We start from the raw sequence: 144,179 nt of genomic DNA on the forward strand, positions 1-144,179 counted from the left end.
ATTCCCTATTTCAGGGCACCTACCATGTCGTAAGCACTGTTCTTGGTGCTGAGAATATAAACTCCATTAGCCACACCACGTCCACGTCTTCGGGAGTTTACAATCTAGTGGAAGGGACAGATGACTTAACAGACTCCTTCTGTCCACAATGAGACGCCTAGTGCTAGGATGGTTTTAGGAAGTGGAGAAATTGAACAATGGAGTCCCTGCCCTCGTGAAATTTACATTCCGGCGGGAGAGTGAGTCTGTTAACAAATACATATATGCTCTTCAAGTTGTCTTAAGAATGAGAAGAAGGAAGAAAGAGATCGAGGGGAGAGAGGGTGCAGAGAGAAGGCCTGCTGAGGAGGTGACACTGGAGCAGAGACTTGACCACAAAAAGGCTTGATGGGGGATGTGACAGATGGTGTTCAACGGGCAAACATGAGAGCAACATCTAGCTGAGACCAAGGAGATCTCGGAGAGTTTAGTCCAGGAGGTGAGACCCGGAGATGATCCTGGAGGGGTTGAGGGGTCAGCCTGGCACCATGGGGAATTGGGAAGGGGGTTGTAGGCACAGGCAAAAGTAGCGGGAGGGTTCTGTGTTTGGGAACGCCACGTTCAGTGAGGTATTGGGCAGAGTGAGGTGTATATGGGTGTTCGGGTGGGATGGGGAGTGTCTGAACAGATGCTGGAGCAGAAAGCAAGGGCCAGAACAAGAAAAGCCTGTGTGCAATGCTAAGTTGTTTGGACTTCAGCCTGAAGGGAATGGGGAATAGGGAGGGAATTTTAAGCATAGGATATTGATCACATTTGCTTTCAGAAATCTCCCTGTGGGAGTAGTATAGAAAATGCATGGGAGGCAGGGCATGAAGACAAAGTAGAGAGCATGGGAGAAGTCCACAGGACAGTGTGGGGACCCGAGGAGGAAGCAGGTTTGAGGTCCAGACAAACATGGGACCATTAGGGTTTGCTTATTAATTGGACACGGTGGATAAGAGACTGAGGTAGATAGTTCTCAAGTTTCTAGATTGAGCAGAGAAGTGAGTGAATGGTGCTAAACAGTCCTGGCAAAGGGAAGCTAGGAAGTGAAGCAGGTCCGGCCTGGGAAGATGGTGATTTCATTTTGAATTTGTTAATTTGAGGTGACTTCAAGGCATCCACGTGGAGGTGTCAACCTCCATGTGGATGCAGTGGGTATAGGTGTTTACCTAAGTAAGCAGTGGGTATAGGTGTTTACCTCCATTTATTGGAACTGGTCAATGGGAACGCTAACTGAATCGTGCTGGGTAATGATTGGAGCAGGTTCCCTACGGAGATATTTTCCCACTGTTCTCTTCACATCCCTGGACATAGGATGTGCCTGTGGCAATAATTTCTCTGCGACACTGTTGGACCTATAGTGAGTTCTCTCTGCTATGTCTATGATCCCTTCACACAAAGCAGCAGGCACTGTTCTAGGTGCTTTTTCCCTAGTAACTCATTTTCCCTCAGAACAACCTGTGAGACAAGTGCTACTGATCATTTTATAGATGGAGAAATGGAGGCACAGAGAGGTTAAGTAACTTGCCAAGGTCACACAGTGCCTAAGTGGCAGAGTCCTGATTCAATCCAGGCACTTGGGATCTGAGGCTTGTGTTGGTAACCATTACCATATACTTGTCTTGAGGCTGGAGGCTCTACCAATCCCTGATGACCTTCGATCTTTACCATCCAGGCCCTCCACCATTTCCTGAGGGAGTGTGGAGGTCCAGCAAAGGCCCATCTTCATGTCCAGAATATTTTTCTTTAGTTCTTCTGTGGCATTGCCAGGAGGATCACACGTATGTTCTGTATCAGCCATTTGGTGTCAAAATTGTTGACCAGAACACTTAAGTTAAGAATGACAGAAAAAGAGTGCCAGGCGAATAAATAACCAGCCATGAAGAGTCCTGGCACTCGTAGGCATGGTTCTGGCCAACAGCAGCACTTTTCCAGTTCTGGGTTGCAACCCTTTAGTGGGTTTAGTAGATTGTGAACAGCATTCTTTAAAAATAATAAAACAGAACAGAATAGAATAGGACATGTCAGAGTGTATTACATGTAATATGGGTAAGTTATGTGTGTGGATATCTATTTAGGTCATGCCAGAAATGTATTTCTTATTGTGGTTTGTAGTAAAAAAATCTTACCGTGCTGGCCATCCATGACCAGAACAATATTCACTGAACTGTTTTGCTTTCTAATGAATTGAGATGGGTGTATATTTGTGTACTTTAACTATAAACGTATTTGCATGCGTGGGCACTAAAGGTGATACACCTGTAGATCTGAAGCTCGGACCAGGAATCCGCTGGAGGTCATGATTTGAGGAATCTGTGGCAGGTAGATGGTAGGTTGTCAAACTGGAATCTTCATCAGGAGACAAAGTCACCTGGAGTGAGCATGTGAATGAACAAGGAGGAGCTGACGGTAGAATCTTAAGGCAGAGATGTAGGAAAAGGAGTTCACTGGAATCACTGTGATGGAATACACAGAGGTGGGAGCAAAACCAGGAGGGTGTTGGCAAAAAGAGGTTCAAGATTGTCAGATGTGGCGGGAGGTCAAGGCAGATAAGAGCTGAAAAAGCACAGACCAAAGTGAGCAACATGGAGTTCGGGGGGAGACCTCGGTGGCAGTGGTGGCAGCGGCACTGCAGAGGGCGGGGCGTGAGAGGGGAAGACAGAGACCTGGGGGAATGGACCAATGGTCCAATGTTCTGGACCACTCTTCCAGAACATTGGACGGTGAAAGGGGGAGGGCAGGAGGTCTTTGGCTGGACAGGGGTTAACTGGCTCCTCTCGAAACAAATTTGACCTTAGTTTTACAGAAAGAGACAAACTATTCCACAGGCTAGGCTTACAAGAAGGCGCAGGGATACTTAATCTTTGTTAGAAGGGAAGAGCTGAAGCTATGGATTTCCCCCCTGCTTTTCATCATCTCTGAACAGTCAGGTAAGAACTTCTGTTAATTGCCTAGACAAAATTTTAGAATCGTGACAGTGACTGTTATTGGCTCTGGTTATATAGGCAAGTAGTGGCTAAGTTTATTTTGGAATTATGATTCCAAATTGTAGTACGTGATACAATCAAAGGTCCAGAATTAGGAAGGAAAAAAAAAAGGGGTGGCGGCAGGGTGGGGAGAAGAGACAGTAGCCAGAGGAAAACTACACTGATATACTGTTAACAACATCGCTGCTCTCACTCCATAAAGAGTAACGAAATAATGGACTGTACTCTGCAAAGTGAAAATACTGTGAGCAACTGATAGACTCCTCAGATGATGGAAGCTCATCTCTTGTGTTCTAGAAAACTCTCAGACCATTTAATTCACTAAAAACTATTCATTGTTTTTGATTAACTACCATTTAAAAAAACTTGTTTGCAGTAGAAATGAAGGGGTTTGCCCTGGACAAATTTACATTTTAATCTTAGAGATGAGAAATATCTTTGGTTTTGCTAAATTTAGATATTCATCTGTGTAAACGGTTTCTGGCCCGAGAATAATTCCCTTGTTCCCAAATATTTTGTCTTCAGTATTTGAAATCTGCAAAAACGGTAATTCTATTCTCCGTCAAGATTTGAACACTGAGTTTTGATTATTCAAACACTGAGGGGTGTGTGTGTGTGTGTGTGTGTGTGTGTGTGTGTGTGTATTTGTGGCAAGAATGGGGCTGTGGAGTTCACTTCAAATGTAAATTATATCCTGGGTGAAGCTATTGGATTTATAGGAAGAGGAACTCTTGTTTACTTCAACTCATAATTCCAAGTCAAGGTGACTCATTTGGGCATCTGAAGGTCAGTGTACCCTTGGAAAGAGCCTGACTCTTCCCTGGCTATTTTTCTACAAGTTAGGATGCCTAAAACTCTAAATTTCTTCTTATATGTACTTAGTACTTGTCATTTTTGAAGTCATATAAGTGAAAGCTGAATTTTAAGCATAAAGGAAGAAGTCTTATGCAGTGAGAAAAAAACTGACACAAGAAATTCTCAGAAAGAACTTTGTGAATTTCTATAAATCCTTTGAAGTTATTATTGAATGACTGAATTCATTGTCCAAAGACTCAAAGTAAGGAGTTGGAATTTTCCACTCTTTGCCACACTCCTGGAAACCAGGCACAGTTTTCAAAATAATTGGTATGGCCAGTCCCCAACACCAGAATGAGGCCAAGATTTTATATAGTTTCTCCTTCATTAACTACAATTTTAGCTGTTTTTTGGTTTTGAATGAAATTCTCCTGGTTAGTCCAGCTGGTTAAAGCAGGTGCTAGGCAACTTGGATAAGCGCTGGATGTCTAGAGGGGGTGATGTGGAGAACTGTCATCCGTCTCTAGGAGTGGGCTTCCCTGGTGGCACAGTGGTTAAGGATCCGCCTGCCAATGCAGGGGACACGGGTTCGAGCCCTGGTCCGGGAAGATCCCACATGCCACGGAGCAACTAAGCCCGTGCGCCACAACTACTGAGCCCACACACCACAACTACTGAAGCCCGAACACCTAGAGCCCGTGCTCTGCAACAAGAGAGGCCACCGCAATGAGAAGCCCGCGCACCACAACGAAGAGTAGCCCCTGCTCACCGCAACTAGAGAAAGTCTGTGCACAGCAGCAAAGACCCAATGCAGTCAAAAATAAGTAAATAAATAAATTTATTAAACAAAAAAAATCTCTAGGAGCCAATCAGGGTAGTTTTGTCTCCCTTCTCCATGAAAGGTTGGGTGGGAAACCTACCACCTTAAGGACTGCTGGCCTCTTCTAGGGGGCAGGGATTTTTAGCCTTGACCCCGTCTAATTACAAGAAGAGTCCAAGACGCACACCAGCCACCTATTTCACACAATCCCCACTAGATCTTTCCTGTCACTCTTCAAGGCCAGACCTGTCCCGATGATGCACATTAGGCATGGAACACTTGGGAAAATCCCTTCGCAGTCATGTTCTGGCTGGAAAACCCCAAGTGAAGGAATAAAGCGGACACAAATCTGGATAGAGCAGACCAGGGCACCAGCCAGAAGAGTCAGGACAAAGCTGCTGGCTACTTTTATTTTCAGTGTCTTTATAGCTGTGAGTCTAGGAGCCCACCCAGAATCCTCTCCATCATAGAAAGTGTTCAGAGGAAATTGACTTGATTCTTTCTCTCTGAGAAACTTACTTGAGTAGCTGCCAGTAACCTTTACCAGGTTTTTAAAAAGTTCATAAAAGCTACTTACTTGTGTTTGAACATCTTTTGTGGTTTCGTCCAGTTGCCTGAACAGAAATGTATTGTTAGGTACAACAGAAACATATTAGTGTCTCCCTATAATTTTACACACATACACATGCAGTTTTCTGTTTAGAACTTTCCTCCCCATCTCCTTGCCCTAAACCGCATAGTAAGCTCATTCATTTGTAACCCTTCTTGGCCGCCTGATGTTTTAAAAGTAGTCAGTCAGTGCTGTTACTTTGCTAGCTTCAAAGACGTTGTTTGGAAATGGTATTAAGAAAGCTGGCAATGCAGGGAATACAATACTAGAAATGTAAGACCAGTAACCAGCACTGACTCTTAGAGAAGTATTTGCTGTCGGGATATCCCCAGTCCCTTGCCCAAGAGACATCAAGCCTTCTGCCCTTTAGATACGAAGATATCTGAATGCACTGTCTTCGAGGTAACAAGACACTGTCTGGTCTGAAGAGAATTTCTCAGGCGCGGTGATTGCCTGATGGCACAAACATCGCCTCGTCAGTTTTTCTCACTCTCCGAGAGAAGAAGTGGCACGGATAGGAACGGGTGTTTGGAGCGGCGGGATGGGCCCGGGAGGGGAGGAGACACCGCCCCGCCCTCAGAGGAGGCGGCAGGGAGAGGGAAACCTCTGTGAGGAACCTGCGCCTCGGCCCCTTCCCGCGTCCCCTGCCCCAGGCGGTCGCCAGCGCAGTCCCCGGCAGCGCCGGCCGAGGCGGCGGGAGAAGCGCAATCCCCGTGTCCGGCAGGGCAGCACACGCTCACCCGCGCAGAGGACCTGGCCCCAGACCCACGCCGGTCGCCCGTGCGTGTCTGCGCGCCCACACCCCCTTCGCCGCGCGCAACTCCCACGCCCCGGGCCCGCTGCCTGCCGGGCGCCGGATCCGCCTCCGGGGCTGGACCCAGAGGGTCCTCGGCTGAGTCCCTAGGGCTGCGGCCCCCGCCCTCCCTCCTCCCCGCCCTCCCCCACCCGCGCTCCTCCCGGTCGCCGGGGCTCCTCCTCCAGAGCTCCCCGCGAGCCGGCGGCGGCGCGGAGCAGGTGCTGACGAAGCCCGCGCATGCCGCTGCCCGGCCCAAGGCGGTAGCGGCGCCGGGCGCTCCGCCCGCCCCCTCCTCCGGGCCTCACTCGGTCTCCGGCGCGCACGGGGACATGTCGGTGGCGACGGGCAGCAGTGAGGCGGCCGCTGGGGCCGCCGGCGGCGGCGGCGCGCGGGTTTTCTTCCAGAGCCCCCGGGGCGGCGCCGGCGGCAGCCCAGGCTCGAGCAGCGGTTCGGGCTCCTCCCGGGAGGACTCGGCGCCCGTGGCCACGGCGTCCGCTGCCGGGCACGTTCAGCAGCAGCAGCAGCGGCGCCACCAGCAGGGAAAAGTGACAGTGAAATACGATCGCAAAGAGCTTCGGAAGCGGCTCGTGCTAGAGGAGTGGATCGTGGAGCAGCTGGGACAGCTTTACGGCTGCGAGGTACCTGGACGCGGGACCGGGAGGGTCGGGGGCCTCCCTGGCCCCGCTGCGCAAACACAGGAATTCTCCAGGGCTCTGACTCCCTGGCGCGCACCGCCCTGGCTCCTGGGGACCCAGGGCTGGGAGCGAGGCGCGGCGTGTTCTCTCTCCAGAGTGCCCTCTGGTGCCGGGGCGCAGCGATGGGGAAGCCCCTCCTGGGTTCAGCTGCCGGGTGCCCGGAGAGCTGGGGGCTCCCTTGATGGCCGTACCGAGAGCTGGGTCTTGCTCGGCGCGCTGCGTTTCTGCCAGCCCCGGGCTCCTCTCGGCTCCAGCTGCAGCTCCCCGAAGTGGGGCTCGGAGGGGATCAGCCCCGCTGCGAGCAAACCCACGAGAACAGCGCTCACTGCTGGGACCCTGGCAGACCCGATTTCTGTGGAGGGGGAGCAGGGAAAAGACTGAAAGCTGCTTAACGGAGAGGAGAGGTTCTGGGGATCTTAGAGACCACCTCGGTTTCTGAAATATACCACAAAATCATAAGCTGAACGCTTTCCCTTTGCTAGCCAGCCCCGACGCACGTCTCCATAGTTCGGCCTTGCATTGCCAAAGCTGCACACGTTGGGCTTTGTTGAAGCCGCTTTCCTTCTTCCTGCCCAGTTTCAGTTACTCCCGCTGACGGGCGCAGAATGAGAGCCTTGAGCAACCTGGAAGGGTGCCTGGGTGGAAGGAAGGGAACCTGCGGGTGGTGTGCGGGATGCCCGGAATCGCCCAGCTCCCCCTCCGCCACGACATTTACTTCCCACAGTTCAGGGGCTAAGCTTATACGCAAATCTGACTGCCGCGTCAGGAGAAATAGTTGATGTAAGGAGAAATATTTAGAATAAGCTGTAACAAAACTATGGCAGAAAAATGACCGAAGCCAACATGATCGCCCATGAGAGTCTTTAATAACAGTATTTGTAAATGAAGTATTCTACTTCTTTTAAGGGAGTGGAGTTTGGAAAGGGTGGAAGAATGAAGAGGGTTAATAATTAAGGATATGGTTTCTAAGTTAAAGCTAGGTTTGTGTCTATAGGGCTGTTACCCTCTACAGCAAAAATGAAAGCCAGATGAACCCACTGGCTTTTCCTCTGGTTTAGATTTCACACATTTTATGGCCTATTGTGAATACATATTTTCCTTAACATTCTCATCGCGCAAGGAAACAGCATTCTCATTACAGACTCCTGATGAATGATTGTGATATAATGAAGCTTGACTATATGACTAATGGGCTTGTAAAAATATATTGTTTCTCCAGCCCAGCTCTTATAAAAAGCCATTTTAATTGCATAAATAAAACTGGCCAAAATAGGAAGTGTTATGGGTTTTTTTTAAAATAGGAAGTTGGCAAAACTCTTTAAAGAAACAATATATTTGATTTAGATGGGATTACTGTGGGATGGATGGATGTGCTCAGTCTTGCCTCTGTAGAATCCAATTACTTTTCACTTATTTCATACTGGTCTTTATACTCCATTTTGGGTTTGGAGAAGATTTGGGTTACTAGAGAAACTGTTGTTGAAATTAACAATGATTTAGCAATGTTCTTTTTATGGGAGACTAAATAGATGTAGCTTGGGAAAGAGTTCCAGCCTCTCATCAGGTTGGCAAATCATATATTTTAAAGGTTCTTCTGAATAATTGGAAAAAAATGAAAGATTGAATACTCACTGTATTAAACATGTAGGTTAGGTACCTATTTTAAAGGGTAAATATGACCTTGAATCTTTTCCTTGTACTTCTCCCATTTCAGACCTCAACGTATAGCAAACAGCTAGAGAGTTGAGAGGTTTTGTGGTGAAAGGACACAAGATGCTATAGGCTGCCCGCATGTCATTAAAATGGGGCAAATATTCCTCTTCAAGTTGTTCTGTCATTTTAGGTTGAAGAAATACAAGTCATTGAAAGGGCTGTTGGCAATTTGTAAATACTATATTGATGCTACACCTTCGTTGACTAATAAAAAGCCTGTGGACTAATAAGTATCCACCTAAGGGATTGTCTTCTGCCATCTATTTTTCCACTGTTAGGGCTCTATTTTTAGCTTCATTTCTCTGGTCTGGTAGCCTTTCCTTGCTGATAGCTTCAAGTATTTCAGCCTCTGGTTTGTGAATCGAGAAGGACCTACCTGGCTTGTAGCTCTGAATCTCATGAATATGAAGGTTAGGAAATGTCCTTTTTTACACTTAAAATTGGTAATGTCTCCAAATGTTTAGCCCGTGAAATTGACACGGAAAGCCAGCTTGCCAGACTTCCAACCAGCCAGAGCCCTGAGCTATCTGCCAGGTTGGGGGTCTTCCAGATGAACGTGTATTTAATTTCAGAAGAACTTGCATCAGGCAGGTCAGCAGTTAGATGACTTGTCCTTTTCAGAATAGAAAATAGTGGTCTTTTAGAGTGGCATAAAGTATGATATTTAAAATTAGAAAGGAGTGGGAGAGAAGAAATACACAGAATAACTTCCTGGCTATGGTTTTATCTAGAAGTTTTCAGTGGCCAATCGGTTTTATACAGAGAATAATACAAAGACAGAATTTATGGAGTACTTACGTTACACACTGCGTGTTGTTCCAGGCACTGATTCAGTTAGTCATTACAACAACCCATATGAAGAGAGTGCTGTTATCATCTCTGTTTTACAGATGAGGAAACTGAGACACAGAGGGATTAAGAGGCTTTCCCAAGTTCACATAGCTGGTGAATGTCACTGGGTGAGGTGGGGTAAGAACCCAGCAGTGTGGCTCTGGTCCATGTTCTAAGCAGCGAGCCTGCTTATAACTCTGCAGGGTCCTGTGCAAGAGAACAGATGGGGGCCCTCATAGCATGTGTCAAAACGTTTCAACGTTATGAATCAAGCTAATGAGCATTCATATATACTCTGTCATCCTACCTTGGCAAAGATATCTTCATAATGGCCTGGAAAGCTAGGCTTGAACTTGGAATTCTCAGATTTCCCAGAGCTCATAGCTGGTTGGGAGACTCTTCCCCTGGGCCAGGACCTGCTTCCCTCGGTTCTTCCCTCGGTTCTTCACCTGTGATACCTTCAATGAGGTAAAGGACATCGTGTCCACTTGCATGTCCAGTCTGTCCACACCCTTTGTCCCCCCTCTAACTGTGCCTCTGGCTCCAACCAGTGGCAAAGTCCCCCTTTGGGAGGCCAGACCTGGAAGGAGCCTGTTCATGTCCTGGAAGTGTCCTGGTATTTGATCAGGGAATTCTGGGGACAGAGTGTAGGCTAAAACCAGATGGAGGGATACCTGTCTGGATGGGTAAGTCCACCTGGTCCCGGGAACTCTGCAGGAAGATGAGTGGGGCCCAGGGCTGTGGCCCTCCTACACAGTCTAAGGGTGGTATTGTTCCTACACAGTCTAAGGGTGGTATGGTTAAACACCACATCGTACATAAGTAGAAACTAACACAACATTGTAAAGCAACTATACACCAATAAAAAGTAATAACCCCCGCCCCCCACATCATACAGCCTTTTGGTTACATAAGTAAATGTCTTTATAGATTCTAAAATGATTATTTACGTTTATAGTTATTTTCCATTTCATCTTCTTGTACAGTTAGTTACATTTTCTCCTAGGAATTTGCTTATAACAGAACTGCTAGGTTAAATCTACATCCACATGTAAGAATTTCTGTTTTAAGACATTTTCATATCTCTCCCAAACCCCGATAGTTTTTAAGAGCATTTGATATCTGGCATAGTGTTTACTTTGACGAGTATTGCAAGAGGACTTAACTGGATAAGTCATGTCAATTTTTCCCATCTTGCCCAGCATCAAGATAACATCTGTACTTCCAGTTTTGCGGTTTGATTTGCTTTGGAAATAAGAGCCTGTTGTTAACCTCGGATTACTGAAACGCCCGCAGCAGGCTAGCCACGAACAGACTTGTACACTGAGAGTATCTCCTGGGTTATCCCGAATGTCCATTTAGGGGGGCTTTCATTTTGCTGCAGCTGTCTACATTTTAAAAAGTGGTTTCTGGCACATTACACTTTTTCATCTTCCCTTACTCCCTACCATCCTCATTCTGTAAGTCAGTGGTTCTCAAATTTTTTTGATTGTGGCCCTAGAAAGAAACACTCTTGCTGCCTGATAGATACACTGACACATGGATGGATGAAAACAGAGATTCACGAAGCGCCACTTAATGTTACCATGTACGTGAAAGAAAAATTACAACGTTAATATAAAATATGACTTTATTAATGTTGAAATACAATATTCTGTTCTATTTAATTTACCACAATTGCTGGTTGTGACCCTCTAAATTGATTTCATAACACATTTTGGGGATGTAACCTGCCATTAAAAAAATACTGCTCCTGAAGGGGAAAAGCTTAAACATATATAAGATAATTAGCTAAAATTTATTGAGTGCTTTCTGTGTATCAGGTATGGTTCATGGAATCCTAGTGACAACCTCTGATATTCCCATTTCATGGATGTGGAAACTGAGGCACAGAGAAGTCAAGAAGTTGCCCCAGGCCCCTCAGCTGGGACACAGCAGAGCAGGGCTGTGTCCAGAAAGTCAGCTGTACCTTAATCACTGCTTCCTGAGGTGGGGCAGTGCCTGGCACCTTCTTGAACCCCTGTAGGTTTTCTGCTCCCCTGATGCAGCGGTTGTAACTTCTGAGTTGACTGATGTTGCATGTTGGGGGACTCCAGTGTCCGTGGATTTGTTCTCAGATCAGGCCTCCTGTTTTTAGTTCAGGTCGTTGCTTTGTTCTAGATTCCTCCTCTGCAACACCACATTGGCCTGCTTTGCTGCCTTGTTAGTCCCTCAGCTGGAAGGTAGAAAGTGCTGTCTAGAAGATGGTTTGTGGATTATGTGGTGAATCCCCATTTGTGTAGGTATTTGAGAATGAATAGACTTTTAAACCAAACTGCTTAAAAAAAAAAAACTCCATAAACTCAATCTGTAAAATATTAAGGAATAAATTAAACATGTTAAAAGTCCATGAATAAAAGAATTCTAAATTGCCAAAGGATGAAATGAAAACTGTACTTAACAGGTTTCCCTTTGGAACAGTGGTTAGGGAAATTTGGTGTGGAGGCAGTGATTAAAAGAGTAAATGCTTCGAAGCGAGGTGAACGTGAAAGGTACATTGGCCCAGCATTTAGTAGTGCTTAGAGATCGGGCAATTTCCTTAACCTCTCTGAGCCCCACTTTCCCCCTGCGTTTAAGGGAATAGTCCTGGCCCCTTTGTGGTGGTGTTATGAGGACCAAATGGGTCAGACCGTGGAGCTGGACCTTAGTCGGTGTTGTAGTTTGAATCATAACCAGCCACTAACTGTTGGTCGTTCTCTGTGATGTGGGAGAGCAGGAGGGGGGAAGAAAAAAGAAGTATTCATACCTATTTGGTGGTAGAATTTGGAGACGGATGTGAGGTCAGAGGCGGTGTATTTCTGAACTTGAACATGGGCAAATATTCGCTCTGTCATTCCCTTTTTTCCTAGAGCCTTCCTCATTCTGGAAGTTCCTGTGGATTTTCATATATGTGGAGAGAAGTTAGGCATCAACAATTTGAAGGCAGGATTGGTCTTAATTTTCTTTGTCTGTGTTCCTTGTAGGACACAGTTCTTCGGCCCTTAAGCATTTGAGTGAATGAAAAAGGGTCAACCTTCCGAAAACCTTTTAAAAGTCATTGATCTTTTACTACCGGCTTATTTGGTGGTGCTCCTTTATCATACTCATGGCTATGGAAAAAAACTGATGCAGGGTTCGGTTACAATCATCTATATCAAGCTCTTGCATCATTACTGTTTTATTTCAGCATTTTTGGATATACACCTACCTCCATTGACCTATTTGCTCAAAATAGGAATTTAAAGACAGTAGTCGCAGCTAATTGATTTTTAAGCTTAGACTGAGAGAATTCTTTTGAAAATTGAATCTTCCTCATGTCTCCCGTCCACTCTTTTCCTTTGCTTCTACTGTTCCCCTTGCCACACTAGCCTACCTGCCCTTCTCATCTCTGACACCTGTTTGTTTCCAGTATCTTCCGTTTTTCTCTCACCTTTGAAACAACCTGGCTTCATAGGGTACCCTTGCTCAGCTCATAGTCTCCTCAAAGACATCATCTCTTTCTAGATGGAGGGAACAACTGAGTCTGTTTCATTTTCCATGTGGTGTGTGCACCATGTGCATAACTGCATTTTGTAGTTTACTCTTGTCTCCCGTTTCCTGCACTTCTCTATTTCAAACCTTCACCTGTCTTTTAAAAAACCATTATTATTATTATTTTTTATTTTGTTTTTGGCTGTGTTGGGTCTTTGTTGCTGCACATGGGCTTTCTCTAGTTGCGGCGAGCAGGGGCTACTCTTCGTTGCGGTGTGCGGGCTTCTCATTGCGTTGGCTTCTCTTGTCGCGGAGCCCGAGCTCTAGGCGCGTGGGCTTCAGTAGTTGTGGCTTGTGGGCTCAGTAGTTGTGGCTCTCGGGCTCTAGAGTGCAGGCTCAGTAGTTGTGGCACACAGGCTTAGTTGCTCCACAGCATGTGGGATCTTCCCAGACCAGGGCTTGAACCTGTGTCCCCTGCGTTGGCAGGTGGATTCTTAACCACTGCGCCACCAGGGAAGTCCCCACCTGTCTTTTCAAGGCATCCTTTCTGTTACCTGCCCTGCCCCTTGCAGCCTCCCGCTGTTCTAGCCAACCATCCACCCTCCCGGGCACTTCCTCCTCTTAATTACCTTCCTACCTGGGCTGCTTTTCAACCTCCTCCCTTCACCCCAGCACATACACAAGTTGCAGTGTTTCTTTCCCTTACCAACAACCTCCTACCACAAAAATGCTTCCCTTTCTCAATCCTGTACTCCCTCTGGTTGCTGCCCTATCTTCTCCTTCCCTTACTATTTTTCTAGATCTTTCTCCCCCCATGACCCCCACTGCTTATCCACTGCAATCTGATGTTGGCTCCTCCCATGGCTTCCCTGAGGATCTTCTTGCTTTGCAGTCCAGTGGTTTGTTTGGGTCTTTTTTACTTGACCTTCTGAGGCATTAGGTGCCCTTCACCATTTCCTAGGGAAACCTTTGAGCAGTCCTCTCCTGGCTCTCATCCTAATCTCTAGCTACCCTTCCAGCGTCCTTTCCCGCTTTTCGTCCTCTGCCCGCCTCTTCAGTGCTGTCACACTGCCTCTGTCTCTGGGCCTCTGCTCTATTCTTTCTATTTTTTTCCCCACTCCTGCATCCTCTTTCTGGTTGATAGGAATACTCCTGTGGCTTCAGTTGCTGGCCATGTGCTGACAACTCTTCAATCTGTATATTTCACCCTGATCTGTTTTCTGAGTACCAGACATACTCAGATGCCCTGTGGGAACCTCCACTGCAGCTGCTCTGAAACTGAGTTTCTCATTTTCCTCTGCAACCTGCCCCTCTTCCTCAGTTCCCTGGGTGAATGGTAGGCACCCTGTCCACAGGTGTCCCAGCCAAGAGTATACTGGCATCCTCCTCTGACCTCTCCCTGCGGGTCACATCCAGCAGTCAGGAGGTCTTGTGGACGCCTCCTTAGAGCTCTGGAATCTGGAATCTTCTTTGGCTTCTCACTGCCACCGCTTTCGTCCAGCACCATATAATTTCTCACCTGGATTATAGAAGAGACACTTTGGTCTCATGTCCCTCAAATTACTGCTCCTACTAGCACTGGTACTACTACCAGCCCTCTACTATTGCTGCTGTTATCGCTACTTCTGCTACTCGAGTAGCTCTCGGTCAAGGGCCAGGTGATTTATACATTTTATCTCCTCCAGTCGATCCTGACAGTAACTTTATGAGGTGGGTGGTATTATCTTAATTTCTTCTCGTTATAGAGGAAGAAACTGAGGTCAGAGAAGTGGTTCCTTGTGCTTGTCCAAGGTCACGCTGACTCCCAAAGTTACATAGCCTCGATGCTACCATGGCTTCCAGCAGCTGCATTTATTAAGTTCTTACTGCACAACCCGTCCTTCCTGAGCCCTCGTTCATTCCCTACAGTAACTCTGCAAGGGAGGTAGAGAGACTGAGGTACAGAGAGCTTGAGTGACAGGTCCCAGTCAGAGGCCACGTGATTCTCAAGTGGCAGAGGCTGGAGCGAAGCCCTGTCTCTGGTTCCTGGGCTGGGGTCTTCTCCTCTGGTCCTTCATCTCCAGCTCTCCCTCACCACGGGAGCTTCAGACCCCCCTCCACACGGCCGGCTGGAGTGTTTCTAAAATCCTGACCGGATCTAGTCCCTCCCCACAGCCTTCAGGATATGGCCTGCGACAAGGTTCAGGGCTCTGCTGCTGCCCCCTCGCTGGTCTCATCTCCTTCCCCCACCCCACCCTTGCTTCTTCAGTTATCAACCGAGGTCCTAGTGCAGGTCAGGCAGGAACCCCTTCCCGTTTGTCTCCCTCTGCCAGAATCACCTCTCCCTCCTCCTCACCTGCCTACCTCTTACCTGCTCTCCTCCAGCAAACCTCTGTCACAGGTGTCGTCACTGGCAGGCTGGCTGATAGCCCTTTGCTGGCCTGTGCTCACCCCTGTCTCGGCACCTTTCTATAATCCTGTCTCCTGCAGCTTCTGAGGGCAAAATCTTGTGGTCCCTGCAGCCCTAGTGGCCTCTTGCATCCTGGCTGCACTCAGGGGTCCAGGACCTGGCTGTCAAGTGAGTGACGCAGAAACTGGTCCCCTCGACCAGACGGCAGCATCTTCCGGTGCCGTGCATTTCAGAAATACATACCCCAAGTTAAGGGCATTAATCTAATTTGGCTCTACCTGTATTAAAAATCTGCTCTTCATGGGACTTCCTTGGCAGTCCAGTGGTTAAGACCCCGAGCTTCCACTGCAGGGAGTGTGGGTTTGATCCCTGGTTGGGGAACTAAGATCCCGCATGCTGCACACAGTGCAGCCAAAAAAAAAAAATTTGCTCTTCTATCGTTGACCTGAAGTTTCAGTTCTTTTTCATGCTTAGGAATTATATACATGTGGTTTTTTTTTTTTTTTTTTTTTTTTTTTTGGTACATGGGCCTCTCACTGTTGTGGTCTCTCCCGTTGCGGAGCACAGGCTCCGGACGCACAGGCTCAGCGGCCATGGCTCCGCGGCATGTGGGATCCTCCCAGACCGGGGCACGAACCCATGTCCCCTGCATCGGCAGGCGGACTCTCAACCACTGCGCCACCAGGGAAGCCCCTACATGTGTTTTTTTTGAAACTGTGAGCTAAAAGGACATTATGATGGAATAAGGCACAGATGCCCGGGTGATGAAAGTCTTCAAAGGAAGTAATCACACGTTACTGCCATTCTTCTCTGTAATTTTAACTTTTCAGTATGTACAAGAATATTATTTTGTTTGTAATCGTTCATTTCTTTGGAAGTGGAGATGCCTGCTGTGCTGGGAAGGGGTGAGGGCTTTTCCATTAGAAGATAAGATTCAGAGCAACAGGCTCACACAAGTCTTGATAGAACAAGGAATGAAAGCCAGGATTCCTGCCTCTGCTTAAAAGTCCGGGCCAATAAATTCTCACCAGATTTTTCTTAGTCACCACTGGCATTTTGGAAATCTGTTCCTCTGTGTAAAAGCTTAGAAAAAAGAAGAGACCAGAGTGTGAATTAGTCTGTAAAGCGTCACTTTATGGTTGAAGAAAAAGTGATCACAGAAGGGCTTTTCCTTTTTGAAAGAATCCTTAGGTCAAGCTGTGGAAAGACCTGTGGAGGGAAGGAATATTCATTCATTCCAACAGATATTTACGTAGATGGGGAAAGAGGAAGAAGATGCCTTCATCCATTTAAACTGTATGAGAGAAAAAGAGAAAGTAAAGGAAACCTTCCTGTTGTAGGGGAAGAACGGAGGTGTCCATATGATTGGAAGCCCTTTGAGGGCGGCAACTATTTCCTGTTCACGGTTGTATTAGTGTTTTCAATACATTTATTTACCACATAGTGGTTGTGTATTTCTTCCTTTACTCAAAGCCTGTTTTCGGGAAAGGTTATCTTAAATTCATTGACATTATAATGTAAATGACTAAAAACACTTTATCGTTCATGTTAATAGGAAGTAAGGTCTTAAGTAAGAGAAAGTCGTCACTTAATAGCTGAACTTCGGGAGTGAATACACAGGGCAGGCTGTATCATTTGTGGGCTGTGGGACCATGTTGGCATCTATGAGATCTATGAAACGTGTTCCCAATATGATGTGGTGGGAAGGGTCCTGGCCTCAGTTCTAGCAGGGCTGCCACTTACCAGCCAGATGACCTTGGCAAGTCATTTTCACATAGGCTTTTGTTTTCAGGTTTTCTTTCCTCATCTGAAAAAAACAAAAAAGAGGGAAGTCTAGGGCTTTCAAGCTCTGATCTTTATAGAGATTCTATAATAAAGCTGACCGTGCATTGGAGAAAATGAGATTTATTAAAGAGACGGTGATATTTAAAGCAGTAATAGAGGGTCTTTCCTCTCAAGGCAAACCTGAGACAGACTAGTTCACCAAAGGATCATCCGATTTACATAGTCATTTCAGTAGCTAAAGTGAGTGTCTCCAGCCTTCCCTTGCATGATGTCTTATGTGATGCCACTTGGATGGGAAGGATCCAGCTGAGAAGCCTTTTTAAAAAAACCCCTCTTTTCCCCTCCAGCACTTCCTCCCCTCTGTTGATTTCCAAGTTAAATTTGAAATCTAACAGTGCAGATACTCAGAGCTACCCTATTTGCCCATTGTTTTTTTTTTTTTTTTTTTTTTGCATTTAATTGGGTTAACCTTTAAGAAGAGCTGGCATATTTGACTTAAAGCTTTTAGGCATATAAATTATAATATTGCCTGTTGGAGGCCTTTCCTGTTATTATTTGTCCATTATCTTGGCAGCGTATAATTAACTAATGGTGGTGTTTATTTTAACTTGAGGAAGATTTGTGTTGAGATATAAAACGAGCATCTGAGAGAAAAGTGCAGCAGCTTTAGGAAATAAATTTTTAAAAAGGCAAAGAGTACAAATTAGCCTAAATAAGAGTCTGAATAAATCTGTACTAAACAAATTAATTTTCACTGGGGAATTTATTCCTGGAATGTCACTTTATAGTTAGTTTTAGAACATGATGGGATAGAAAAAAGAAAGTAAGATTTTTCATAGGCAGTTCCGGTAGGAAGTGCAAAGCAGAATTGATTGATCTTTATAATATTTGTTTATTTTGTTTCATGATAGAATCCATAAAGCACCATCAGATAATCCCATTCATCCACACAAAAGCTCTGTGATATAAGTAGTTATCCTATTTTTAAAATGTGAAAATTGAGACTCAGAGGGGCTTAGTAACATGCCCACGTTGAAATTGCCAGTAAGAAGAAAAGGAAGACTCAGAGTTGGAAACAGCTCTTGGAAACCATGAACATCAGTTTCACCTTCACCCCCTGATCATTTCCATGTATTCTAGCATTTTTGACCGATACACTGGGCAAGCCTTTTCTGCTTAATTTATTTGACATATTTTCAAATATACTGCATCTTAGTTGAACAATTAACAGTATTCTGTTATTTTTTAGATGAACCATTTACAGGATTCAGCTGTTTCTTTAGAAAAATTCAAATCTATTAGTTCTCAAGTATACATCACAGTTGAGTGTGCTACTTATTTCTGATTGCCAGGTTTGCATGAGCAGTTAGTATTGGAGTCCTTATGTTCTCTATTTATCCACTTAGATGGAATTTTGAAGTAAAAAGTTGGAAACTCACTTTAAATAAGCCATTTTATCCTACATGTTTGAAAGTACAAAATATTACCTTTGACATGGCTGAAGTAAAGAAATAATGCTTCTTCTAAATAAAATGTGAAAAACCCTTAACAACATCCTTTGCTTCTCTGCCTAAGGATGTGTTTGTCCTGAGCTGCTATGGTCCACCATCTATTAATATCTTTTATGTTTTCTATGTCAGTAGTACAGCTGACAGAGCTCCTTCATTCGTTTCTGCAAATGTTAATGGAATCAAATCTGTTTCAAGCCAAGCAGGTAAGATGTTGAGTTTTCAGATTGGTAAAGATAACTTTTCTGCTTAGTTCTTATGAGCTAATACTCCACGTAACAATTCTAACTAGTCAACTGGTTTTTCTCCTGTTTGTGATGGGGTGTGGAAGCTCTCTAACAAGTCGGAAGAGAGTGAGTCATTGATTTGGTGCTAAAACATGATTATGCTTGCTATAATGAAAACACTCTACAAATATTATAACTAAAAAAAAATAACATGTACTATCTCTGGTAGACAAGGGCCTTTTGTTAAGCTAAAATATTCCATTTCATCATCAAACCCCAGATGGTTCAGTATTTAGTAAGCTTATGCCAGAAGCAGTTTATATGGATGGATGTTTAGATAGTGAAAGTGTGTGTGTGTGTGTGTGTGTGTGTGTGTGTGTGTGTATCTAGGTAAACAGACAGACCATCACCCAAACTAGCCTGAGTCTTTAAAAGCATCTAGTTGCCAGTCACGTCTCAAACTTCTGCAATATTCCCATGTTAAATTTCAGAGAGGGACAGTGAGCTGCATTTAATACGTGGAAGATCCTTGGGTTGAGTTAACTCACTATTCTGAAGAAGAAAATGAGGAACGAGTTTATTTATCCTTGACACCTTACTGTAAATTGCCTTGCATAAAGCAATTTAAAACAATCAAGGAGGGCAAAGAATGAGATACAGAGAACATATAAAACAGTAAAGTGAAATCCAAATTCTCAAGCCAGTCGTTATGACTAAGACACTGACCCCCTCTGCTGCCTCCGCGGGTGCAAGGCCGACCTCTGAGCAGTCCTGAAGGGCGTTGAGTGTGGACCTGGCCTTCCTCCCAAGGAATTCAGGCTATCTTTTCCATTTCACTAATCAAAACAAACTGAAGTTTTTAGAGACGGCTTCTTACTGGTGATAGGAAATAGGTTGTCTCATCTCAAGATCCCTACTGGTTGGGATCACGGTTCTTTTTCCATCCTTTATGCCGGGATGGGTAGGGGTGGGCGTGGTCTTCCAGAAGGAGGAGGCAGGCTTCCCCGACCCGCCTTTATTTGCAGACTGTGTGTGAGCCGTCATTCTTGGCTTCCTTTAATTTCCCCCTTTAAATGATAGAGCCCTCTCGTGGATGTTTTGAGGGTTAATAAGGTTAAAAAATCATCCCAGGAAAAGTCAAGGATACTTATGAAAGTATTACTAGCAACATCTGTGATCTTTTTTTCCATAGTTAATTCTGCCTTGTTAATACATATATTCAAATGAAAGGTACGTCCTTTGGTCAAAAAGAGAGAAGAGGCTTTTGGAATTTTGTGGGGTTTTTTGCGGTACGCGGGCCTCTCACTGCTGTGGCCTCTCCCATTGCGGAGCACAGGCTCCGGACGCGCAGGCTCAGCAGCCATGGCTCACGGGCCCAGCCGCTCCGCGGCATGTGGGATCTTCCAGGACCGGGGCACGAACCCGTGTCCCCTGCATCGGCAGGCGGACTCTCAACCACTGCGCCACCAGGGAAGCCCTGGAGTTTTTTTGTTTTGAATAATTTTTGGTGGAGTTTACACCTTGATTGAAAATTTTGGTCACACACCAGGTTTTGTGGATATAGAATAATCTAGTCAGTGTCCCAATGAAAAGTCTTCTTGTTGGGTTGCTTCAAGAAAATTACCTTTTTAATTCAAGAGAATTATCACATTTGAGTTAAGTGATAATGGTTAACTTGCATTCTGGATACAAATCGTTTTCATAGGATGTCTTTGTGCTTAGAAAAAAGACTGCAAAGATATAATAAAAAGTGCTTTTTAGTATCATTATGGGTACTTTTAATTTTATTTATGCTTTGTACAATGAATGTGTATTCCTTTCATAAGAGAAATCTAAGTTATTTAGAAAAAGAGGTGGGGGTGGGTATCCTGCTCTGCTGTCATCGTAAGAAAAGGCTTCCTTTCTCTTCCATGATCAATCTCTCTCCTGTCACAGGGCTTGATAATGTTCAGAGCAACTTTTGGGGTGTTTTGCCTTCTCAGGCAGTTTTTTTTTTTTTTTTTTTTTGCGGTACGCGGGCCTCTCACTGTAGTGGCCTCTCCCGTTGCGGAGCACAGGCTCTGGACGTGCAGGCTCAGCGGCCATGGCTTACGGGCCCAGCTGCTCCGCGGCATGTGGGATCTTCCCGGACCGGGGCACGAACCTGCGTCCCCTGCATCGGCAGGCGGACTCCCAACCACTGCGCCACCAGGGAAGCCCAGTTTTTTTTTTTAATTGCAAGCAATTAAGGGGAAAATGAGGCAACAAGTGTGTTTGTATTAAATACTTTTCATTTTCAGAATAACTAGTGATAAGGCTTTTGGAAAGTAGGGTGTCTATCTTTTTGGGCGGAAAGACCATCTGTGGAGAGGATGGTGCTACCAACCACAGGACAGAAGGAAGTTTAGAAGGAAGATGGGATCACCCTTTACCTTCTCTGAGGAGCCCATCCCCATCCTCTTACGCAAAAGGGGCTTTCTTCTTCATCTTCAGCCTTTCCTTCAAGAGTCATAGAGCTGTACACTTAGGATCTGTGCATTTAATGGTATGTAAATAATGCCTCAATCAAGTGCTAGACACACAGACACAAGACTCTCTCCCCGTTTCCTCCTCTCTTTGCCCAGGTCTAACAGGGAGCTTGTCTGTACCTTTTGCCTGCATTTTATCACCTTCTGCTCCCCGCAGCCCACTGCCATGTCGCTGTCTCTCCACCCAGAGGGCTTATGCCCTTCAGGTTGCTGAGACCCTCGTGTCCATCTCAGTTCTCGTCTTTTGTGTTTTTTTGTTTCTTTTTAAATAAATTTATTTATCTCAGACCATAGTTGGAATCCTGGGCATTTTCTCTCTTCTTTTTTTTTTGAATACTTGAATTTTATTTTATTTATTTTTTTATACACCAGGTTCTTTTTAGTTATCCATTTTATACATATTAGTGTATATATGTCAATCCCAGTCTCCCAGTTCATCCCACCACCCGCCTCAGCAGTGTTTGCCCTGCTTTATGAAGCCACTCTATCCATTATCCATCCATCAGCCATCTTGCCCTCCATCCATCCTCCCATCAGCCATTGTGCCATCGTCTGTCCCTGTCTCCAATACCCATCCATCAGTCCTTGCAACCACTTTCTGTTGGGCCCACTTACTTTTCTTTTAACAAATAAACTTTATTTTTTATAAACTTTATTTTTTTAGATGGCTTTAGATTTACAGAAAAACTACAAAGACTGTACTCCATGTACTCTGTGACCAGTTTTACCTATTTACCTTAAATTACTATGGTAAATTTGTTACAATTAATGAACCAATATAGATACATGATTTTAACGAAAATCCACACTTTATTTAGCTTCCTTGGTTTCTATCCAGGGTCTTTTTTCTGTTCCAGGGTTCTGTCCAAGATACCACGTTACATTTAGTTGTCATGTCTCCTTAGACTCCTCTTGGCTATGACAGTTTTTTAGGCTCTCCTGTTTTTCATAACCTTGACAGTTGTGTGAAGTACTGTTAGGTATTTTGTAGAAATGCTCTGCAGATGGGTTTTGTCTGATGTTTTTCTCATAATTAAACTGGGATTATGGGTTTTTGGGAGGAAGGCCACAGAGGTGAAGGGCAGTTCTCATCACATCCTGTCAAGGAGCATCCTATCAACAGGACTTATCACTGTTGATGCTGGCCTTGACCACCTGGCTGGCGTGGTGCCTGTCAGGTTCCTTCACAGTAAAGTTACTCACTCTCCCGCTTTCTATACTGTATTCTTTGGAAGGAAATCACTACGTGCAGTCCCTACCTAAGGAATAGGGAGTTATGCTCCAACTCCTTATATTTCTATATGATTTATATGGAATTCTTCTGCATGGGACATTTGTCTCCTCTCCCCCATTTGTTTATTTAGTCAATAATTTATTTAAATCAATATGGACTTGGGGATATTTATTATGTACTTTGGGTTAAAATTCAAATTGCTCAAATTGTTTCAACTTTGGGAGCTATTTCAGTTGGCTCCTTTGTATGTTTGACGTACTCCCATCATTTGTGTGTGTGTGTGTGTGTGTGTGTGTGTGTGTGTGTGTGTGTTTAATACTTTCTGGCACTACAAGGTGTTCCAGGTTCATCTTGTATATTTTTTGCCTCAGGCATAGAATCAGCCATTTCTCCAAGGAGATCTGGTTCCTTTTATTGGAGAATGGTATCAGAAACCAAGACATGGATGACAGGTGTGCTTGTTGCTACTGGGGTGTCATTGTTTCTAGGGTCTGTCAGCTGTCAGAGTAAGGAAATGTATGTGTGTATACTAACCTGTGTATATACATATATCTGTAAATATTTCTATACATAGCCATCAGTATCTATATTAAGTGAAACATGAGTTCAAGATGATGTCTCCAGCTCGAATCCATTACCATGTGAATTATTCTAGCCTCTTTCTCTTGCCCATCTGTAAATTCTCACTCCATCAGCAAGAAACCTGAAGTTCCCACCACCTGCCATCCATTCACTTAATTGTTCGATTGTGGCATACAGGTACAGCAGCATCAGAGTTAACCCATATCCCTGTGGGAAACAACTTTATCAACTAGAGTGCTTACTCGCAATTCACTTGCATTTAGTCTTACAGACTCTATTCATTTCCCGTTACTTAGATCAGCACCTTTTCCCCATACCTCCTAAAGTGAGGTTGTTTCATACATTTGTAATATAGTCAGATTGTTTTATCACATTCTGCATTCCATTTTGGGATCCCCCAATCTCTTAAATGATTTTTTAAAAATTTGCGTACGTATTCTTTGTGCTGTAAAGTTCATGTGCCTTGACAAACACATGATGTCACGTATCCACCCTTACAGTATCATGTAGAATAGTTTCATCACGCGAAAAAAAACCTCCTGTGCTTTACTCATCCAACCTTCCCTACTTCCCCCTGAGCCCCTGACAACCACTGATCTTTTTACCATTGCCGTAGTTTTGCCTTTTCTAGAATGTCATACAATTGGAACCATGTAATATGTAGCCTTTTTAGACTGTCTTCTTTCACTTAGCAACATGCGTTTAAGATTCATCTATGTCTTTTCATGACTTGACAGCCCATTTCTTTTTATAGCTGAGTAATATTCCATTGTTTATTGGCTTGTACCACAATTTGTCCATTCAGCTATTGAAGGACATCTTGGTTGCTTCCAGTTTCGGGGCAATTATGAATAAACTTGGCATAAACATTTGCACACAGGCTCTTGTGTGGTTATAAATTTCAAATCATTTGGGTAAATATGCCAGATGTACTTTTAAGTGCTAGGCGTATGGTGCTAGGGAAACAGCAGTGAACCAGAGAGGCAGAGTCCCTGTGCTCTGAAAGCAAATACACATGAGTAAAACAAAATGGTTTCAGCTTGTGAGAAGTTCTGTGAAAGAAATAAAACATAGTAATGGAATAAAGTATGAATGACTGTGCCTAGGTTGCTAGGACCAGGGACGACCTCTCTGAGGAAGTTTGTTTCATTTGAACCAGGACCTACATGGTGAGAAATGACACCAGCTGTGCAAAGATGGGAGAGGATGAGCTTTTTCCCAGTGGGCTCAGTTAATGCTGAGACCCCAAGGCAGGATGGACCTTGACATGGTCAAGGGACTAGGGACAGAAAAAAATGTGAGCTGAGATCATGAGTGAGAGTACTTTAAAAAAAAACTTTTTCCTGTAGTATGGCATACAGAGAAGACAAATCCTAAGTGTGTGGGCTGATGAATTGTCTAGAATTGAACCCACGGCGTAGCCACCATCCAGATCAAGAAAGGGAACATTGCTAGCACCACAGGAGTCCCTGCTGTGCCCTCTTTCCATCATTAGCATCACCCCACCCCCCACACCCCTGCCTGCAAGGTAATCTGGTTGCCTTTTAAAATAACTTTTATGTCTGTTTCTTTTGTTCAACATTGTGTGAGATACACCCAAGTCGTTGCATGCCATTGAGGTTTGTCCATTTTAGTTGCCATGCAGTGTTCCATGTATGAATACATCACAATTGTTTGTTAATCTGCTCTGCTTTCGATGGGCATTGGGGAGGTTTCCAGTTTGGGATTATTCTGAAGTGAGCCGCTGTGAACATTATTGCACGTGTCTTTTGGTGAACATATGTCTGCATTTTTGTTGGGTTGCCTACATAGTGGAGAAACTGCTGGCTTATAGGGTATACATATGTTCAGCTTTGCTAGATATTCCCAGACAATTTTCCAAAGTAACTATAGTGACTTACATTCCCACTACAGTATCTGAAAGTTCCAGTTGTTTCACATCTTTGCCAACACTTGGTATTTTCTCTTTCATTTTAACCATCTGTGAGGTATATATTGTTGTTGCATTGTGGTTTTAATTTGCATTTATCATGAAGTTCAGTCCTCTTTCATGTTTATTGGCCCGCTGGGTATCCTCTTTGTGAGGTGCCTGTTCAACTCTTTTGCCCATTAAAAAATAAAACCTTAGGTTGGGTTGTCTGTCTTACTGATTTTTGTATATCCTGGATGCTAATCTTTTATACATCCTAGATATCAGTCATTTGTCAGAAATATGTATTGTATGTCTTTTCTCCCACTTTGTGAGTTGCCTTTTTTATTACTCTTTTAATGTTTAAGTGTTTTTAGATGAACAGAAATTCTTAATGTTAATATTGTCCAGTTACCAGTTTTTTTTCTTAATAGTTAGTGCCTTTTGCATCCTGTCTAAAAAATCTTTGTCTGCTCCAAGCTCATGAAGGTGTTCTCCAATGTTATCTTTTGGACCCTTCATTGTTTTACCTTTTATAATTAGATCTGTAATCTATTTGAAATTGATGTTTGTGTATGGTATACTGCAGGGATCAAGATTTCGTTTTTTTCCGTGGGGACATCCAGTTGACCCAGCACTATTCATTGAAAAGATCATCCTCTTCCCCACTGTGCAGTAGTCACAAAACAGAGGACCTTGTATGTATGGGTCTATTATAGATTCTGTTGAGTGTGTTTTCATGCTGGATCGGACCTTCCTGTCGTGCTCACTGTACTCCATCTCCAAGTCCTGGCACAATGGCCCATGCACTGTAAATGGTCAGTAGGTATTAGCTAGTTGATGATTAGGTCTGAACTTGCCTTTTTGGCAAGAGTATGTAAAATCCCTAGGTTCGGGCTCAAAGAAAAGATACTCAGATTTCATTTTAGAGAAGACTTTGCTGACTACTTAACTATATTTCTTCAACAGGCCCAAATATGGTTTTGGAAAAGTCCTGCTGGCCACAGTCCTAGGGAAGGTCAGTTAACTTCAGACGAGTTGGTAGGGCCGCGTCTATTCAACCATCCAGTCAGCCACCCAATAAATAGCTGTTGAGGGCCTACTATGTGCCAGGTGTAAAGTAGAACTATGAAACAATGGGATTCTTTGCAGAGTTTCTGTTTTTCTTATTTATTTATTTATTATATCCTTATTGGAGTTTAATTGCTTTACAATGTTGTGTTAGTTTCTGCTGTACAACAAAGGGATCAGCTATATGTATACATATATCCCCATATCCCCTCCCTCTTGCGTCTCCCTCCCACCCTCCCTATCGCACCCCTCTAGGTGGTCACAAAGCACCGAGCTGATCTCCCTGTGCTATGAGGCGGCATCCCACTAGCTATCTATTTTACATTTGGTAGTGTATATGTGTCTATGCTACTCTCTCACTTCATCCCAGCTTCCCCTTCCCCCTCCTCGTGTCCTCAAGTCCATTCTCTACGTCCGTATCTTTATTCCTGTCCTGCCACTAGGTTTATCAGTACTGTTTTTTTAGATTCCATATATACGCGTTAGCATACAGTATTTGTTTTTCTCTTTCTGACTTACTTCCAGAGTTTCTATTTTTGATTTTAGAACATTTGTTGTTTCTTTCTTTACAAGTTAAATGTTCAGTGTGAGGAGGGTAATTTTTAGAATTTTCTTCTGTTTCGGGGATAGCTTTGTTGTTCTATTATAGTTATTTTAAATTATTTTTCTGTGACAGTCTGGGTAAACAGGCAACAAGCCTAAGAATTAGAGCTTTTATGTTGCTATCAGAATATTTTAAAACAAAACCCTACAAAAGAAAAGAGATTAAACATTTTTAAAAATTTTTTTAAATTTTTATTTATTTTAACTTTTATTTTTTTTGCGGTACGCGGGCCTCTCACTGTTGTGGCCTCTCCCATTGCAGAGCACAGGCTCCGGACGTGCAGGCTCAGCGGCCATGGCTCACGGGCCCAGCTGCTGCGCGGCATGTGGGATCTTCCCGGACCGGGGCACGAACCCGTGTCCCCTGCATCGGCAGGCGGACTCTCAACCACTGCGCCACCAGGGAAGCCCCAAACATTTTTTGTAAAAGCACATTATTTCATCCAGTGAATTTAGTGAGCAGTGAAATACTTTTTTCATTTTCAGAATTTAGTGCCAGCCCAAAGAACACATTCAGAGGAATAGAGACGTGCATTTTCAGGAGGTTGGCACTGTGCCTAGGAGAAGAGTCGGTGCTGTTACCTCAGCTTGCACTGTAAGTGGGTCTCATGTTGGTGCCGCTCCTGCTACCTGTCCGTTGCGTGACCTGTCAGTTGATGGCTTCTCCGTGGCCGCCATCTTGCTCCGTGTTGCTAGGGCTCTATTCATGTCCCAGGGCCCCGCTCCTTGCCTCTCTCCAGGGATGAGAATGAGGAGGCCTGGGTTGGGCAGATACCCTAAGCTGGAGCCAGCCCCCAGCATTAGCTGCTGGAAACTGGGGTTGCCCCCGCCAGCCCTTCCTTGCCCACTGTTGCCTGTTTCCGGTGGTTTCCGGCGCTCAGAGCCCTTTGTTCACACTGGGAGAGGCAGCCCTGGAGCTGGGCCATGGCCGGTTCTGCCCTCTGGCTCAGGAAAAGGACAGAGACTGGCAAGAGAACAGGGTTTCCTTCCTTCGACTATCACTTACATGCAGGACTTTGATTCACTTTCTTATTTAGTGAATGTTGGCCCTTTATTTTCTCTCTCTCTCTTTTTTTTAGTTTGTCTCAATTGAATGTTTTTATGTGCTGAGTTAAACCTCACCTATCCAGAGGCCACTCATTTGGACACAGAGAAGAACCTAAAAGAAAGCAGAATGGGAAACTTTGGGAGCTGAAGGAGCTGTCCCGGAGTGTCTGTTCTTTCTTTCTTGGAGAGGGCCTGAGGCTTTGGGGAGAGCTTGTTTCCTCCTACTTTAGCCGTGGTTCTAACAAGCTTGATTTCCCGTCTTCTTAGTTCATTCTGATTTAGAAGCAGCAAAGTAGGCTGCTAGATAGAAGTACGGGGAGAACATCTTCAAGACGGCTGACAGCCTGACGGTAGGGGGTTGACAGGGAATCTATAAAAAGCTCAGGAGATTGGAGCCATCTTCACAGAAGACAAAGAGCTCTACGCGTGTCAGTGGCCTGGAGGGTTGCAGTGCAGCGCAGTAGGACGTCTGACCTGAGTTATTAAGAGAATATTCAACTCTGTTGGTAACCTCTGCTTCAGAAGGCAGGCACATTTAGAGCAAATTTCAGAAAAAAAAATGTAAATATTGGTTATCTGGAATAATTTGCTTACACATATAGAGCCATTATTTTCCTCAGAATACTGAATCGAGAAAACAATTCTTTCTCTCTGTCTTCCCATCTCTCCTCCTCCTCTCTCCCCTCTTCCTCTGCTCCCCCCTCTTGCTTTCTTCCTGCCCTTTCTCTCTCCCTTTCCCCTCCCCACTCTCCTCCCCTGTCTCCCTCCTCCCACCTCTCCATCTCCCCTTACTACTTTCTCTGCCCTTCCACTTTCTCTCCTCTCTCCCTATCACCTTCCCCTCCCCCTATCACTTTCCCCTCCCCATCACAATACAGTTTCCCACTTCCATTGTCTTTGAAGGACACAGAGGTCCAGTGCATTGATGGTAAATGTATAACAACCAGCTCTCAGAAGAAAACTCCCCTGATTTATAGCATTTGCCCATGTCCTTGGTGTAAACACTCCCTCCATGGTTGATTTCAGGCTACCATTGTGAAGCCACAAACTCAGAGCAGGGAATTCACCTCAAGAGCGTAGATAATAGTGAAATTAATAAAATCATTAGAAAGTGATGAGTTTTGAATATTTACTAACTTTGTTTTATATATAATTAATTTACTTGTATGTCTATAAAATTTAATTTTTAATAATGATTGTTTACTAGCTGTCTTGTAAAATTCCTGAAAAGCTACCAGTTGTCTCTGGTGGGCTGGTATAAGCCAGCTCCAGCACCCCACTGCACATACCTAACTCCTTAGAGCTGAGGGATACTGTGTAACCTTATTTGACCATAACAACAAACTAAACTCTGTGAAAGAATCCCAGAAGCTCAGATCTAAAAGAGACCCTAGAGATCATCGATTCCGCTGTCTCTGCCTGACACATTAATTCCATCTACAGTCGGGTAAAAGGATATTCCAGGGCTTCTGCTGCTCGGATTTCTCATGTCCCTGTGCAGAACCCATAACTGACATACGCATTTGAAAGTTAAGGGACTTTCTTCAGGCTCCAAACCAGGACAGGAGTTTAATCTCTTTCTCCTGTTGCTCTCTAATTTCACTCTTATGGAAACAACCCGATTCCTGATTTCATAATTTAGCATAAGATATATTTTATTTGGAAGGATTAATTTAAAGACCACCAAACCAGGGCTTCCCTGGTGGCGCAGTGGTTGGGAGACCGCCTGCCGATGCGGGGGACGTGGGTTCGTGCCCTGGTCCGGGGGGATCCCGTGTGCCGTGGAGCGGCTGGGCCCGTGGACCATGGCCGCTGGGCCTGCGCGTCCGGAGCTTGTGCTCCGCGACGGGAGGGGCCACAGCGGGGAGAGGCCTGCGTACCGCAAAAAAAAAAAAAAAAAGACCACCAAACCATGTCATTAAGTAAAATCAATGAATGTTTATTAGCATTTATTATGTGGTAGGTGTTCAGAATCTCTCTTGTTTTTTACTGAAGAATTTACTGATTCATCACTCATGTTTTAAAGGATATTCATTATATAGGTTTTATTTAACCTATGTATGCTCATTATATGGTATATTCACGCACAGGTATATATATATGATACATATATTTTGTATACATATATATTCACTCTATGCTACTTTCAACATTCAGAACTGATGGTTCAAGTTGTATAGGTAGGAAATATTTGATTCTCCCAGGCCAGTGAGACTAGTCAACTTTCTAGAAGATCTCTCTAACCCTGGGGTGTTGGTGCTTTTGTGAGATGGTGAAGCTCTTTTGTGAAAGTGCATTTCTGTGTGTGTTTGGCAATGCAGCAGACCACACATGGCCTTCTGTACGAGGCCGCGTGGAGTGGTGGGGAGCACAGTTGCAGAGCAAGGCTTGCTACAGAGCAAGGCCGACCTGAGTTACTGAGAGCCGCTGCTAGGGGTATATTTTCCTTAAGAAGCCTTGGTTTATTATGGGCCTCAAAATAGAAGCTTCTTGGTCTGAAGATAAAGTTCTCTGGAAATGCTATCTGACACGGCTCCTGCTGGGCAAAATTGCTGTAACAGGAAGCAGCGTGCGTGTAGGGGGATGCTCTACGTAACTGGGCTGGGGAGGTAGCTTCCTGACGAGGACCGTGAACATGGTGACTGGAGAGTGTAGTCCGGCCATCCCACATCCCTGAGAGGCCAGATTTGTCCAGATCTGACTGAGGACCTTAAGTTCTTAAACACACCAGTCTCTCCATTCAGATTTAAGATGGCTCAGTATTCCCCTTCCCCAAACCCTCCTTCTCCCTCGTTTAGGATCCTATCCATCCTCCGAAGCGCAACTCAGATCTCATCTCCATGATGTTTTTCATTTTAGGCAGAAATCAATCAGCTTACCCAGCACTTCTTAGCACATTTATAAGTCAATTAAAAATAAATGTGATAGCATCGCTCAGCTGGCTCTTCCTATATGCTGCCTGTGGTTTCTTATGTGTATGTGTCTTATCTCCCTAATTCTTCTGTAAGCTCCTAGAGGGTAGGAACTTTGGTTTATAGTGTATTGTGTCCTCCGAAAAGTCCAGCAGATGTTCCCTGTTTAATGGATGTGGGCACGAGGTCACGCTCTCCCATGTCAGGCTTGCGTATCTCCTTGGTCTCCCAGCAACCGTATTGCCGTCTAAGTTGGTCAATCAACTCGTTACCTGAACTCCAAACCAGTACTTGCCGTGGCTTCCCTCTTTTTATTGATGATGTGATGACTCACCCAAAAGACCTGGAGTTTTTTTTTTTTTGAAATAATTTTGGATTTACAGAAGAATTGCAAAGATAGTATTCAGTTTTCCCATATCCCCATTCACCCAGCTTCCTCTAATGCCAACATCTTATCATCTGGTCCATGTACCAAAACTCAGAAATCAACATCAGTACAATACTGTTAGCTAAACTACAGTCTTTATTCAGATTTCCTTGTTGTTGTTGTTGTTGTTTTCCCACTAATGTCCTTTTTCTCTTCCAGGACCTAATCTAGAATATCCCAGTGCATTTAGTGGCGTTTGTTCTTGTCGCCTTCTCTCCTAGCCCAGCCATTCTTGGAGCCACCTGATCTGGCCCCTCACACCTGCCCGTCTTTCCCATTCCTGGGACAGGTGCCTGGATGCAGCTCCAGGTCCTTATCACTCACATGTAGACCCTGGCCCGTTATTATCAGACTCCTGCCCCCAATTCTCCCACCTTCTTGTGAGATGCCCAGAGATGCCAAGTGAACCATCGTAAAGTGACTCTTCCCAGGCGGCTCAGATCTCTCCCTGAGTGAAAGCTGGGCTCTCCGCAGCCTCCTTTCTCACCTTCCAGCTTCGTCTTGCACCACATTCCAGCTTTGACCTCGGCCTCTTCTGCAGAGAAGAAGCAGCCTCCCTAACACCACTTAATGTCTCACAATGCCTGACCTTGACTCCTACTGTGTGCCAGGAACTGTGCTAAGCTCCTGAGATGCTTTATCTTAGTCTTCAGGACAGTACCTATGAGGGGGACTGATTAGGAAACTGAGGCACAGAGAAGGTTAAGTAACTAACTGCCCACAGTCCCACAGCAGTATGTGGTTGAGCAGGGGTTTGGACAGGGGCCGTCTGACTCAGGACCTTAAGTTCTTAAACACACGGGTCCATCGTCTCAAATTTAAGACGGGCCAATATTACCCTTCCTCAAACCCTCCCCCTCTCTCTCAGTTAGGCTCCTATCCATCCTCCAAAGCCCAACTCAGATTCCACCTCCACGATGTTTTTCACTTTAGGCTGAAATCAATCAGCTTACACAGCACTTCTTAGTATTTATAAATCAATTGAAAATAAATGCTAAGGCATCGTTCAGCTGGCACCTCCCATATGCTGCCTGTGGTGTGGTTTCTTATGTGTACGTGTTTTATTTTCTTAATTCATCTGTAAGCTCCTTGAGGGTCGGAACTTTGGTTTATAGTATATTGTGTCCTCCGGAAAGTCCAGCAGATGTTCCCTGTTTGATAAATGTGTTTTAATAAATAAGTGTGATTTCCTGGGAAGTCATGCGGTAATAAATAACGAAGAGTGTGTGTGTTTTGGTCTCATTCTACCTGAAGCATACTGTGAGTGGCTTGAACGTGGCTAATGGTGCTGTTATGGCTTCTAATCCCCGCTGAGCAAATAATAAAACCCAAACAACAGTTAGCCTTCCCCCTATTAACTCTTTATCCTCTTAACAGACCTGTGAGGTGGGTGCTGTCACTTCTTGTTTTGTTTCCTGTCTCAAGGCAATATCTCTTGTTTTAAACTGAACTTTCTCCTTGACTGCAAGTCTTAATGCCAAAGGATGACAGAAGAGCAGCATCCTGTTTCTGTCTGTGCTGACATTTAAAGTACCAACTAAGTTGAAGCTCAATAAATGTGAGTACTGCCTTAGTGCCTCTGAAGGAACTGTTCTCTGATTCACGCTCTGCTTCTTTATATGGGTATTTCGGTGGATTCGTGGGTTAGTGTGCTGGGAACCAGCAGAGCCTTTACGATCATCTTCAACTAGTCCACATTCAGACAAATCCCTTTCAGGTCATAGAAGCGAGATTTTTCTTTTAAGCTGCTCTTGGGGGTGAGGCCCGTGTCAGGCAGGTCCCTGCCATCGCGCAGATGCGTGGTTTCAGCAGAGGGCTTGGAGGAGTGACTGAATCAGGAGAATCCTGTTCGCTGTTGGGGGGACCCTGTGGGTGAGGCGGTGGGTTTTATACTGACGGATGAGGCCCCTCAGGGAAGTGGGATGAAAGATCTGCAGGCACAGCTAGTTATTTAAGGCAGGTGCCCCCGGGCAAGTGACCTGGCCTTTGCCCTGTGTGTTAGCTGGCCTGTCTCTCTACCTTCTGGTTTCCCGAGTTCATGACTCCATGTCCTGTTTGCTGTCTTCCTATTACCAGAAATTCTAATATCCGTGTTCCCAGCCTGCAAACTGGGCCCTAGTTCCCGACAGGTGACTTGCTGAGTGGTTTTGTTGTAGATGCCCTGGGCCCTGTATTGTCCTCTGTACACAGTTAAGCCCAGTCTCAACAGGCAGCAGAGAGAATGCAGGCCTTTCCCCTGCACTGTGGGTTGGCCAAGAGGGAAGGGGCGTCTGCTTCAGGAGAAGCATCCCAACAGTTCCAGAGGAGCAAGGACACACCACTCTGTACCTGTCGCTTCTGTGAAGGGATCTGGGGAGAAGAGATGGAAAATGAAGTGACAGTTTGGGCCCAGGTGTGGGTCTCACTTAATGGGGCTTTCAGGCCAAGTCTATATTGGGAAGGGAACTATCTCGGCAGATAAGTGAAAATCCTTGCCAATGTGACCGAGGACTGGACCCTGTCTGTTGACAATAAAGAAGGGAAACAGGGTCATGTGAGGTGTATCCGAGGGGCTGCGGAGATGCGGTGATTCCCTTCTCCTTTCCATTCTGCACGCCTGTCTTCCTCTCCCATGGACGGAGGCAGAGGACCGATGGGGGAGAGTTACTTTAATTGGGCCGGTTGGTCCTGCATCAGAACCCAGCGGCCAGGGCTGCTCAGAGATCCTCCCAGCGAGTAGACGGGACAGACCTCATCGCCAGGGCCCTGTCTCGGGCGAGGAAGATGGGCTTCTTTGCTGTCTGTGTCCTTCTTCTTTGCACTTAGCCCTGGCCGTGGAACAAACATTGTTCAGTTGCTTATTGGTTTAATGTTTTACCTCGATCATGAACATGCTTTCCGCACATGGCTGTGGGCTGTGACATCATTTCGCAGCGGGCTTCGTATGTGTGTCCTGGCACCCGGGGCCCTTCGCCACCACCCACAGTTCCCCTGAGGAGGCTTCCTAGTCCGTCTGCGTCCAGGGATCAGGGGCTGGCACCATGCTGGAAAGGCGTGCAGTGGCCTGTCTCGGGCCCACCTGGGAGCAGTAGTGGGAGGTCTGGCGAAGGGTCTGGTCTGTCTGGTAACCCAGCCCATGCGGGAGGCTGGAGGAAACCCCAAGTGTGGGCAGAGGAGCATGTTGGGGGCCATGAGGACGGTGGAAGTCCTATGGGGGCTGACAGAGAGGGAGGGGCAAGACCAGCTGGAGGGTCTCAGGAGACTCTGGGCACTGATTGGAGGGGAAGGGGGTTACCGCAGGTGAAGATTTGTTGTTCTCCTTTTATGCCCGGCCAGCCCTTGAAGTTCAGTTCTTCATGTTAGTAAATTGATGATTGATCTAGAGACCTGCTGGAAAAGTATCTCAACCCAAGAGATGACTGTGTGTGTGAGCAAAGCACAGTCATAGACACATCACCACACGGCTTGGTTTCCACTTTCCTTTTTTGGAATCAGAGTTACACCTGGCTTTCAAAATAGTCATGGTGCCACAAAATACGGCATCAGGAACACTGAAGAGGATGTCTATGCTGTTGGTTGTTGTGTTACTACGTCTGATCTGAGATGAAGAGCTGGCAGACTCTGACCTGGCGTGAGGAGATACGGAGGCATGTAGGCACGCTCCCTGAGATGGGGATTTTCAAATCGCACAGCTGACTCATTTCTTCATCCACAGAGAAGGAGGGAAGATGAGATCCGTGCTCCTCTTGGATGCCGCAGACACAGCAAGCTCTCCAGGGAAGGCCAGCCAGCTGTGCTTGTTAGCTTCCTAGACTCTCTGTCACTGTGAGTGCAGAAGTCCCTTTCAAAGCTCTGTTCTACTTCCTAAATTACCCTCCCAGCCCACTTCCTCCTGGACGGCAGGGAGGCCTGTGGTGTCAGCTGTCCTGAGAGTGGATCCAGTGTGGGGAAGCCTGGGGAGGGGCACAGGGAGGGAAGAGACTTCCAGGCCCAGAGGCCTTCATCCTCAGTGAAGGGAACGGCCCCCCAGGGCCGAGGGTCCCAGTAAGTGTCCGGACTTGGGGGCCTGTCTTTTAAGGGGAAACTAATCCAGCAGATTTGCCCTTAATTAGAATCTGAATCCCCAAATACGCATCTCATGTTAAAACTCTATTGTTGGTTCATGAGCTATTAAAATAATGGCCATTATTCAGGATGATGATGTTATATATGTTCGACGAAACATCCTTCTGATTATTTTTTAATGTGGTTGTGATGAAACTGAAGGATAATAGCATGCAAAGAATGAGTGAGGAAGAGGAAAGTTTGAGCACCAACTGTGCCACATAGTGACTGTGCAGCCTTGGGGAAATTACTTAGCCTTTCTGATCCTCGGTTTCCTCATCTGTAAAATTGGGGGGTCACGAAAGGGATGTTGTGAGATTGAATTGAGGTGATCCAGGTGATAAAGCATTTACCTCGGTGTCTGGTAGATACTAGGCTCTCAGTAAATGTTAGCTATTATAATGTTTGAGGCAGAATAGTGTAGACTGACACAAGGCTCCGGTTGTGTGACTGTGGGCAAGTAACTGAACCTCTTTCTCTGAGTCTCAGTTTCTTCATTCGTATAATGGGGAGATTAGTTCACCTATGTGAAAAGGCTGTCACAAGAGCGACCGTGATAGTGTTTGGGGAAAGTGCTTTCACAAAATATAAGTACTTTGGACCATACGTGGTAGTTTTTTAATTCTCCAGCATTGCATAAAGAACTCTACACATGTAGATAAATCTCGAGAGCTCCTCAGTTTGCCTTTGCTTGTTTTCTTTGATGTAAACATTGTCACAGCCATACAAGTGATGCTTTAAGCGTCTGTCTGGAGGACATCCCAGGGGTCACTTCAGTGGGAGTCACAGGAGAAGCCATTTGTGTGAGCTCCTTCAGCACATGTGATGTGGAGATCAGAGTGACACCAGGGTGATTGTGCAGAGATTTAGGACTGTCACCAAACAGTGTGATGGGGGAAGGGGTGGGTGAGTGTGAAAACTACAGGTTTGAACTTGAAGGAAGCCTGGGTGTGGTTTTTACTGCTGAATGCTAATCCTGAACCATATCATCAGGTTTCAGAGGGGCTCTTCTTGAAATAAGAAATGACTCAGTTGGAACTTCCCTGGTGGCGCAGTGGTTAAGAATCCGTCTGCCAATGCAGGGGACACGGGTTGAAGCCCTGGTCCGGGAAGATCCCACATGCCACAGAGCAGCTAAGCCCGTGTGCCATAACTACTGAGCCTGCGCTCTAGATCCTGCGAGCCACAGCTCCTGAGCCCACGTGCCACAACTACTGAAGCCCACGTGCCTAGAGCCCACGCTCCGCAAGAGAAGCCACCGCAATGAGAAGCCCGCGCACAACGAAGAGTAGCCCCCGCTCGCCGCAACTAGAGAAAGCCTGCGCACAGCAACCAAGACCCAACGCTGCCAAAAATTAATTAATTAATTTTTAAAAAAAGAAATGATTTAATGCCAATCTGCATTGTCACTAGAAAAATTAATGTCCATGTTCTTATCGCAGTGCATCTGAAATAAGGACAGACAGTCAGAGTTTAGGTTTATTTGGGTGAGAGCAAGGTAGACAGACTATAGCTTCTCCCTTAGGAACTAATGGTCAGATTTAAATTTAGTAGTAAATGATATGTATCTTTTTTAAGGTGAAATCAACTAAGCCTGTCTTCAGAAGTGCAAGTTTTCTTCGCTCTGCTTCCTTGTCTATTTTTCTGCAAGGGGCTGACTGCTTCCGGTGAGGCTGGCAGTCGAGGAGATAGTCTTGATAAGGATTGCCCAGCCCGGTGGGGAATCACCTCCTCACCTGGAGTTATCATTTGAGGGCACTTTTCAGGGAGGGGAGGCACCGGTGGGCATTTCCCCTTCCTTTCTGCTTTATGATTCAGATTGTCCTTAGAGGAGAAATGTTAACAGTATGGTAGAACCTTTAAAAAATCTTGTCTTGAATATTTAACTGTTAGTTATTCATGTTCTTCTCTGTTATGCCAGCTCTTCACTTTTACTCCTTCCTGTTTCCCCAGGTGTCACACTTCTCAAATTTAAAAAAGGTCTCTTACACATAATGGTTTTCTTGCTTATACCTTAATTAGGGAAAATGTCACATAGGAGCCTAGACTTCTTGTTTCTAAACATAAGATGCTTTGTCCTTTGCCTTAATTGTAGCACACTGGAGAGAGAGGTTGCCCACAGTCTGTGTGAGCCATCTACCTGACAAACATGGCACACTTTGTGGGTATCTTTGTTAAGATTTTTCATTAATGTGATGATTGATTGATTTATTTGTTAAAATTTATTTATTTTTGGCTGCGTTGGGTCTTCGTTGCTGCGCGCGGGCTTTCTCTAGTTGCGGTGAGTGGGGGCTACTCTTCGTTGTGGTGCGCAGGCTTCTCATTGTGGTGACTTCTCTTATTGCAGAGCACGGGGTCTAGGTGAGCAGGCTCAGTAGTTGTGGCTCACGGGCTCAGTAGTTGTGGCGCACGGGCTTAGTTGCTCCGCGGCATGTGGGATCTTCCCGGACCAGGGATCAAACCTGTGTCCCCCATTGGCAGGCAGATTCTTAACCACTGCACCACCAGGGAAGTCCCGATGATTTATTTTTGATTTGGGTCTCTGACTGGTTTTCTTTTTCATTGCTCCTCTAACTTGAGACTTGAAATAAAACTACCTTGTGTGGTAAATGGTTTGTCTCTTTCTTCCTTTTCTTCCATAGCAGCTCCTGGATGAAGTGGGAAATTGGGTGCAGGGGTAGAATAAGAATCCGTTTTTTGGGGCTTCCCTGGTGGCTCAGTGGTTGAGAGTCCGCCTGCCGATGCAGGGGATGCGCGTTTGTGCCCCGGTCCGCGAAGATCCCACATGCCGCGGATCGGCTGGGCCCGTGAGCCATGGCTGCTGAGCCTGCACGTCTGGAGCCTGTGCTCCTCAACGGGAGAGGCCACGACAGTGAGAGGCCCGTGTTCCGCGAAAAATAAAAAATAAAAAAAAGAATCCGTTTTTTGGAAATGCTGAACTTGATGTGGACTATACAGCTAACTAACTTGGATGTCAACAATATTAAAGAAAAATAGAACTTAATCTTGTCATTGGATTAAATTGAACCATTTTTATCAAATTGGTTAGGGTCAGTACCAGAAGCACCGTTAGTTTAGTATGGCCAAGGGCACATATTCAACATTCAGACCTGCTGGGTTTGAATCTGGCCTGGTCACTTCCAAGCTGTGTGCCTTGGGGCAAGTTACTTATTAGCCTCTGTTTGCTCAACTGTAAACTGAGGATAATAAAGGTGTATACCTCCTTTATAGGGTCAGTGTGAGGATTAAATGAAATGGTACATGTAAGGTGCGCTGTACCGTCACCAAGGAAGCACGCTATAACTCTAGAAATTCATAAATCCCCAGTTAAAGTGCAAATATTCTGCTGGCTTGTGGGTTGTCTTTTACATAATTGCTGTGGTAACTTAGACTTTCCACATTTGAAAGGGAGTGATTTTTTAAGATGAATTATCTTGGACTATTAGCAAGCAACTCTAGCTAATGTTAATCATAAATTTCAATTGAGTTTTCTATAGTACAGTTAGCTACAGAATTATAAAAAGGAAAACAAGTTGGTGAAATGGGTCTATAAATTCAACTTTATCTCCACAGAATGGAAATAGAATGAAAAATAAAATGTATTTTGTCTTAGGACTTCAGGGAAGTTCAGCGTTCAGAAAAATCCTTCCCAATGTCATAGTACACGGAGAGTTATTACAAACCTATGGTGAAACATCTGAGTGTTGCTTTCTACCTTTCTAAACTGGGAAGTTTCTTGAGATGAGTGAGTAAAACAGAAAAGTTTCAGTGATTTGTGTAAAATCTCACACGGATGCAAACATTAATAAGTCTTTATTTTAAACATCTGAGAAAAGCAGAGGAGACGTGCCATGGTGGAATGCTCTCCTTTTGACCGTTCACATATTTCTCAAGTTTTGAGTAGTCACTTTGGGTGTCAGGTCAGTGATTCATCTGGCTTTTGAAGAAGGATTGGTTGTCAAAACTTGATGAGCAACTAAATTGGGCAGGTTAAATATCATTTTCTTCCTTGTCATAGACGGACTCAGAAGTTAATGTCTGGGCTCTGCATTGACTAATCTGCAGGTGTAGTCATGCGTCTGAGTACAGTAAGTGCTGCACCTGGTGAGCATGTATCCCAGGTAGCATGTGATGCTCTCACAGCAGGGGCTCAGCACTGGGCCTGTCGCGTCTTTGAGCTGAGGTGGCACTTGTGTGGAGCACTGAGGGGCTGTCTTACTCACTGACACGTCCTCCTGTTAGCAGGCAAGCTGCCTTCTCTTTGATGAGCACATCCAGCCAGCTCCAGGTACATATGGATGCCTGTTTCTCTGTCCCCTTCCCCACTGCTCTCCCTTTATGGCCACGTGCAGTGATTCGCCATTGCTTGCAATTTGGGGGATATTGCTTTTTAGGCATGTTTAGAGCTTCTCTTTGCCGAAGATATAGATAAGTGACCCCTGGTTTGCCCAGGGGGTCCACACTCGCAGTTTGTCTGTTTTCTTCATTGGATAAAAGGCTCCTGGAGTTCAGCCACTGCATGGGCTCATTAACGATTGTATCCTTGAATGTACAGTAAATAGTACCTTGCGTGTGGCAGGCGCCCCAAAAGATTTGTGAATGAGTCAGTGAATGAATGAATTTATGTCTTTGAGCAAACCAGAGCTGGCACACGTGGCCTGCCTGAGATACAATGAAGAGGTTTTGATCTTGACTCATCCACCGGGGGAGGGAATGACTGATTCCCCCTTCTTGCCCTTGATTCCTGGCCGGGCAGCCAGGACCTTCTCTCTGCTAACCATACCATCTGTTGTTGGATCTTGGCTATCACATTCTGTTACAGATCTTTCCCCCTTTTAATTTCATATTATTATTAAGATAGCTAATTTCTAATGTCTGCATTCTCACATCCCTACCTCTCAGCTTAGCTGGGTTGCTTTGGGTGAGTTATTGAACTTCTTTCCTTATCACTTTCCTTATCCATGAAATGACAACCGTGGTTCTGCCCATCTGATAGGCTGGCTGCGAGGAGGAGAGGAGTTAATGGTGTGAAGTGTCAGTACTTAGAAAGTGCCTGGCAGTGGTCAGCTCTGATCACTAACAGTCACTCTCAGTGTCGTGTGCACATGCAGAGCTGTCTCCACTCAGGCCCTGGAGCATCTCTGCTTTACTCTTGCCCCCGCCAGCTACCTCACTGGTTTCCGAACTTTGTTCGACTTGCCCTGGGGACACCCCTCACAGCCACCAGAAAATTAACTGCAGTTTTCCAGTTACAGTCCACTGTATCCCTAGCACTTAGCCCAGGGTCTGCAAGTCATGCATATCAATAAGTAACTGTTGATTGGAGGATGCTGAGGTTCCCTGCCTAGGCCCCTGCCAGGTGTGAGGCTCAGGGCCCCACAGTCTGAAGGCCTCTACTACATAACAGATCTGCAGACTCCTAGTCTGTAATAGGAAACTAATGATGATTTTTTTTTTTTTTTTTTTGCGGTACGCGGGCCTCTCACTGTTGTGGCCTCTCCCGTTGCGGAGCACAGGCTCCGGACGCGCAGGCTCAGCGGCCATGGCTCATGGGCCCAGCCGCTCCGCGGCACGTGGGATCTTCCCGGACCGGGGCACGAACCCGTGTCCCCTGCATCGGCAGGCGGACTCTCAACCACTGCGCCACCAGGGAAGCCCTGATGATGATCTTTTATTACAACAATCAGTGACAAATCAGCTCAGCGTTGTCAGTCAAGATAGGTTAGGTTATGTTGCAATCAGGTGTGACCCCAAAATTTCAGTGGTCTGAAACAACAAAATCATCATTCTCACTCATGCCGTGTATCCAGTGTGGGTTGATGCGGGGGGTTGTGTTCCTCATCACCACTCAGGGGCCCAGGCCGACGGGGCTCCCTCCAGACACGTGTTTCCACGATTAGCAAAGCAGCAGATCAAGTGGCGTGTGAGACACCCATGGGCTCTTAAAGCTTCTACCAGGAAGGGCACACAGCACTTCCGCTCCCCGTTTATTGGCCAAAGCAAGTCACTTGCCACACCTAACTTCAGAGGGAGCAGCAAAGCACAGACCCGCCCTGTACCCAGACGGAGCCACCAGAATATTTGCAACCAGAGAGATTTTGCTGAAAAATGGAGTGTTACTGTCACTAAAGGGATTGTTTCCTGCCACGTCTCTGCCCTCATATTAAATCATTATTTTATTTAGTCAAGGAGACAAATTAATCCCAGGAAGCTTAACAAATGGGGTTTTCCTTTTTGAGGGTCTTCCAAAGCTCCCCCGGAACAGTCTTCCCGTCCACGTTGAAGGAAATAACCGCTGTCTGTCTGAAGACCACATGTCCTGTGTAATCTAGAGCCGGGCCTCAGAGGGGAGTGTTTTACAAGAAAAGCCCCTCAGTTATTTTATCAGGCTGTTGCCAGGGGTTTATACAGCCTTGCATCCTGATGACTGGGTGGGCCTGTCATTGTATGGATAAGTTCCACATCCAGTAAGCATGCTTTGATAATCTCGTAAATAACCCTTTGCGGGGGTAACCTCCCTGTGCCCAGCACTGTGCTGGGAGCTGGGGTGCTATGGTCATGCGGTTAATAAACACAGCGATGGTGGCTTGAGAGAAGAAGCAAAGGGAAGTGTTGGGCTGAAGAATGAGGGAGGGTCAGGCAGGCTGGGCCTCTCGCAGGCGCTGACCAGGTGGTGGAGCTGTCAGCAGTCAGCTGGCCTGCAGTGGAAGGCGTGTGTGTGTGGGGGGGGGGGGGGGGCGCACTGCAGGACAGGCTCGCAGGCCTACATGGCTGCCTCAGGCACAAAATGAAGATGGTAGAGTCAGATCAGGAGACCCTTGTGGGCAAACTGAGGAGTCAGAACTTTGAGTTTAGTCCGTCGCGGTGGAAGCAGGGGAGCAAGGTGTTCAGATTTGATTTTTTTTTACAGTTATTCTTGATTTAGTCATAAAATTTTTTGTTTCCCATGCTTTACTTCTTGGTATGATTTATACTTCCACGACTAATGACTCTCTGCAAAATTTCTGTCTTAAACCTAAAGCTATATTTTACGCTGAATAACCGCACTTAAACTCATCTTTTCCAGTATTTTTCACTCACACAGAAAATTCAACAAAAAGCAGAGGGAGAATATTATTCTCTCGCATAGATTCAGTCACTGTGGAGAGAGATCTGTTTATTATCAGGGTTTATTTCTCTTGTTAGGTGATAGCTACCATTTGTTGTTTTGTCAAAATTTAACATTGTATGTGTGTGCTTAAAGCATTAAGTGTTTCTAATTTCAACAGATTAATCTATATACTTCTGGCTTTGCTGGTTTTATGGTGAGATAATCTATTTACTTGAATCTTTCTTCTTTTGGTAAGAGCTTAATTAGATGGTCAGACAAATGTTTATCCAACACATTCTAAAACTATAAGTTTTGTTTCTCAATGTTTGAAGGCAGATCAGAATTTGGAGAAAACCCAGGTGGTTGCTGTGTGTAGACAGTGCCAAGGTCGAGAGAGAGTTAGGAGGCTGGAGGGGGCCTGTAGCCTGGACCAAGGGGGTGGGGCTGGGGGGAGGGGGTGGGTGCAGGTGCTCCTCGGAGGTGAGATTGACAGGACTTGCCAGTGGATGGGTGTCATGTCTAGCAGGAAGGCGACAGTGGTCATTTGCTCAGGGCAGCTGTCCTGCAAGGCAGGGGCACCAGGGTACTGAGAAGGGAGATCAAAGGATTGGTGGTGAACAGAACAAAGGGAGCTGCCTTTGTAGGAGGTATTTTCATTTCCCTTTGTTCACTCCCTAAATTCCCCCTCCTTTGAGTTATGTTTTGTGGATCTGACTGAAATCAATCCTTGAGAGGCAGTGCGATCCCTCTCCCCCCAAAGTGCCAGATAAAGAGTGACACATTTAAAATGTTTGCGTCCACGTCTCATCCCTCACCCGCTGTGCTTCTTGACGTATTTCCTTCTGTTGACACAGTGCCAGCTCAGACGGAGGTCAGAATGCAATAGAGCAGATTGCAGTGTTCTTTCATGACTTAATTGACATCCTCGTCCCATTTTTCATGGTCACTGTTATTGGATTTGAGGGAGACTCCGGACTCTTGATTTGATAAGGAAGACACCTGCGTGTCCCTGATTGAATTTGGCAGGTGTTCTGGTCGCCTTGTGGAGGACTGAGGAAATACCCAAGTCTCATCCTCAATATGTTATCAAGCCGTCTTTTACCTTGGAGGGATTCTGGTGACGGCCAAGCTATTATAAGCATACCTCTGGGTAGAGTTTGAAAGCCGTAGACATCTTAACACCGACAACTATGGTTTGGAATCTTAATCCTGGCTGGTTCTGTACTGAATCCAACCCCCTTCTTCCTAGTGATCTGAATCGATGGAGTCACACCGATCTGTTCCGGGCTGTAACCTCCCACTCTCCCCAACACAGACCAGCTCCTGGAAGGTGAAGGTCAAGTAGGTCACTGCCCATCAAGACCTTCCCGGCTCTTAGCCTGGCTTTGATTCTCCATCTCACTTGCAGGTTAAAGGAGGGAAAAGATGTTTTTGGTCAGATCACCTGTGGGTCAAGCTGCCTTACGGAGGACAAATCATGGAACCTCTAGAAGTCTACATTTCCTCACTTGTTATACTAGTACCTACAATTAGGTTGAGATGAGAAGTAATTAAACTCTTGATTGTAAAAGTTACAGGCACAATGCCTGGCACAGAGGTGTTGATAAATATTAGCTATTATTATTTTGAAAAACAGAGGACTGCCTTACTTACTTTTGCACTATTTGACCAGACCTACGCCTGTGCTTTGTGATAGTTTGTGTTTTACACAGATTTCTTAGAGAAAATAAACACGTAGGCTCTAAGTCACTGATTCATAGCTGATTATGGTTCAGGACTTTGCCTTTTTATTACTAATCAGTGGATATAATAGTCTCTACTCTGGGGCTTTCCTGATTCTCAGAGGCTGTAGATCTGGTGGTTGCTAAGCGGTCTTCTGGACAGAGGCCAGTCGCCCTAAAAAGCTGCGTAATAAAATATTTTGAGCTCGGTAAACAAAGGCATCGCTCAGATATGATAAAGAATTTGAATCAAGACTAATCTTTTCCCTGGCCTGGGTCCACTGTTGACTTCCTCGGATTATAGAAGCTCTCACTGGTGAGCACTTACCATAAGGCCGGCACAGTGTTAAGCAAAAGACGTGCTATTTAATCCTTGAAACAGCCCAGTGAGGTAGGCTGTCTTATTCTTCTTCCCATTTTTATGGACGAGGAAATGGAGCTGCAGAGGGGTTAGGTTGCACAGCTTATAACTGGCAGGGCTGGGACCCAAACCCTGGTCTGCTCGGCTCTAGTGTCTATGTTCTGAAATACTGTTACGGCTTGAAGGTGCAGGTGATGTTGGGTTTGAGAATGTTCCTTCGGGAGCAAATATTGAATGGAGTGTCAACAGTGTGCAAGGTGACGTGAGAGGTCCACTAAAAAGGAACCTGCTTTACTTGTGTCCAACCCTGGGTTCTGCCCCAGCACTTCACCAAGGCCATTCTTGTCAGGGAGCTGTCACGTCCACGGTGCTCAGTCCAGTGTCTCATCTCACTTGCAGGATCTGATGCAGCTGATTGGCCCCTCCTCCTTAAAACTTGTTCTTCTACATCTGGCTTCCCAGGCACCACACTCTTCCCATTCCCTTTGCTGGTCCTCCCACATCTTTCTTTTTTCTATTTAAACATCTTTATTGGAGTATAATTGCTTTACAGTGTTGTGTTAGTTTCCGCTTTATAACAAAGTGAATCAGTTATATGCATACGTATATCCCCATATCCCCTCCCTCTTATGTCTCCCTCCCACTCTCCTTATCCCGCCCCTCTAGGTGGTCACAAAGCACCGAGCTGATCTCCCTGTGCCATGAAGCTGCTTCCCACTAGCTATTTTACAGTTAGTAGTGTATATATGTACATTCCATTCTCTCATTTCGTCCCAGCTTACCCTTCCCCCTCCCCATGTCCTCAAGTCCATTCTCTACGTCTGTGTCTTTATTCCTGTCCTGCCCCTAGGTTCATCAGAACCATTTTTTTCTTTAGATTCCATGTATATGTGTTAGCATACGGTATTTGTTTTTCTCTTTCTGACTTACTTCACTCTGTATGACAAACTCTAGGTCCATCCACCTCACTACAAATAACCCAATTTCGTTTCTTTTTATGGCTGAGTAATATTCCATTGTATATATGTGCCACATCTTCTTTATCCATTCATCTGTTGATGGAAACTTAGGTTGCTTCCATGTCCTGGCTATTGTAAATAGTGCTGCAATGAACATTGTGGTACATGACTCTTTTTGAATTATGATTTTCTCAGGGTATATGCCCAGTAGTGGGATTGCTGGGTGGTATGGTAGTTCTATTTTTAGTTTTTTTAAGGAACCTCCATACTGTTCTCCATACTGGATGTACCAATTTACATTCCCACCAGCAGTGCAAGAGGGTTCCCTTTTCTCCACACCCTCTCCAGCATTTATTGTTTGTAGATTTTTTGATGATGGCCATTCTGACCAGTGTGAGGTGATACCTCATTTAGTTTCGATTTGCATTTCTCTAATGATTAGTGATGTTGAGCATCTTTTCATGTGTTTGTTGGCAATCTGTATATCTTCTTTGGAGAAATGTTTATTTAGGTCTTCTGCCCATTTTTGGATTGGGTCGTTTGTTTTTTTGATATTGAGCTGCATGAGCTGCTTGAATATTTTGAAGATTAATCCTTTGTAAGTTGCTTCATTTGAAAATATTTTCTCCCACTCTGAGGGTTGTCTTTTCGTCTTTTTTATGGTTTCCTTTGCAAAAGCTTTTAAGTTTCATTCGGTCCCATTTGTTTATTTTTGTTTTTATTTCCATTTCTCTAGGAGGTGGGTCAAAAAGGATCTTGCTGTGATTTATGTCATAGAGTGTTCTGCCTATGTTTTCCTCTAAGAGTTTTATAGCGACTGGCCTTACATTTAGGTCTTTAATCTATTTTGAGTTTATTTTTGTGTATGGTGTTAGGAAGTGTTCTAATTTCATTCTTTTATATGTAGCTGTCCAATTTTCCCAGCACCACTTATTGAAGAGACTGTCTTTTCTTCATTGTATACTCTTGCCTCCTTTATCAAAGATAAGGTGATCATATGTGCATGGGTTTATCTCTGGGCTTTCTGTCCTGTTCCATTGATCTATCTTTCTGTTTTTGTGCCAGTACCATACTGTCTTGATTACTGTAGCTTTGTAGTATAGTCTGAAGTCCAGGAGCCTGATTCCTTCAGCTCCATTTTTCTTTCCCAAGACTGTTTTGGCTGTCCAGGGTCTTTTGTGTTTCCATACAAATTGAGAAATTTTTTGTTCTAGTTTTGTGAAAAGTGCCATTGAGAGGTTGATAGGGATTGCACTGAATCTGTAGATTGCTTTGGGTAGTAGAGTCATTTTCACAATGTTGATTCTTCCAATCCAAGAACATGGTATATCTCTCCATCTGTTTGTATCATCTTTAATTTCTTTTCATCAGTGTCTTATAGTTTTCTGCATACAGGTCGTTTGTCTCCTTAGGTAGGTTTATTCCTAGGTATTTTATTCTTTTTGTTGCAGTGGTAAATGGGAGTGTTAATGGGAGTGTTAATTTTTCTTTCAGATGTTTCATCATTAGTGTATAGGAATGCAAGAGATTTCTGTGCATTAATTTTGTATCCTGCTACTTTACCACATTCACTGATTAGCTCTAGTAGTTTTCTGGTAGCATCTTTAGGATTCTCTATGTATAGTATCATGTCATCTGCAAACAGTGACAGTTTTACTTCTTCTTTTCCAATTTGGATTCCTTTTATTTATTTTTCTTCTCTGATTGCTGTGGCTAAAACTTCCAAAACTATGTTGAATAATAGTGGTGAGAGTGGGCACCTTGTCTTGTTCCTGATCTTACAGGAAATGGTTTCAGTTTTTCACCATTGAGAATGATGTTGGCTGTGGGTTTGTCATATATGGCCTTTATTATGTTGAGGTAGGTTCCCTTTATGCCTACTTTCTGGAGAGTTTTTATCATAAATGGGTGTTGAATTCTGTCAAAAGCTTTTTCTGCATCTGTTGAGATTATCATATGGTTTTTCTCCTTCAATTTGCTAATATGGTGTATCACATTGATTGATTTGCATATATTGAAGAATCCTTGCATTCCTGGGATAAACCCCACTTGATTATGGTGTATGATCCTTTTAATGTGCTGCTGGATTCTGTTTGCTAGTATTTTGTTGAGGATTTTTGCATCTATGCTCATCAGAGATATTGGCCTGTAGTTTTTTTGTGTGTGTGTGACATCTTTGTCTGGTTTTGGTATCAGGGTGATGGTGGCCTCATAGAATGAGTTTGGGAGTGTTCCTCCCTCTGCTATATGTTGGAAGAGTTTGAGAAGGATAGGTGTTAGCTCTTCTCTAAAGGTTTGATAGAATTTACCTGTGAAGGCATCTGGTCCTGGACTTTGTTTGTTGGAAGATTTTTAATCACAGTTTCAATTTCAGTGCTTGTGATTGGTCCATTTATATTTTCTGTTTCTTCCTGGTTCAGTCTTGGAAGGTTGTGCTTTTCTAAGAATTTGTCCATTTCTTCCAGGTTGTCCATTTTATTGGCATAGAGTTGCTTGTAGTAATCTCTCATGATCCTTTGTATTTCTGCAGTGTCAGTTGTTACTTCTCCTTTTTCATTTCTCATTCTGTTGATCTGAGTCTTCTCCCTCTTTTTCTTGATGAGTCTGGCTAATGGTTTATCAATTTTGTTTATCTTCTTAAAGAACCAGCTTTTCGTTTTATACATCTTTGCTATTGTTTCTTTCATTTCTTTGTCATTTATTTTTGGTCTGATCTTTTATTTCTTTCCTTCTGCTAACTTTGGGTTTTTTCTGTTCTTTTACTGTAATTGCTTTAGGTGTAAGGTTAGGTTGTTTGAGATTTTTCTTGTTCCTTGAGGTAGGATTGTATTGTTATAAACTTCCCTCTTAGAACTGCTTTTGCTGCATCCCATAGGTTTTGTGTCATCGTGTTTTCCTTGTCATTTATTTCTAGGTATTTTTTGATTTCCTCTTTGATTTCTTCAGTGATCTCTCGGTTATTTAGTGGCATATTGTTTAACCTCCATGTGTTTGTATTTTTTATAGTTTTTTCCTGTAGTTGATATCTAGTCTCATTGCGTTGTGGTTGGAAAAGATACTTGATATGATTTCAGTTTTCTTAAATTTACCAAGGATTGATTTGTGATCCAAGATATGGCCTATCCTGGAGAGTGTTCCATGAGCACTTGAGAAGAAAGTGTATTCTCTTGTTTTTGGATGGAATGTCCTATAAATATCAATTAAATCCATCTTGCTTAAAGTGTCATTTAAAGCTTGTGTTTCCTTATTTATTTTCATGTTGGATGGTCTGTCCATTGGTGAAAGTGGGGCGTTAACATCCCCTACTATTATTGTGTTACTGTTGATTTCCCTTTTTATGACTGTTAGCATTTGCCTTATATATTGAGGTGCTCCTATGTTGGGTGCATTAATATTTACAATTGTTATTTCTTCTTCTTGGATTGATCCCTTGATCATTATGTAGTGTCCTTCTTTGTCTCTTGTAATAATCTTTATTTTAAAGTCTATTTTGTCTGATATGAGAATTGGTACTCCAGCTTTCTTTTGATTTCCATTTGCATGGAATATCTTTTTCCATCCCCTCACTTTCAGTCTGTATGTGTCCCTAGGTCTGAAGTGGGTCTCTTGTAGACAGCATATGTATGGGTCTCGTTTTTGTATCCATTCAGCAAGTCTATGTCTTTTGGTTGGAGCATTTAATCCATTTACATTTAAGGTAATTATTGATATGTATGTTCCTATTACCATTTTCTTAATTGTTTTGGGTTCGTTTTTGTAGGTCTTTTCCTTCTCTTGTGTTTCCTGCCTAGAGAAGTTCCTTTAGCATTTGTTGTAAAGCTGATTTGGTGGTGCTGAGTTCCCTTAACTTTTGCTTATCTGTAAGGCTTTTAATTTCTCCGTGGAATCTGAATGAGATCCTTGCTGGGTAGAGTAATCTTTGTTGTAGGTTTTTCCCTGTCATCACTTTAAATATGTCCTGCCACTCCCTTCTGGCTTGCTGAGTTTCTGCTGAAAGATCAGCTGTTAACTTTATGGAGATTCCCTTGTATGTTATTTGTTGCTCTTCTCTTGCTGCTTTTAATATTTTTTCTTTGTATTTAATTTTTGATAGTTTGATTAATATGTGTCTCAGCATGTTTCTCTTTGGGTTTATCCTGTATGGTACTCTCTGTGCTTCCTGGACTTGATTGACTATTTCCTTTCCTATGTTAGGGAAGTTTTCGACTATAATCTCTTCAAATATTTTCTCAGACCCTTCCTTTTTCTCTTCTTCTTCTGGGACCCCTATACTTCGAATGTTGGTGCGTTTAATGTTGTCCCAGAGGTATTCTGCTCCCTGGCAGTTATTTTCACCATTTTATCTTCCAGCTCATATATATGTTCTTCTGCCTCAGTTATTCTGTTATTGATTCCTTCTAGAGTATTTTTAATTTCAGTAATTGTGTTGTTCATCACTGTTTGTTTGCTGTTTAGTTCTTCTAGATCCTTGTTAAATGTTTCTTGTATGTTCTCCATTCTGTTTCTGAGATTTTGGATCATCTTTACTATCATTCCTCTGAATTCTTTTTCAGGAGGTTGCCTATTTTGTCTTCATTTATTTGGTCCTTAGGGTTTTACCTTGCTCCTTTGTCTGTAACAAATTTTTTTGTCGTTTCATTTTTTTTTTGATGGATGGTGCTGTATTTCTGTCTTACTGGTTGTCTGGCCTGAGACGTCCAGCACTGGAGTTTGCAGACAGTTGGATAGAGCTGAGTCTTGGTGCTGAGATGAGGACCTCAAGGAGACCTCACTCTGATTGATATTCCCTGGGGTCTGAGGTTCTCTGTTAGTCCAGCAGTTTGGACTCGGAAGTTCCCACCACAGGAGCTTGGGCCCAGCCTCTGGCCTGGGAACCAAGATCCCACAAGATTCATGGTGCAGTTAAAAAAAAAAAAAAAAAAGGAAGAGAAAAAGGAGCAGTATAATACCAAAGAATAAAAAACCAAATAAAATTAGACAGATAAAAAATATATTAGGAAAAATAAAACTATATTTGAAACAACTGCAGCAAGGTAAAATAAAACCACAACAGAAAAAAGAAAAAAAAAAGGGTGGGGGGGAGGAAACAAGCCAAAAGGAGAGATCACTAACAAAGTAAAAAGAATAAAATAAAATTAGAAGAGTAAAAGATTTATCAGGAAAAATAAAAATATAAAAGAATCAACAACAATGAATCAACAAGGTAAAACAGGACGCCAATCCAGAAGAGGAAAAAAGAAAAGAAAAAAAAAACCTTGGCCATGGGGGCGGAGTTTAGGCAGGGGCAGTGTTTAGGGTGAGGCGGGACCTAGGCGGGTGGGGAGGTGACGTTTGAATGTGGGGCGGAGCCTAGGTGGAGCGACGTTCAAGCATGGGGTGGGGCCTCTGCTTAGGACCTGCGCAGAAGGGAAGAGGCAGCACGTGGAAAGGAGGGCCTCCGGAGTGTGGCGTTCTGGAGCTTGGAGGCACGGCCCTGAGGAGGGTGTGTGGGTGTGGTTTAGGCCCAGCTCGGGGTCTCCGAGTGTAGAGGTGGGGCGCTGGGGGTGGGGGTGTAGGGGCGGGGCTTGGGCTGTGCGCAGCAGGAGGGAGGCTCAGAGGGCAGAGGATTAGGCCCGGGAGCCCAAGAGGCTTGCCGGTGCCTAAGTGGACAGGGAAAGCACTGGCCCCGTTCCCTTCGCGCCCCTCCCCCACCATCACCCCGAGGGTCGCCCCTGTCCCCGCTGGACCCCTAACTGTGGGTGGGTCCCACTGGGTGTAGGAACTCGTCCCCTCCCCCAGCCACCCCTCAGGGGTGCCGTACCCGAGGTCCAGCCTTTACTTTTGCTCGCCCTTCCCTCCCTCCTGCTCCCTCAGGACCCGCATGGCTGGAGGGGGCCTTGGTGGGCAGAGGATCAGGCCCGGAATCTCAGCAGGTTCCTGGGGGCCCAAGTGGGCAGGGGAAACCTGGCCATGCTCCCTTTTGATGCTCTGCCCTCCCAGTGGTACCCGTTTATCCCTTTGGGCGTGGGATCCTTTCTGGTCCCCCAGCCGCCCCACAGGGTGCCAGTCCCATCCCACTTCTCCTCCCCCTTCACTCCCCCCCATGCCCCACGTCCTACCTGGTTGCTGGGGGTTCCTCCCGTCCCCTTAGATGTCTGTGGTCCCCCACACCGTGCCTGGTAGGTGCCCTAGTTGTGAGGAGATGCGAATTCCACATCCGCCTAGTCCGCCATCTTGACTCCCTGCCTTGTTATTTTTGTTGTGAGGATTTCCACATCTGAAGAATCAGCAAATTCTCCCAGACTTTGTGGCCTGGTTTTCCTCAGGGAAGACCTTCCAAACACCCTCCCACATCTTTATAACTTCTACACATTAGAGGTCTCGAGGATTAGCCCTCAGACCTTTTTTCTTTCTACATTCCATCTCTTGGGGGTTCTTATTTGGTTTCATAGCTTAAAATGTCATCTATACACTTGTGAAATTTATGTCTCTAGCCTGGACCTGTCCATCAGACTTCATCCTTACATATCCAACAGCATCCTCTACATCTCCACTTAGATACCTAGAATGTGGCCGAGCCTCAGTACGTCCAGAACCAAGCTCTGACCTGTAGCTCCATCCCTCCCCCAACTGCTCTTCCAGCCCATCTTGCTCATCTCAGAAATGGCAGCCCCATCCTAATGGTTCCTCAAGTCAGAAACCTTGGAGCCGTCCTCTCCTTGCATCCTGTATTCCAGCGGTCAGCAAATCCCATTGGCTCTACCTTCAAAGTATAACCAGAGTCTGACCGCCTCTACCGTGATCTGTATCACCTACTTCTCTTGCCTGGATTATTTTAGCTCTACCTGTTCTCCTTGCTTCCTCCTTTGCCTCCTACCCCTTTATTCTCAATACAGGAGCTAGAGTGATCCTGTTACTGTAAGTCAAATCATGTGTATGTCTTTCCTCTGATCTACAGAGTCTGCATGATCTGACCCTCACCCCCACCCCGTTACCTCTCTGATCTTCCCCTTCTATTCCCTTCACTCTTTTCCTGAACAAGCCATGTGTGTTTCCTCTCCAGGGCTTTGCAACTTGCTGTTCCTCTGCCTGGGACATTCTTCCCCTGGACGCCTGCATGTTTCACTCCCTCACCTCCTTCAGCGCTTTACTCACAGTGAACCTTCCACAGTCAACATTTTTGGTGTTGCAATACCTCAACCCCTCCTATATCCCTTTCTTGCTCTAATTTTCCTTATAGTACTTATCTCCACTTAACATTATTTTGCATACCTAAATAAGTCCCAGGAGGACAAGGATTTTGTCTATTTTGTTTCCTACTCTATTCCTAGTACCTAGAACAATGCCTTGCATATAGTAGGCACTCAATAAATATCTGAGGAATGAATTTATCTGCCAAATGTTTACTTATGGTCACTATGCACAAAGAATGGTGCTTAGAATTGGGAGGGACACAAAAATAAATTAGACTGTATAATGCTCTCAGACTGTTCTCGATAGCATGACAGAAAAGACATGTGCATAACACCTATTTTTAGAATCATTATTTAAGTGCCATCCCGATATGAGGCTTTAAAAGAGAGAGATCTTACCCTGCCATCTGTTCTACAAGGAAGTGGCTTCAGGCACCAGAGTGGTCTTAAGCTGGGAGTGAGGTGTAGATGGGGATGGAAGAGCATTCCAGGTGTGGACGCCCATGTATGTGGAGGCGGGAGCTTTCAGACTCGATGTGCAGAATGAGTCACTTGGTTTGCAGTTCCATTTTGTCTGTTTCTAAGCTTCCCGTAGGAGATACGCCCTGGAATATTCTGAGTGCTCGGTTCCCTTTCTGCATGTCTCCTCTCTTAATCTCTTGTTTAACTGCAAAGTAAAAATCATTTGTGTAGGCTACCACTGGACAACAGGTAGGGGCCAGGCCTTGATTCATGGAGGGAAAAGCTTAGAGGTTATCAAGTCCTGTGTTTCCCAAGCTTACTGCTTATCAGAGTCATCAGTGGAGTTTTCTAAAGCCACTCCAGGCCTACTTCATCTGCATCTCCGGAGAAAGGGCCCAAGAATCAACATTGAAAAACAGAAGGAGACTATAGTCTGGAGGAGGGATGGCGCCCTCCATCTGCCTCTGCTGGGTCATTCAGGTCTGGAATGGCCTTCCAGTGCAGCCCATTCTGGTTTTGAAGAGCTGGGCTTGATAATAGCTCATTCCCCGTTTCCTTCAACTGTCGTTCCTATGATGTGGCTCCTGACACCACTGTCCTAAGCCTCCTTACCCTGCCTCTCATCCAGTTCTCTGGCAGACATTCATTGAATGCCTGATGTGGGCATGGTTTTCTTAGCTCTTTTTCCCCCAAATCCCTCTTCCATTTTGATTACCCTTCTCTTATCCCAAGAAATGGTTACTCAACGGGTCCATAACCCTTCTGAGGATTCGGACACAGCTTGAGCCAAGATTTATCTTTGTATTGCACAGCTCTGTTTGTTTTCTTTTTAAAGAATGTGTACAGAAGGATACAGTCAACAAGACTTCTAAGCGGTGTGTGTAACTTAGTGACGAGAACCAACTAATGTCCCACCATAATTTACGTGTCAATTACAAATCATTCTTTTTCCATTACTTAAAGGAAGACCTCTCCAATTGTCTACCAAGTAACAGTTTATTATCCTAGGATGGTTTTTTGAACGTTATTTTGAAGTGATGAAAAAACTTCTCATTTAAAATATTTTACTTTGTATAGAGTTACATCGGCCTCTCCTCATTCTGACATCACTAACCCTTTTACTTAGTAAGAAGCTGGCGACTCTTGCGTCATTTCACCTTTAGTACCAACAGTTTTGGCATTTGTTAACTTTATGAAATGCCTGCCTTGGCCGACTACAAAATGCAAAAGATGCTCTTATAATTTGTTCCATAATTTAAAACCCTGTTTCATTTATTTAAACTCCTGGGCAGTAGATGTTTTCTATTCTATAACATCTCAGTGAGTCAAGGGGAAATCCTCTTGTTTAAGTACTGATGCTTATTGAATTTAATTATTGATATTGAATTTAAAGGTGAGCTCGAGCCAGTTCATAAATATAACGATAGATCCAAGAGGGTCTCTGTCTGGGTTGAATCAATCAACAAAGGCAAGAATTATAAAAAGAATGTATGCCCACTTTCTCTTTGGACTATCTTTACTTACATACCTAGAGCAGTTACTATCTACAGCCTCTCTTATATAACCTGCATGATTATCTTATCTCCAATTCTGGGTCAATTTCAAGAGGAAATTAAGTACCCATGCGATTATATGGCTTCCTCATTCCTAACTTGAATAATCTAGAAAGTGTGTTTAATGGTAAAACTTCAGGCCTAAGCATTTTATTTGGGAGAGGGTTTCATTTATTCACTCAATAAAAATTTCACTGCGCGGTTATGTGGGTTGGATACCATGGTATACATGAGGGTTACTGAAATAAACGAAGCACAGCCCCCGCCCTCCTGGAGCTCTGAGTTTGCCGGCGGAGACAGCAGATACACATCTTGATGAGTTTTAATGTGCTAGTGACCGTGATGAGATTTAATGTGCCAGTGACTGCAGAGTGCGGGCGGCTGGAGACTCCAGGTGCTAACACAGTGTCCGCTTGTGGGCAGTGGTTGCCCTGAATGGCTGGCACCCCATCTACTGATGCTCACTGGATACCGAGGGGAGAAGGCCCGAGACCCTTTGGCCTGATCACTGTCTGGGCAGAAGAACCTGTCTCAGTGAGGGAGAAACGGGGTTCTCCTGTCCTGTGTCATAGACTCTGAGGACTATAGTCCTAGTAGAGCCTCCCTTTCCAAGTAGGAATAACAACAGGGTTTTCAGAAGGGAATCATCACAATATACTGTCGTTATGCCTGCTGAGTACTAGCTGGGCTGCTTCAGGCAGCCTAGAGGCTGGCGAACATTTATGGTCATGGGGGCAACTGGGCCATCATAAATCTTCAACCCTGCTTGCCTTTGTAACAGCGGAGTTAGCTTGTTGGTGCAAAGGCCCATCGGGACTCAGACTAAATCATTCAGGCAGTCGCTCACAAATAATTATGGAGTGCCCACTAGGTGTGAGGCCTTCTTCCCCCATTTATGTCAATATTTATTTTTTTATTTTATTTTATTTTTTTTGCGGTACGCAGGCCTCTCACTGCTGTGGCCTCTCCCGTTGCGGAGCACAGGCTCCGGACGCGCAGGCTCAGCGGCCACGGCTCACAGGCCCAGCCACTCCGCGGCATGTGGGATCTTCCCGGACCGGGGCACGAACCCGCGTCCCCTGCATCGGCAGGCGGACTTTCAACCACTGCGCCACCAGGGAAGCCCTATGTCAATATTTAGCGGAGTAGGAGCAGGCATCGGATTCTTGAATCTAATTTCTGTTCTAAGGACTTTTTGAAAAAATTGGTAAGGTGGTTTTGAGTGTATCATCTTCAATCCAAATTGTTCTCTGCTCAGGACAAAATAAATAAAGCTTTGGGGAAAGATTAGACCATTCAGCACCTTTCTGGGAATAAAAACGTAGTAAATGCAAGAAATTTGCCCCCCTTGTTATTTGTCACCGTTTTTTCCCTTTGAAAAATAAATCTGTAGTTCAATCCATGCATTTGTTAAAATGCAAAAGTATTGGCACCCCTGCTCCTGCTCCATCCGCCAGTGCTGGTGCTCTCAGATGAGTGTCTGTTCCAGTAGCTGAAGTCACAGATGGAGGCGAGGTGACAACCCGCTGCCTCACTAGTTGAAGTTTACTTTGTGACTGAATCAGAATAACAGAATTGGAGTTTTGGGGATTACTGGAATTGTATGTGACTTGCCCAGGGTCTAAGTTACAAAGCTGTTATCGTAAAGGGGAAGCTCTATCATAATCAGGGCTGACAGCATTTATGGAAGACAGATGAGAATTCCCAGGTTTCAGGAAGGCCTGGGCGTCCTCCCCTCCCCTGCCCGCGGTGCCACATAAACCTAGTAACCTTCCATTCACCACTGACTAAGCCTTGAACTTCTGCTGCTTGCCTCACCCCTTTAGTTCCCAGACACGTAGCCTGGGGGAACGATTCAGACTGTCCTAGAAGGACTGCCGAGGGGGTTACAGGGGATTAGCAGCCGAACTTGCCTTCCTCTGGCCACGTACAAGTGGAGGATGGGGGAGTATTTCTGTGGGAGAGAGAAAGTCAGGAGAGGGATCCAGGGTGAAACCTCAGCCCCGCCTGAGAATTTAAACTGGACCCGCTGCAGGTTCAGTTCAGGTGAGGACTGCTTTCTATTCCCTGTCCTTTGTCTAGGAGGTTCCACTGTGGACCTCTTCGCACCAGCACCTGCTTCCAGAAGCTGCTCCAGCAGACCCGTGGCTCCGGAGGGCACTTGGCTTGCGTGTAAAAGGCACCACGTGTTTGAATTGAATTTGATGTTAAACCCGCCCCTGGGATCTGTGAAGTGAGGGAGAAGGGGGCCGGTGGCCCCTTAAGTTAAAGTTAAAGGGCTGCTTGTAGGTTGGCAGATTGCTGAATTCCAGGCTGTTATGGGATGTCTGGTGGTAGGTATCGCCTTCCAGTGTGGAAGCAATCTGCCTGTGACATCAGTCCCCTGACTGCCACGGTCGATGAGGTGGAGGCCCTGGGTTAGGCCCTGCTCTGGCTGCGCTGTTGTCAGATGACCTCCATCCCCCGCGGGAGGAGGGCAGCTCCTTGATGAGGGCTGGTGGATGGCTCAAGTCCCCCTGCCGCAACTTCCTTTATCCTGGGCATTCTCCTGTGTTTAAGACCTGCGCAATTACAAAAGCTATGGAAGATGGCTTTTTGGGGACTCATTTCCAAAATAGAGGCCCCGGCAGGAGTTGGGAAACACTCAGGTGATCGCAGCAGTGCCATCTGTTTGCAGAGGGTCCTGAGCAGCAGCAGAGCAGCGGCGGCCTTGGGCCTGGAGAGAACCTCCCAGGCCCCTGATTTGGTCGGGACAGGGCGGCCGGCTCCCGCTCGCTTAGCTGAGCTTTGCTGCCACGGTCAAGCGGCAGCGTGCCTTTGGGTAGTGGCCACCTGCCTCCGTCAGCATCCTCTGTGCACAGGTGTGGGTCTCCCATCTTGTTCGTGGTCTAGTCCTCAGCACCCAGCCCCTGCCCAGCCCCTGGTAGGCAGCCAGTGTAGAATGAAGGATTTTAAAGGGCTGTGGAAATCAGCCACCACGGACAAGGAAAGGCTTTTCCTTTTTTTGTTGTCACTATCTTAGAAGACGCTCAGAACCTCTTGAAGCAGTGGTTCGCAAGCTGTAATTGGCCTCAGTTCCCCTGGGCTCCGGTTACCTGCGGGGCTTCTGAGTTCCTCCCTACACGCTAGGGTCCAGATGACCCTGAGGGGGGTGCCCGGGAATCTGCACCTCCACAGGGGGCTTCGGGGGCAGGTATTCCATGCATCATGACTTGAGAAAGAGACCTTCAAGTTTCTAGCTGAGAAGTGCTCTGGAAAAATCTCTCCAAGTGGGGAATCAACAGTTGGAGAAGGGAGCTCTTGCCCTTTCCCCCTGCTTTCATCGTGCACCTGGGGTTTCCCAACCTTTGATTTCTTTTGCCGTCCCACATTGAGTCTCCGAGGCACACTTTAAAATTCTCTTCAAGTACACTTTAAATCTTCAGTGGCATGGTTGCAACCAGCTGACATTTTAAAAATTGAGTACTTTTGTAGGCGAACAATAATAAACAATTACTGGACATACATTTTAAAAACATGTAAGTTTCCAAATATCAGATCTTAAAGAAACTCGATTTTAGCCCCAGGAGACTTAGCGATACATCACAACCGCCCCTCCTGGTGTCAGGGTCCTAATTACTTGCTTCTACAGAACAGTTGAGGGTTTTTTTTTCTCAGTAACCTTGAACCCTTCTCTACCCAAGTCTCCAGACTTGGGCTTATCCTTTGCACCCTAAGGAAATCCATCCAGTTCCAGCTTCCAGCCTGGGGAGCACTCCTTTCTCACCACTGACTGCAGGGTAGTGGGCACTGGCCCAGCCCCTGGCTCCCGCCCTGTGGACAAGTCCCCTCAGGGGCAGATGTAACAGACTCAGAGAACAGCAATGTCTAAATCAAAAAACCTCCATAGGATTTGTCACAGGTGAGGCCCAGGCCTCCAGCTGGCGGTTTAGCATGTTCTCTGGAAATGGTTAGTCATTCCCAGACTTGCCCTAAAACCCTGAGTCCATTTGCTTCTATCTCACAAAGGGTGTGGTCCGTGGAAATTTAGAGTTGCTTCCAGATTGCCGTGGGTGCCCCGGCTGCTTCTGATGTGCCGAGTGCCTGGAGGGCTCCCTGGCTGCTGGCCCCCCACCACTGACAAGGCTCTGCCATTCTCCCTCGCTGCTCCAAAAGTCACGGAAATCAAAGGGAGAGAGCTTTTCCCCCAACAGTGCCTCATCCTGAAAGACGTAGAGCACACGTGTTGGGTCAGGTTGTCCGGGTTTGAAACTAAACCTATCAGCCCTGTTAGTCAAGACCCTGACACACTCCATCTGTAAAATAGAGATGATAATAATACCCACCTCTGGGAATTGTTCATTCTTTAACTCAAAAAATGATTATCAAGGGTTTACTGTGTACCAGGCCCTGTGCAAGGCGCTGCTCTATGGACTTGGAGTTTAGGGAGGGAGACCAACAGATACAGATTTTATCTGTTGGTAAGTGCACAAAGGAGAGATGCATGATGTTAGGAACGCACTTTTCAGGGGTGGGGAGGGGGACCTCGTTACAAGGGAGACCAAGGAAGTAATTGCTGAGCTAATGAGTATTGCATATCACATATGCACGCAGCATGTGCAAAGGCCCTGTGGAGGCCTAAGTGGGGAGTGTGAGGAGGAATTAAATGAGGCTGGAGAGGAGGCCAGGGGCCCGGCATCCAGAGCCTGGTAGGCTGTGTTAAGAATTTGGCTTTTAAGAACGATGGGAAACCGCTAAACGTTCTCAGCAGGGAAGTGACAGATTTGTGTTCTCAAAGTTGGAAGCTATTTGGAGGGGGAATGAGAGTGGATGTGTGGAGGCCATTAAGAGAGTCCTGGAATAATTTAGGCAAGAGATGATTTAGCTTAGACTTGGAAGGTGGTAAAAGTGCAGGTTCAGGAGACAGTTAAGCCGTGGAATTGATAGACTTGGTGATGATTTGATGGTGGGGACAGAGGGAGAGGAGGGGTCGGGGGCAAGGTATCCTTGAATAGTCACATTGCCTACACAGAGTAAGCCCTCATTAAATGTAAATTATTATGCTAATTATAAAGCAGCTCTCCCTTTGGTATGCTGAGTTCTCATGGAAACTCTCGTTAAATGACTTTTAAGGGGGGACGAGAGGGCTGGCCTGTCTCCCTGAGGCTGGTGTTTGACCAATGGCAGTTGGGCCCATGTACCCTCTGACAGCGATGTGGCCCTTTCAGCATGAAGTTGAACCCTCCACTCAGGCCGAGCAGGCTCCTTTCAGTCTGCCCCCAGGGTCCTCATCCTACACCCTCATCCTGGTCCGTGGTGGAGCTAAGTGCCTGGATACACCTAAGTTGGCTGAATGTCATAGTTTGACTCACACTTGGGACCTTTTACACCTCCGTATACTGTAATAAGGATTCACATGGCCATTAACGGGAGGGTCAGCCTCTCACACTGCTGTGTGTTGTCACCACCAAACAGTAGTCTTTCTCTCTCTTTTTTAATCAGTAGGCTTTATTTTTAGAACAGCTTTACATTCATAGAAAAACTGAGCGGAAAGTGCAGAACTCCCATACACCTGTCACGGTCCCCGCCCCTCCCTCTGTTTCCCCTGTGATTAACAACTGGTATCTAGTCTGGTGTATTTGTTAAATTGATGAGCCAATATTGATACGTTATTATTCACTGAAGTCCATAGTTTACATTAGGGTTCACTCTGTGTGTCGTACATTCTGTGGGATTTGACAGTGATGACACGGATCCACCATGACAGTTTCATGCAGTGATTTCACTGCTCTAAAAATGCCCCGTGCTCCACCCATTCAACCCTCCTTTCCTGTGAGCCTTTGACATCCACTGATCTTTTTACTGTCTCCATGGTTTTGCCTTTTCTAGAATGTCATACAGTATGACTTACATATACAGTCTGTAGTCCTTTCAGATGGGCTTCTTCACTTACTGATATGCATGAAGGCCCCTCCGCGTCTTCTCGTGATTTGATAGCTCCTTTCACCAAGTCTTTTGAATTCCATCTGCACCGTGGCTACCGGTCTGTACCTGGAGGTCTCCTTGTGGAAATCACAATTTCTTTTCGGTGCCTGGCGTATCTTCCAAGCGGCATTTCCACATCATCTTCTCAGTCTTGCGCTTCTCCGCACCTGTCAGTCCTGAAGACATTTGGCTGATTTAGGAGCCTTCCCAAGACAGGAGCTGGAAAATGACTGGATTCAGTGTTCCGTGTTCAGGAAATCACAGTGACTCCATATTCCCATTGGAATGATTCAGTGAAAGTTTTGGTAGCTGGGAGAACTGCCTTCTCTAAGAATTGGGCTGTACCACACTTTGCATTATTATTGCCTTTGTGACACCCTGGGGGTAAATTGAGGGTTTCCAGCCTAAAAAGTTTTGCTTGGTCCTTAAGCAGTTCTACTGCAAAGGTGAGTGTATACCATCTTTTATCAGAAGACATTCCTGGCCAGATCACTGAATGGATGGGAAGCGGGTCATAGCCAAGTGTGACTTCTTGGAGACAGGCTGCACGGCCATTGCCTCTTGCTGTCCTTGGACGACATCAGCCCTGTCCTTTGGCACACTATTCTTCCCCAGTGTCCTCGTTCACTGCCTGCAGTCCAGGACCAATTTGAGGTTATTGCTGAGTTGCCTTGTTCATATTATGTTTTGGAGCTGCCCGGTCCCTCCTGTCTTTTCATGGTGTCCTAATGTCTGTGTCCTCCACTCCCTCGGTACCCACTTGGGAGCTTACGTGAGGTGTTCCTCATGATGCAGGTGCTGCCGTGGAGATGAGAGGGTCAGAGGCCAGGCAGTGCTGTCAGTCAGCCCAGGGAGCATGAGGATGGTGGTTGAGCATCTGCTGTAGCCAGAGCCTTTAGGATGTCCGGTCCCCACTGTCCTCAGGTATGCCGTGGCTAAGAAGGTTGTCCCTGTCATCCTTATGATATGCCTTAGCCACCCCTTATTTTCTAATACCTTGTTAGGGACAACCTCCCAGTTTTCTTGTCACTTTGGCATTGTTATAATGTTCATATGCAGAAATGCAGAACCAAGTGTTATTGTTTCCAGAAAGCTCTGCATCTGGGGATTTTTGCTTACATTTTCTTTTTCTTTTCTCCTCTTAATCCTTATGTTTTTGTTTTTTGTTTTTTTGTCTTTTGTTTTTTGTTTTGCCGTACGCGGGCCTCCCACTGCCGCGGCCTCCCCCGCTGCGGAGCACAGGCTCCAGACGCACAGGCCCAGTGACCATGGCTCACGGGCCCAGCCGCTCCACGGCATGTGAGATCCTCCCGGACCGGGGCACGAACCCGCGTCCCCCACATCGGCAGGCGGACCCCCAGCCACTGCGCCACCAGGGAAGCCCAGTCCTTATGTTTTTGAACAAGTTTTCAATGTGCTAGGTCTTTACTTACCATTTTCAGTCATCAGGAATGAAAGAGTTCTTGGAAGAGACATTTACATGGAACTTTATTTATTTTTAAAGAGGAATGAAGTGATCAAAAGTGCCCAGTCAACTGAGCACCTTCTGAGGTCATGTTACCATTTGCTACTTTGCACTACCTGGCCAGGCACCTGCAGGCCAGCTTCTTATCCAGCCCTGAGAATTACAGGTGTGGGAGACAGGGTTAGGGAGGTGAGTTATCTTGCCCCTCGCACGCCAGTTGTAAGGGGGAGGGACAGAATTTAAACCTGGCCCTGTCTCCAAACTCCGCGCACTGGGCCTACCACTATGTGTCCCCTGCCAGAGGGGTGTCATATGTGCTGAGAAGCAGAGCCACCTGAGGCGTGTGTGGGAACATGCAGGGTCTGACCCAGATCTCCCTGGTGTCCTTTTATCACAGAAGGATGTGGCCTCATGAGCTCCTGGGACCGAGGATGGGACATATAACCCTTTCTGCCCGGACTCTGAGTCCTTTTTTAAAAACCTTGTTTGGAGAGTTATGATGATCTCTCCAGAGACAATCCTTTGTTCAAACGAATTGCTAAGTGTTTTAGGAAGGGCAGAGATTTGGGGGTAGAGGAGGCCCCCACCCCGGCTGCCCTGTGGAAGGGGAGTGGCATGCATGGAGGGTAGGGAAGGAAACCGGGGTGCAGCCTGGGGAGAGCCCCTCAGCGGGCTCCACGCTTTCCCAGGCAGCATCTAGGTTGTCTCCCCCAACATTCGGCCTGGGCACCCTCGCCAGGTGCCCTCCCTCACTGCCAACAGCTCACACCCACCGTCGCACCCACCGAGCTCAACAGGGGGCCTTGAGGTCAACTCCTCGCAAAACGCTCCGGCTCAGCCCCCCTTGTTAACCGGTGCAGCTACACATAGAGGAGTTTGCCCTTTGAGGTTTGCATTAGCGGTGACCCAAATAAGAACAGAATACATTTTGTGCAGTCGCCCTGGTCTAAGCCAGTGTCATCTCTTACCCAGTTATTTCTGCAGCCTTGTAAGTGGTCCTGCCTATGCCCTCAGCCCTTTCTTCACAAAGCAGCCAGGGCGAGCCTTTGTAAAAGGTAAATCAGAGGGGATATGGGGATATATGTATATGTATAGCTGATTCACTTTGTTATACAGCAGAAACTAACACACCATTGTAAAGCAATTATACGCCAATAAAAATGTTAAAGAAGAAAAGAAAAGAAAAGAAAATCAGATCACGCCATGCCCTGCTCAAACCCCCAGAGGCTTCTGTCTCAGTCGGGGTCCAAGTCAGAGTCTTTACAGGGGCCCTACCCCAAGTCCACTGCAGTGACCCTGGAAACCTTGCTTCTCAGACTTACCTGGGCACCTGCTCTGTTCCCCTTCGGTGCTCTTCCCTCAGATTTCAGCACAGTCCTTCTTCAGGTCTATTCTTCAGATATTTCTCTCACTACTCTGACCACCCTATTAAAATTCCAGCCATCGTATTAGCCCCTGTCCTTCTCCTCTGCTGTTTTTTCTTGAAAATATTTATCACCATGTGCTACATCATATATTGTACTTAGGTGTTTATTGCCTGTCTTTCCATCAGGGTTTTTTTTTCTTTTAATAAATTTATTTATTTTAGTTATTTATTTTTGGCTGCATTGGGTCTTTGTTGCTGTGCGCAGGCGTTCTCTAATTGTGGTGAGCGGGGGCTACTCTTCGTTGCGGCGCACGGGCTTCTCATTGCAGTGGCTTCTCTTGTTGCGGAGCACGGGCTCTAGGCGTGCGGGCTTCAGTAGTTGTGGCATGTGGGCTCAGTAGTTGTGGCGCACAGGCTTAGTTGCTCCGCAGCATGTGGGATCTTCCCGGACCAGGGTTCGAACCTGTGTCCCCTGCATTGGCAGGCAGATTCTTAACCGCTGCATCGCCAGGGAAGTCCCCCCCATCAGGGCTGAATCTCCGTGAGAGCAAGTATTTTTGTCCCTTGCTCATTCTTTATCCCCGGCGTCTAGGAAGTTTCTGGAAGATAGCAGGTCCTCAGTAACTAGATGTCCCATGGATTTTCACGTGACCAGTAGTGTGGATCTTTATATCTCTGAGCTGGTATTTGTTTTATATTGTTGATTGTTAGGGTGACAGTCCTCAGCTGGGCTGCTGTGACACGAGGATGTGTCCCGAGTAATTGGTTCAATGATAATAGTGAAAGGACCAAATAAAAGTGGTGAACTATCAAAAAATTAAAACATATTCTGGGTGTTTGTAAAATAACGTCAGTGGTATCACAGTGTATTTTCTTAAGCAGGAGGAAAGGGGGGGCGCTCGGGACAGGGCATGCCCTGTGGCTTTTCTGCTTTCTGCTGCAGCCGTCATTTGTATGCGCTGATGCCCCAGAAATGAACCTTAGCTGTGGGGAGTGTGGTATAAAGGGGTGTCCAGACCTGCTCTCCTGGGCAGCAAGGACAGCAGCCTCTCTGCATACTATTTAAACCATCCCTTCAGTTCATCATAGGATGAAGTTCAGTCAGGATATTTTAATCTTTTTAGAGGAGGACTTTGGGGGATTTTGCTGTTTGAGCAAGCCTTTGAAGGTTATTTAACTTCTAAAACAAGCGTGTATTAGGGTCATGTTAGTAACGTGGGATGGTACCATTCGCCAGTGTTGAAGTTGGAATGACCTACAATTGTTTACCCCATTTTAGTTCCATTTAAGGCCTCTCCTGCCCCAGCCCCTCGAAGTGGCCCAGTAGATGTGTGCCCATCAGGCAGCGGACCCCATGCCCGTATTAAAAATAGGCTCATCTCCTCTCCCTTCACGCAGCTTCCCAGCGCTTTAAGCCTCCCCGCCTCAGTCTTGATTTGTTTATGCCTCTGGCCTTCATGGTCCACAGCTACAGGTGACTTTCCTAGTTTATTTCTTTGTTTCACTGGAGCACTTCTTCCTGAAATGGGAGGTAAACATATAAGATATTAGGCCTGATGTGTCATAAAATGTCTATAGTTTTTCTCTAACTCCTAGTCGACAGTCTTGGGGGATGTAGGCATCCAGGTTGGAAATCGTTTCCCTTCAGGATTTTGGAATGATTGTTCCCTTGGCTTCCAGCTCACAGCGTTGCTGTTGGGAATCTTGGTGACGTTGATTCTCTGTCCTTCTGTGTGTGACCTACTTTCCTCCTGAAAGCTTCCCAGATCTCCGCTTCGTCCCCAATGTTCTGGTGTTCCACAGTGATGTGCGTAGGGTAGGCTGGGCTCCTTTTTAAGTAGAAAAAATTTCTTGCGGATGCCAGGGCTGATTTAAAGATTTAATACGATAATATTTAGATATGTACCACTTAAAGGGAAAACTCTTTATTCTATGGTTCTTCCGATTAGAAAATCAAAATTGCAAATTAAACACAAAGTAACCAGCCAACGGAACTCAGATGTCCAACGTGAATCACCTGGGACGGCTGATGTCATTCTTTCTGTGAGAGGAATTAGGTGCAGTTGGGGATAGCACAGAGTCCTTTGAGCGATGGCTTCGGGCTTCACTTGGTGTGAATAAGTAAGTCAGTTATGCATTAAATCTACTCTCCGGCCTTTTTCTCATTAGGTCATTAACCTAATTCTGCTTGATGATAAACACAGGGCTGATCTGATTATAGAATGGTCATCCAGACGATTCTTAGAATAAATGTGCTTGCTTATGGAAATGTTTTTGGGTTGTCATTAAAATGAAAGCATGGGGGCTTCCCTGGTGGCGCAGTGGTTGAGAATCTGCCTGCTAATGCTGGGGACATGGGTTCGAGCCTTGGTCTGGGAAGATCCCACATGCCATGGAGCAACTAGGCCCGTGAGCCACAACTCCTGAGCCTGCGCGTCTGGAGCCTGTGCTCCTCAACAACAGAGGCTGCGACAGTCAGAGGCCCGCGCACCGCGATGAAGACTGGCCCCCGCTTGCCACAACTAGAGAAAGCCCTCGCACAGAAACGAAGACCCAACACAGCCAAAAATAAATAAATAAATTAAAAAAAAAAAAATGAAAGCATGAAATGTAAATAATTTCACAGAGAAAATAGTAATACTCACATGGTCCCTGGGAGGCGGCGTGCCTCTGTTCTTCTTAGGTTTTTCCTACATCAGTTTCCCTGTAGACCTGTGGAGGGGAGCCCTGGGGAGTGTGGGCTGTCAGAATAGGCCAGTGCCCCCCGACCCCGACCCCTGCTGCCCACGTTTCTCCCTCACTGCCACGGTGTCCACCGCACTCTAATCTCACGGTCCTTCACGTCCATATCTTGGGACAGAGATACAGAGAACTGGGAGCCGCTGTCACTTTCGGGGAGCCCTTAAGCTGTGTGTTGTGGAGCGTGGAAACCATCATCCGTTTTCAAGCTGTTTTAGCGTTCCTGCCCCCTTCACTGTTGTGGAGATCGGCGAGCATTTGTATTTTTTTAACAGCTGACGCCACGCTTGACGGGGTTCGTGGTGTGGATTTTCTGGCGAGTTGTAAGTGTGTGTGAGTGTGCATGTGTGTTTTCACCACAGGCCGTCTGTTTCGGGAGCACAATACTTGTTGCATCACTGCATCCTGGTGCCTGGGTCCCGGGTGGTTGCAGGCCCGGCTGAGGTCCTGCCTGCGCGGGGCTGTGCCTCTGGCCCTCGGCGCTACCGTGTGTCCCTGTGCAGTGGCAGCGCGGGGTCCCCCTTCTGCATAGGGTCGGTGGCTGCTGGAGGTGGCTTCCCTCTGAACTGCCTGTTGGTTTATGAGTGTCTTCGAGGTCCCAGGCATGCTCTCTGTCACTGCATGTTTCTTCAAAACCTCACGGGCTCAAAACCTGCACCTTCCTTCTACCTTTCCCTTCTCCCTCCTCCAACATCCAGTTCATCTCCACATTCCACCCCTTTTCCCTTCCTGTTTAAAATCTTTCCATTCTTGCCACCGCTGGCATCCAGGCCCTGATACCTCCCACGGGATGGCCACGTCTCAGCAGCCTCCCCTGCCCCCTCCTCGTTCCCGGGGCCCTGCTGCTGGGCCAGCTCTCCCAGCATTTCCCACCCTTGCTCTGGAGCCCTCATGGGCTACAGTCTCTGCAGGCTGAGGAGAAACTGGCAGCATGAAGGCTGATGGATTTTGTTTGTCTTTCACAATATTTTAAAGAGTTGTAAACCAACTTAAAAAAGAAAAGGTATTTTAGCATTAAAAATCTGTATTTTCAGGTTTTCTGAAAAGTTGGAAAATCTGGCAGCATAGAGCACGTGTTCCTAAAAGGTTACAAGAGTTGGAAATGGAGGGTTGTTTTGTTTTGCTCTTTGCTGCCTTTCCTTGGGGCATGCTTTCTCTTGCACTCCTCACTACTCCTTATAGCCCCCCACCTGCCTCAGCTCTCATTCTGGCTTTCATAGTCATTAATATTCATAGCCCAGAGTTGTCTGAGCCCCAGGCCAAGGACCTTTCTACACCCTGTACTTAGAACAGCCCTTGTATTTTGCCTTCTGGGTATATCATTCTGCCTCTTTTGCGTGCTCTCTCTCCCCGTCTGAACCTATCCAAATCCTGCCGTTCCACAAGGCCAGCTTACATGCTCTCTCCTCTGTGAAACCCTCCCCGCCTGCCCCCTCCTTAATCATAAAGCACTTTGGGTTTGTCTCTGTCTTTTGGTGCCGTTGGATATCATTTGTTTCTATGCTTCGGCTGCCCCTCCAGAGCAGGGCCTCACAGTGTTGATACAGTGCTCGTGTATGGTGGATGCTCAACGCCGTACAACCAGAGAGATGCACAGACATGGTCAAGGGCCTCGTTCTGTGGGTATCAACAGGAAGGTGAATATAGGATGCTGTTAGCTGGTGACTTACCCCAGCCACTCCTAAGAGGTTGTTTCGTTTTTGTCACCAGAGCCCCGTTTGCAGATCAATTTTTAACATGGGGAAATCCCCCAGAGTAGGCTGTGGGTGTAGTCACTCCCTGGTAAGCGATTTGATCTATCACCAAGGTTATTCAGTGTTACTGCTTTATACGGAAGATAGAGCTCAAGAGAACGATTGAATTTGGACTATTGCTACACTCGTTAAAAATATTTAATACCACATATACACAGGATTCTATGCTTGATACTAGATCGGTCTTTTCTGCCTACGTGCACCTCCATGACCCCCATCTCTATGTCCTCAGTGGGGCTTTGGTTTCAGTATCGCCGACCTGCAGAACCCACCCTGCTCCACGCTCCTGGCTGAGCCTGACCTCCTCCTGGCCTCTGAGAGAAGTGGATGGGGGTAATGAGAATCTCATAGGTTGGGAGAAAATGCCGATGTCTAGTGATTTGTTGTAATTACTCAGCCAGTGAATACTTGTTTCGCATCGAGCCTAGCCCAGGGTTTCGCAGCCACATGCCCTTGGGGCCTGGTAGTGACCTTGCGATGCTAGCTGTTTTCTTTATTCCTGTCAAGCTCCTTTGAGAGGGGAGGAGGCTTTGCTTTGTCTGGGCCAGAGGGTGAGTGGACTCAAGGGCCGTCCCGTCCAGCGGTGTGAAAGGCCCCGTGTCTGGTGCAGCAGTCACTCGCCACATGTGGCAACTGAGCCCTGAAATGTGGCTAAGGTGACTGAGGAACTGGATTCTTAACTGTAGTTCATCTTAGCGAATTTAAACTGAAATACAGCCCGGACCTCAAGGGTTGGGAAAAATGGGTCAGATGCGGTCAGCGCCTGCGGGAGAGCCCAGTGCAGTCGTGCTGAGAGGACACCTAATTGCAGAAGCTGTTGCGTGGGTGCGACTCTGCTATGCAAGTAAAAGCCTGTTTGACCAAACTTGGCCGGGCTTCAAAGCTGAACGGTGTTTGCAGGGAAACCCGTGGCTGTGCTGTTCTGCTGGGGGCATTGTTCGCTTATTCTTTTATTTCCTTTCAGAACAGCAGACACAGAGCTCCCCTTAGCTGTGATTACTTGAACAGTTTCTACAACCTGCTTCCTCTGCTTGATTTCATTAAACCGTGACATAAATACATACTTGGTGCCCAAACCACGTATAAATGCTGAACCCAAATGACGGTTTTGGGGGAGGAGCGGGGGAACTTAGGGGGAGGCTGTATAGACGGTTACACAGATTGATACTTGTGGGTTTATCGCTTTTGCTTGGCTTTTCTTGAACAGAGTCAGCTGAAATCGGTTCTGGGTATTTTGACCTCACACGGTGGTTATTAAAGCCACGCCAAGCCATAGACGTAGGTGAATTAATCTTGAGCCACATTTGCTAGAATACACACACAACGTGTGCCCGGCGCTGCTCCAGAGGCTGGATGGCTGTGGCTTCAGCATTCTTTGGCCTGGGGAGGGTCCACGTGGTCCATGTGTGATTTATCCACACTGCAGCTTCCCAGCTGCAATCTGTGTTCATGGGCTGCCAGTTGTTCTACAATCCAGTGAGTTTCTTTGCTGGTGTTTCAGTTCCCACTGGTCCTTTCACTGTGGAAAGTCTGGCAGACCCTTGAGAGCTGTACCACTATTGGTGGCTCCCCAAATGACTCCCCTCTCCCCCTGCAGTCTTACTTTCAGCCACAATTCCAAATATACACAAAATCGGAAGTCGGGCATAGGCCACATTGGGGCAAGAGAATGCCAGGATGGAGGGGACGCAGTCGCCAGGGAGGCTGGTACCCATACAGGGAAGCACTGCGCAGCATCCTTCCTGAATGGAGTACAGCCTTGGGATCCTCCAGCATCCTCCCCCGTGATGGAGGCCACATCTGTACCCATCTCCCTGCTCTGCCCTGGAGGGGGCTTAAAAATGGCATCTCATTTGAAACAGCAGCTCTGTGCCAGTCTGAGAGACAGACTGGCTGGATGAAAGTGTGGGATGGATGGCTTCTAGTGAAGGAGGGAAAAGCCACAGCCGCTCAGCCGGATCTAAGCGGAGGGCAGTGATGCTGTGTCCATTGCCATATGTAGATGTCTCAGGGCCTGGTACATACTGTCAAATATTCCCATAGGCAGATACACCTCCACCCCTGTACCGTTTTCCTGATATCCTCGGAAGCCAGGTGACTCTGTTTTAGTTTTACTCCTATCCCTACTCTCCAGTAAGAAGTGTTCTTTCCTAGTTCTAAGGTCATTTGAATTTTCTAAGGAGATATGCTTTTCTTTTTTTTTTTTTTGCGGTACGTGGGCCTCTCACTGTTGTGGCCTCTCCCGTTGCGGAGCACAGGCTCCGGATGCGCAGGCTCAGCGGCCATGGCTCACAGGCCCAGCCGCTACGCAGCATGTGGGATCCTTCCGGACCAGGGCACGAACCCGCGTCCCCTGCATTGGCAGGCGGACTCTCAACCGCTGCGCCACCAGGGAAACCCAGGAGATATGCTTTTCTTTTTCCCATTTTTTGTTAGTATTATTATTAAAACTTTTAAAAGAGATTTTAACCTTAATAAGGCTAAGATGTTAGACTTGCCCCTCTGCTTTGGGTTCAGTTTTCCTTCTGCTTTATCTGAGCTTTCCAGTGTGGATTGCATATCTCACCGTAGTAAAGAAACAAGTCAGCACCTCTATTTACAAGGGTTTTAGGAACTCTGTGTCAGGAACTGGAGGCAGAGACCAATATATATATTTCTTATTATTATTCACAGTGGTGTATAATATTCCTCAGTTTTCTCAAAACACTTGGGTCGTCACTTTTGTGTTGGAGCAGGAAAGAGAATGGTTGAGCACTATTAGTAAATGCATTTTACTAGAAAGGACGTTCTCAGAAGGTCAGCCTTGCCCCTGAAGACCAGACAACACAGCTGGCACAGAGCGGCTAAGCCCAGGGGTCCGCACAGGTGTCCCCCACACAGGTTTCTCCATGGCTTCTGCAGACACTCCTCGGCCATCCCTGTGGCTGGGACGAGTTGGCCTGCAGGTGACTCCTCGTGGGAAGGGGAAATGCAAAATTACAGCCCTGTCCTAAATGCGATTTTCTCTCAACGTTCTCAGAGATGTGGGGAAGATCAGGTAACAGACAGAATGCGAGGTAGCCAAGACCTACTGTGGGTTGGAGCTGCAGATTCCAAATCAGTGAGGTCTGTCACCGCATTGCAGCTGGACTTTCCTGCCCTCTGTTATGGACTGGATGTCTTTGGCTGCAGGAATATGAAACTTGACTCATAATAATGGGGCTTTACTAGAATGTCGGTGGGCTTCAGAAGTGGTTTGACTCGGTGACGTTATCCAGAACCCTTTTTCCGTATTTCTCCCCACTCTGCCCACCGTGAGTCAGGCTCTCCCTTCGTGGTTGCATGATTGTTGCCGGCAGTTTCTAGGTTACAGGCTTCCTCAGCTGGCTCTCCAGCAGGGACGCTTCTATTGAAAGAGCTTCTGTTCCCAGAACCCCTGTTAGTCTCGGTTGAGTCTGTAACTGGGATTGGGGTGATATTGACCCAAGAGCCCTGCCTCAGAAATGCGTGGCACACTCAGGTTTTCCCAGACCCAGAGCTAGGAAGGGAGATGCGGACCTCCCCTCTCCCCCCCAAAAAAGATCAGGGAAGGGTAGATGTTGGGCAGGAAACTGCAAGTCTCACTACTCTTCCTATAATCTGCCAATCCCCCATTACATACTCAGATGTGCAGTTTTTTTGCCAGAAAGTAGAAAATCGTCATTTTTGAAATAGCGTCACTTTCTACGCTTTGTGACTCTTATGTCTCCTTTGCTCCCTACTCCTCCCTCGGTTCCTTTTCCCTCCTTCCCCTTCCCACCTCTTCTTCCTTTTTTCTACTGTTTCCGCCTCTCTCTCTATCTCCTACTTCCCATTCCTTCTTCTTTTCCTCCCCCTCCTCCTAGTCTCTTTATCCCCCCCCACCCCTTAATTGTCAACGCATCTATATAACTGAACTAAATTGGTTCGATACAATGTAGTATCTCACTAAACAGAATGCTTTCACATTTGCCCCCCAGGAAGAAGAAATGCCGGATGTGGAAATTGACATTGATGATCTTCTTGATGCAGACAGTGAAGAAGAGAGAGCTTTAAAATTACGGGTAAGCAGCACTCAAAATCTAGAACCTCTGATGGATGCTTGAATCCACTTGGGTCTTCTGAGCTGGCTTGCACTGATTCTGCCCCGGGGCGGCACTCGGGCAATGGCCGCTTGCAGAGAGAAAGCAATGGGATGCTGAGTATTCACCCTCACAAACTGCATCTCTGGTGATAAGGCCGGTCTTGACTATAGTCAGTTCTTAAAGCACCTTACAGATATGAGTTTCTCCAGCCTTAACTTCTTGGGAGAAAGATGGTTCTTTCTTTCCAAGAAGGATGGTTCTTTCTTTCTTCTCTCCAAAGATCCATTTGCCAGAGAAGGAAGTGACGTCCCACAGTTATATGAGAAGGAGAGGGGCTGAGCTGGAACTGGAGTATCTAAGCTCAGGCTTCTGGTCTTGCAGTTGTGGATTATATCATTCATGGAATTAATTTCTAGATAAGATTGTTTACTGTATAATTCTGTTTAATAAAATAACCTTTATTGGAGTATGCTCGCCTGATACAATGGATGTTGAGATGCCCCATGTCTCCTTTGTCCAGAGCAATAAATTATTTATTTCCCTTCCCCGAAGGAAGTCAAATCTATCATTTTTAAATCTGCATTTGGGAGTTTCTAAAACCAATTAACCTTTGACCTGCCATTGTTCTTAATGTTCACTGATATCTACCGTTAATGGCTGTCAGTTATCACTGATGGCAAATGATCACTAAAGGCAAGTAAAGGGCACATACGAATGTGTTTAATGTGTTAACAGTTGCTAGTGTCTCTTGAGTGGTGAACAGTCTCAGCTTAATGTTTATCTCTTGTTGGTAAATTTAGCTGGGAGAAGATAGCATCCTAGTTCTGAAAGTTACAATACAAAAAACAAAAAAACAGGCACCAGTTCTATAAAAAATGTAATGACATAAAATATTTTTCTTAAAAGAAAGAACTTGAAAGGGGCTTTGGCTGCCATCAGGTCACCCCCTTTGGTTCCCAGGGGAGGACAACCAAAGCCTGCTGAGGGTGACAGGCTACTCTGTGGTTAAATCACAGCCAGGCTCTCACTCTTCACGTCCAGTGTGATTGTCACCATCTCTTACAGGCTGTCTCAACTTAAGTGTATCCAGTTCATTACTAACCACATTGGCAGCCAGAAGGACGGGTATGTGTGTGTGCTTCTGTGTGTGTGTGTGTGTGTGTGTGTGTGTGTGTGTGTATTCTGAAGAGTGCAAGGCATTCCTGCAAAGGAAGGGTACAACTTTTTGTATCTTCAGAGGACCAACAAATGCTGAAATAAAGTGTGGTTCTAGGTAGTCAATATGAAAAATTGATTTACCATGTTAAGAATAATACTATAAAGATGAAATGATTTTTGACTTCACTTTTAAAATGATACTGAATATTAAAACTTCTGTGTATTTCCTTCTAGGAAGCTCTCGTAGACTGCTACAAACCAACAGAGGTAAACAAATTACTTTTCCTAAATGCCAAGTTTGAATTTGTTTTTATTAAATCGGGGTGGTTATGTGTATACTAAGTAGCCATTATTATCCATAAGTGAAGGGCATGTGTTTGTTTGTTTGTTTTTAATTAATTAAGTAATTAAGTAATTTTTGGCTGCGTTGGGTCTTCCTTGCTGCACGTGGGTTTTCTCCAGTTGCAGTTAGCGGGCGCTACTCTTGGTTGCGGTGTGTGGGCTTCTCATTGTTGTGGCTTCTCTTGTTGCAGAGCATGGGCTCTAGGCACGCGGGCTTCAGTAGTTGTGGCACACGGGCTCTAGAGCACAGGCTCAGTAGTTGTGGCGCACAGGCTTAGTTGCTCCGGGGGGGATGTGGGATCTTCCCAGACCAGGGATCGAACCGTGTCCCCTGCATTGGCAGGCGGATTCTTAACCACTGAGCCACCAGGGAAACCCTCACGGGTTTGAATAATACTAACTTGCTTATTTGTAAACCTCAGCACGTCTGGTTCCGGAAGACTTAAAACTAATGGAATTGGGTGTGTTGCCTGCTTTTATATAAAAGCCAAACTTCAGAGGAAATTGTGAGAGGGTTTGGAATCATTTCAGTAAAAGTTTTAGATTTATAACTGGAGAATACATTCTATTAGTGTATAGGTATGTATTTTTTTAAAGCTTAAAGCTGATTCTGTCATTCACAATTGAGCGATTGCCTTGATTGGAAGGATACATTTTATGGTTTGTTTGGATATTTGTCAAGTGTATAAGTATTAATGTAAAAAACAATAGATGTTAGTTTGATTAGAGCAAAGCATTTAATGTATACTCTAATGACCAAAAGCTTGAACAGTGTACAAATTAAGAATTTGATCAGTTATGAATATATTGGTAAAAGAGGTACTTTCAGTTTGTTCCTGCGATAAATCAGAGACATTAGAAGATCCATCAGATGTTTTGTAGTCTGTTTGCAATATCAAAGCAATGATGGTAGGACTTCTGTTTTTTGGAAGTGGTATAATTACAAAGTGAGAGGAAAGCATGCTTTTAAGAGTGTGTAACATTTAAATGAGTGTGGGGCTTTAGGGTAATTTGGTTTGAGGTCAGTTACTTATTTGAGCTTTATTCTTAACAATCTCCAGTTTTCCTTTATATTGATTACATTCTGTATTCATAGAGATTTTTAAATTTTAGTTATTAAAAATATATTTTTTAATCAATGTAATACATATTCATAATTTTGAAAGCTGAAAATACTGTTAGGCTTATGAAGAAAAAGTAGGAGTGTCTTTCCCACTCCTTAGTCCCCTTCCCTAGAGGTGTATATTTTATATTTACATACTATATTTATATATTTTTATACAACAACAATTTTGGCTGTTTCTCTGCTATTTACTCTTTTATTCCTAAATATACATTTACTGCTTATTTTTTCACTTCTTGACTTAAGAGGAAATATGATAGATCCCTCACGCTCCACACAATTCATTTCCCTCCATCCCCACAATAAAGTTACATTAGAGTATTAGTTTAAATCAGTAGTCAAGGTGCATAATATTATGATTTAAACAAATGTTTTCACTGCTAAGTCAAACAGTGAAGTATGACCACTGCTCCTTTCTTGTATAGTCATTTGTTTTTCCTGGAGTTGATAACTACCTTGTCATTTATTTTTGTCTAGTGCCTATTGATATTTTTTGTTAAACTCTCCAGAATCTTTGTCAAACTTGTAATTTTTTTTTTGTATGCTCCAACATATAATTACTATTCCTCCATGCCAGGCTTTCTTCCTGGAGCCCCTATGCAACAATCTGGAGAAGTTATTCTCTGGGTTTCCTGAGTAGCTACTGTCCTGAAAGTTCTGTTCAGATGCTTTGTTTCTTAAATCCCAGTCTTCCTCATTTTAGTTGGAGTACATCATCCAGTAGCTTTTTGAGAAAGGATGCATAAAAGGTAAATTTTTCCATCCTTGCATATATGAAAATGTATCTTCATCAATAGGTTGGATGGTGTAGAATTCTAGAATAAAATTCATTTTTAAAAATTTAAAAAATTTTAAAGGCATTATTCTACTGTTGTATTACTTCTGTTGTTAAGACGTCTGATGCCTTTTCCATTCTCAGACCTTTGTAGGTGACCTATTCTTTTCCCTTCAGTTAACTTTTAGGATTATCTCCATATTTTGAAATTTTACAGTGATATGCTCTAGTGTGTGTCCTTTTCTATTCATATGCTGGGTACTTTGTAAGCTCTTTTATTTATTTTTTAAATTAAATTTTATTGGAATATAGTTGCTTTACAATGTTGTGTTAATTTCTACTGTACAGCAAAATGAAACAGCTATACATATACATATATCCCCTCTCTTTTGTACTTCCTTCCTGTTTAGGTCACCACAGTGCATTAAATAGAGTTCCCTGTGCAATACAGCATGTTCTCATTAGTTGTCTATTTTATACATAGTATCAATAGTGTATGTGTGTCAATCTCAATTTCCCAATTCCTCCCACCCTTGTAAACTCTTTCAGTCTGAAGATTTATGCCTTTCAGTTCTTCAAAACTTGCCTTTTATCATTTATTACTTTTGCCCTCAGTATTCTATATTTTTGGCTCTCCTGTTATTTAGATGTTTCACCTTCTGGATGGGACCTCTAATTTCTTATCTTTTCCCTTCTGTTTTTCATCTCCTTGATCTTTTGTTCTACTTTCTGAAAGATTTCCCTGACTTTATCTTCTAGCCTTTTTACTGATATTTAAAAATTTCAGCTATCTTATTTTTAATATCTAAGAACTCTTTTTTTAAATCACTGTCTACTATTTCATTTTAGTATTTCTTCTTATATTATGGAGGCACTCATTTCTTTTTTTTTTTCCTTTGAGAATATCAGTCAAATGTTTTATTTTCCTTGTTTTTGTTTTCAAGATTATTCTGCCCTCTGCATTTTCTCAGAGTCACCTTTTTTTCTGTCTGTTTTTGTCTGTCTTTAGTGATTCTGGGGCGTGTACCCATGTTTGAATGTTAGGACCCAGTACACTGATTGGAATCTGTGTGAGCACAGCTTGTCCATTGGTGGGTCTCACCATGGAGTGACCAGGTTGCAGATCAGATTTTTTTCAGTGTGTGTGTGTGTATGGCGCAGGGGGATTCCTCATACTGTCACTATTTGGACATCGTTTTTCTGGAGTTTTTTTTTTTTTAAAGAGTTTGATCCTGTTAACTCCTATCTGAGGGTTGATCATCCGGTTTCAGCCTTCTTGGAAGTAAGGATGGGAAGGTGGCAGAAGACCTCACCATTGAATTCTTTGGGGACTAGAACTCCTTTATTTATAGTTAGTTGGGAAATTAATGTAAGAGTTAAAACAATTAGGTATTTGGAGAGCAGTAGCAAATTGCTGTGAAGGGTTAGACAAGCTTAGTGGGATCGTAGTCAGGAAAAGTGACGGATTATATGCTGATGAATTAACACGTGATGAGGGGGTGGGGGATTGCAGCTGAGAGTAGATCCGGACTGGTGGGTGTAGACGTGCCATTTACTCACTTTATCATTCCCTTTTTCTTCAGTTCTTCTGGGTGGAGAAGTTCATGTTTTGGTGTTTAGGTGAGAAAGGTTGGATATGCATGAGTCCCCCTCTCCCTCGAGGTTTTGCAGTGTCTAGGGAGAAAAATATTTACACTCATTCACAACAGTTAGATGAAATGCAAGGCCTTGTCCTCCTGGAACAAAAGCGTTCCTCATCCGGTCTCTGTAAGGAGGCTTATGAGATGAAAGGATATGGTATTTGAATGCTCTCAGAGTTCCAAAGGGAGAAAGAAGGAAAAAGCGCTGGAGTTTACGAGTGAGCCTCTCGTGTTCCTTGTTTAGCTCATGGTTTCTAGGAATGGAAGTGGTGTCAAATGCTGGGGAATTTCAGTCAAGGTCATTGATCTATTAAAGAATCATTTCAGAAAAGTTTGGGTAGTTTTGCCTTTGAGCTTACGTGCGTAAGAAACAGATTTTACTGGCCCTGGGATTGTGATGATAAACATAATAGCTTGTGTTTCCCCAGAGCTCTAGAGTCCAGATTGCGGGGGAAAAAGCATTATCTTATTTAATCCTCACAACCATCACTTGAAGTAGAGAACTTGCATACCTTGTCTAAGACCTCATGGCAGTGAGCAGAGAGACCAGGACTCATCCCTGAGTTTCTGACACCTGATCTTGTGCTCTTTCTTTCTATCCTGCCAGTCTTCCTAAGCTGCTTGACTCGGCAAGACCTTTAGGACATTAAAGAACTTTGTCTTATCTCAGCTAAATGCCTAACAAATTAATGATGTTCTTTTTCAAGTTGTCTTCTCTGGAGGTGCTATTTTTTTGATCAAAAGAATTTTACATACAATTATTATGCCACTTTGAAGTTAGAAATGTAAGGAAGCCATCTTTGCGGAATCAGACACGTCTATTTATAGTCTCATTGCAGAGGCTGGGGTGGGGAGTGACGGGTGGAAAGAAGGCTGGGCTTTGAATCAAGAGTCTTACACCAGCACCGGCAGCAAACGCGTGTGACTTTAAGCAATTTTCTCAACCTCTCCGAGCCTCCATTTCCTCCTTTATAAAAATGGAGGTAATCATAACCACCTCCCTGGGTTTTAGTAAGGGCTGTTTGCAATGATAATTCTCTTAGCCACAACAACAACAACAATGATAATAACAGCTCAGTCATTACTGAGCACATGCCAGGCACTGATCTAATCACATATATTAACTCATTTCACCTTCGCAACGGAGCTGTGAGGTTGGCACTATGATCGTCAGCTAGAGAATGTGAGACACAGAAGGCTGCATAATTTGCGTCAGGTGACATAGTAAATAAGTGGAGAAGTCAGGGTACATAGGAAAGCAAGTAACATGGAGCTTGACACATGCCAGTTGAATCTGGTTCCATGTAAGGCCGTGCTACTCCATTACATATTAAATACGCAACATGCCCAAATTCACTGATAATGATATTCAATTTGAAGAGCAGACTTTAAAGAAGCTGCTGATTTCACAGAAGTGATATTGTTTTGGCATGTCACTTTCTGTCACAGACTGTGGCTCCATGGTTTCATCGTGTGTGGGTCCCTGGCTAATAAGAAAGGGACCCCATGTTGATTCATATTCATGTGTCCCCATGTTGATTCATATTCCAAACTGTGGACCCTTGACATTTAAATATTTCCTGACTTAGACCCTTTAGAAAACACAGCAGTATAATTGTGGTCACCACACTAACAGATTAGTGATTAACTAGTATGAATGGTGTTTTAATTTTTTCCCCTTGAGCAAATGCCATTTCTGATGTAGTTGATATTAAAATAGAGCTGATTTAAAGGTAGAAGAAGGATGTTTCTTCTAAAGGTAGAAAAGGAGTAATTTTGTTTTGGTTATTACTTGGATTTGAAGGATCCTAGTGGACATTGTAGAAATCAGGGAGAAGGATGTCGAGGCCAGCTAGCCAGGCTAGAGAGGAGCTTCTTTTCTTATTTCTCACTCTTACTTTGCATGGTTTCCAAATCTCAGGATCACGGAGGAGCGCTTCCATTGTACTGGGGTGGTGGACAGAAAAATGCATGTAGTATGGGCTTGAGGGCATCTCTCTTACCATCTGTTAAGGGAGTTGCCAGTTCTATCTGTGGACTTCTAGAAGCCTCTTTTTATAGTTAAAGGGGGCTGTGCCATTGCTCTCTGATAAACATCGGAGTTTTCTTTCTGATTTATTTCCTTTCTGTTATATGGAGGTCGAGGTACTACCTATCATCTTAGCGATCAAAGCCTGTAAGTTGATATGCATCAGGGGTTCACTCAGGATGACTCAGTCTGTGAGTAGGTGGTGAAAGGCATCTTTGAATTCCAGTAGTCAGCTGGGTCATGGAAATGTCATGCCATGTGACGGTACAGAAGAAGGACATCTAATTATTGTTTGCACATAGGAATTGACCAGAGCTTTCAAAAAGGCTGGCCTGCTCTATTGTTCGTCCTGTGTTGGTGGTAGGAAGGCAGATTCTCCTTTGCTTTGGTGTCACAGTCACTGCATCGTACTTTCCTGACAGGCTTTGGTGATGGCCATTGTCAACTCACACTACTCACGTCAGTCCTCTATCCATTTAACATCTTTTTTTTTCCCATTTAACATCTTAACCTGTCGTTTAAAATATTGTTCAGTTTATGTGTACATGGAAGTACTCCCAGCCCCTGATCACTGAGCCGACTGCAGCAGAGAGAAAATATAAACTGGGAGAGGCTGGGTGAATGACTGGAGGAGGCATGGCTCGGCATTTTGCTATGTTCTCTTTATTCATTTGCTCAACAAATGTTTATTGAAATCTGCATGCCCGTAACTAATCTAGGGACTTAGGGTAGTGAATATGTGATTGTTAAAAACAATCTCTTAGAAGGACACAGCCAACTATGGTGAGAATTTCAATGCTCAAAGAATATTAAAATAGGAATAAAGGGACAGAAATGCCAGGGTGTCAGCTTATCCCATGGTTCTCTAAGTTAGGAACCAGTTGCTTAATGGAGAGTGAGTTTAGGGGATCTGTACTCTGCTAGGAAAAGCAGAAGAGGCAGGCTACATGCAGGGAAACCTACCCTTTGAAAGCTGTCACCTTCAGAACGATGTTTCTGAAAAGTGAGAATTGGGAAATTACAAAGAAAGACCCAAATCAATGAGAATGACATTCTAGTGGTTGGAGCCATTGGCGATGAGAGCCTAATTATGTCTTAGTGTAATTAGACAGGTAAATAATAAAGAGTTGGGATTTATTAGCCAGAAACATGGGAAGCTTCACCTGTGGCCCAAAGGATTTTAGTCCCAGTATGTCAGTTGCTCACACACGTTCATTAGGCCTCCTCTGACCAGGGGAAAAGAGCCAGGATGTGCTGGAGCTGGCATTTGGACACATTTTGAGCCGACATCCTGTGCTGTCTTCTTCTCACTGCCTTTCTCTTAATTCTTACTAGGTGAGCACAAGCTCTACTTCGGAGTATTTATAAATCTGATTCTGATTGTCTTTATTGAGGAAAATCAACCCTGAAATATTAGGAAAGCTTGCCAAAGACATGTAATCATGGAGCAAAACTGCATTTATTTCCTGGTCTTACTCAGCACTCTGCAGTGTTAGGGAATGGTCCCCAAGACCATCCTCACTTCTGACACCAACTGCAAGTTCCAAGGTCCCCACACCATACTCGTGTTTGACAATTTGCTAGAAGGACCCACAGAACTCACTTAAAGTTGTCATACTCACAGTTAAGTTTTATTACAGTGAAAGGCTACAGGTTAAAATCCCCCAAGGGGAGAGAGATGTGGGACAGAATCCAGGAAATTCAAATGCAGAGCCTCAGGCTGTTCTCTCCCAGTGGTGTCACGGACAGTGTTGATTCCCTCAGCTGTGATGTGTGTGTTATGTACAGAGTAGCCAATGAGGGAAGCTCACCTGAGCCTGGGAGTCCAGTGTTTTTATTGGGACCTGGACACGTAGACATGGTTGACTGTGCATGTAGCTAACCTCAGTCTCCAGACCCTGGGGATATAGAGCTGATACCACATGACCTGAAGTGCGTCGTCCCCCCACCCCACCCCCCCCCCCCCCCCCCCCGCCCCCGAAATCACACTGTTAGACTCTTGAATGGCCCAAGGTCCCCGGGTAAACAAAGGCACTTTTATCAGGGAGGCATTCCAAGGATTTAGAGCTTGCCACCTGGGATTCTAGGGCAAAGACCAGACCTCCTTTAGGGCAAGGTTAAATTCTTTACTACACTCTTAGAAGCAGGATGACCATGAGAATAATGATAATGATGATGATAACAGTAATTGCAAGAAAACATTAGGAAAGAAGAAAGAGATGCCATTATAGGAAGAGCCACATGCATCTTGCCTTTTGGGAGGCTTCCCCCCTCTGACCTCCCCCTGCAAGAAATTAATGATTGTTATTTTATAAAAGACTTGGTGGAGGAGGTACAGGCTTTAAAGGGCAGTGGACCTTCAAATGGTTGGCATTTTCCAGTGATTGATTGTGATTTTATGGCCTTTTCTTTTTCCATTAAATTCAGAATGAATGATCATGTTTTAAAAGCTGATCAACCCTATATTAAAAACAGCTTTACATTCTTTTGTGTTTAGACTTAAATGGACAGAAGAAAAAAATATGAGTTAAAGACAATTTGACACGTGACTTTTGGATTTCTATATCTTTAGCAAAGGGAGTCACAATCAAAGAAGCAAGTCTCAAACAGTTCAGAAATGGGTTTCTTTCATTTAGACAAGATTCATGTATTTGTAGTAAATAATATTGTTCTTCATTGATAATGGGACCCATGATGAAAGTAGTTTCTTTAGTGATTATAAAGTGGGAGATTATAATTTTGCTGAATTTACTCCATTGATAATTTACTGTGGTTGGATTACTTATGTGGACCTTACGTTGAGGGAATTGCAAGTGTACGGATTGTGAGAAACCCATTAGTAAGTGAAGGAAGAATTAAATGCCAGTAAGGTTGAATCTGGTGAGGGCAAATGAACTGTTCCGCTGCATATAAACCAAGGTTAGAATTTGGGTACAAAATAAATTAATCTAAGAGCAGTGGTCTGAATCTCTAGAATAGATTAATGGGACTGCTTTCACCAGCAGAACAAATTAATCTTTAATAGTGGATAGTCAAGAAAATAAATAGAATAGTGTCAGTGGTTTTAAGTTGAAGGCGGGGAAACCAGGATGCTGTTAAGATCTTCAGGAATTCATGTTGGCAGAAGTCATTATAAGCACAGTAGGCAGAAACCCTCACCCAAAGCAGATTCATAAACCTCTTTTCAGATAATGAGAAACAGGATCAGTTCTGTGTGCCCTGCCAGCAAATGAACCTCTCTGAAGGTAAACCCTCTCCCTTCCCCCCAAGAAAGCAGGGGAAGTGAAGTGTTTCAGTGATGAGTGATGATGGCATTTGTGGTACTGAATAATGCCAGTGGCTGCGGGGAGCAAATCCCAGCATCACACAGGGATGGGGTCGCCCCCGAAGCTGTGTTCCTCAGGGCTGATTCACTGCGTGCCCCTTTTGGCCTCCTGTGTGACCCCGATATCCAAGCCAATGAAAGTTTACAGTGTGATTTTTAAATGCTTAGCCAGTTCTTCGGGTGAGGACATTCTGCCATTTGGAACAGTTTTCAGGTGTTGCCATCACGTTTGAAAAGAGGTACGTACTACCTACCCTTCCATTGTTCTCACGTATCTAATCTTTGTTGGATCTAGAAGTTCTTCTCATAGAGCCTGGTGACTCTAGTTCACAATACTGTATTGTATGTTTGAAAGCTGGTAAGAGAGTAGATCTTACGAGTGTTCAGCGTAAGAAAAAAATCGTAACTCTTTGTGGTGATGGATGTTAACTAGACTTACCGTCACGGTTATTTCGCAGTATATACATATGTTGAATCATTGCGTCGTACTCCTGAAACTAGTATAATGCTATATGTCAATTACATCTCAGTTTAAAAAAAAAAGAAATTCTTCTTTCTCCACCCGATCACTACTTGCCTGATTCCCATGTCATTTGTTGAATGTCAGGCTTTTGGGAAGAAGCGTCAGGTAGCTGTGTAGAACGTGCGCGAGGTGACTTGATTTGCCGTCGTTTGGCAGTGAGGCTCAGGACCTGGGGCAGATGGGCCCTGTGAACGTGCATTTTTAGGAAATGACTAGTGCATTGATTGGGGTGACAAAGAGGAGGCAGCACACGGGGAAGCCGCTGACCCCCATGATCCCAGGCTTCAGAACCCTCCCCTGCTGTTTCTCCTCACCCCGGTTGGTACTCCGTGGAAGGGGTGGGTGGTATTTTTCTGGCAAGTAGGTAGAGCATCCAGCGTTCTGCTGGGTGCCCTTGTTCGGCGCTCGCATGATCTACACGATCACTGTGGTGGGTGGCACCATTCACCGAGCTGCGGTTTTAAGCATTTCTTTGGAAAGTCCTTTTGTCAGGAAATACTTCCAATCAAAGGGCTACCGCATAATATCCATTTGTCTTGTTTATCTTTTCCAGTGACTTGAAATGCTTGAAAGAACACGAGTGCGGTTGAATCATGCACAGAGCAGCGACTTGCAGTGATACCCTGGTTTCTCCTTTTCCCCCTTTCCGTTGGACCCACCTTCCTTAAAGCAGAGCAGTGTCATCACTGAGTGTCACGGATGAATCACTTCACTTTGAGCGACTAGGGAAGGGTCCCAGACGCCTGCCTATGGTGTTAATTACAAAATGCGCGTCCATCTGCCGCCTCTGGCGCAGACCCCAGCAGGCAGGAGGGGGTGGCAGCTGAAAGCCGCGGGACCCAGGAGGGATCTGGGACAAGAGCTCATGGCCACTGCGAGGCCATGCCCTGTGCCAGCGCCACACGGCCAAAACTCCAGAGCGAGGAGGGACCTTGTGTTCTCGTGATGCTGCCAGGTCCCTTCAGAAGTGTACTTTGGCTTCTTTCTCTCTTAGGAGTCTCTCTGTAAATCAGGTGGCTGCCTGTCATATAAAGTCAGGTTTCCAGGGTCACTGGAAATGTTTCTTTTCTTTCTATTGCTTCTTTGATCTCTTCTGTACGTGTGTGCGCGCGCACATGCCTCCCTGACCCCTCCACCCCCAGCATCCTAGGCTCCGCTCTTCTCCAAGTGCTTCTCCTTTTCCCTAACTCTCCCAGGTGGCCTAATGTTCCAGGGCTGAAAGGAGACCCTCTAGAACCTTCCTCCATGGTAGCTGGAGCCAGTTGATACTTTGTACAATTCCACCCTCCCCCACTGATATACAAAGACTCTTGGGTTGCCTCTCTCTGCTACTTCACTTTAATGCCTCGGCCGTATGAATTAATTGCTTCATACACACATATCTTTACTTTGCAGACCTTTGCTGAGCACCTCCTGTGTATTAAGCTCCACGCTAGGAAAACAAAGAGGAGTTGGATCCTTGCAACCAAGTAGGAGTGACAAGTGTGCACATGAATTACCTTGCATGCTTTTTAACTATATAAATGATACTTTGCAAGTTTTCTCAGCCTGCTTATTGTGCCCAACGTGAGATTTGTGAGATTTGTCCATGTTGATACAGGAAGCTCTAGTTTATTCATTTTTATTGCATTCCTGTGCAGTAACATTTAAAAAAGTGTGTATAGTCATCTTTATTATAATTCATGAATACATTAGAAACCGACATGGATCTCTTTAGTAAGACATCTAGGTTCTCATGGGCATCTGCTTTCCACTCGTTAGAAAATCCTCTGTTTATTTGAGAATGGTAAAAAAGGCCAGTATCTTAGTGTCATTATGACAAGTCTTCACCTCATAGGAAACCTGAAAGGGTCGCCGGGCCTCCCAGGTCCTGAGACTATACTATCTTAGCAGACCTGCCCACACTCAAGTGTCTTCTGGAATTCCTTATAAATTTCAGTGGCGAGGGCTTCTCTGGTGGTGCAGTGGTTGAGAGTCCGCCTGCCGATGCAGGGGACGCGGGTTCGTGCCCCGGTCCTGGAGGATCCCACATGCCGCGGAGCGGCTGGGCCCGTGAGCCATGGCCGCTGAGCCTGCGCATCCGGAGCCTGTGCTCCGCAGCGGGAGAGGCCGCAACGGTGAGAGGCCCGCGTACCGCAAAAAAAAGAAAAAAAAAAATTTCAGTGGGCACCTGAGCAACAGAACATTCTATTACTCTGCTGGCTTTTAACGTGCAGTTCCAGGGTTAAATAATTGTGCCCAAACTTAACATTTTCAAACTGTCCAGGCTTATCTTCCAAAAATAGTGTATTACTCACTTTACCAACTCTCCTTGCCAAGTAAAGGACCCCAAAGCATTAAGTGTTAACTGCAAAGAAGTTAGGCGAGGCTTCTCTTCTCTCCCCAAATCAAGTTTTTTGGAATCCCAAGAGAATGCAAGTACTGCAAATGCAGGGCAATGGTCTTTCCCGAAAAAAGCAATAACATTCTTATGTATTAATATACTATAATACACTTATCCTCTCTTCTGCTGATACTCACTTAGGCTGTCTTTGTTCACAGACAACATGATTGTCTATGTAGAAAATCCAATAGTGTACAAAAAAGTTACTAGAACTAATATGTGAGTTCAGCAAGCTTGCAGGATACAAGATAAATATTTAAAAATCTATTGTATTTCTCTATACTGGCAGCAAACAATGTAAAATTGAAATAAGTGCATACCAGTCACAATAACGTAAATATGAAATATTGAATACTTAGGAATAAATCTGACAGGAGATGTGTAATATTTGTACACTGAAAACCGCAAAATGTTGCTTAAACCAGACTTAGGTGGGTGTAGAGATATACCATTTTCATGGGTGAGAAGATTCATTATTGTTAAGATGTCAGTTCTCTCCAAATTGATCTATAGATTTAATGCAGTCTCAGTGAGAACCCAGCAGGTTTTTATTGGTAGGCATTTACAAGCTCAATAACTCTAAAATTATGAAGGAAATGTAAAGGACCTAGAATAGTTTTGAAAAAGATTAATAACTTTGGCTGACTAACATTACCTGATTTTAGGACTTCTTATAAAAATCTATACTTATCAAGACGGTGGTATTGGTGTAAGGACAGACACATAAATAGATCAATGACCCAGCCATTCCACTCCTAGGTATTTACCCCAAATAAATGGAAGCATATTTCATACAAAGACTTGTACGTGATGTTTTAGCAACTTTATCTGTAATAGCCCCAAACTGGGAATAACTCGAATTTCCATCCACAGGTGAATGGGTACACAAATTGTGATACTTCTCTGAAGTGGCGTGCCACTTGGCAGTACAAAAGAAATGAACTGTGAATACATGCAACAGTATCACTGAACCTCAAAATAATTATGCTGAGCTAAAGAAGCCAGACTAAAAAGTATATAGTGTTACGTTTCTGTTTATAGAAAACTCAGGAAAAATGCAAACTAATCTATAGTGACAGAACACATGAGTGTTCTCCTGGGGTAGGAGGAATAGGGAGAGGAGGGAGGGATTGCCAAGGGAAATGAAGAAACTGCTGGAGGTATTGGATGGGTCCATTACGTTCACTGTACAGATGGTATGCTCATAGTAATTTTATGCTTTAAATATGCCTGATTTATGGCATAACAATTATATTTTAATAAAGCTGTTTACAGAAAAGTCCCTGGAATCCTTCTAGTGTTGAGAGCTTCTATCCCAACCATTCTACTGAGACTTGTCCTCCAGGACACAGTGGCCCCTTTCTTGCCTAATCCAATAGCTCTGTCTTTGACTGATTCAACCTCTCATCAGCAATTCCTCCTGTTGGCTTTAGCTGCACACTTTCTTCACAATATTGTAAATCAACTATACTTCAATTAAAAAAATTTTTTAAACATTTTAAAAATAAACTAAAACAGCACACTTTCTTGAGTTCTCCCCTGTCTCATTGGTTCTTCTTTTTAAGGTGTCCTTTGCTGGCTGCAACTCTTTTGCCAGACCTCACTTGTTAGAGGGCCTCTGGCCTTGCTTGTGGCCTTTTCTTCCTCTCTATGTACACTTTCCTCCAAAGTTTTCTCAGCTGGTTTTGTGATTCCAAGTATTGTCATCTTGTGCTGTTCGATAGAATTTTCCGAGATGATGGAAAAATCCTATATCTGCATTGTCCAATGTGGTAGCCACTAGATGTATATGGTTATTGAGTATTTGAAATGTGGCTACTGTGACCAAGGAAGTGAATTTTAATTTTTATTTATTTTAATTAGTTTAAATTGAAATAGCCACCTGTGGTTAGGGGCTGCTGTATTGAATAGCCTGGGTCTAGATCATTGTGTTTACAAACTATAGGTGGTAACCATTAAGTGGTCTTGACCTGTAGTTTTTTTCAAAAGATGAAATAGAATAGAAAATATCTCACATGTAGTGAAAGTTACGTTTTTACAGAAAACTTTTGTTTCCTTCTTGTATCTCTGTGTACTAGGTTGCTATAACCATGGATAGATCACATAGAGATTTTTAGGGGTTTTTGTTTGTTTTTGTTTTTAGGTGAAAGCCACTGATCTAGATGCTGGTGATGCCCATATTTATGTCTTCAGCCATGAGCTGAGACCTGAAGTTACATTTATCTGACTTCTTGACACTTACCCTCAGGTACCTACTAGGCAACTCAAGTCTGTAAACTTGTTGTTTTCTTCCTCCAGTTACCCCCATCTCAGTAATCATCACCACCCTCTGCCAGTGTTCTGCTAAGGATCAGTGACCTTCATTTCCTTTGCTCCTGTGCCTGCTCCCTGCACCTACTCCCACTTTCAGTCCAGCAGCAAGGTCTAGGCTCTGCCTCTGAAATGGATCTCAGATCTACCCATTTATTTCCATTTTGGCTTCCATGGACTTACTCTAAGCCACTGGCATCCCTTGCCTGGACCATTGCAACAGCTCCAAACTGATCTCTCTTTCACTCTTGTCTTCATAAAACTCATTCTCCACATAGCAGCCAAAGGGATCTTTTAAAACCCTAAACCAGACGATGTTGCTTCTCTGCTTAAAGCCTCCAGTGGTCTTCCATTACACCAAGGATACTCCCTCGTGGCCTTACTGTGGCCTACAAGGCCCTGGTGAGCTAGCCCTCGCACCTCCGGCATGGCGCCCATCAGGCTCACCTTGGCCTTTCTGCACGAGGAACACCCACTTCCTTGCTTGTTTCTCTGCAGTGACTCTGCACACGTGCCATGACCCAGACCCCAGATCTTCTTCAAGCTGGCTCTCTTTATTAATTCAAGTTGCAACTCAGAAGTCATTTCTTCAAAGGGGCAGTCCTTCTTTGACTAAAGTAGTGTCCCCAACCCAAGTCCAGGTGATCTGTTTTGGAAGTGAATGAGATATGTTGTTACTTATATAAAGTATCTTTGAGTAATATAAGCCAAGACCCATCAGTCAGTTATTTTTTTTTATTTTTTATTTTTTGTGGTACACAGGCCGCTCACTGTTGTGGCCTCTCCCTTTGCGGAGCACAGGCTCCGGACGCGCAGGCTCAGCGGCCATGGGTCATGGGCGCAGCCGCTCCGCGGCATGTGGGATCTTCCCAGACCGGGGCACGAACCCGCGTCCCCTGCATCGGCAGGCGGACTCTCAACCACTGCGCCACCAGGGAAGCCCATTATTTTTGATTAGAGATCCTTGAATCTTCTTTGAGAATCATCTGTGATCAACAGAATCCTTCTGTGCAAGTGGTGTTACAAGTTTTTCTCTGAAGAATCAATGTTGGTCTTGCTAGTTTTTAACTTAGCTGAGCATCTCATTATGCAAATTTATTGAATGGTTTAAAATATGTACAATACAGTTATATTAAGTTATAGACATATAAATTGCATTACTATAAAACTTAAAATTAGTTTTTCATTAATGTCAATGTATCATAAATATAAGATGCATTATTTAAACTTTTTAATCACTGAGATTTATGTACAGCATGACCAATTTTTGGAGAAAATTTGAATTTGATTTAAATTACCAAATCGCTTTTCTCTTGAAGAAGAAAGGTCTGTAGTTTAGGGTACATTATTCCTTATGTGATTTTAGTCTTTATTTTTATATAATGGTCTTTATGAAAAACATGTTATTAAAATAGTGCAGAAATATGACCAGAGTTAAGATAAATGATAAGGTTTGTGATTTTGACCTTTGCTTCAAAAAAAAAAAAGGGAAAGGGAAACTACACTCCAGTGCTGAAATTTTCACAGCAGTCATTTGAGTAACAGATTGCAAAAACAATGAAATTAAAACTGTATGCTCAGTATCCTATGTATTGTTTAAACCACATGGTAAAGGGGGCAACAGGAAATGCATTTAACTTTACAAAATGAAAATTGAATATAAGTGGGGAAAATATAAGTGGGGAAATTTGACATTATTTCATCCTAGAAAGTTCTTAAATTAGATAAAAGTAGTGTTCAGAAAACTAAAATAGGGTGTCATTTTACCTCCCGTGTATTCCATTGTGTCCAGGTTCAGAAACAGTGGTGATTAAAATGTTTATGTTCTTTGACCTGCTACTGGATAGCTCTCCAAAGGGAATAATCCAAATTGCAGGGAGAGATTTATACACAAAGATGTTAATTGTGGCATTATTTATCATTTTGAAAAGCCAGGAACCAACCAAATATCCAGTGATGGAGGAATTGAGCAGACTGCAGAACATCCACATAATAAAGGGCCGTATAACCATTAAAATTAATTTTTAAAAAGACTAATGTTGTGGGAAAAAGCCTTGACATAATGCTAAGTGAAAAAAAGATAGATTTATACAGTATGATCTTAATTAGGTAAAAATAATTTCCATAGAAGAAAATACGTTAATAGTGGTTCATTCTGAAGAGTAATTGTTGCTGGTTTGTATTTTCTAGGTTTTCTAGAAAAAGCACATGTTATTTTTATAATAGCAAAAAGATTATTAAAAAAAGAAATCGTGGTGGCTAATAAAATATTAACTATTTAAGCATACTGTGTTTTCGTGCTGGAGAGAAGCACAGGGACCATTTAGTCTGGGTGCTATGACTAGGGGTTGTAATTGGTAGGCGAGATTGTCTGAGAGCTGGTTTTCAGAGGCCGTGACGGAGAGGAAGCCTCCTTAGTGTTTTTGCTCTGGGATGCCCCTACTGTGCACAGTTCTGTCGTGCACTGGCTGTCCTTTGCTGATCAGAAAGTCTGACTGGCTGTCAGCTTTGCTTCAACAAATATAAGAAAGGAGGACAAAGTAATTGTTATCTAATAAATGTGACATTTGGTAGGCAAAAACTTTAATACATGAGGCAACAATGAAAGATTGCTGAGGGTTTCAAGTGGGAAGCATTCTAGGTTGTCCTTTATTTAATCTTTGGGTTTTCATCCATGAATAGTCACGACATCATTTTAGTGGGTCTCCCCCAGCATTACCTTTTAAATAGGAACGATAGGGTGCATGGCATATAGTAAGTATTTATTCTTTAAATTCTTACTTCAGGTATGTTTTTGTACGTACGTACTGGACTGTAAATGTAAACGTGTCTGTTTTTCTTTTCAAACTGTGATTTGTAGTCAAATAAAGTCAAGAGACTCTTACTGTGATCTAGACCAGCGGTTCTCAGGAATATGCTGAGACCAGAAGCATAGGTGTCACCTGGGAGCTAGTTAGAAATGCAAATTCTCAGGCCGCACCCCAGACCTACTGAGTCAGTAACTCTGGGAGTGGGCCCAGCACTCTTTGGTTTATATAATAAGGTCCCCCCCCCAACCGGTGATTCTGATGTGCACTCAGATTTGAAGACCACTGGTCTAGTCTTGCTATTTCAGGTGTGGTCCAGAGACTAACCCTGGCAGCCAGTTGGAAATGCAAAATCTTCAGCCCTAACCAGACCTACTCATTCAGAGTCTACACGCTCCCCAGGCGATTTGTATGCACGGATTAAAGATTTAGTAAAGGTTGGGAGGCATTGATCTAAGCCACAAAGGCCTCCAGGGGCCAAGTGGTTAACGTCAGTGAATAAAGGCAGCTTGGTTTTCTCTCTGGAGTACAACAGTGAGAAAGCAGGATGGTGTGAAGGTTAAGCACCTTCATTTGTTAAAAAATGTCCTATATTGTACCAGTTGAGTTAACACACCCAGCTAAGCTCATCAACTAAGGTTAACTGCAGTTGACATCAATGACTTCAAGCAGATTTTAAACCCAAATTTTAATAGCATGACCCCCTCATAATAACTTCTTCTGATCTCTTAGGAATTTATCAAGGAGCTGCTCTCCCGGATAAGAGGCATGAGGAAACTGAGCCCCCCACAGAAGAAGACTGTATAATTCCGGACGAGGTGGAGCTCTCCTGGAGACCCAAGAAGGGATTTCGACTTCACGAAGACTTTTATTAAAGAATAGTTGTCCTTATGAGCAACTTTTTTGGGGGTAGGGAGGGGTGGTATCTATTCGACATTTATTCAGGAATGTTACTTTTTTGTTGTTGTTTTTAAAGGTTTTGATGGTGTAATATTTTAATAGCAAAGACATCACCACTCTGGTTTCAGCCCAACCAGGGATTGACAAACCAGGCAGACACGCAGGGCTGGGCTGGGCCAGGCATCTTCTTGGAGAAACCAGATGTTTAGGACCTAACTATACAGGGATGATGGTTTTCTTAGACTTTTTTCTGAAGTTGTACATTTGACTCAGAAGTTGAATTTCTCGTGCTTGTATATATCTTCAGGCAACTAAGTTAACACGTTGATGTATTTCACATTGATGGAATACACTTGTGGTCGTCCTTTCATTGGAGGTCACGGCACGTATGTTTTCACGCGGCCACTAGGTATTCTTGGCGTGAGTGCTGGAGACCTACAACATTCACTTTATGCACCAAAGTGGAAGAATTCAGTGTATCCGTTATTTTAATGAGCTACACTACAACAATGTGGAGTTGGTCAAGGGCTTAATTTATGGACTTTGTATCATTTTGTTAATCGGATGCTTTGCCAGGTTATGTACTTATTGCCTCATTTGTGGTATTATTCGAGTTTTCTGAACCCTTTCTTTGAATGTTTATTCAGATTTCTAGAGAAATGCCCACGCTACCTGAGTGGTGTTTTGCAGTGGAACGAGGAAGCGCCGTGTAGCAATTCATCCTCTGCTTTCAACCAAATACTATGTATTATTCTCTCTCCATGAAAGCAGGTCGTAAGGAAGTGAGCAGATTAAGTTTCTTCCTCCTTAGAAGTAGTTCTGGTCACTTCGGTGCCCGGGCAGCATCAGACCAGGGTGGGGTGAGCTGAGTGATGAGCAGGTGTAAAAGAGAGAAAGCCTCACCTCCTCTCAAGAAGGTGGATACAGGAGCATTTGCTGGTTTGGAAGCATGGTGGAGATTTCATTTCTGGCTTCTCTCAGTGGCGTGTGGTGAGGACTCTGGCCCTAGTTGTGCACCCTGATCCCTTTGCTTGGAGCGGAGCCTGGGATGCCTACCCTGCCCCTCTCAGTTCTATACCAGATCCCTGGAGAAGGATCAAAATGCAGATGGCTGTGGGCGGGGTCAAAGGTCAGAGGAGAAACTCTTGCTTTCCTCCAGGAGGTCCCCACTGCCTCCCCACAGAAACACCCCATACTGTAAGGTGTCTCTGGGTGGCCCTGTCAGAGGACAGGGGTCAGGCATTTTATATCAAGGGTGCTCTGAACATATTTTATTTTTTAAAAGAACTATGTTTGTGAATTTTATGTACACTGGCAAGCTTTTGAAAATGTATTTAATTTTGTAATGTTTACCAATGATTTATTTACAAGCTATTTACGCAAATAAATGAAGCTGCTTACAATTCTGCTTACGTGTTTGCCTTGGGAAAAAAACACTGACGTGATGATTTCACTTCGTCAGATGCTCTGCAGACAAGGGTACCAAGCATTTATATCAGCTTTTCATTTTCAGGTCTTTTGTCATTTGATCCTAGACCTCACCTGAGGTGTCTCCAGATCAGGCAGTGAAAGCAAAGGGGCCGGGACACATCCCCGGCTTGAGAAGGAAACAGAAGGTGACTCTGTGCCCTTGGCCCTGCCTGCCTTCTAGTCCAACCCTGTCTCAGGCCATGCCCCTTGCATTTCACTAAAACTCCCTTTTGCCCATCTGGTGTAAATCCTCAAGATTTCAGATTACTCAGATATTCCAATTATTGTTAGAAACCCGTTCACCCTGTGAGTACAGAAAAATCAGAATTCGCAGGACTTCTGTTAGGCTTGACCAGCCCAAGTTACGGTCTTCAGAGGAAATAAGAATGAACTTGTCCTGCAGAGGCCTCTGGTCCTACCACATCACGCATTGCCTGCCTTTCCTCCCTGCCCTTGCTCAGGGACTGGCATCCCCTGACTCCCCTGAGCGCTCAAGCCACAAGCTTGGGGTGTCTGGAAGGTTCTCTGTATTTTTTTCCTCCAAAGCTTTGCTAAAACTATTGCCTGGGTCTGGAACACACTCTCCACCAACAGGCTCTCTCTGGAGAGCTGGACTGGACCCCTCCTAAGTGTGTGCAGGGCTTCGTGGCATGTCTCCACGGTATCACTACTGGCTATTCACCTGTTATCTCTTCTGTTCGACTCTAGGATCCTTGAGGTTAGAACTGGGTCTTATAAATTAAGCCCCTGGTGTTTGCCAATTGAATAAATATGATAAAAGATTCTTCAAGAAAACTCAACTGTTTCCTTCCCAGCTAGGAGAGTGATTCTTAGACCTGAGTGTACATTTGAATCACCTGGGAAGCTTTAAAAACAGCTGATGCCTAGACCCCAGTCCTAACCAACTTAATGAGAATTTGTAGGAGCAGAGCTCAGGCATTTTTTAAGGTCCCCAGGTTGAGCGGCCCTGGGCCACTGGGTCATTCTTGTGTAGTCTGATGCACACATCTGATCACATGGCATCCTGCTTGTGCTGTCACGGCAGGTGGCAGCTGTGATGTGAGCACATTATCTATTTCTCCTTGTGTTTTCTACTGGAGGGGAATTAAAGCACAGGACTAGGAAAATGACTCCAAAGTATCCAACTTCTGGCCCAGTGATCGCTCGAACACTGGTGAATCTAAGTTTAAACTTTACGGAGGGGCGTCCATTTACAACAATCATAATAATAGTTCCCATTTCTTGATCATTGTGCTAAGTGCTTACCTGCCTTATCTCATTAAATCTCGACATTAATCTCATGAGGTGCGTTGCATTATCCTCACTTTACAGATTAGAAAATCAACTCAGAAAGGTTAAGCAGCTTACCTGAGGTCACACAGTTACAGAGCTGAGATTCAAACCCTTTGACCATTAGGCTTATCTGCCTCTTACAGGGGTTACTCTCAGTGCCATGCACAGGAGTGAAAGCTGGGAACTCCATCTACAGTGAGCCGGGCCCCTGAGCTGGCGGGGGTGCGTGGGGAGGCTCTGCAGTCGGAGGGGTCCTCGTCCACCTGACGGTTCTCTCTCAGTCCTGAGAATGAAGGGCTCCCGAGCTGTAGGGCAGCCAGGCTCTGTACCGTGGCCCCTCTGTTTCCGGGCTCTCATGCCTTCTCCCCTAACAAAAAGCTCCTGGGCTTGGCCTTAGCCGCTTGGCATGGAGCGCCCTTTCATCAGTTTCCTGAGAGAACAAAATTAGGTAAAAGAGAAGCCCAGGGTAATGTGCTTTCCAATTCTTGCAACACACATATTTGATTTTCATTTACAACCTGGAGTCCCCACGAAGGACTGTGTGCTGCGCAGAATCAGTTTATCGACAGTAGGGGAGTATGTGGTTGTATCTGGCTCTTTCCAAGAAGACTAAATGGTTGGGAACATGAGCCCTGTTTGAGTCATGACTACCATTTCATGGAGGGGTACAGAGAAGGGGCCACAGCCAGGAGACAGCCAGCCAAGCACGAGGCCCACACCTGGAGAGGCAGGTTGGGGAGCATCTGGGAGATGAGCTTGTCCCTTTCCACGGTCAGAGTGGGAGCCAGGTGTTTGCCCTGTGGCTTAGTGCTGCTCTGGGCATTGCTCCACTCCCAGCCCACTGGGACTGAGCTTGTCGTTCTTTTCGCTGCCCCTCGGGTGTTGCTCGTTGAGACGCCCAGGCCCAGAGCCACTGTTCGTGTGACTGCTGATCGACACTCCCCTGCTCCCACCTCATTTTTTCTTCTGAGTCAAAGGTGCTGGGGTTTCCCTCTGCTTCTCGGGGACCTTCCCTGAGTGTAGGCACTTTGCGGGAGCTTCCTCCCACCCCTGTCATCCCCCTCCTTTCACCCCTGCTTTGGGCACTAGCCTCAGGACCCTTTGATGGCCCAAATGGCTTAAGGTGGCTTGGCAGGGAAGTACTGTGGGTGGGGAGGACCCCTTGTCTGTGGTCTGTCCGAAAACACAGAAGAACTCAGTGTATTTGGTAATTGGAACTTTGGGAAAGCCAGTTTCAAACTGGACACAGACAGGGGGGACCGGTGATTTTCCACATTGCTCTTTTCTTCTTCCTTGCATTTATTTCAACCCAAAGGATCCTGGAGAGTTACTACTGGGAGCTAGTGCCATTCCCTTTGGGATTCGGGACGGAACTAGCTATGTGTTTGTAACTTGCCTGTGAAAATCAGGTGGCTTCTCACGGTCTTCTGTGAGTAAGAAAGAACAGTCCAGACTTCATGGAGTTCCCTTCCCCCCCGACTCAGACACAAGGGCTGGAAATGCTTCACTTCTTAAGGGTTCTGATGCCACTGTGGTGTTCCTTGCCTGGGAATGAATTGTTTGTGTAAGACTGGACTGTTCACCTCTCGGCTGTGTAGATGTTCCCACAACAGCACACCAGGCGGGCAACTTAGTAGAGTACTGATACGAGAACGACTGCAAGTTAGGTCCTGGAAATCTGTTTTTCTGGTGCTTTTATTGGCTCCATTGAATAAATAAGGCCAGATTTATCTCTGCTACATATTACCTTTGGCGTTAGGCTCTTCAAGTAGGGTGTATTAAATGACCTTGCTGGTTGGGGTTCACCTTGTTTTGGTGGATTCTAGAGGTAGGAAGTCCTATCAAACATGGGGATTTAAAAAAGGGCACTTTTAATGTTAGTGCTGTTGACTTGCTCACATTTATACACACACACACACACACACACACACACACACACACACACACATATATAAATTCAGTGTTATCCTTGTAAGGAGACAGTTCTACACAGGTCTCTCATGTTTCTGCATGTTTGTGGGCAGACATTGCCTTAGTTATGGACAAATGTTTTCAATATGTTTGTATGTGCAGCAAACAGCCTTGGAGGATAGAGATTGTTTCTCCCTCTAAAGCAAAAAGCACGTGAGCTTACTGCCCATTATAAAAGATGCAGGTTCCGGGGACTTCCTTGGTGGTCCAGTGGCTGAGACTCCATGCTTCCAATGCAGGGCGCATGGGTTCGATCCCTGGTCGGGGAACTAAGGGAAGCCAGTGGGGCTGGTCCCGTCTCACTCACACACAGGCTCGTTCGGGAGGTGGGTTCCACGTCCCCGTCCTCTTCTGCTTTGTGTGGTGAGTTCCGCCCATAGGTTCTGAGGATCACAAGCCTTTGGTGTAGACTTAGCTTCAACAGGCTCAGCTTCACAGGTCTGCTTCAACGGCCAAAGCCCTTTGGCTAATCTGTGCACACCCGGGGCTGACAGAACACCTGGAGAAGTACCTTTCCTCCTCCTTCCTCTCCCATTCCTTCTAGCATCTTGTTTAGGTCATCAAACAAGCAAACACGTGAAAGACAAGCATGTGAACACTGGTGTGCAATGCAGAGCAAGGAGTGGAAGAAAAGTCCACACTTTATCATCCTGTCCCTGGGAAAAAAACCGAGGGAAGAAAGGATAAGAATGATGCCCTGGACCTCAACAAACCACTTTTCTGTACATTCTTCTGTTGTTTCCTAGGTGTGCAAAGAAAAAAAGTTATTGTGTTATATTTGGGCCGGGAATTTAAATTCCATAAAATATTTTATAACTTCTAGGAGGAAGCTCTTTTTTTTTTCCTGAGCTTTTAAATAAATTTATTTATTTATTTATTTTTGGCTGTGTTGGGTCTTCGTTTCTGTGTGAGGGCTTTCTCCAGTTGCGGAGAGCCAGGGGCCATTCTTCATCGCCATGCGCAGGCCTCTTACTGTCGTGGCCTCTCTTGTTGCAGACCACAGGCTCCAGACGCGCAGGCTCAGTAGTTGTGGCTCACGGGCCTAGTTGCTCCGCGGCATGTGGGATCTTCCCAGACCAGGGCTCGAACCCGTGTCCTTTGCATTAGCAGGCGGATTCTCAACCACTGCGCCACCAGGGAAGCCCAGGAGAGGGAAGCTCTTAATTGCTCTTTTTGCTCGTGTTTTATCATGAAACTCATTTAATCCAAGGTGCTGCTTCGTAATTTATGATCTTTATGTGGAGGAAACACGGAAGATACTTCATAAAGCCACTCTACAAGCAGGCCGCACATTTAATGTTCGGAACAGAAATTGCCCTTGCTTAAGCAGTCTCCCACCCTTCCACCTCCCTGATATCAAGAATGACTCATCCATGTATAGGATGAACCAGACAAAGCAATATTTCTAATGAGCTGCAGACCCTGAAGGCAGAAACCCTTTAAGAGTTGAAACTCCCATTTTATTGCCAACAACAGATATCAAACTGAATGTTAGTTCAGTGATGATCGTCTGGGGAAAAACGAGCAGAAATGAAGAGGTTTGAAACTGATAACCAATCATTAATCCAGTCAACTCCCTCAAATACTAACTTCATTACTAAGGGGGTCATTATTTTTCTGTTGTCAGAGTTTCAGTGAAAAGTCCTTGGGGGTTATTTATGAGTAATTGGGAAAGTAAATGTTGATGTCTGCCATGGATGTTTTATGACTAACTCTTCAGATCTTTATATGGGATTGGTTGAGTCTGGAAATCACATTGGTTTTCCACCCAAAGCTTTTATTTATTTTTTTATTTTTTGTTTCTGTTTTTGTTTTATTGGAGTATAGCTGCTTTACACTGCTGTGTCATTTTATACTATACAGCAAAGTGAATCAGTTATATGTATACATATATCCCCTGTTTTTTGGACTTCCTTCCCATTTAGGTCACCACAGAGCACTGCGTAGAGTTCCCTGTGCTATATAGTAGGTTCTCATGACGCGAGAGCTTTTCAATTACCTGTAGTTGTCAGGTGGGATTGTCTCCTCAGGAAAGTGGATGGAGCTTGCCCCCCACGCTGTGCATTTCAGGTTTTTAAAATAACGGTGCTGTCGGGCTTCCCTGGTGGCGCAGTGGTTGAGAGTCCGCCTGCCGAGGCAGTGGACGCGGATTCGTGCCCCGGTCCGCGAAGATCCCACATGCTGCGGAGCGGCTGGGCCCGTGAGCCATGGCTGCTGAGCCTGTACGTCTGGAGCCTGTGCTTTGCAACAGGAGAGGCCACAACAATGAGAGGCCTGCGTACCGCAAAAAAAAAAATAATAATGTTGCTGCCGCCTCTGGTCTCCCCCTTTCATTTGTTTTTTTTTGTTTTGTTTTTTTTGTTTTGTTTTTTTGTGTGGGGCAGGCGTGGCCTTCACTATGATAAGGTCCACAGTGGGCCTCCAGTGGGCTCTAGGGGGTTGGCAGAGTGAAAAAAGCACTTGGATCTGTCACACAGCCTGGGGTCTTCGGGCAACTGATTCTGTCTGGGCTTCTGTTTCCTCCTCTTAAAATTAAGAATATTTGCCTTAACTATCTTGTGGAGGAGAAAGGTGCAAATGAACAATAAATGTAAAAGGTCGGGCACAGCATAAACATCGACCAGAAGCAGGGGAATTCCCTGGTGGTCCGGTGGTTAGGGCTCCGCACTCTCCCTGCTAAGGGCCCACGTTCGATCCCTGGTCAGAGAACTAAGATCCTGCAAGCCGTGAGGCGCGGCCAAAAAAAACCAGACCATCGACCAGAAGCAAGTGAGTACGGTAAGTGTATTCATCAGATCGGAAGCTTGAGTAACTGCAAAGACATGGTGCCAATCAATCAATCAATCAGCAGCATTGGGCTTGGAATCAGCCCCAGCTCTGCTGCTTACTATCTATGTGATTTCAGGTGCTGCCTTAAGTGTCTGCCCCTTGCTTTCTTTATCTGTAAAGTTGGAAAGCAACAGGATTAGAGTTTATATGTATGTTAGCATATATAAACATACAGCACCCTACTATTATATAATTAGAGAGATACTGCGTGTGGTTACTTAGAATACTTCTCTTGCTCATTTTCAGTTTTAAAAATGATGATCTCTACCCTTAAGGCCCTTGCTTTTTCTCCTCCCTCTTCCTTCTTGATCTGTTCCCATCGTTGATCTGATTCTGCTCGACCACAGGTGTGAAACCAGGGGGAGTTCAGTGGAGTTGACAGCACACCTTAAGTCTTCAAGGCCACCATCAGACTCTCTAGAAGCAAGACTGGAGCATCTGCCTGTGAGGGACAAGTGTCTGTACCCCACAGTTCTCAAGCTCTCCAATTCCATAGTTAGAAGCTTGGAGGACCTGAAAGAACTTTTGATTTGATCTTTGTTGTCTGTGTATGACACTTTCTACTCCTTAGTATTGAAATGTGTTTGTATCATTTCTCCCTCTTGGGGTCACACTTGGCTGGGGGTGGAGGTGGCCACTGAGTAAGTACCCTAAATCCAGTAGCCGTCCCCATGGGGGAAAATTATGGGTAGGACAATGGACGTCCATAGCTAAGTTTCAAAGAAGGAGAAATTCGTCTAACAAGGCACACATGTTTTTTTCCAGCATTTCTCGGGCCGATGTTTTTTTAAATCAAGGACAAGGCTATGGAAAATCATCTTTAATTAAACCTGCAGTCATTCCCTCTAGGGCTTTGTACTGTGTTCACCTCTTAAATTATACACTCCAATTAGCAGAATCCTTTCTCCTAGCCCCGAGGTTTTATTTGCAGCTCTCACCATACTCTGGCAGCTCCAATCTGTTTCATTCTGTCTGGAAGCATCATCTGTACGATTTCTTCCCTGGCCGCCTTAGGCTGCATTCTTTTTCTCTCCCAGTGTGTCTTTGTTGTAAGCCCGGCTGAGACCACAGCCTGTTAAACCGCCACCCCCTGCCTATCCCTACCCCACTGACTTTCACTCCTGGCGCTTCCCCAAATCAGTCTCCACCTGTCCATGTATTTAATAAAGATGCTGACCAGCATTCTTTGCTGCTTTCAGAAAGAAGCTCACAGAAGGTATGTTCCCTACTTCAACCAGAAAAACCAAAGTGTAAAAGGAATTCCAGGGGAAGAAATGGAGGAACCTCCTTAATCAAGCATCAACCCAGCTGACATCACGCCCTAAAATGATTAGAAAGAGTCACTTGATATTTTAAATCTTCATCACTTGATAAATTAATCTAAAAAGGGAACAGAGACTGTGCATTTTCTTTCATGTGATCCACATGTTGACCCTAAAAGACTTCAGCTTCTTGGAATATCTATTAAGAGCTGTAAATTACTGAGCAGTAATTTTAAAAAGAAATTATTACAACAAAGTATTTCTAGTGTACAAAAAAATCCAAGGAACAATATCAAACTATCTATATCTGGGGAATCCCCTGGTGGTCCAGTGGTTAGCAATCCGCCTTCCAGTGCAGGGGACTCAGGTTCAATCCCTGGCTGGGAAACAAAGATCCCATATGCTTCGGGGCAACTAAGCCCTCACGCCGCAGCGAAGAGCCCGTGTGCTGTAACTAGGACCTGAAGCAGACAAATAAATAAATTAAAAAAAAAAAAGAAATATCTATATCTGTATCTATCTATATCCATGTAAATATCTGTTCATCACCTATTTATCTACTAGTCATAAGCTTAAGAAGGGAAACAGATAAAACTGAAGTCCTTTTTATATGCCTCGCTGACCCATCCCTCTCTCTCTGCAGCTGTAAATATGAACCTGAATTTGGTGTGTATCCTTGCCATGCATGTCTTCATATTTTCACTACTTATGTAGGATCCATAAACAATACTACATTAAAAACTTCACATAGGGCTTCCCTGGTGGTGCATTGGTTGAGAGTCTGCCTGCCGATGCAGGGGACACGGGTTCGTGCCCCGGTCCGGGAAGATCCCACATACCGCGGAGCGGCTGGGCCCGTGAGCCATGGCCGCTGAGCCTGCGCGTCTGGAGCCTGTGCTCCGCAACGGGAGAGGCCTCAGCGGTGAGAGGCCCGCGTATCGCAAAAAAAACAAAGCAAAACAAAAAAAAAACAACTGCATGTAAATAGCATCGTATTCCATGTATCTGTCTGTAACCTGGTTTTTACATGTAAGAATTTCCTGTATGATAATTTGGCCACGTCACTTATTCTACAGGAGGTGTCCATTCTCTCCTGGATGGATGTTTAGGTCCCGACTTTTAGTGATTATGAACAATGCTGTGAGGCACTTGTCATTACAGGGGATCTATGCGTGTGACTGTCTTCACAGGTGAGTCTTAAAATGATCAGGCAAGTTTGGGAAACTCCAGAGCAAACTTTTCCTGTAAAGGGCCAGATCATAAAAATTTTCAGCCTTGTGGCCACAAAGCTTTTAACAGCCTCTGTCAATTCTCTCCCTACACCCCACCCTCCAACCCAACTTCTTCACAATCCTGTAAAAATATAAAAACCATTCTTAATTTGAGGGCTGTACACAGTACGCTGGCAGATTTGGGCAACTAGCTAGTGCATGGTCCTGCTCTGAGTACCACCGGGATGAGGCTACCTGTGTCTCTAAGCCTATTAGATACTGTCAAATGCTCCTGAGATGATTTTGGAGAGTCACACAATCTGTCACCTCCCCTTTCTCCCTGATAGTCCATGACTCCCTCCCTCCCTCCCTTCTTTCCTTCCATCCAATATGCTGCTTGCACGTTTTATCATTTTTATGGGAACCTCTTGCTTGAACTCAGATTTTTTTAAAATTTATTCATTTATTTATTTTTGGCTGAGTGGGTCTTTGTTGCTGTGCGCGGACTTTCTCTAGTTGTGGCGAGCGGGGGCTACTCTTCGTTGTGGTGCGCGGGCCTCTCGTTACGGTGGCTTCTCTTGTTGCGGAGCACGGGCTCTAGGCGCGCAGGCTCAGTAGCTGTGGCACGCGGGCTTCAGTAGTTGTGGCTCGCGGGCTCTAGAGTGCAGGGTCAGTAGTTGTGGCGCCCAGGCTGAGTTGCTCCACGGCACGTGGGATCTTACAGGACCAGGGCTTGAACTCGTGTCCCCTGCATTGACAGGCGGATTCTTCACCACTGCGCCACCAGGGAAGTCCTGAACTCAAATGTTTATCAATTACCTTTGAGGAGCAGAGTGCCAGAGTCACTCTTCTCCATAAAATTCTTACAGAATGAGGCTTATCCCACTTCTGGAAACTGGTGTGTGGCCCGAGCAGGCAGTACAGTGTGGAAATGCTTCCTGCCTCTCGCTCCAGAACAGACGCTGCTTGGGGACACAGGGTGGGCCAGGCAGTGTTCACTGGACGCATAGCCATAAATACTTGGCATCCTTAATGATGCATACTAATGAGGGCTTTTAATTTTTATGATTATCTAGGGAAGAAAACATATGGGGAATGGCGGTAATCCTGGAAGACAAAGATAACATTAACACAGAACAGTCTTGAAAATACAAAAGAAAAATATGACCCGTCTTGAGGGCTGAGTGTGAAATCAATATTTGTGATGAAAAATGTATGGTAAGGAGCTTTGAGAAAATGGAGAAATTCCAGACCACAGGCTGCAGGGCTTCAAACAAGCTCACACCAGTCACACGACACGTTTTAAGTTCGAACTATGATATTAGAGGATTGGGTTGACTCTGTTGGATTTGAGAAGAAAGCATTTTGTTCTCAGAATTAATTGGTTGGCCTGGATAAAACCTGGAAGACCAGGGAAATGCTCAGTGGCCCTGTGGCCCTACAGGTGTGGTGTCGTTGGCTTTTGGTGCCATTGGCTTAAAGAGGAGTAGAGAGAAGGGCTTGGATGGAGGCTGCTCCCCAAACACCCGAGATGGTGACTGCTGAGCGCTCTGTAATGCAGGGGCGGAAGCACGCGGACTCACTAGGGGGCTCCTGGAGGAACTCAGCTAAACCAGCAGCCTGGCCTCCGTGCTGTGTAGACCGGGAGGTAACTGCAGGGCGTCCCAGTGACAGGGGTGCTGCTGGGTGGTTTGGTGGCTGACTTGTCCACATCCTTCTGCACATGGCACCCTCACTGGGTTCCCTGGCACTCTGCGCCCCACATCGCACACCCTTCCCACGTGCAACCTACAAGGAGGCACCCCTCCACAGGACACCGCTCCTAACCCAGCCAAAGGCTGTGCATCTCTGAAGGCCTATTTCTGGCCCAGTGGTGGGTCTAGGGGTTCCCTCCCCACCTCTCAAATCACAGGGGGCTGCTCAGCTGGAGCTCAGGGACATCCTGACCCAAGATCCCAAGGCTTCGGCCAGTAGTTTCACTGCCCGGCGCGGAGCAGGCACTCTGCCTGCTGGTTTTCGTGGTCACGCTATTACAGTGTCCAAGCTCACTCTGCTCACCGCATGACCGGCCAGTAAATCGGGAGATGAGGTGCGGAGGCAAGGAATATGACTTTATTCGGAAAGCTGGACCGAGGAGACAGCAGACTGATGTCTCCAAAAAATCATCTCATCTGGGTTTGGATGCCAGTTTCTTTTATAGAACAGAGAGGGGGAGGAGGTGGGGAAGTAAAGTAAAAAGGCCACAAGTCTTGCAAATATCCCCCGGAACGGCAAGTCAGGGGGTGGGGATGTGTTAATTTCTTCTTTCTTGCGGCCATCCACAGGTGGACAGGGTCAGGATACTTCCCTGAACAAAGGCACTTTGGTTTAACATTCAGGCAGAGGGGCGGGGTTCCCCGAGGCAGGCCATTCTGTATAGACAGTATCCGTTTAGTGAACAAAAGCAATAGGAAGCAAAGGTAAAAGAAACAGGTCCAACATGGAGTCAGGATTGGCTCTTCCCTGTTATAACGTGTCTCCTAAGGAGATTGCAGGGTTGATGGAAAATACCTTCTCTCCTCTGTCTCCATGCCAACAGAGAGCACACAGGTCCTGCCTGCCTGCCTCTGTCCTCCCCGGTGCCCCGCGGCATGTATTGATCACCTCCTGGCCCTGACTCGCCGTGACCTCCAGCTGGCTCGTCTTCATTCATTCCCTCTGACGCCGAGCACCGTCTTTTTATTGTCCCGCTTTGAGGCCAGTTGTGCAAAGTTGGAAAGGAAAAGAAATAGTCACCTATCACCTGTAAGAAATATGCCCTTGGAATTTAATAACTGATACTGGTGTGGCATTTTGTTTAAAAAGTATTTTCATCTGTATTATTTGATGCTCATCACATCAACTCTATGAAAGAGGTGAGGCAAATATTATTATTCAAAAAAATTTTATTGTTACTTTATAAATAAGGAATTGAAAGCTTGAAGAGAATTTCTGAAGGTAATTTTTATGTCTTCCAGAAACTTCTGAAGTTTCCATAGCTGGTATGTGATGGATCTGGGACTCATACCCAAATCTTCAACTCTTAATCTTGAGATTTTTAAACAAAACTATTGTTCCCTCAGCGTTTGCCAGAGAAACAGAACCAATAGAATACACACATGCATATACACATATGCATATATCAATACAAACGTGTATGTGTATATGTGTGTATATAAAATTTATTTTTTTAATTGCAGAATTATGTATTATCAATATAATATTATTTATTAATATTATCATATTATTATTATCTTAAGGATTATTTTATGTGATTGTAGCAGCTGGCAAGTTTAAAGCCTTTTGGGCAGACTGGCAGGCCAGAGCTCAGATGAGAGTTAATGCTTCAGTTTTGCGGCAGCATTTCTCTTCTCTGGGAAACTTCAGTTTTTGTTCCTAAAGTCTTGAACTGATTGAATGAGGCCCAGCCACACTATCGAGCTTAATCTCCTTATTTACTCTCAACTGCTTTGAGAAATTACTCACATCTACAAAATACCTTCTCAGCAACACCTAGATGACTATTTGATGAAATCACTGGGTACCACAGTCTAACCAAGTTAACACATAAAACTAACCATCACAACTATATCAAAGAAATCCCCCTAGTATAAGTCTCAATTTTGTGGTAAGCAGAAATAAGAGTTAGCACAGAGGGATGAAAATGAGATTAAGGATTTATGCACTGGCCTATGTTCCGTGGACGCTGTGTCCCCTGAAGGCAGGGTCTGCGTCAAGTTCAGCTTTGCTTCCCCAGTGCCCAGAATGACGCCTGGTCATGAGAGGCCATCAGTGAATATGGGCTGAAGGGATATATGTGAGCCTTCCTTAATATCTCAGAGGCGCTGATCACGGAATTAATTTTATCTTATAAAATTGGTGGCTTCCAGGTCTTTCTAGCCATAAGAGATGTGCTCTGGTGCCTGACTGCCAAGGATCGAATCACAGCATTCCCATTTACTAGCTGGACCACCTTAGGCAAGTAACTAAACCTGTCTGGCCGTCTTCCTCATTTGAAAAATGGGGGTGATAATTGTATTTACTACGTAAGTTTGTTGTGCAAGTTAAATGAGTTAATATATGTGAAGGGCTCAACTCAGTGCCTGGCACATAGAAATAGCCAATAAATATTAGCTATTATTCCCATTATTATTTACACATCTATCCTAGACTCTTTTGCTTTGAGCCCCACATTCTTCACTTGTAGGAAGGCCAGAGTTCTACAAATTCTTCTTTCTCGAACATTTCGTAGATTCCTAGGTTACCACTGCTAATTGTGCACACTGGAAGCAGTATGCTATTTAATAATTTAAAAGATATTACCTTATGGGAGAGAGTCCCTCCAAATTAAAATAATCAAGGATAGCTTAGTGTATTAGTTTGCTAATATACTGCTAAGACGAAGTGCTACAAACTGCGTGGCTTAAACAGAAATTTATACTCTCATTGTTCATTAGGTCAGAACTTCAAGATCAAGGTGTTGGCGGGGTTGGTTTCTTCTGAGGGCTGCAGGGAGAATCTGTTCCATGTCCCTTTCCTAGGTTCTTGTAGCTTAGCCTCAGGTGTTCCTTGGCTTGTAGAAGGCTGGCTTCTCCCTGTGTCTTTACATGGTCATTGTCTTCTTTCTATGTGTGTCTGTCCCTATGTCCAATTTTCCCCTTCTTGTAAGGACACCAGTTATACTGGGTTAGGGTCTGTCCTAATGACTTCATCTTAACTTGATCATCTGCGAAGACCCTATTTCCAAATAAGATCATATTCACAGGTACTGGGGTTAGGATTTCAATGTCTTGGAGGGGACACAAACCCATGACACCCAGCTTTCATACTGGGCCCAGTGAACTGTAAACAGCTTATGCTGTGGCCTCAGGCAGTGCCCTTTAGCTGATGAGTAAAAATACCCAATTCCAAACAGCTCTGTGGTATGTGCTGAGGAACCCCAGCCAGAGTGCTGTTGGGGGCCATTGTGCTGTTAACATTCACTGCTGTTATACTTTAGTATCTCACTATAAACAGTCATTTAGTTGGTGGTTGTAGTGCTGAAAGATGGGTTAGAATGATTTAGAAATAAAAAGCTATGGCGGGGGCTTCCCTGGGGGTGCAGTGGTAGTGAAGTAAGTCACAAAGAGAAAGACAAATACCACAGGATATGACTTATATGTGGAATCTAAAATATGACACAAATGAACCTGTCTATGAAACAGAAACAGACTCAGGGACATAGAGAACAGACTGGTGGTTGCCAAGGGGGAGGGGGAGGGGGAGGACTGGAGTGGGAAATTGGGGTTAGCACATGTAAGCTCTTATATATGGAATGGATAAACAACAAGGTCCTCCTAATAGCACAGAGGAATATATTCAGTATCCTATGATAAACCATAATGGAAAAGAATATTAAAAAAGAATGTATATATATATGTATAACTGCATCACTTTGCTGCAGAGCAGAAGTTAACACAACATTGTAAATCAACTATACTTCAATTAAAAAAAAATACACAAAGGACTTGTTCCAAATCTCCCAGAAAGACAGGAGACCTCTTAATGATGGGGAAAGGTGAAATTGCACAATGTTGATTCATTCCCCTGGGTACCGTTTCTCCTTGAAGTGGAAATCAAATACCGGATAACCAGTTGTCCTGAGGCCTCCACCTTTTGAAGGTGATTGACCAAAAATCAATTGTCCAATTGAAGTCGGTCCTGCTGTTAACTGAAGGTCAAGCCTGGCAGCGCTGGTCACTAAAGACAACCGTTCATCAGCTGTTGGGAATAGTTCTCGGTACAGCTGCTCCAGGCGCTTACGGACTTTCACGAATATCCATACTGTCATCACCTTCCTTCCCACAAGACCAGACACTTCCCCTCCCGCTGCACCTATCCAGGGGGATGCTAGCAGCCTTCTGTGAGAACAAGGCCCTGAGATGCTCGTGGGCACAGACACAACTGCTGGCGGGACAGGAAAGGGAGTCAGGTGGCGCCGTGCAGGTCTGTCATGGGCTGGAAGTTCAACAGAGGATGATAGTAAGAGCTGCTGTTTTCTGGGGACCTACCATGTGCCAGCTGGCACGCAGCCTATTCCATGTATTACTTCATTTAATCCTCTCAACATTCCTGTGAGGCTGGTAATACTATCCTGTTTTACAGATAAGAAGACTGAGGCTTGGGCTTCCCTGGTAGCACAGTGGTTAAGAATCCGCCTGCCAATGCAGGGGACATGGGATAGAGCCCTGGTCCGGGAAGATCCCACATGCTGCGGAGCAACTAAGCCCGTGTGCCACAACTACTGAGCCCATGTGCCACAACTACTGAGCCTGCATGCCTAAAGCCCGTGTTCCACAGCAAGAGAAGCCACCGCAATGAGAAGCCTGTGCACCACAAAGAAGAGTAGCCCCTGCTCGCCGCAACTAGACAAAGCCCGCACACAGCAGCAAAGACCCAGTGCAGCCAAAAATTAATTAATTAATTAATTTAAAAAAAAAAAAAGGAGGACTTCCCTGGTGGCGCAGCGGTTGAGAGTCCGCCTGCCGATGCAGGGGACACGGGTTCGTGACCCGGTCCGGGAAGATCCCACGTGCCACGGAGCGGCTGGGCCCGTGAGCCATGGCTGCTGAGCCTGCACGTCCGGAGCCTGTGCTCCGCAACGGGAGAGGCCACAGCAGTGAGAGGCTCGCGTACCACAAAAAACAAAAAAAAAAAAACAGAAGAAGACTGAGGCTCAGAGTGGTTAGAAACCTTGCCCAGGTATACAGCTAAAAGTAAGAGCGTCAGGAAGTTAGCCTAGTTGGTCTGACTTCAGAGCAAGGTCTTAACAGCATTTTAAAAACATCAAGGAGTTTATGGTCTAGAGGGAGAGACTGGCAAGCCCACAGGAATTATGATACGGAGTGTGATGGGGGCTGTGGGAACAGAGAGAGGGACCCTGAATGGAGTCTTGGTGGGGATCATGGAAGCACTTCCAGAGTTGGGGGTCTGGCTATGTGTCCCCATGGCGCCCTGTGATGGTTAATTTTATGTGTCAGGTTGGCTGGGCCACAGGAAAATTAGGTCAAACATTATTCTGGGTGTTTCTGTGAAGGTGTTTTGGATGCAATTCACGTTGAAGTGGGTAGACCGTCTAAAGCAGATTGCCCTCCCTGCTGTGGGTGAGCCGCAGCCAGTCAGCTGAAGGCCTGAAGGGAACAAAAAAGCTGCCCCTCCCCCAAATGAGGGCGCATTCCTCCTGCCTTGGTGCTGGGACGTCAGCTCTTTTGCTGCTTTTGGACTAGAATTGAAACTTTGTTTTTTCCTGCATCTTCAGCCTGCTGGCCTTTGGCCTGGAACTCCACCACTGGTTGTCCTAGTACTCAAGCTTTTGGACATGGACTGGAGCTAAACCATTGGCTCTCCTGGGTCTCAGCTTGACGACTTACCCGCAGGGCTTGAGACTTGCCCACCTTTGTGATCACACGAGCCAAGTATTTATAATAAATTTCTATATCTCTGTCTACACACACACACACGCGCACACACACACACACACACACACACACACACACACACAGTCTCTTGCCCACTAGCTCTGTTTCTCCAGAGAACCCTGAATACACACCCTGTTCTTATCCTGTCACACCATCTCCTCCCAGCATCTTATCACTGCCTGTTTACTTATGTCCCTTCACTGGGCTATGAACTCTGGGAGGCAGGGACCAGGTCTGTTGGTTCCTTGCTGTACCCTCAGTGCCAAGTACCATCACGTAGGGAAAGAACTAGCAGAATGCCTGTGGGCTGACTGACTGACAGGATGAATGAGGTGCTGGGACCCGAAGGAGGAGTGGGAATGAGCCGGGAGGGGGCGTCCTAGGTGGTGGGTTGGCGGCTGGAGAGGGATATCCCAGCAGCGGTAATGGCACGGCTCAAGCATCTGGCTGAGAACGGGCACCAGGAGTCTCGGAGGCCAGCGATTTCAGCAGGGCTGGAGGCTGCAGCGCGAGGCCGGGAGGGGTGAAGCCGACAGCCATTCACAGGGGCTTTGCACATGTGCTGAGCAGTTTGGACTTTATCGGCGCAAGGAGCCATTGAAGAGTTTGAGGATTCGGAATCTATCTTGCGGCGTGACCTTGGCCAAGGTGTTCACACCACCTGGGCCTGGGTTTTGCTGTTGTTTGTTTTGTTTGCTCCCTTTCATCGTTAGACGCATGAGGGAAATACCTGCCTCGAGAGGTTGTGAGGCCGCCGTGGAAGTGTCGGGGCTGTGTGAGGGGAGGCCTGCCGAGGGCTCGGACGGGGGCGGGGCCCAGCGTGCCTGTGCGGAGGGGTCCCACCTCACCCTTGGCCCGTGGATGCCACTGCACCACATCCTTCTGCTCTGAGGGGGGACGGTCAGCAGCCTGTGATGAATGAGTGTCCAGGGGCGTCAGAGAGTTACCGCGCCTGCCCTGAGTGCCCCACACAAGGGGAGTAATTTCTCTCTTGGGAGCATCTAGATGAATAAATGGTGTCTAGGAGAGTCCCTGGGGAAGAATCAGCAGCATGAGCGGGAGGCTCTGTGTTCTAAGCAAGGGCCGTTGAGTTCCAAGTGTAAAAAAACCTTGGATCCATTTGAGGGCCAAGTCCCTCCAGGTGACGCTTTTGTGTTTATCAATATGCTCAGAGAACATTCAGCGCAGCTGCCGACGAGCCTTTTCATTGGTCAAATGTACGACCCTATATGGGAACATGTGGAAGGTGACTAGATTAAATAAATATTGCAAAGCCTTCCAAACCCGGTTTGCTCCCAGGTAAACTCCTGTTATAGCACTGACTGGTGGTAACTATTGTTTTGTTTAGCCAAATGTAATTATCAATAAGGTCTTGAAGGGAAAGGATATCAGAGTGATCCGTGGCACATAAGAGGTGCTCAATACAGATGAATGAATGCTTACACTCTCATCTGGAGATAAATATGTGGAAATAAATAGTACAAAGGCTTCCAAATCCTAGTTTGCTCCCAGGAGAAGTATTTTACTTTTCTGAGCTCAGTAGAGAAAGAGAGGCAGATCGGTTTTCCCAGCAGTGTGGTGGACAGGAAAGGATGGATAGGATTTTGTGTTTGGTACCGGGACGATAGAAATACAGTAAGTACTTAGGAAATGCCAGCGGTTTGCACCACCTCAGCTGATGGGGATTGTGAATGGCAGGCTGGGGTCATTATTAAGAACTTGGCCTCTATTGTCACACTCATATGAGCATCAGGAGAATTCAACATGATTCATGTCATCTGAACAGGCACTCAGGAAGTCAAACAGGTACCAGCTAGGATGGCGATGCTACTCAAGGAAGACAGAAAAGTATTGTCTAGCTCAAGGGCAAAGTATTTTTTCCCTTCCCTCTTTCATTTGCTTTCTTGTGTAATACCCTCCCTTTTCCCTGTCTTTCTTGTCCTCTCTTCACTCTTAAACTGAGTGTACCCCACCCTCTGCTTCCTTGAATTCCTATTTGTGCTGATCTCACTTCCGGACAGCAAGGGTGAGGGCCATGTGGATAAACAGGTGACTCACACAGCAGAGGCTGTTCACATATCAAATGTATCTAGCCACGTGCTTAGTGCCTAGTCCCTTGCTTATCCACAGCAGGATAAGCAGATGGGTGACCATCACAAACTATACAGACCCCACACGAGGAAGCCTGAGCTCAAAGCAGTGAGCGTGGCCCCCAAGTGCTGTAGGAATTCAGAGAAAGTAGAGATGAGTGAGGAGTTTTGATGGGCAAAGAGGAACACTCAAGATACGAGGGTTAAAACGAGCAACGACGGTGAGGTGAGAGATCATGAGAAGACCAACCTGGCTGGAGTGAAAGTGTTGAGCCTAGCACGCAGGCAGACAACCAGAAGAGGAAGCAGGCTTTTGGAGAAGCCCAAGAGCAGTTAATAGCAGTGTTACATTTAGGGGGCACGGAACCCCATTTTTGAAAGCTTACCTAACTCTTGGTCTCTGTCTTCTCTGCTCCTCCATAACTCTAGATCTCCTGTTATCCACTAACTGGTTGTATCATAACGTACCATTCGTAATTATTTTTGTTTATCCAAATGTAATTTTATCATCAATAAGGTCTTGAAGGGAAAGAATAGCAGAGTGATCGGTGGCACATAGGAGGTGCTCAATACAGGTGACTTAATGTCTATGCTCTCATCAGGGCCTGGCATATGGGACTTTCAGCACATCTTTGCTGAAAGTCAGGGTTCAGTTGCAGATAACAAAGTCCACTGTAGTTACTTTGCTTAGAAAATTGTTGGAAGGGCTAAAGGCGTGGGATTTTAGGCTGGGTCCCCAGGAATGATTTTCAGGAGAACACGATTGCAGGACAAACCGGCCAAGGGTCTGGTAAATTCCATTTTTAATCCTTCAAAGTGACTGCAGTATATGAAAGCTCTTAGAAGAAGGTTGTAATAGATAAAGAGCTACCAAGCTATCATCTCCACAGCACTGAGGAAGTATCTGAATATCCCTTTCTCCAGCGTATGCCATTAAAAATCAATGCCGGGAGTTGGCGAGAGGGGAAATTCTCATTGCTTCCTATTTTTAACATACTTTCCCTGATCCCAATTTGTGCTTAAGCTCTCTGCAGTTTGGAGAAATGATTTGCTAAACCAGGCTGGGGCAAGCTCCAAGAGAATTGCTGACAATGGTCAGTTTTATGGGCCAGAGACACAGAATCAGATGGGTCAGAGGCAGCCCATTCATCTCCCTTTCTTTCTCTTCTAATTTTGTTCCTGGACCCCTTAGCCAAGATTGGATGGCTAATGGTAGCTCTCATTATAGTTGAGCTTCTCAAATTCATAAGGAAGTTTCTGGAAGCCTGAACTTAACTGGTTTTATAAATGTGGCTGGGAGATACCTCACCAGTCTCTGCTTCCACATCTAACCCCAGGGCTGGGTGGGTTTGGGCATGTTCCTGAAGGAGGGCAGCTCTGCCCAAGTGGAATACTTGACACTGGATTCCGACTGCATGAGTCATGGAAATGATGCACCTGCCCGCCCTCCCCCACCCCCATGAAGCATCTGCCCCTAGGTTAATTCATTTGCATAGTACAGCCTACAGCTGTCCAAGCGCCAGGACAGCGTCTCCCCCAGTCTTTCTGATTACAAAGGTAATAAAAGCTCGTGCTGGAACGTTAGAAAATACATCCAATAGGAAGAAAGGGAGCCCTCATCTATAATTGTACCACACACTGTTTGCCACACATTTTGGCACTTTTCCCGTCTTTTTTTTTTTTTCGAAGTCACAGGATTTTAAAAGCAATCCAAGAAAACAAGTTAGTCTGTGCATATCTACCTACATATAGCTGAGCAAGGTCTTCATCATGTGGCTGGGGCTCGCTCCTCTTGTAGGGACATAACCAGGGAGACATCACCACTTCCCATTGCAATATTCGCCGCTCTGTCAGAGAAGTCTTTTTTTATAGTTAACTTAAAAAATTGGTGTGCTCATGGCCCATTTTTTCAGGCCCCCGGTGATAGATGACATTAGGCCCCCACTATCTGGAAGATATGAAGAAAGACCTTCTTTGGACAACAAGAAAACTGCTCGGTAGAATTGTCAAGGGGCTGACAGATGTCTGGGGAGGGGGGATATGTGAGGGGTGCATTGAATTAATAAGGGCTTTTGTTCTAGAAAGTGTGTGGACAAAGGCTGCACGACATGGGCAGTATCTCCACAACTCCCTGGACATATGTTCTGACTCGGCTACTCAAGCACATAGAAAGTCAGCAGATGGCTGTCCTTCTCTGTCGGCCGTGGAACCCAACAGGCCGGGGAGTGTCCGTCTAGTCTGCTGCAGCCCTCGCTCTGGAGAAGGAGTGTCTGTAGAGCAGCTGTCAGAGCATGATCCTTCCTAGAGGTCTCCCAGCAGGCCTGGCCCGGTGAGTGAGGGGTGGGTGAGAGCAAAGGCCAGTCTGGCCGGTTCCTGAGGGAGCAACCAGCCCTCACAGCAGCAGAAGTTCAGATTTGGGTTTGAAGTTAAATATAGCTTCACACACCTTCTAGAGTTGCACTTGGGTAGCTTAAAAGGGCAAATCAGTTGTAAAATGATTCTCTCAGGAGAAACACATGTCCATCTGGGTTGCAGGGATGAATGGCCTTCTTGATCTTTCAAGGAGAATGACCCGAAGTGAAATGACCCAGCTGTGGCGAAACCGTCACCTCAGCACTTTCCTTCTGTCTCCTTCCCTCAACCCGGATTCCGCCCCCAGCTTCTCCTTTTCATTGCTGACACATCAGAAGCATCCAGAAGACATGGCGAGGGCTGGGAGAAATTAACTGGGAAAGAAAGAAAGAAAGCCAGGGGAGAGGAGAGGGCCTGGATGGGAGGTTTTCAGATCAGATTAGTGCTGCAAGCTTCAGCCTTCTCTGAAAGGAAGCATAATCTTCCACCTGTTCCTGGTGATAAGCCAGTCCTGTATTGATTGTCTGACTTTGACAGAAACACGTGGATCTGACAATGTGGCATCCTCTTCCCACTCAATTGCAAGCAAGCTGAAAGCTCTCCCCACACCCCAAATTAACCTGTGAAGAGAAGGTGTGATATTGTGATTTATAATTAAAATAAGATGTGAATTTGGTCTTAGTCCCAGTTCCTGGCACAGAGCTGCTAAAACCCTTGGAGTTTATTCAAAGTGATGAGAATGATAACGGTGTCTTTTGTTATGTTAATGAGGCGACTTTTGGAAAGCCCCTAGGTCACCTAAGGAGGGGAGGTGGTTGCCAGGGGAACCAAGGGGGTGATTACAGGGTTCAACTTTCAGTCCTGCCCCCTGATCTGGGAGGAGAGGAGGAGACTAGAGGTTGAGTCAATCAACAATGGTCAATGATTTAATCGATCATGCCTATATAATGAAGCCTCCGTAAAAACGCAAAAGGACGGGTTCAGAGAGCTTTCAGGTGGGTGAACACGAGGAACTTTGGGGAGAGTAGAGCACCTGGAGAGGGCGCGGAAGCGCTGAGCCCCTTCCCCATGCCTTGCCCTAAGCCTCTCTTCCATCTGGCTGTTCCTGAGTTACATCCTTTCATAATAAGCCAGTGATCTAGTAAGTAAAATGTTTCTGAGTTCTGTGAGCCACTTTAACAAATGCATTGAAGCCAAGGAGGGGGCTTCTTGGAACCTCTGGTCTATAGGTGGTCAGTCAGAAGCACAGGTGACAACCTGGGCTTGTGATTGGCATCTGAAGCAGGGTGAGGGGGCATTCCTATAGGACTGAGTTCTTAACCTGTGAGATCTGACTCTGTCTCCTGGTAGGTAGGGTCAGAATTGAGTTGAATTGTGTAACACCCTGCTGGTGTGGGAGAATTTGTTGGTGGGGGGGAATCCATACCACACGTCCAGCCACGCATATCAGATCTGAGTGCGCGATCATTAGAAGGCTAGTAAACATGTTTGTTGTGCAGTAATTATAGTGCTTCCCCGTCTTTTTCACCTCGCAGGATGCACAGGAAGAGATGTTTGATGGCAGAGTGCAGCAAACGGAGAAGCTGGCCTCGGAGGGATCGGACCTGTAACCCACCCCACAGAACGGGGCATGTTCTGAATTCATGAGCCCGGTCACGCTGCATGATCTGGGGAGGAGAGGGCAGAGGGCCTTCAGCACGGAGCAGCTGGAAACTCTTCTAGAGACGGATGTTCACACGATTGATTCCTCTCCTCTTGGTCTCTTTGCCCCTCTTTGACTGACTGGTTCTTTCTCTCAGCAGAATCCGTCTTTGGAGATCTCACCTTCAGTTCTGGGAAAAAAGGCCTGTGACGCCACCACAGGCAGCGTGAATGGCAGGAAGAGGGAAGAATGGTCCGAGTATATTTATTGAAACACGTTTCTACACCCCAGCGTCTTCTCTGTAGGTGCAACCTCCCACCTCATCCTCAGATTCCCTGCGGGAGGTCAGGAATCGTCATTCTACCGTGCCCGTCAGGGGGCCCTCAGGTCCCATTTTGGGAAACCTGCTCAAAATAGTGTCCCTCCCCCCCCCCTTCCTTTATGAACTGCCCGTCAGGATGATTAAACTCGCACTGTGTTTCTCTGGCCCATTTGGTGTTTACCTCCGACTGCCTTCTGTCCAGACTTAGGTACTTGTTTTTCAACACCAGGTAAGCATTTCTAACCTTCCTGTTTCCCAGAGGGCACCCAACTTCAAAGGCGCACCTTCCAGGCTGAAAAGGTTTTCTGGAGCGTTGGTGTGGCTGCTCTCCCGGGAGAGTCAGGAGGGGCCGGGGCTGTTCCGAGGGGCGGGGCAGATGTGCTGCAAGGTGCTGTGTGCGCCGACCTGCTCCTGCACCTGAACGTGTCGGTTTGTGGGCATGAAGAAGATGACTACAGAGTGTACAGGACCAAAGACTCTTTGCACTTGAAGTGATACCTAGGCTAAGGGCTGGGTGAAGAAAAACAGAACATTATGAACACAGGCTTCAGGCCATCCCAAGAGGGCCGGCCATCCTACAGCTGAGTCGGGGAACGCTTCCCCTCTGATCAGTCTCTGAGGCCTGGCAGACACTGGCTATCTGTCCAGCCAAATACTAGGGTGACCGTATCATTTGCTGTTCAGCCAGACACTCTGCTGAGAGTGAAAAGGTTACTGTTATTTACAGGACAAAAATAGATACAAGACTGTCCTGGGCACCCACCCTAACGCCCACTTCCTAAAGTGGAGGAACATGAAACCGTCGGTGTAAACTGATAGAAATCCTGTGATTTCAGCCAGTTTGCTAATAGAAGTCTATGTCTGACGTGTGCTTCCCAGCCTGGGACTCTGAGGTCCAGCCTTCGCTGTACCTCTACCTGGCCAGTGGGCTTGGACGAGCCACTGGCCTTTGTGGCCTCGTCTCTTTCTCTGTAAAATGAGCTGAAAAATGGGTCAGTTGTGCAGCCTCAGGACTGATTAAGGAGCACGTGCTCTGGTTCCCTTCTCCTTTTCTTTGTTAACTCCTGTTCATCCAGCATCTGTTCCTTATTCTGCACCAACGTGTGAATGGCAGCACCTACGGTTACTGTTACTATTTCAAATCTCCTGTTTCAATTTGCAAGCCACTAGATTACAAAATCAGAGACTTTTTTTTTGCGGTACTCAGGCCTCTCACCGCTGTGGCCTCTCCCGTTGCGGAGCACAGGCTCCAGACTCGCAGGCCCAGCGGCCATGGCTCACGGGTCCAGCCGCTCCGTGGCACGTGGGATCCTCCCGGACCGGGGCACGAACCCGCGTCCCCTGCATCGGCAGGCGGACTCTCAACCACTGTGCCACCAGGGAAGCCCCGGAGACTATTTTAATTGTGGAGGTGTTGCTACTAGATTGAACCATACCCTTGGTTGTTTACATGTCACTTTCCTCAAGCGCATCCTAAGCCCCTTTCCAGGAGGCCGGGAGCTTAGAGCTTCCATCTAGTGTAACACCTTGCATGGCTGCTCCAGAAGTGAATTATAGTGACTGAACTGAGCTCATTCAATCCTGGCAACAGTCATGAGGCTCAAAGAAGCTTTATCTTAATGGTGGTAGGAGCCCAGAATCACCTCATTTTAGAGTGACAAGGATTTTTCTGAGTTTCATCCTCCTGCCATCTGAGACAGCAACTGCTATGGAAGGGAGGGGTGAGAGGCTGCAAACAAGGAAAATGGATGAACAGAGTGAATCAAGCTCCTTCACTAAGTCTCTGATGCAGAGACCCTCCAAGCAGAGAGGTTGTTACCATCAGCCCCGGGAAACGGAGAGAAGACGCTTTAGGTCTGTCGTTTGTTAATGACTTGATAGGATTAAGTCTTTATTTAGAACCATCTTTTAAACAGGAGTGGCCAAACTATGGCCCGAAAGCTGAATTCATCCTATATTTGCAGGGTCTTGGAGCTAAGAATAGTTTTTCCACTTTTAAATGGTTGGGAAAAAAATCAAGAGAAGAATGACATTTTGTGGCATGTAAAAATGATCTGAAATTCAAATTTCAGTCTGTAAATAAAGTTGTATTGGAACACAGCCACGCCCATTGATCTAAAGTTGTCTATGGCTGTTTCCTGCCATAGCTGCAGAGAAGTTGCCAAGAGCCCAAATGATGCCCTCATCGCCTCGCTCTGCTGCTCTGTTCGCTGTAAATCTGCGTTTGTAACTCGACAGCATTTGGGGAGCTGCCCCTACTGCTGTACTAGGGCATTTCCTTTTATTTCTTATTACCAGCTGTTCCAGAGACTTCAAATGACAGAGAACAAGAGGGTAGAAGTGAGTGACTCTGAAGCTCTGGGTTCTAACACAGTGTTGCTGAGGATGGATTTGCTAACAAGTGTAGACCAGAGAATCCCACAATTTACCTCGGTTGTTTTCATTTTTAAACCTATGCTTACACTAAAGTGGGGTGGGGTGCATTTGAGATGGGGTGGAATTAAGCCATCCAACTGCACTAGGCTCACCTAGGAGTTGTTACTTACAGGCAGACCTCAGAGACATTTAGGATTGAGACAAAGGCAGTGAAGCAAGTACTGAACTCGAGTGAGGCACATAAGATTTTGGTTTCCAAGTGCATATAAATGTTTACGTTATACTGTAGTCTATTAAGCATGGAAGCGCTTTATGTATAAAAAAATCAATGTACACGCCTCAGTTTAAAAATACCTTAATGCTAAAAAATGCCCAAAGAATTACAATAGTAACATGAAAGATCACTAATGGCAGATCACCATAACAGATCTAACACTAATGAAAAAGTTTGAAATACCATGAGAATTACGAAAACGTGACAGACACAAAGTGAGCAAATGCCATGGGAAAAATGGTGCCGACTTGCTCGGTGGAGGGTTGCCACAGACCTTCAATTTGTAAAAAACGCGGTAAAGCGAAGCCCAATAAAACGAGGTAGGCCTGTATTTATAGTTATGTAACAGGTGCATAATATCCTTGATTTTGACTCTTGACCCGCAAAGCCTAAAATATTTACTACCTGGCCTTTTATAGAAAAAGTCTGCATACCACAGCTTTAATATTTTCTGTCTCTCCCTAGAGAAGTTCAGAATCCTGGCATTCTTTGGCTTCGCAGCTGAGCCAATCTCCACTCCAGTCTGATCTTGCCCATCTTCCCACAGGTACCCTGGGTTGTGGCCACAGCATTGACGTGCCCCCCTCAATTCCGTTCGCCTCCCTGCCTGAGCAAGGGCTGCTTCTTGGGCCACAGCGTCCTCTCCCACGCTGACTGCTAGGTCAGGGGGGGCACCTCTTTCCCTGGCTGTCTGTTTCTATGAGAGTAATAATAACAGCTTACACTCATCGAGCACTTACTGTGTACCAGGGACTGCTCCACCCACTTTGCTGTAGGATCTAATTTAATCCTCTCCAGCCCACTGAGGTAGATTCTATTGCCATCTCCATCTTACAGATCACAAAACTGAGACTCAGAGATGTTAAGCAACCTGCTAAAAGTCACACAGGGAGAAAGTGGCAAACCCAGGCTTTGAGTTCAGACAGCCAAGCCCAAGCATCCACGGGCTGAGTGCTTTGCCTTGAGCCTCTCTGGAAACATATCTGGCCTCTTGCAACCTTTTCTTGACCCTCCATGGAGGCCGCCTTAGTGACCAGCTTTGGGGTCACAGCCAGTGGCCCATGGTTGGATGGGACCAATCAAATAAATGCCTTCAGATCTTGGGGATTCAGTTTCCTCTCTTTGCGGTCCTGGGCAGCAATGTTGGGTCAGGGGGTCTGCTCCGCAGTTCCCAAGTAGCTGACCCACTGTCTCCACTTGGATGAAGGGCTGGGGTATATTGGCATGGCCCACCTGTTTTTCTCTTTGATACTTGGGTTTGACAAATTTTAAATTTACAGAAAATCTAAGAAGATGGTTTAGAGAGGTCCGTATACTCTGTACTGTTACCCCTATTATTAACATCTTACATTAGTATGATACATTTGTTACAATTAATGAAGCCAGATTGATATATTCTTATTAACTGAAGTCCATCGTTTATTTAGATTTCCTTAGCTTTTACCTAATGTCCTTGTTCTGTTCTGAGCCCATCCAGGACACCACATTGCATTTTTTGGTCACATCTCCGTAGGCTCCTCTTGGCTATGACAGTTTTTCAGAGTTTCCTTATTTTTGATGACCTTGAAGGTTTTGAAGAGTACTCGTCAGGTATTTTGTAGAAAATTCCTCATTTGGAATTTGTCTGAAGTTTTTCTGATGATTAGACTGGAGTTACAGGTTTTGGGGGGGAAGACCTTGGAGGTAAAGTGTTATTCTCATCATATCATATCATATCAAGGGCACTTGGTATCAACGTGATTTACAACTGTCAATATTGACCTTGATCACCTGGCTGAGATAGCATCTGTCAGGTTTCTCCACTATAAAGTTACTCTTTTTTGGACATGCTTTTTTGACCACATGTCTAAAGCCGTGTTCTCCAATTGGCTTTCTCAGCAATAAAGCTGACATTTTGACCTCCATTTGTCTACCTCTTGTGTCTCAACTGAAGAAGGGAGAAGGGAAAAAATAAATGGATATTATATAGTGAACCCCTAAGACCTTAATACGATCAGTCTGGCAAAATACTGCTCATCCTTTAAGGCTCATCCAAGCGTCACTTCCTCTTTGAAGCCTTCCCTGATCTCCCCAGGCAGAGTCAATGTGTCCTAGGTGCCGCCACCGCCTCCACCTACAGCTCTTGTGGGACTTTCACTTCGCTGTGATGATTCATGCACCCTGTTGTTTCTTCCACAGGACTATCAGCCGCTCAAGGCCACTGGCCATGTTCTATGAATCTCTACATCCCCGAAACCTGGTTCAGAGTGGAATTTAGAAGACACTTAGTAAATAAATGTTTGCAGAATGAAGAACCATTCCCTCCAATTCTCCTATCAGTGAGAGTTGCCCGAGTCCTCCAGGATGGAGGCTTAGTGGGACTCCTCTTGATGGTTTGAGGAAGCCATTGCTGAGAATCAGTTCTATTCTCTGTACAGCTCCTTGGTAAGGAAACAGGGCTGCCTGGCTGGTACAGCTAGAATAACACATGGGTCCAGGACCTATGTTCTGGTTTTGACAGTTATTACTGAATGAACAGCAGGAGGAAGGTAGTCTTCCCTGGGTATTAGGCTTTCTCTTGGTTGAGGTTTAAAAAAAAAAATCTCAGAAAAGGAGTATAGTCTTAGAGACTGATAAATAGGTAGTAATCATAATAATAGCTCTCATTGTTGAGCAAGTATGCTAAGCACCGTGCTTCACACAAGTGATAGTTAATTCTTACACCTCTGTAAAGTAAATCACTGCCTGGGCCTTACCTGAAGTCATATGACTGGAGACTCAGAGAGGGAAAGCAATTTGTTCATGATCACACAACTATAAAGACCTGCCCCTAAGTGCGTCTAATTCAAAGTTCACTCTATTTCTATTGATTCTACATTGATTCCCTTCATGAACTTTCTGCTTCTCTTCATTTTCTGCTTCTGTAATTAGCTGAGTCTAAGAAAATGATATGAGAAAGGACAAAGTATTGGCCAACAGAACACAGCAGATGGACCAAGATTCTGTTCTTTTTTCAAAAATAAGACTCCATTTATGTAATTTTGCCCTAAAGAAGGCTGACTCTAAACCGTTTCTGTACATTTTACCCAAATCCTCACTGAGATAACTTACTGTGTTTTCTTGATTTTAAGATGCACATTTTCCCACATTTTAACATCCTCTAAAATTTGAATGTCTCTTCAGTTGCATTCAACCTGGATTGAAATCAAGTTTCTTAAGAGGGGATCTTAGATTCTGTTGATATTTAAAGCTCTCTCAGTCTGGGGGTCCTATCTGCTTGGGTTCAAATTCCTCAGGGAATATTTTTTCCCCACCTTCACTCAGTGCAAGTTGAGACTTGCAAGTCTTCTGCTGTTTCTTTTTGTGGGGTGAATTTATTCTCATTTACCCCAAAACAGAAGGTGTAGCTTTGGTGGACTAGCTTTATTTGGAGAGTCTCCCAATCTTGGCCATTTTTTCTTTCTTACTGCTACATAAAATAAAAATGTATCTTACAGTCAATGGTATTTAAGATCCAATTAAATGTGTGTTTACTGAGGTCTGGTGTTCATTTCAAGCAGTGTGGAAGCCAGTCTCCACGATGCCTTCCCTGTCCACCATGGTTCTTGTTCCTGATACCTACGCCCTTGTGTGTCCCTTCTCATACTGAATAAGACTGACCTGTGCAGCCAACAGGATATTATGGAAATGACTGAGCATGACTTTGAATGCTGGTTCATAAAAGACCTTGCTGCTGCTGTCTTGTTCTCTTTTGGATCACTCATTTTGGAAGAAGCCAGCTGCCATGTTGTAAGGACACTAAGCCGTCCCATGGAGAGGTTGGTGCAAGGGGTGACCAGCTTTGTCAACAGTCAGCACTAACTTGTCAGGCATGTGAGTGAGCCAACTTGAAAGAAGATCTTTCAGCCCTAGTTGAGCCTTCAGATGACTGCAGCCCTGGACTTGACTGCGACCCCACGAGAGACTCCAAGCGAGAACCACCCAGTTAAGTTACTTCCATATTTGTGATTCACAGGAACTGTGAGACTGTACCTGTGTATTATTTTAAGTCACCAAATTTTGGTGCAATTTACAACATAGCAATGACAACGAATATAAAACCTAGAAAAATCTATTTTGAAACAAAAAGTTTGACTTTTCAAAAGCAGTTTTCAATTCTTTGTTTTCTAATGATCGCTTTTCCACATTAATGAGAGCATTTCTATTATTTTCAGGATAACTGAGATCTAAAGAAACTATGAATATTTGCTGTGTCTAATATAAAGGTAGAGACTTGCAAGTGACTTTATACCGCACACTTTATGCTTCAAACTTCTTAGTTTCACTGAAGAGATTTTTCTTGTAATACTATAAGGAGGGATAAAATATGTATTGCCTTTTTTTTGGAATGGGAAAGTATTGGTTGTATTATTCCAGAAGGAATACTTTACTTGCAAAGATGTCCTTAATTACCCTAAAATGGCTTATTTTGAGGCACCAGCTCTTATATATTAAAGAGACCTTGCCAACCCCTGGTTGCTAGTCTCAGCTATGTATTTGGGGATACTGTGGCTCTGCCCTTTGGGCTTGCTGGACTTCCATTTTAATGAGCATTTAATCAACACATCCTTTGGGGAGCCTCTTGGTTTTTTATATCATCTTTGGAAAAAGCCAGTTTGTGTTGTCTTGTGCCCTAGACATCGACTACAGCTATTGAAATAACTGAATATTACTTTTCCTCTTTGATATCCAGTCGATTGTTTTAACCTGCATTTTGGTTATTATCATGGATTGTCACAAAAATCCAGTGGTTTCTAAACTTTGTTACTCATCAAAATCACCTTTGGAGGTGTTTGTTTTGTTTTTTAAAATGTAGGTACTGGACCTCATGCTTGATTTTCTAGCTTAGAATCTTCAGGAATGGGCCTTGGGAGCTTGTATTTTTTTAGTTAACAAACTCTCCAGTTGATTCTTTTAGAATCATTCCAAAGTACCATTAACAGGTATGTTAGAGTCCACTGGGTTTACTCCCTACCCTTCCTCCCCAGCCTCTAAGTCTACAGGGAAGGGAAGACACAGCATGGTATTGGCCAGAAGAAATCTTAGGGATCAGCTGCTCTGCAATCCCTCATTTTTCAGATGAGGGAAACCCTACCTCATGAGAGAAGTGAAGTGACTTGCTTTCTTGGGAATTTTAGTTATCCCATTAAGCATTATGACAGTGTCATTGGAAATAAAAAGTTAGTAAAAACAAATACAACAATGATGTCTACAAACCTCTGTTCTAGGGAAGGGCTGTCATTTATCTTCAGGACACCAAAGCTTGCACATGACTTCATGATTTTTTTTTTTTTTTTTTTGTGGTACGCGGGCCTCTCACTGCTGTGGCCTCTCCCGTTGTGGAGCACAGGCTCCGGACACGCAGGCTCAGCAGCCATGGCTCACGGGCCCAGCCGCTCCGCGGCACGTGGGATCTTCCCGGACTGGGGCACGAACCCGTGTCCCCTGCATCGGCAGGCGGACTCTCAACCACTGCGCCACCAGGGAAGCCCCATGATTGTTTTCTTGAGATTTTTCTAATAATGAATATCTGTAGGAATAAAAATACATCTCATTTTTAGGTTGGGTAAAGAATTGGTTAGAATATTTTTAATCCAGAAGGAAATACATTACTTGCCTGGTTGCAAAAATCTTAAAAAAAGAACCAACATTTTCTATGTTACAAGTAGCAGGATTTCTGGGTTAGGGTCTCATAGCCTGGGAGAGGGGACGTACTTGGTAGGAGCATGAAGATAAGTAGAAATCCATAGGATTCCTGTGAACGTAGGCAGGCAGGAGCCCTGAAAGGAAGGAGCGCCTATGAGAAAGTCTCTATGGCGGGTGTGGCTGGGGAGATGAGGGCTGTGGTGTCGAAAGCTCAGTTTGATGTCATATGATCTGTGCTGTAATTCTCTCTCTATGATCCCAGCCTTCACTAAACTGTCTTCTTGTATTGGTGGTGCTTTGGGGAATGAAGGAAGAGGGAGAGCATAAGGTGGAGTGATATTGCATGAGAACAGAGCATTCAGTGGAAAAGGAAGAGGAGAGAGAGAGAGAGAGAGAGGGAGAAAGAAAGTGAAGGGGGAAGGGAAGGGAGTGGGGGGAGAGAGAGAAAGAGAAAGAGACAACACTGCAAGCAATGTAATCCCTCTGAGACTTCCAGGAGACATGGGGGTACTGGGCTTCATAAAGAAGGTGGCATGGACTCAAGGTGGTTTTTTTTCTTTTCTTTTTTTTGGATGTTAAAGGAAAGAGTGACCTCTCAGAAGAAAGACTTGGCGACTGACATCCCAAGCAGACACTTGGATTGCATCGTAAGTTTTCTATGAAATGGAAACATTTCTATCATGCCACACACATTCCTGCCACATAGAAACCTCGGGTCCTGATGGACATTCCCCCCAGAGGCCGAGACTGCCCTCTTTCTGATACATCCAGCTGTTCTTTAGACAGTGTCTCCGTGCTCCCCAAAGAATAAAGCCACAAGTACTCCATCATAAGGAAGACAGGTTTACAATAGCTGGGGCAAAAAGCTTAATTTAGCCCCCAAGAAAGAGCCAGAGTTGTCAAGGGAGAACTGAGGGCCACCCCACAGGTCTTCCCAGCCTTTGTATTCTGTGATTCTCAGGAAGAGAGGGGTCAAACCCTGGTTTTGTGCCATGATGAATAAAATGGCCTGGCTGGGTGTCAGCTGGCCTGCCAAATCTGGCAGCTGGCAAGGAAGAAACAGAGAACTTCCAAGGAACTAACTCAATTTGCATGTGTAATGTGTTCGTATATGCTGTCTGCATATAGATTGTATAACATTCATGACATACAGAGGAGGACTTTGGGTTCCTGGGGAAAAAAGGCTCAGAAATAGACATTTCTAGGGTAGCACAAGTCAGGATATAGATGCTGGTCTCACATGTGGGGTGATCTCAGCCACCAGAGGCCATTTAAAAGGCAGGAAGGCACACATGCAGACAAAGGAAGTCGTTCCCACAGTCAGGGCCCTGAAGCTCCGGGAGGCAGGGGGGTTGCCTGGCAACAGCAGAGAACTCAGAGGGATGCTGGGGGGGGATCATTTCTCATGGGGAAGCTGAGCCCTAAGGAACCAAATCCCATTTCACTGAAGCATTTGGTTGCACGTAATGGGTTTGCCAGCTCCTACTGTGGGCAAAACGTGCTGACAAAAGCTCACAGCTAGGAGAAGAGAGGTGATGTGGTCCCGAATGCCTGCAGAAACAGCAAGTAATGGATCCACTGCTTTGTATGATTATTCCTACTGCAGGCCATCCCAAGAATCAGGTGTTAGCTTCTCGTCTAAGATTCATCCCTGGCAGTTCATGGTCACTTTCCCTCTCTGGGCCTTGCAGTCTCAGGCTTTCCAGGAAATGGACTGCCACCTGCCCCCGGTGTGGTGGTGTTTTGAGACCTGGTGTGAGAGCAAAAGAAAATTCACTGGATTATAAAAGATCTTGAGGATGGGACCAACACTTTTTAATCTCTATGTATTTTATAGGCTCCTAGCATTGAGTTTTTAACATAATAGGTCCTCAAAAAAACATTCATTTTGTTGAGTAATCAGAAGCAGCTATATTTCCTTGGGGCTACGTGGCATCTGGCCTTTTCAATTACACTGTGCCATTTTGCTTGGATATTAAAGGCAAGGGTGAGCCCCAGGAGAAAAGCTTGGAATGTAATATCTCAATAGCGAACAGTTGGATTACATTATAAAATATTTTCTGTGAAATGGAAGAGTTGCAATCATAGCACAGGTGCACTTGTGTAGCTGGAGGAATCCAGATATGCCCTCACCCAGTGTATTTCTGCTGGTGGAATACTGAAGGGGTTAAATGGGATTCAATACTCCTGGTTGCTTCAAGTTTTATGGAAAAGGGAGTTTATTGTACTTTTGTGTGTCAGGTCAGATCTCCCCAGGATTATTTCATGGGAAAGAGAAGTTCTTCATTTCCTTAAAGCTTTGAGTTTTTGGATTGGGGAGAAGAGTAGAACCTTCCTGGGGAGAGAAGTGATGCAGCTGAGTGCTGGGCCTCTCCTGAGAAGAAATAGCAAACAAAGGACAGGAGGCCCTGTGGGAAGCATCCAACTTGGAACTGAGTGAGTCTGTGGGATTGGACGGGGACCCTAAGCTATTGTTGAGGGACTCTTGCATTAAGTTTTCTAGTTTTTATTCCTAGTAGTGTGACCCAGCAACTTTTAAAAATCTCTCTCTCTCTCTCTTTTTTTTTTTTTCTGGTTTTACATTATAATTTCTTTCTCCTGCTAGGTCTGAACCATTGAAAAAAAAGAGTGAGCATGTATCCTTTACATGCACCTTTGGTTTCTGAGTCTTGTGAAAACTCTTTTTAAATGAAGCGAGAGTAAAAACAAAGACGCCACTCACTTCCTCCCCAAAGTGGACCAACTTCATCCCAGGACCCATACATGCCAGGATGCCCAGGCAGGGTCAGAAGTTAGCCTCAGGCAATTGAGCCAAATCCCCATCTTTGTTCATTCTGATGAGAACAGAGAACTTCTCTAGTTTGTTGTTTTCTTTTGGGGTGATGGTGTTGGTGGTGGCTGTCAAGTTTGCGAGTCTGGAAATGGTTTTTCTAAGGTTTTCTCTGATCACTCTAAGTCTTGAGCTTCAAGAAAAGTTATGTAATGCTGACTTATGTAAAGCACACTTCTCTGGTTTTTTCTCCAAAAGGCTGACAGTACCCTGTCTAAATTTATGAAAGCTGAACCTTGTGAAGAACTAACTTATCTCTTTATAAAAACTAAATGTTGATTCTTTAAAATTACCTCAGAACATTCAGGTGCTTTTCCAAGGAAAAGAGAAAGTAGTAATAACATGGAAGCCGCTGGTCAGTCCTGGTACTCCACTGGGGAAATGGCAGCATCACTTCTAAATGCATAGGGAGATGTAGCGGGTGTGTGATCAGACTGGTGGGCGAGCCAAGCGCATGCAGAGGTGAGCTACCGAAATACTGCTGGGCCCCAAATAAATACTAGAATCATGATATTGCTATTTCTATACTTTATTTTTTCAGGTTCACTGAAGTATAATTGACCAATAAAATTGTCATATGTTTAAAGTGTAAAACATAGTGATTTGATATACATACAGATTGTGAAAGGATTCCCACCATCGAGTGAATTAACACATCTATCATCTCACATATTAATCTTTTAAATTATTTTGGTGAGAATACTTGAGTTCTACTCTCTTAGCAAATTTTAATGATACAATGCAGTGTTATCCACTGGAGTGGCCACGTTATACATTAGACCCTCAGACCTTATTTACCTTATAACTGGAGGTTTGCCCTCTTACCAGCCTCAGCTTATTTTCCCCACTTTCAGCCCACAGTAACCACCATTCTGCTCTGTGTCTCTATGAGTTCTACTTTAAAATTCTTTTTTTCTTTTGAGATTTTACATACATAATACCATGCAATATTTGTCTTTCTCTGTCTGCTAATTTCACTTACATTATGTACTCCAGGTTCTCCCACGTTGTGGCAATTGGCAGGACTTCCTTCTTTTTTATGGCTGAGTAATATCACATTGTACACATGCACCACATTTTCTTTTTTTTCACATCTTTATTGGAGTATAATTGCTTTACAGTGTTGTGTTAGCTTCTGCTTTATAACAAAGTGAATCAGCCATATGTATACATATATCTCCACATCCCCTCCCTCTTAAGCCTCCTTCCCACCCTCCCTATCCCACCCCTCTAGGTGGACACAAAGCACCGAGCCGACCTCCCTGTGCTATGTGGCTGCTTCCCACTAGCTATCTGTTTTACATTTGGTAGTGTATATATGTCCATGCCACTCTCTCACTCGTCCCAGCTTACCCTTCCCCCTCCCCGTGTCCTCAAGTCCATTCTCTAGTAGGTCTGCATCTTTATTCCTGTCCTGCCCCTAGATTCTTCAGAGCCATTTTTTTTTTTTTTTAGATTCCATATATATGTGTTAGCATACGGTATTTGTTTTTCTCTTTCTGACTTACTTCACTCTGTATGACAGACTCTAAGTCCATCCACCTCACTACAAATAACTCATTTCATTCTATTTTATGGCCAAGTAATATTCCATTGTATATATGTGCCACATCTTCTTTATCCATTCATCTGTCGATGGACATTTAGGTTGCTTCCATGTCCTGGCTATTGTAAATAGTGCTGTGATGAACATTGTGGTACATGACTCTTTCTGAATTATGGTTTTCTCAGTATACCACATTTTCTTAATCCATTCATCTGTCAGCAGACACTTAGGTTGTCTTCACGTCTTGGTTATTGTGAATAGTGTTGCAATGAAAATGGAATTACAGGTATCTCTTTAAGATAATGATTTCATTTCCTTTGGATATATATCCAGAAGTGGGATTGCTGGATCCTAAGATAGTTCTAAATTTAATTTCTTGAGGAAATTCTATACTGTTTTCCATAATGGCTGCACCAGTTTACATTCCCACCAACAGTGCACACCGTCTGCACCATGCTCCACATCCTTGCCAGCATTTGTTATTTATCTTTTGATAATAGACATGCTAACAGGTATGAGGTGATATCATTGCGATTTTGATGGGCATTTTCTTGATGATTAGTGAGTCTGAGCACATTTTCATGTACCTGTTAGCCATTTGTATGTTTTCACTGAAAAAAATATTTATTAAGATCCTTTGCCCATTTTTAAATTGGGCTATTTGGCTTTTTGCTATTGAGTTGTATGAGTTCCTTGTCTATTTTGGATAAAAACCCCTTATGGAATATGTGGTTTGCAAATATTTTCTCTCATTTCATAGGCTGACTTTTCATTTTGCTGATGGTTTTCTTTGCTGTGCAGAAGATTTTTAGTTTGATGTAGTTGTTTTGCTTTTGTTGCCTTTGGTTTTTGTGTCAAATCCAAAAAATCATTTCCAAGACCAATGTCAGGGACCTTACCTCTTATGTTTTACTCTAGGATTTTTATGGTTTCAGGCTCTAAATTCAAGTCTTTAATCCATTTTGAGTTGCTTTTTGTATATGGTATAAGATAGGGGTCCAGTTTCATTCTTTTGCATGTGGATATCTAGTTTTACCAACACCATTTATGTCTTCCTCATTGTTTATTCTTGGCTCCTTTGTTGAAAATTAATTAACCATATGTGCATGGGTTTATTTCTGGACTCTCTACTCTGTTCCATTGATTTTTATGTCTGTTTCTATGTCAATATCATACTGTTTTGATTCCTATAGCTTTGTAATATAGTTTGAAATCAGAAAGTGTGATGCCTTCAGCTTTGTTTTCTTTCTCAATATTGCTTTGGCTATTTGCAATCTTTTGAGGTTCTACATGAATTTTAGGAGTTTTTTCTATTTCTATAAAAAATACCACTGGAATTTTGATAAAAACAGGACTGAATCTGTAGATCTAGGTAGTATGGACATTTTAACAACATTAAATCTTCCAATCCATGACCATGGAATATCTTTCCATTTATTTGTGTCTTCAATTTTTTTCATCAATGTCTTATAGTTTTCAGTGTACAGATTTTTCATCTCCTTGATTAAATTTATTCCAAAGTATTTTATTCTTTTTGATGCTATTGTGAATGGGATTGTTTTCTCAGTTTCTCTTTCCAATAGTTTGTAGTTAGTGTATAGAAATGCTACTGATTTTTGTATATTGATTTTTGTATCCTACAATTTAGTGAAGTCATTTATTAGTTCTAACAGTTTTTTTTTATGGAGTCTTCAGGGTTTTCTATATAATATCATATCATCTGCAAACAGAGACAATTTTCCTTCTTCCTTTCTGATTTGGATGGCTTTTATTTCTCTTTCTTGCCTGATTGCTCTAGCTAGGACTTCCAGTGCTCTGGTGAGAGTGGGCAAATTTGTCTTATTCCTAATCTTGCAGGAAAAGATTTCAGCTTTTCACCACTGAGTATGATGTTAGCTGTAGGCTTGTCATATATGACCTTCTTATGTTGAGCTATGTTCCCACTATACTCAATTTTTTGAGAGTTTTTAATCATGAAAAGATGTTGAATTTTGTCAAATGCTTTTTCTGTATCTATTGAAATAATGTGATTTTTATTCTTTGTTTTGTTAATTTGGTATGTCACACTTATTGATTTGTGGTTGTTGAACTATTCTTTCATCCCAAAAGGATGTATGTAGCCTTTTAACATACTGTTGAATTCTGTTTGCTAATATGTTGTTCATGATTTTTGCATTTATGTTCATCAGTGTCCTGATGGACACTGTAGTGTCCCTGTCTGGTTTTGGTATCAGGGTAATGTTGGCCTCATACATATTTGATTTCTAGCTTCATACCATTGTGATTGGAAAATATTCTTGACATGATTTCAATCCTCTTAAATGTATTAAGATTTGCTTTGTGGCCTAACACATGATCTATCCTGGAGAATGTTCCATATGCTCTTGAGAAGAATGTGTATTATACTGCTGTTGAATCGTATATTCTGCCTATGTTTGTTAGGTTCATCTGTTCAAACATGTAGTTTAAATTCAGTGTTTCCATATTGATTTTCTGTCTGGATGATCTATCCATTGTTGCAAATACGGTATCAAAGTCTCCTACTATTGTTGTATTGTTGTTTATTGCCCCCTCAGATCTGTTAATATTTGCTTTATATGTTTATGTGCTCCAATACTGGTGCATAAATATTTACAATGGTTACATCCTCTTGGGGAATTGACCCCTTTATCATTATATGTTGATCTTTTTGTCTCTGATTACAGTTTTTGTCTTAAAGTCTATTTTTAAAAAAATGTAAGTATAGCTACCACTACATTTTTTTTAGTTTCCACTTGCATGGAGTATCTTTTCCATCCTTCACTTTGAGCCTGTATGTGTCCTTAAAGCTAAAATGGGTCTCTTTTAGGCAGCATACAGTTGGGTCTTTTTTTTAATCCATTCAGCTACTCTATGTCTTTTAATTGATGAATTTAGTCCATTTACATTTAAACAAATTATTGATAGGTGTGGAAATACTATTGTTATCTTGTTAATTGCTTTCTGGCTCTTTTGTAGTTCCTTTCCTCCTCTCTTGCTCTCTTCCTTTGTGCTTTGATGATGTTCTGCAGTGGTGTGCTTTGATTCCTTTCTCTGTGCAGATATCCTCTGTGCACCTGCTGTAGGTTCTTGCTTTGTGGTTACCATGAGGCTTACATAAAACATCTTATGGTTATAACAGTCAGTATGCTCAAAAGCATATAAAAGCTCTACATTTTTACACTCCTCTCCCACATTTTATGATTTGATGTCACAATTTACATCTTTTTTTTATTGTGTGTCTATTAAAGCATTATTGTAGTTATAGTTATTTTTAATACTTTGTCTTTCAATCTTTATATTAGAGTATAAGTGACTTACCCACCACCATTAAATATTATTCTGAATTTAAATATATATTCACCTTTACAAGAGAGCTTTATTTACTAAATTTGAAAATACACACTCCTAGGTATATACCCTACAGAAATGGTGCCCATGAACACAAAGAGATATGTAAAGAGTGATTATAGCATCATTATCTAGAAATTACCAACCATCATCAGTAGAATGAATAAATGATGACACGTTCATACAGTGGAATCCTGAATGGCAGTTAAAATAAATCAATTACTGCTTTACCCCAAAAGGTAAATAAATCTCACAAACATAATATGAAAAAGAAGTCAGAATGAAAGGAAATATGCCCAATTATCGTCTATTGTACCCAGTTTGAAGACAGGTAAAACTAAACATTACTGTTAGAAGTCAAGATGGTGGTTGCCTCAAGGAGTGGGGTGTAACAGGGTGATGGCTGGGAGGTAGGGAGCTCGAGGGGATCTTCTGGACCACGGACAATTTTTTATGTACTCACCTGTGTGATGTTTCATGGGTGTTCACTTGGTACATATAGGAAATTCCAGGGGAAGATATACCAGCTGGCTGCTTTCTGAAATGATTGCTTTTACTTTTCATGTTTTTATGACTTCACTGTTTCTCACCTTTTTCTTGGGCTCACACCTTGGTGTGAGGGCTGATCTGTTTATAGCTGTCACCTTTGGGATCAAGTCTGGGGCTCAATGAAAAAATTTCTTGGGGTCCACAAGGACATGTGTGAATGATATAGACCATCCCAGGTCCCTCCAGACCCCCCAGTTAGGTCATTTGTACTGGCAGCCCTCCACCCTCCTTGGGCCTGCAGGAGATCTAAAGTGATTTGGAATGAGAGCTAACTTGCTGTTGCCAGTTATTAAGCTGTTCTCTTACTCTCCCTCCCCTGCCCCTTTCTCTCTTTGGGTTTTTGCAGTCCCCCAGAAGCACTGGGAGACACATTTTGCAGGAGAATGTCTTTCTACTCTCTCTTGATGCCAGTGACACCGAAGAGGCCACACAGCCTGCTCTGTGTTGTCTTGGAACAGAGCCCTGGGCCCTGTGGCCGATGGGGACAGGATAGCAGTGCTAGCACAGGACCTTCAGCTGTCACATCCAGAATGTCACCCACCATGCTGGGAAAAGAGTCTTCCCTCACGCTCAATGTTGCTTTTGCTGTCGTCTTTCTTGAATCCTTCTGTCACAATTCAACACAATTCACACTTTATGGTTGTGTGAGAGAAAAAGAAATTATTTTCTTTTTCTCGTGGAGATCCTGAAGAGAGGAATTTCTGAGCATCTGCCCACTGACATGTTGAGAGAAGGCCGGCTTTGATGTGTCTGTGCTTTTCTTCTCTCTGCTGAATGCACATTTTGATCTGCTTACTGGGCAGCAGACAGGGAGGCCAGGAAGGAATCGCTGTGATCCTTGGAGGGAAGGAGAAGGATTGGGACTGCCATCTTAGATCAAGTTTTCGTATCAGTTGCTAATGCCAGAAATTTTCAAATAGATGCTAGAAATCCAACACCTCAAGAACAAGAATATATTTGTCAGGGGGCTCTGTGAGGTTCCCTGACAACTGCTATGGAATTTAGCCTTTTTAAAAAGAAAGTGAAAACTGGTGGAGAGCACCAACTATGCTATTGCATCCCGTACCCACATCTCCCCCATGCCTGTCACCCTGAATATCTGCCCTTCTCCATAATAGAAGTATTTCATACCCTGCTGCAGGGGTGGATATTATCATTAATATCCCTAGGCAACAGGCAAGAGCCAAGATCTAGGATTTGGACTCTAAGTCTCTTAAAAGTTTAACTAGTGTTATCTGTTATCTATGGCTACGTAACAAATGCTCCCCAAACTAAGTGGTTTAGAGTGACAAATGTTTCTTATCTCACAGTCTCTGTGGGTCAGGGATCCAAAGGTGCTTTCTATGGGTGCTTCTGTCTCAGGGTCTGTTGGGAGGTTGCAGTCCAGATGTTGGCCTGGGCTTCCTTGGGGCTGAGGATCTGATTGTGAGATGGCTCCCTGTAATGACTGTTGGCGAGAGGGGACAGCAATGCGGCTTTGATACTGAAAGAAGGCCTTCTGAGCCAAGGTGACTCTCTGCAGATCTCGTCAAGGGCCAGTGCAGGGCTCAGCATGGTGAATCTAAACAAAGAAGAAAGTAGGCTGGTGAATTGGTCCAGTGGGTGAGCAGGAGAAATGCAGGCAGCTGTGAGAGGGAAGATGAGGTGAATTTAGATTAGACGATCCCAAAGAGCATTGTTACCGAGTTGCTGTCTTCTTGAGCCCAAAGAGGTCTCATTTAGAAGACTGAGCACACACCTGGGCAAGAGGCTGGTCAATCTGATGGAGAGGATGTCGAGTGTGATGAAAGGGCCTCAGCACCAGTGATCAGAACTTGAGACTGACCTGCTTCTCTACCATTCCCAGCTAATTACGGGACGAGTGAGGCTGAACCAGGTGTAAGTCACTGTTAGAAAGAGAGTTGAGTGAAAACTACTCATGAGAAAAGAGCTGGATTGAACAGTTCCTTTTTCTTTTCTACAAACTCCAGCACATTCCAGCTTTTATGCAGCAGACACATACCTGTGTGTTCCAGAGTAAAAATACCATGGACGCACCGGTCATAAAATGTTAGCAGAGTCTTCCCTAGTATAGAATTTAGGATGACTCTCCTCCAACAATGCCATCTTAACAGAAACCAGGATTCTAGGAGGTTAACTGAGGTCCTCAAGGCCACTGAGTTATGAGTGGCAAATCTGCTCCTGGACCCCTTTTTCTGACCCGCAGGCCAGTGCTCTATTGCTTTACTGGGGAGATTCAATGTTTTACAAGACAATGAGCTGCCTCATCCCAATAGACCCAGTGGAAGTGCAGCACTCACCCACTCCCAGCTGCTACCCAGCTAGAAGCATCCTTTTATCAGCAGGCCCGAGGGCAAGGAGACGGAGAGGGATTGTTTCGGCGGCTAATGGGTTTTCCTACGCGTGCCCGGTGACATCCCCAGCCTTAGCCCGCGTTGGGCCACGGGACACAGTGGAAGCCTGCTAATACTGACAAACCCTTATGAAGGAGAAAATGATTTGTGCCCAAAGCCTCTGCCTCAGGGCCTCTAGCAGCTTTGTGCAGCTGTCCTGGACTCCCAGAAACTAGCCTGTCTGTGACCTCCGGGGGGCAGACAGCCCATGTGTATGTTCTTCCGTTCCCTGCGGGCAACCTCAGAGCACCCTGATGGACTCTGTCGTTCCTAGAATAATCCATATTTTTACCTCCCCAGGTCTTTTAAGCCTTCACATGGGTGAAGCAGAGACTCCGGGCTCTTCTCTGATGAGGCTGAGTTGATGGACATCACCAACATATTAGTGTCGCCTTTTCAGAATCACATTAAGACGTGTTCACGTCCAATCAGTCTGGACGGTGAAGCATATGAATTAGCGACTTGCTTCTTGAGGGCTGAACCGGGACAATAGAGGCTGTACAGAGCCAAGCACTCACAATGGAGAGCTGCTCACAAGCAGCGCTTGCTTTTCTGTGCTGTTCACCTGTCAGGGCTCCGGGTAGCTGGACATGGAAGGAAAGAAGTCAGTATATGCGGCTCCAGCTGGCGGGCCCCGCAGTTGTACCTGCAGGGTGGTGATGGCTTTATTTTATTATTATTATATTTTTTTAACTTCTGGCCACATTGTGCAGCATGTGGGATCTTAGTTCCCCAACCAGGGATGAAACCCACGCCCCTGCAGTGGAAGCGTGGCGTCTTAACCACTGGACTGTCAGGGAAGTCCCAGGGTGGTGACGGCTTTAGATGTTGGCATTTGTCCCTAGATCTTGGCCATGACTCACTTCTCACCCTCAAGCTGACATGCCTTAAAAAATGCTTATTGAGATAATGTGTGGTCCAGATTTAGTCTTCCACTCTGCTCTCTACAGGAGGATGGCTATGATCATTTATTGCCCCTTCGGCCCATCAATTCATCACACTCTTCCCTGGTGCAGCTGTGTCGGTCAGAGCATTGGGGTCTGCTCCTGGGCGGCGGGGGATCAGCAGAGCATAAACCAGTGGCTTCAGCCCCTCCAGGGACAAAGATCAAAGCCAGCCACACAGACTTACTGCGAGTGAGAGGCTGAGTTTCACTCTGACACAGGGAAAACCAGCAGGAATCAAGCAGTTAGGAAGTGATGCCGACTGCAATTACAGGGTGACAGTTCTGACTGATTCGACAGGCAGGGCTGTGCTAAATTTAGCCTGTGGCTTTACTGGTGTTGACTGGTAATATCCCAAGGATGCGAGGTGCTAAGCACAGTTTCCAGCAGCAGGGCCTTGTGTCGAGGGTGGAAAACAACAGGAAATGGGAAGCACGTTGGGCCCAGCGAACAAGCAGAGCTGGGGGCGGATCACGAGCAGGTCTCTGAGCTGGGATTGCCTGTGGCAGGCCAGCTGGAGCCTGTGGGGACCCACTTTTCCCTTCGCTGTGCCACCTGTGTGGTGTATGCTTACAACGTGGCACGTAGGGAGCCAGGCTATTTCTGGAACATTCCTATCATAATACATTTCAGTTGAAACAGTTAAAAATAGATTTCTCTTTTTAACATTAGACAAACCAGACTGATAGAAAAAATGTCAAAGGTTTCTAGAATAAGACACTCTGCAGAAAGGGTCAGCAAACTGTGGTCCACAGGAGAGCAGCCCATTTTTGTAAATAGTTTTATTGAGACACGGCAGCAGCCACTAGTTTATGAATGATCCACGGCTGCTTTCAGGCCACCACGGAAGAGCTGGGCAGGTGCAACAGGAGACCCAGTGGCCCGCAAAGCCTGAAGCATTTGCTGTCAGGACTTATAGGGAAGTTTTCTGACCCCTGATCTGGAGCAATGGTCCCCGGGGACAGCTCTTTTCAATACGGTTGACCCTTGAAAAACATGACTTTGAACTATGTGAGTCCACTTATACACAGATATTTTTCAATAAATACATTGGAAAATTTTGCAGAGACTTGCCACAATTTGAAAAAACTCGCAGACTAACTGTGTAGCCTAGAAGTATCAAAAAAATTAAGAAAAAGTTAAGTATGTCATGAATGGATAAAATATATGTAGATAATAGTCTATCCTTACATAGGCATAAGGTGAGTGATACTTAATAAATTAATAATGTGTCAGTTTTTGTACTGTTTTATTACTTTGCTTTCAAAGAATTATACTGCCGTACAGTATGCCTCTCTCTCTCTCATAATTGGAGAAACTGCAAATCAACCCATCATCACTGGTAAGTGGTTTTCAAAAAAATGTAACAATGTTTCTAATACTATATTATAAATATGCCTGTAATACTGTATGGCATGAAAATTTTATGACAATTCATTCATTATAGTATAGGCCAGTCTACTGTGAAGCAACTGTATGGATTCCGCTAGGCCACCGTAAAACAATCGTATTGCTGCTTCTTCATTATCAATGCATGAATTGTCATACCTGTAAATAAATATGAATTTCTTTTTCACATTATCTTTTCATTTTTGATGTCTAGTGTTAGTAACACTTATAACATCTACAGTGTTTTGTATCATAAGACAATATAGATGTAGGTACTGATGGATGAGTCATAAACAGATGATATAAATTTATAGTACAGATAAATACAGTACAGTACTGTAAATGTATTTTTCTCTTCCTTATGATTTCCTTAATAACATTTTCTTTTCTCTAGCTTATTTTATTGTAAGAATACATTATATAATACACGTACAAAATATGTGTTAATTGGTAAGGTTTCCAGTCAATGGCAGTCAATGTTTACGTGTAGGTTAAGCAGACCATTAGCGTCTTCTTTAAATGCAAAGTAACACGGAACACTGGAAGATATAACTCCTTCCAAGACTTGACTATTCCTGCACAGAATTTATGAGTAAAGCTATAGATTTGTTTCCTTCTAGGAAACTATAGATTGCTGGGGACTTGCTTCGAAGATAGCATCCAAGGTATCCAGTTCAGAATCTACCACCAGCTCAGAGACTAGCCTCTGAGTGGATCTCAGATTCTCCTTGGCATGCACTCCCCCCCCCCACCCCCCCGCCACCCCGGTACGCGGGCCTCTCCCTGTTGTGGCCTCTCCCGTTGTGGAGCACAGGCTCCAGACGCGCAGGCTCAACGGCCATGGCTCACGGGCCCAGCCGCTCCGCGGCATGTGGGATCCTCCCAGACTGGAGCACGAATCCGCGTCCCCTGCATCGGCAGGCGGACTCTCAACGGCTGCGCCACCAGGGAAGCCCAGGCATGCACTTTTAATTCCAAACTCCCGGGGGGTTTGGACACCCCCCCCACCTCCAGAAATTCACTCAGGGGAGTTACAGGCAGGGTTGGGCCACTGGGCCTTTGTGAACACTCTGATTTTATCACCCACATTGATGCCAAAATCTTGGCTCTGTGAACACCGATGCCGAACAGAAATACGGAAACAGAGTTACGGAGGAGAAAGAAAGAGTGGCTTTATTTCTTTGCAAGGCAAAGAGGGAACACAGCAGGCTAGCGCCTCAAGAACTGTGCCCCCCTCCGTGGGGAATAGGGAGAGGTCTTATAGTTGGGGCTTGTGGTCAGGGCTGTGCGATAAGGATCAAGGCAGTAACAGCCTTGGATTCTTCTGATGGGTTGGTGGTGAGGTAAGTAGGCGGTGAGTCAGCATCATCAAGCTTCAGGTCCAGCTGGCCTGGGGTCTACATGTCTGTGGGCAGGTACCTTCGTTAATGGTTAACTTCTCCCACCTGGGGAGGGTTTCAGCATCTGCAAAATAGCTCAGATATATTGTTGTGTGCATCCGTTGATGGGGAAACAGGGCTTTACCCCAAGGCTACTCTTGACTGTGTGTGTCTCCCTGGTCTCACGTCCCCTCCCTTCCCTAAGTAACAACTGCTTGAATCTGCCCATTGGAACTCAGGGAAGGTCATGGAGGCTGAATGAAGGCTGTAATCAAAGAAAGAGGGGACACAGAAGGATTTTGTGCCCAGGAGCCCCACAGGGCTCTGCTTGGTATCAACATTGATAGACCATCAATTTTCTTTAAAATCTCTACTCTTCATTTGTTGAGTAAAGAGCTTTCTTGGTTAAAGAAAACATTGAAGCCAGCAAGTGTGAAGTGTTCATTAGGGAAAGAGATGTATGAGTTTCTCTCAGCCTAGATCTACTTCCTCAAGGCTGTCTGTGGTGGTTAATTTTATGTGTCAACTTGACTAGGCTAGATGCTCAGAGAGCTGGTAAAACGTTATTTCTGGATGTGTCTGTGAGGGTGTTTCTAGAAGAAATGAGTGTTTGATTCAGTAGATAAAGTAAAGAGCTCCACCCTCACCAATGTGGGTGGGCATCTCGCAATACGTCAGGCCTGAATGGAACAAAAAAGTGGAGGAAGGGCAGATGCTCTCTTTCTTCCTGGGCTGGGATGACCACCGTCTGCCCTTGGACATCAGAGCGCCCAGTTCTTGGGCCTTCAGACTCAGACTGAACGACACACCAGCTTTCCCGGGTCTCCAGCCTGCAGACAACAGATCTTGGGACGTGTCGGCCTCCATATCTGTGTGAGCCGACGTCCACACTGAATACACACACACACACATCCTATAGGTTCTGTTTCTCTGGAGAACTCTGACTAATACACTGTCCACACTCATTCTTATATAAGGGAGGAAAAGGAATTTTCCCTCAACCCTTCTGAGTTCTTGGTTGAAACTCCTGTGATAAAAGACAGAATAACAAGAGAAAAACAAATAGAAGTTTATTAACATGTAACCGCCTGTACACGGGAAGCCCAGGGAGTAACTCCCCACGGTGGCTTAGCATTTAGACTTAAATATGATCTTAATAGGGAAGGGCACAGGGGATATAGGTTTCTTGGGGGGGAGTGATTTTTAGGAAAGATGAATGGGCCCTTAGAAGACTTGATGGGAGGTGTGGTAGTTTGGGACAAAGGCCGGCGGTGGTGCTGACTTCTAGCCTCCTCTCCTGTGATGTGTCAGTCTTCGTAGCTGATGAGACTCCCTGAGAGGAGAGTGTTTTCAACTGAGCGTCTTTGGGTGGAGAAGGGGATTTCAGAGAAAGCCTGTCCCTGCATTTGCTGTTGTTCAACACCCACAGCTCCAAATCATCAATATGCCAAATTGGTGTGTTTGGGAGGGTCACGTCCTGAACCCCTACAGTCATATTTTGGGGTGGCGTATTCTACTAGCCTGAACTTATTTCCCTTAATCCCAATTTGGCCTCGTCTTTCGGCCTTTTTGAAAACTTGGGTCCCTCCATTGTTCCTTCTCACCATCTGCATCTGGCCCCCGTGATGTGGGAAATGCTATTCCTAGGATTTGTTTTCTCCTCTTTCTCCTCTTCCTCCTTCTCTTTGTAAAATTATATTCAAAGAGAACATAATGAATGCTACTGATTATTTCTTCTGGTAACCCTACTCTCCTCTGCCTCTCCCCCTAAAAGAATATGGGAGAATGTTCCACTGCCTCAGGTTCACTCCTCTCTGCTCTATCGTGTGCTGCCTCTTCCACACTGAATTCCAGAACGAGACCATTTTTTCTGTTATGGCCTCGTGACTCTGCAGAGGCTCCATCCTCATCAGACTCCTAGGATATGGAGCCTTGAAATCCCCAGAGACTCGCTGCCCTGCTTTGTCTAATGCGAAGGAGTCCAATAGCAGCACAGCCTGCCTTGTGATGGGATCCTGTGAAGCTCAGAGCTTTGCTTCCAAGACCGCACTTTTATACTCTGCAAAATGTCTCCAGCCCCCAAGCCCTCCATCTGTGGATTAACAAAAAGGGCAATTAGAACGTTGGCCTTAGCTGCCATTTCACACTCAGATAAAAAAGCTCCAAGTCAGAGAGGGAGCACCTTGCCTGAGGTCTCAGAGTTACATGTCACAGTTGGAACCAATTTGCAGTACGTGGGCCTCTCACTGCTGTGGCCTCTCCCCTTGCAGAGCACAGGCTCCAGATGCACAGGCTCAGCGGCCATGGCTCACGGGCCCAGCCGCTCCGCGGCAAGTGGGATCTTCCCAGACCGGGACACAAACCCGTGTCCCCTGCATCGGCAGGCGGACTCTCAACCACTGCCGCACCAGGGAAGCCCAACCTATATACTTTTACTGATTAATTTAAATCTTTAAATTTTTTGTTTGTAAATTCAAAAAGTGCAAGATTGGAAAGTAGCGAGGGAAGAAAAATACTATAAACGAAAAGAGAGAGAAATTAATGCAATCAAGGAAGACTTCTGGGAAGAGGTGGCAATTACATGGGGTCTTAAAATGTGGCTACGATCCTGGGGCAGTGAGTTCCTCCCACCTGGGGTGGGGTGTGGGTAGAACAGAGGGGACATAAAGCTGGCCCAGTGGAGGGGAGGTAGATCCCAGAGGGCCACGGGAGCCAGGGGTTCAGGAACTCAGGTGTGATTCAGTAGAAGAGGGGCAGCCAGCTTTTGAGGAGTTGATAGGTAGAGAAAAGGTGTTTTTGGTAGATTGATTTGGTGGTCATGAGTTTGGGGAATAGGGGTACTGACTGGTACAGGAAGCAGCCAGGAGAAATTCCCATAACTTTAAGTATGGGGGGTAGTCAGATGGGGAAAGCAAGGCCCCCAGAGTTGTCGTGAGAAAGGAGAAGACAGAGGTGGGAAAACTGGGAAGAAAAATTTAACCAACCTCTTCCCACTGTACTTGACCCCAAGAAGATGCTGAGAGTGTAAGATGGCACAAGTGAGTCTCCTGGCTCTGCCGTTTCCTCCCTCTGTGGTCTTGGATAAGCCACGCCATCTCTCTGTCTCTGTCTCCTTAAATACAAAAGCAGAAAAATACTTGACTTGTTTCCTTCAAAAGATGGCTGAGGAAGCAGACGAAATTTGCAAAATGTAAAATGTTAGACAAATGTTTGCTGTCATTCCATATAATAACTTGCTCTCTTCCATAAAGTAGAGTTGCTCTCAGAATGCGGCAAAGTTTTCTGCCTTTTTCTAAAATTGTTTAGACTGCCATCCTTTGGAGCCTCTCTCACGGCTTTAAAATCGTCTCGTCACATGGAGAGCCTGCCTTCTGCTCCTCAACTTGGCGGGGACACTTCTCCCTTGTATTTTTATCCCTCTACCACGGAGCTATAAACCAGATAATCATGTTTGCTACGACTGAATGTAAAGTAAGAATAAGCTCTGAGTGAAACCTCGAGAAGGCTCTCCTGAGGGCAAAGTCATAAACTTTGGATCTTAATTCTTTTTGTGGCATCACTTAGGCTGCTAATGTTACTTAATAATGGTAAAAATGTATTGAACATTTGGGCTCACTTCTAGCCTCTCAGATCTGTGGGCAGTAGCGGGGGCTGTTGGATATGACAGCTACATAAGAGAGATGCTCTAGGCATTTGCGCTGTTGCAACTGCTGTCACAAGTGGATTGAGACTGACCACATAGACCTGGACTCAGAGTCCTGGAATTCAATTAAAGGAACATTACATTTATCATTTGAATTTTTGTAGAAGGATTGCATGTTTCAGTGAATTGTGATATATTTGAGAAAGGTGAGGAAGTTGTAAAATTTGGTCTGCAATGAATATAGATTATTCTATTTGGGATATATCCTATTTGAAATGATGACAAGACACAGCCATGGAAGTATCCTGTGGACAATTGGAGATTCAGGAGTAGAACTTGGGTGAGAGGGAAGGAATGGAGATAAAATTTATGAGTCATCTGCAAATAAACGGTAGATTAAAATGAGATTGGAAGACATGTTGAAGGGATACTATAGATGGAGAAGATCAGAAGACCAAGGGTTGAATCCCGGGCAAATGCAGAGTCAGGGAGCAGAGGTGGCAAGTGTAAAATGTGGCTCTGACCTCCAAGAGTTTGTCATCTTGTCAGAGCCACTAAAAATGTACGTGATGAAGAATTGGAGAGTGACACATGACTGTAAAAACCACCACATGATAATTTGGGCTCTACAACCGTAAATGCTGTAGGCGGTAAGAAAGGGAGTGATGTCATGACCCAAGGCTGCTGCAGAAGGCTTCCTGGGAAGGAAGGCAAGCTCTGCCTGGGAAAGGTGGCTCTGCAGGCTCGGAGCCAACTGCCATGTATTTGGGAAGTCCCTTTAGCCCAGAGATATGCACAAAGAAATGCGGGAGGTCTAGTAAACCCAGTGGGAAAATTCCCTCCCCGCCCGCTGCCCCCAAGCTAGCCTGTGCCCTCTCAACATTGCCTCCCTCTTCTCCCTCTCACAGATCCATCATCCTCTCTCTCTCCTGCTGTTGTACTTTCTGGAAGCCTCACAAGACAGCCCTAGTTGACTTCCTTTCTCAAAACTTTAATAACCTGGCTTTCTTTACCATGTATTTGAAACTTTTCTTTATATTTTTAGTCATCATTTATATGATTGGTCTGTTCCCCAAGTCTGTCACCTGCCTTAGACGATGGTTATAAGATCAGGGGCAATGTATGTAAAGCACTAGCACAGAGTAGGTGCCTCGTAAGAGCTGGCTGTCATCAGCAGTGGCATTACAAGGCCCCTTGAGATCAGCGGCCGTGTCTGATGCCCTCTCCACTCCAGCTAAAGGCAGGCCCACGGTGAACGAATGCGTGTGGATATGACAGTAGATTCTTCCCACATTCCATAGGCTTCTTCTGCATCTTTAGCACTTGTGTTTAACAGTAGGGACTGTGAAAGTTCATTTCTGGGAGGTCTTAATAGATATTTGCCTGGTGATGATCATTTTATAGTATATAAAAATAGTGAATCACTATGCTGTATACCTGAGACTAATATAATATTGTAAGTCAATTATACTTTAATTAAAAAATTTTTTACAGGAATTTGCCTGATTCATTTTTTTTTTTTTTTTGCCTGATTCATTTTTTTAAGAGATGGAGAAAAGCCAACTCTCTTTTCCTTTACTGATGAAGGACTAGTTGCTTTTGTTAAATATAACATCTCAAAATCTTTCAAATGGACATTAATGCTGATGACAGACTTGACCTCAGCAAACTGCAGATAAATGGGAAATTACTAGCTCAGGAAGAAAACACTCATGGGAGTTTTAAATCCCTGGCTGTCCCTGGCTTGATCCATTAATGTAGTGAGTAATTCTGTTAGTTCCCTCTGTTCTCATCAGGGACTTTGCTTCACATTTAAGCGCACCTGCAGAAGGAGGGTGACGAGGAAAGGAAGAGAGTGACGTGGTTTTCTTTTTTTTGGAGTGACATGTATGAGGCCCAGCCTAGATGATTTCCATGATATATTGTTTAAAATTTATTTTTATTTTTGGCTGCGTTGGGTCTTTGTTGCTGCGCGCGGGCTTTCTCTAGTTGCGGCGAGCGGGGCTACTGTTCATTGCGGTGCGTGGGCTTCCCGTTGCAGTGGTTTCTCCTGTTGTGGAGCACGGGGTCTAGATGTGCGGGGTTCAGTAGTTGTGGCATGCGGGCTCAGTAGCTGTGGCTCGTGGGCTTTAGAGTGCAGGCTCAATAGTTGTGGTGCACGGGCTTAGTTGCTCCGCGGCATGTGGGATCTTCCTGGCCCAGAGCTCGAACCTGTGTCGCCTGCACTGGCAGGCAGATTCTTAACCTCTGCGCCACTAGGGAAGCCCCATGATACTATTTTTTGAAACAGCCTTTAAAAAAAACCTTTTTATTTTATATTGGAGTATGACCGCTTAACAATGTTGTGATAGTTTCATGTGCACAGCAAAGCAACTCAGCCGTACAAATACATGTATCTGTTCTCCCCCAAGAAACAGCCGTTTTTAGAGCTTGAAGTAGTTGCAACTCAGATTAGCCCCATTGTCTCTGATGTTGGCAGAGTGATAGGACCTGGAAAGTGTTTGTGTCCCCGGAGAGAGTTTAGGTATCCCCTTAATGGCACTTGTGGTTTGGCCTGTTGTCACGTTTGCTGGGAGAGGGATGGAGACGTGGCTGTTGGAATCTCTGGGCCGCATCTCTTTCACACACGGATCTTCAAACTTTGACTAACAGCTCACTCACCACGAGCTCCTTCACTGTGTGCCTGGACACCACAGGAACCCACGCCTCCCCCACTGCCCCGCTGCCCATCCCACCGCTCAGGGACAACCGGATTCGGGGAGGATGCCTGCCTCAAGGGCATACAGTCTGTTTTGTCAACTTGTGAGGGGGCTTGGAATTAAACCATTACCCGAGAGGGACAAAATGATTAATCAGAGCCTC

At 44.9% G+C, this 144,179-nt stretch overlaps 1 protein-coding gene across 4 annotated transcripts; it reads left to right on the top strand.

The window, feature by feature from the left end:
* The first annotated feature begins 5,834 nt into the window (after positions 1-5,834).
* PPP1R14C (protein phosphatase 1 regulatory inhibitor subunit 14C) lies at positions 5,835-92,447 on the top strand. Of its 4 annotated transcripts, none has more exons than XM_019951776.3 (5): positions 5,835-6,667; positions 71,625-71,708; positions 73,122-73,154; positions 87,171-87,275; positions 90,877-92,447. In XM_019951776.3, the coding sequence occupies exons 1-4, from the start codon at positions 6,359-6,361 to the stop codon at positions 87,252-87,254; spliced, it is 510 nt and encodes a 169-aa protein (XP_019807335.1). In that variant the 5' UTR covers positions 5,835-6,358; the 3' UTR covers positions 87,255-87,275; positions 90,877-92,447. The 4 variants fall into 4 exon arrangements, with proteins under 4 accessions (XP_019807335.1, XP_019807336.1, XP_019807339.2 ...); XM_019951780.3 differs by lacking the exon at positions 87,171-87,275 and adding an exon at positions 79,331-79,413 and having other exon boundaries at positions 5,836-6,667; XM_019951777.3 differs by lacking the exons at positions 87,171-87,275; positions 90,877-92,447 and adding an exon at positions 89,269-90,870.
* Positions 92,448-144,179: the final 51,732 nt, after the last annotated feature.

Source organism: Tursiops truncatus, chromosome 12 (genome assembly GCF_011762595.2).
Source record: "Tursiops truncatus isolate mTurTru1 chromosome 12, mTurTru1.mat.Y, whole genome shotgun sequence".
In the NCBI taxonomy this organism is placed as follows: Eukaryota; Metazoa; Chordata; class Mammalia; order Artiodactyla; family Delphinidae; genus Tursiops; species Tursiops truncatus.

What these genes read in the sequence shown, in the direction of transcription:
- PPP1R14C (XM_019951780.3), top strand. Translation starts at nt 6,359, where the DNA reads ATGTCGGTGGCGACGGGCAGCAGTGAGGCGGCCGCTGGGGCCGCCGGC. An exon ending in AGAGAGCTTTAAAATTACGG is followed by an intron (nt 71,709 to 73,121) that starts GTAAGCAGCACT and finishes ATTTCCTTCTAG; the next exon opens with GAAGCTCTCGTAGACTGCTA. An exon ending in ACTGCTACAAACCAACAGAG is followed by an intron (nt 73,155 to 79,330) that starts GTAAACAAATTA and finishes AATATTGTTCAG; the next exon opens with TTTATGTGTACATGGAAGTA.